Below are 134,191 nucleotides of genomic sequence, written 5' to 3'. Positions count from 1 at the left end.
TCCTGAAACTAATACATTCATAATTATTCCCTTAATTAAACAAGTCAAACACACACCTCTCCATCAAAGGTAACATTACACATAGCACACAAGAAAGTTACCAAGAGCGCTGATTAACATAAACAACCCGCAGCACTGGCAAAGTGGAACTTGTACAAACAGAAATAAGCATGCTAACAGATTGAAAACTTGTTCTTCAGTTGCAGTAGCATGAACAGGCTCTCACCTTCATCAGTCACGCACAGACACATGTCAATGGGAGATCTCGCTGCTTTAAGCGGGCTCTCGCGATGTGCCCTGGTAATGTGCGTGTCCGTGCACTTATTGACGGGAGCGTCACTCAGCCAATGGCGCTTTCAAATCACCTGAAATACCACCTCATGCTAGAGTAAAAACTTTGAGGCATTTTTATCTAAATTGTGTCAGGGTTTGAAGTGTCTGTCCATCACTTCCTGTTTTATTTTGTATTCTCATCCTCCCCTGTGTTGTCTCTATGTGTACTTCCTCCCTTTGTTCCCTTTCCCACCACTGGTGATTTCCGTCATTTGCCTCACCTGTGTCTCGTTCTCCCCCTCCCTCATGTGTATATAAGCCAAGCTCTCCCTGCCCTTTGTGCCAGTTCGTCTTGTCTTCCCCCGTGAGCAAATGTCCCAGCATTTATGATCACTGATTCCTCGTGCATGACCTTCGTGACTAATTTCCAGACCTGGGAGCTTTGCCTGATCCTTCTGTACTGTTGCTGTTAGTTTCTGATTCCTGTGAACCGACTTTAGACTGAAATAAAGACCACGTTACTGCCTAATCTTCTGAGTGCTGCTGCATTACTGTGTCTGCCTGCCTGTGAGTTTGTGACGACTAATGAACTGGCTGAGATGGACACAGCGGAGCACGAATCCTTGCGGACCACCCTAGAAACGCAAGGACAGAGGATCCTGAGCCATGAGGACCAGCTCACTCAGGTCCGTTGGGAGGTCGCTGAGGCGTTGAGTTGCACCAAATCAACTTGCGCCAGTCTTGCAGCCCAGCTGAACTACGTCATCTGTCAGCTCCACGGACTAGAGAGATCGCCTCATCCCCAGGATCTCCCTGTTGCGGCCGATCCTGCACCGCCTCCTCCAGCTCCTTCATAAAGCTGACCACTCCGCCTGTCCAGCCCCGAGAGATTCTCCTCAAATCTAGAGATTGTTGCCCCTTCCTTTCCTAGTGTGAGCTCCACTTCGAGTTCCAGGCGGCAGCTTTTCCATCTGATCGTGTCAAAGTTGCCTACATCATCTCCTACCTCTCTGGACGAGCCAGAGCTTGGGCAACTGCCGAATGGAGCCGCAAGTCGGCAAGTCGGCAGTATGTAACTCTCTAACTCTGTTCGTAGACACTTTTAAGCAGATTTTCCATTCTGTCATGTCAGGTGGAGAAGCTGCTAAAGCCCTGCATGCACTGAAGCAGGGCAGACGGTCAGTTATGGATTATGCGATTGAATTTCGCACCCTGGCTGCAGACAGCGGTTGGAATCAGCCCGCTCTCTAGACCAGGGGTCGGCAACCCGCGGCTCTAGAGCCGCATGCGGCTCTTTAGCGCCCCCCTAGTGGCTCCCTGGAGCCTCTTCAAAAATGTATGAAAATGGAAAAAGATGGGGGGGGGCTATTTTTTGTTTTAATATGGTTTCTGTAAGAGGACAAACATTCTTAACGTTTTCCAATGCTGTAAAAATGTGCATAATAAATATTAAATTTCAACATTTCTGTCAATGAAGATTTGCGTCATAGCCTGCGACACACATTTCGGCGCGGTGCCAGGCAGGTGGCTGTTGTAAACAAACCGGCAGGTGTGTCATGGGCCACAGATCCCAAAGGGAAAAAGAGAAAGACAGCTGATGAGAACAGAGGATTCAAGGAAGAATGGACCGAATCATTTGCTTTCATTGCCAATGCAGAAGGATTGCCTGCATGTTTGCTTTGTAATGAGAAGTTGTCAAATAACAAAAAGAGTAATTTGGAAAGACATTTCTAGGGAAGGCATGCTAAATTTGCAGCCGACCACCTAGTTAGGAGTGACAGAAAAAGTGCGATTGCAGCGCAAAGATAGATTTAAGAAGTGGATTGCATCTCCAAACTCCACTACTGCTGCAAGTTTTGTTGCAAACCAAGCGATAATAAAGCGTGGAAAACCATTCACAGATGGTGATTACATGAAGGATTCATTCATCAAAATATCAGAGCACCTATTTTCAGGCAAACGGGTGAGAACACAATCCTGTCATAGGCACATATTTAGTAACAAAGTGTCTGTTTTTATAAAGAGATTTGGAATGACACTTGTGCGTGTCTGTTGCTGAGATAAGAGGGGGAAAAGAGAGGAGGATGCTGCGTTGTACCATTGCACTGACTTACTTGGCATTTGCAGAAAACTAAAGAGAAGAGGATAATGCACAGAAATTTGCATAAAATTTTAATTTTATGCTTTACATTTCCAAAACGCTACTCTACTGTGTTTTATTTTTTTAAGCAAGCTGCCTTTTAATTGCAGGCTGTTTTATTACTCGTTTGCAATTGTAGCCTATTTATTTGTGTCTGTTGCCGCCATAAGGGGGAAAAGAGAAAAGGATTGTTCTGCATTTTATTCATTTGCACTGACTTAGGCTACTTAACTTGGCTTTTGCAGAAAACTAAGAGAAGAGGATAATGCACAGAAATGCACTGAAATCAAAATTAAACTGGCTTATTTTCGTTTTATATAGCCTACTTACCTTTTCAAAAGGCTGCTGTTTTATTTTTATAATTGCAGGCTGAGTTTTAATTGCAGGCTGCGTTTTAACTGCAAGCGTTTTATTGCACTCTGTTGCCCAGATAAGGGGACAAAGAGAAGAGGATTGTATTGTTATTGAGGTTTGAAGAGGACTGCATTTTATTTCCATGGGAAGGGCTGAAATTACAGGAGGCCTATTATGCACATCCCATTTTGTTTTTGTTTTTTTTTCGAATCCTCAAAATAAAAATGACACCAAAAATCTGATTTCTTTACTGTATTTCTATAATTTCATCAATGCAACAAAACATAATACATTAATATTGTAATGGAAGTTAAACTTAAAGCACCAAATATCGTACAGCAGAGTAGTCATGTGGTGTGTCATTCTCTCCAGGATGTGCTGCAGGGAAAATAAACATTTAATCATGAATGCTCATTATGTATTTGTAGCCTACTTAGTCATTTTGATAGTAGGCTAATATAGCTAATATACACTTACAGCCTGTGTTGCCTTCATATAAGGCTTATATAAAGCTTTTAATTTTTTGCGGCTCCAGACAGATTTGTTTTTGTGTTTTTTGGTCCAATATGGCTCTTTGAACATTTTGGGTTGCCGACCCCTGACCTAGACCCTCTAGATCTCCCCTCTGAGCTAGACACCTTCGTCTCCCTGACGGCATGGATAGACAAGTGACTAATGGAGCAGCAGAGGGGACGCCAGCACAACAAGACGGTTGACCATCCGCTACCTGCTGCTCACCGACCACAAGCTGTTCCCCCAGAACCATCCTGCCTGACGAGTTCCCAGATCGACACCCCCAATCCCATGCAGATTGGACACACCAGGCTGACGCCCTCAGAGCGCCATCATCGCACCACACCCACACAGAAGACCTTGGTGAGTGTGACCGGCTGCAGAACACCAAACCACAGACAGTTGACCAAGATTAACCTGTTCTCATCATCTTCTTGTTCTTCCTGCCCAGCCTTAATTGATTCAGGCGTAGACACCAACCTCATGGACTACGACCTAGCCAAGCAGTTAGGCGCTAAGATGGACCCTCTGCCTGAGCCCCTGTCAGCCACGGCCTTGGATGGCCGACTCCTGTGTTCCGTCACTCAACAGACCTCCCCGCTGAAGCTTAGCTTCCCAAGGGCCACACAGAACTGATCTGCTTTCATCTGTATCACTCCACTAACCACCCTTTAATTTTGGGTTACCCGTGGCTAATCTAGCACAACCCTCATATCAACTGGGCCACCGGTCAAGTAAGTGGGTGGGGGGATAGTTGTCGTGATAAATGTTTCCTTCCTGAGTCTTACACTGGTCCCGTCACTGAAACTGACTATTCACACCTCGACCTCAATAAGGTTCCAGTATGTTATCACGACCTAAGAGACGTTTTCAGCAAAGCTAAGTCCACATCCCTGCCTCCTCAACGCAACTATGACTGTGCCATAGATCTGTTGCCGGGCGCCCCAATTCCTCAGGGGCGCCTTTACTCTCTTTCCGCCCCTGAACACAGAGCCATGGAAGACTATATACAGTCATCACTTCAGGCAGGGATGATTCGCCCATCCTCCTCACCTGCAGGGGCAGGATTCCTTAGACCCTGCACAGACTACACCAGACTAAACAATATCACAATAAATAATCGTTACCCTCTTCAACTCATCTCCACCGCTTTCGACCTACTTAAAGGGGCTTCATTGTTCACCACATTAGATCTGGTCCGTATTCGAGAGGGGGATGAGCAGAAGCCGGCCTTCATCATGCCCTTAGGCCACTATGAGTACTTGGTGATGCCCTTTGGTCTAACCAATGCTCCCACAGTTTTCCAAGCCCTGGTAAACAATGTACCGAGAGACTTCTTTAACAGACATATCTTTGTTTACCTTGACGACAATTTGATTTTCTCCCCAGACATTGATTCCCACATCAAAATGGTCAGGGAGGTGTTAAAAAGGTTGCTGAAACATAACCTTTTTGTAAAGGCAGTGTGAATTCCACTCGTCCCAAGTCAACTTCTTGGGCTATGTAATCACAAAGGACTGCATAGAGGTGGACCAAGAGAAGGTCCAGGCAGTCATCAACTGGCCCACTCCAGCCTCATGGAAAGAGGTGCAAAGGTTTTTGGGTTTAGTTAATTTCTACAGAAAGTTTATTCGTAACTTCAGTAACTTCAGTTAAGTGCACTAACCTCTCTGAAGATCTCCTTTCAGTGGTCTCCAGCAGCAGAGAACTCATTCCGGGCCTGCTTTGAACACTCTAATTTTTTCAAAGTAAACGCTTTGGACCCTGCGGGATTCAGTCAAGAGCATGGGGGGGTGGGGGGCTACTCCGTTTCATGCTTTGATCTACCTCATTTTGTACTACAACTACGAATCCCAGCAACCCCAAAATTACACACAGGGACCATGAGAGCGCCCCCTTGTGCCAGCTGCCGAAAACACACTTTGAGTGTGACGTATATATACGTCAATGGCACTCAAGCGTTGGCTTTTGAATGACGTATATATACGTCAATGGCACTCAAGCGTTGGCTTTTGAATGACGTATATATACGTCAATGGCTCTCAATGAGTTGATAAGCATGAAAACGCATATCACATAGGCTAACTATTCATGTATACTGGACGTGTGTACTGGTGTAAATGGAAAGCAGATTGTCCATTCTGCAGCTGGTTTCTTAATTACAGGAAAAACTGCAGACATGGTGAAGAGTAAGACCCTAGGTTTCTTTGCTTGGGTCAACAACGAGGTGTAACTGTCACTGAGAGTAACACAAATCAAGGTGACGGGGACAGATTGGGAGCCATTGCAAAGAAAATTCAGCTACATAATAAAGCTGTATCAGGAGCATTATCATGTGTCACATGTCCTGTGTTCCTTCTCCAGAACAGCTACTGTTGTCTTCTTTGTTCTTTAAACAAAGAACAGCCATTTGAACTCAGTGTCCCAGAGTGCCTCATGTTCTGACACCTAAGTGTTAGATTCTCCCACAGATCCATCTTTAGACATGATTGGTCCGCCTGTGTGTCTTGCTTAATGCTGTACAAAAGTGAGTAGATCACCAACTCCTGTGTAAAGAGCTCCACTCTTTACCACCAGTATGGTTATTTTGCTTACAATAATTAATTTAATTATTGATCAGGGTTCCAAATTGCTTATTTAGTGTATTTTATGAGACTGTTTTTATTGATTGCTATCATTTTCCCTTTCTGGGAATGGTGCCCCATGAGGTAATTTAATGTAAGTCATATAATTTGACATAATTAATAATTATTTTTAATAATCATTAGTTAATTTTTGATAGTCATACTTTAACAGTTAGTGACCCTTGAGGCCTAATTACAGAAAGGGTTGCCCCGTGTAAAGCTAAATCCCTACATGCCCAAGGAACAGCTTTTTTCTACAGGTTATTATTAAATAAATATCATTTGCTTACACACATATATATAGTATATTAGCATTTATTATTATTGTTATTTATTTCTGTGAGTGTTTTTTTCCTTTCTTCTTCTTTTTTTTAAATTGATTAATTAATTTTCAATTATATGACATCAAGGACATTCTAAGCCAGCCAGAGTGCAAAGGGGAGGTTCAAAGTTTTCTTCTGAAGTACTATTGGGCACATGGATGAGGTGTATGCGATTCACTATTGTGTTGGTTGTTATTGTTTGTTATTGTACCCTGCACAAAATTAAATAAAAAATTGATCGCAAAAAAAAAAATCTGCTCATTTTTCAGTCATTTTGTTATACTTTTTAATTTCTTGCTAATTTCTGAGTTATTTCATTCCTTTTAATTTGAAGTTGCTCTTTGCCTTTTTCCCATGTTTTTGAAAAAATAAATAAATAAATAACCAAGCCAATTTGTATAGGTTTCAAAGGGTTAAAGACATTTTGGCAGTCACATCTATGTATTTTATTTGTTTCCAAAACACAAAAACATGTTCTTGAGACATCTTTAGCATCAGCCGCCATGAATTTCAGTTTTATAACATGAACAGTGAAGCAGAACTCACAGTTTTTTTCTGGGTACCCATGGTTATTTCGGCTTGAGCAGAATTTTCCATGTTTACATTGATTCCCATTGTTTTGCTGCATTTAACGGCAGCACTTTGAGCACCACACCCAGTGCAAAAGATGTTGTATCCTGTGCACGATTATCTGACTGAGCCAGCTGACACCAGGGTGGGCTCTCAGCATAAAGACAGCCCTCTCCACACAATATTGAGCAAAACCATGATATTCTAACACAAACTGACTTCCACGATAAATTTCTCCATTCTGTTGTTGGTTGACGCATTCAGTAGCTGTTTGAATTTCACAACATGTAACCAACCAAGGAGTGCTAGTTTGAATCACAGGGATGGCTTCATTTCTTTATAACCTACTTTTATCTCTTTTAAATTTTTATTTTCTTGCACATTTTTTTTGTCATTTCTACTTAAGTTGCTAATTGCCTTCTTCTGATCTTTTTAAGAAATCAAGCCAAACTGCTCGGGTTTGAAAGGGTTAAGTGCTTAGCCATTATTTTATATCAGTATGATTAAATTCTACATTGCTTATTTCATTTTTGTGTTTTCAGTATAATGTGTTTATGTTGTAATGTGTTGTGTTCTATTTCTCACCAGGCTGATGAACAGGCGAGGTGAGTCACCTGATTTACTGAACTGCAAGTTGTTCTCGCTGCAGTCTGCTTTTTAATTCCGATAAACAATTTATCATTATTATTATTATTATTATTATTATTATTATTTTAGAGCAGAAAAAATTGTGTTGGCAGATGTTTTCAGGAGGAATACTTTCAGGATTATTGATAAAATGGTGGAGCTGAATAACCCCCCTTCTGATCCTGGTACAGTGTTAGTGGATGATGTATGTCCGATGGGGACTGTTCTGGACTTTTGAAAGTCTTTTTGGACATAATGCATGGCCCTGTCATAGTGTGATGCATCTCAAATGGAAAATAACATCTGTTTGAATATATTTTGACTTCACAGATTCTTCACAGCATCTTCTTTTTGGGAAAGATCTACATTGCACAATTTTCCCCAGCAAGTATTGTGTTAGATGATGACATAGAAAACAACACGCTTGTTGAGTTGAGGAAGTGCTTCCCTCGCCCATTTGAACTCTATTTCTCTCAACTACCAAAGCGGAGTTCAATCTCATGTGTGCTAGACATGGTAAGATTATGGTTTGTCAGTGGATAATTATTCTCTGTAAAGTTGTATCGAATTGCTATTTTATCTAAATGTCCTCAAATATTAAAGTTAGGTGTGCATCATTGCATTTCACAAACACAAAGCATGCCTCAGAGAGGATGTGATATAACAGAAGATTGATAATATCTGTGATTGCTTGCACATTGTCCAGCAGAGAGGACCAGAGGATAAAAATGGCATCATAGAAGAGCTGCGAGAGCTCACCAGTCACCTGGAGAGGTAGAAATGTAGAGGAAAGCTGATAAAACCTCTGGTCTCCTCTGCCATCTGTGTGTCTAACAACACCAACATCCCAAATTCAGCCAGGTACTACGGCGAACCATGTCTACTAATGACCGTGTTCCCGGGCAAATCGTGGTTGCTGCGTCCTGTCTCAGCAGCTGGGACAGTTACATAGCTGATGCAGCGATGACCTACTACCCACTTCTACCAAGAGGCAATATTTTGATGGAAGCATCACACTTCCAAATGTACCCTCAACAGGGAATCAATGCTTCCTTGCAGATCATGTGGGAATCTGTTTGGTTTTACACCTATTAATGACAAGGACTGGCCACATGGCCACTGCGCTGAGGCTGAAAGTGTGAGCAACTTGCTAAAAAATGACAAAGAAATCAGAAGGCTGGCACAACCCATCTGAGAAGAATGAGTGGAGGCAGATAACTAAGGACAGTGGGGGGCTACGCGCAATCTGATTAAATATTGTCCCTGGATCAATGACTAACTTATTTGTCTTCACATTACAATCGACCAATCACAGCACTTCTAGATTGTGATGTCATTCACCATGCAGATTAGCAGCAGCCACAGAGAAAACAAAAACAAAAAAGCCAATGTCAATGCCATTCAAATAACAATCACATGCAGAGGTTTGCTTGGATTTTAAGAACATTTTCTGGGGGGTGAGGGAATTACTGAAAATGTATTTATCCTCTGTTAATGGAAAATAAAAATGTGTAAAAAAAAAAAAAAATTATAGGACTTGCGGTGACATCAGTTCAATCTGCTAAACTAAGCTAAACGTTAGTTCTCCCTGCTGAGCTAAGCTAAGCTAAGCAGGCTAAAACGCAGTTTCCTTTACAAACTGTTCTGAGCCTGAGGAATTATTACAGGTATTTAAACTGGAATAATTGTATTTAATGGTAAATAAATCTGTGTGACAAATAGATGCTACAGGACTTAATATGCTCTACCTGCTGTATCAGATTGTGCCTACAAGTAAAGTCAAATGCTTGTGGAAAAGACTGAATATGAATCATTGATAAGTACAATCGTTGCGGTTCTAATTACTACTTGACCAATGAGATCTCTTTTGATATGATTCTTCATCAGTCATAACTGTAAAACATTACCTCCACTGTAAACCTCTAGACAGTGACATTTCTACTAAACAAAACCATTAGCCTATCAATATATAATGCATTAATATAAGAGATTATCATGCTCCAGTTACTCACTACTGTAACGGTAAAAATACCAATGCATTCATGGCAAAAAATGTAATCAAAATGTGTATCAGCTGTTTTAATGAAGCATGCAGAAGATGCAGAAGTCGTTATAAGCTATTGATCTCAATAAAGTCACAAAGATTGATCATTTGTTGTGATTTTATGTCCTGCACTTTCATCTGAAGATTTGATTCTTTGTCAAACCCTACGTGTCGAGACAGTAGTGGACTGACGGGGGACGGCTGAGCAGATATAGAGATAATTATCAAAATGACCAGAAATCATCTCATACAGAAAAAGGCTGAGACTAAGTTTACCTTTATTTTTACTCCTTTGGGTGTGACTTTTTACATGCATTAATTGTTTTTATTGCCAGTAGGTAATGGGTTCTTAGAAACCGAGACCTTCAGCACCTTTTTCAGTTGCCTTTAACAGCCTCTTGACTGTTCTCTATGTAAAGGACTGATGAGCATAAACACGCATCTCCTTTTTCTCCAATCTGAACAACAAAGATAGGACTCACCAGTCTCTTACACAGCTTATATCATGAGAAAATAGTGATGAACCTATTGATAATGGAAGGCTGCCTTCTTCCAGACTTAACTTTATCAGTGAAATTAGTTAAGGGCTGTGGATAAGTAGAGTATGCAAACGTCCTCTTAGTTTCTCCGTCACTTTAACGTCCGCTTCATCAGTAGGACAACATCAGCTCTGTTGAACACATAGCAAGGTGATTCATCACTTCACATCTCTCGTACCACTCCACCATCTAAGCCATCCTTGACCTTAAAGGAAAGATGCACCATATTACGTAGATCCTAATTTTAACTCCAAGGGGTGCATACAATATCATATATGAATTTACCATTAATAAAATTAACTTAATCTGTCTAAACAGGCTAAATCAGAGAATAGAATGAGGCTATCTAACAAATAAAATAAATCTTCACAAAAATAAATCTCATCTTACTTTCTCCTCCTTCCTTAGATTAAGTGCCCTCGTTTTGTTAAATCTAATGAAATTTTAATCTCATCATACAATAACCTCAGTTTGCTAACATTTGAACCCTGAAGAAGGAACAGATGGATCTACAGTGCTGCAGTTCTTGTAGACCCAGGACAAGAGGCCTTCTCTCTGCTGATTCGTCAAGCAGTGTCTGTGCTGTAGTAGAAATTGGTGTTCATGTTTAACTTGTTCATTGTTGTTTATTTCAGCTGTTATGTTGTATGTATTTCAATATTTACAAACAAGAGGAACACACATTTGTAAGTTCATTCCTCATTTAAAAAAAATCACATCATGTAAAAGAAGCAACATAACACTACAATTGTTATGTACTGTTGCCATAATTACGAACACTTTTTTTAAGTTGATAACTGCTAAAAATTAAATTGGTCAAATATTTTTTTCCACATTCTTTAGAAGGAATTTGAAAATGTTATATAGCTTAATCGTTAATGTTATAAACCGTAATTTTGAACACAATTGATTTCTCATAAAATAAGGTAATTGCAGCTAGATTTTTCACATCATCTTAAAAGAATGTTAACACTGAGTGACTTTTACATGGTCCTGACCCATGGCGCTGACGCTAGGAGCTGCTGCGCATGCGCAAAGTCTAAGCGGAAGCTCTATGTGCGCCAGGCGGAAGATGTAACGTCCTTTCTGCTCCCGGACTGCCATCATGGTGAGTTCGCCATGACTGTTTTAGCATGTCTAAATCGAATTTCTGTTGATATATTTCATTGTTCTGGATCAACAGGAGTCATATATGTTGCTAACACACTCATACGCATTTCTGTGAAATGTTTTATCGGAACGTGTGAGATTATTTCAAGTTTTAACGCAATGTCTGTAAGATGTCGACTACTTACCGCATTACAACGTGGTCCCATCAGGCAGAGAGGCCCAGAGCCGCCCGGTTTAGCTAACACTGCTCTCTTGTTTTATAACCAGAAAACTGACTTAATAACCATCATGCGCATATGATGTTGTTACTTTTAATCACACGCATTTCTACCGTTAGGTAGTCCCGTTTAGTGAACGGCGCAGATGTCGTTAGCAGAAACATTAGCACATAGCTAGTTAGCGTTAGCTAGAGGAAACGGGTAACGTTAGTTCGCCTGCCTTCAAACTAACATGGTGATAGTCCAAAAAGTAGGACTTTATCTTGTCTCACATATCATGTGCTTCCGTATTTATATTTTTATAGATCGGGCCAGCAGTGCACCCAACTGTCCAAGTTTAGGGCAGCTCCTTCTCACTTTGAGTCGTTTCTGACATGCAGCTCTCCGCTGTCTCTTCCAGGTGTTCAAACGCTTCGTTGAGATCGGCCGTGTTGCCTACGTCTCTTTCGGACCCCATGCAGGCAAGCTGGTGGCTATCGTAGATGTCATCGACCAAAACAGGGTGAGGGCTCATGAGCATAGTGGACTGATCACTTTTAGCCTCACTTTGTAATACTTGTTGATATTGATTTATTTAATATTCCCTGTGCTCCCCAGGCTCTCGTTGATGGTCCCTGCACAGGCGTGAAGAGGCAGTCCATGCCCTTCAAATGCATGCAGCTCACAGACTATGTCATCAAAGTACCTCACAGGTGAGTGGGAACCAAAGACCCTGTGTAAGATTTGATAGAGGTCAGTATTCTAGTCTAAGATTAATATGCCAGTTGATATGTATGCACTACAGCCGATTTACAGATGTGTTTGTGTTTTTTTTCTTAAGAATTAGTGCTTTCATAAGGGCGAATTGTACATTAACCCTTCGAAACCTGAGCAAATATGCTTCATTTCTTTCTAAAACGTGGCGAGGGAATCAAGCAACTTAACTCCACATGGCCCTAAAAAAAGCAAGAAATCCACAAGATGTTACAAGAAAATGACCTGAAAATAAGTATTTTAAAGCAGGTTAAAATAAATAGAATAAAATGGCCCAGTGCAGAAATGTTTAATTATTGTTATTTAATTAATTTTTGTCAAATATTTTTATATATAATTATAATAAGAAATATGTGTCTGGATATTTGACCCTAGTTTTTGATCATTTTTGATCATCATCATCACTCTTTAAAGCAAATTTTATGTCATTTTCTCTGTTGCCGTCTATGCTGGATAGACTGCTTTGAGTTCCAACATCAACATGAATCTGTCATCTCTTTTATGTAAAGTGGCTTCGTATGATGAAACCCTGATAATGCCTCCAGTATGAGTACTGACTGTATGTAATTATTCACAGTGCCCGCCAGAAGTTTGTGAGGAGAGCTTGGGAGAAGGCTGAAGTCAACCAGAAGTGGGCACAAAGCAGCTGGGCCAAGAAGATCGAGGCAAGACAGAAGGTAATGTTTCAGCCTTTGCTCACTATCAACACATGAGTTATGACAAGGTTTGATATATGTTGGCATGTGTGAAGTCACATAGTTTCAGTAGAAGCAGTTTCATGGTTCTGCTGGAAGATTTCTTTACTTTTTTTATTATTTAAACTTTGCAGGTCATATTGGGCATTTCTAAAATGCAGCTTTACAGTTGAATAAATTCTTGTTGTATTTACCATTTAGGGTGATTGCTGATGTTTTACAGTTACGGGAAAAAAACAGCCAGTTAAATGTTTCGGGGTAAAGTAGAATAGAAGAGAAAGTCTTTATTGTCATCATACAAGTACAATGGAATTTAAAGACCTGCTCCCAAGGTGCACCAACAATATACACTGTAAGACATTCAAGACAAATAGGTCACTGTACATTGAATTTAAGTTGCTGTACATAGGCAAGGTTTTTTTTGCATAACATCAATAACTTCTATAAGCTGAGGTCATTGTGGTATCAAAGTTGGCAACAGGCAGGTGAAGATGTGGGCTCCCATCTCACCTTAGTCATCTTGACAGCGTTCCCACTACCATGAAAAAAAGTCATGGAATCAATAGAAATCATTGGAAGTTTTATAAAAGTCATTTTGTTTTGAGTTATGAAATTGTCACAGTCATCTTCTGTGGATAACTTTAATGCAGTGTAACATAAGAGCAAGTTGTTTTTTAAACTGTTGATGCTCGACTCTTTCAGCATCAGTGTGTGACAAGTTTTGTTGACCATCACGTACATGTCTCCATTTTCACCCAGCGTCTCTGTCTCCTCCTCAGTTTATACCAGCTGGCTTAAACTGTGTTTGAATAGATTTTTATCAGATATGTTTGGGAAAAACACCTGGCAAGTACGGCAAAATAAATAACTATGGGTCTGTTAAAAATCAAGAAAAAGCTTTGAAGCTTTGTGAATGAAAATGTTTGGGAACCCTGATGTTAGACTGCAGGGACAAATGCATCTTCAAGGAAACAAGTCAAAATCAGTATGTAGCAGTACTTGAGCCCTATTCACAGGAGTCTAGTATTACATGGGGACCTCTGGTAATTTGTAGTAATTGCAGAGGACGTTTGTGATTTTAGCCCCATGTGATTCAGCCATGTCTGTAATTTAAGAAAATAATAATAAATTACAGGGAAATAAGCCATATTTCTGGAAAACCGAGGCCATGGGATAATATTAGCCACCTTTTAGACGAGTGACGCTACTCAAAACAGAAGTCTTTCCTCTGCGTTTCTTTTTTAAAAAAAAAGTCTGCGTTCATATAGTAATAATATTGTTAGAACGATCTTCATGTACATGGATCCTCAAAAACAACTGAAAGCACTGCAGTACGCATGCCAGGCCAGAATACACACCATAGATGAACACCGGGTGTGAAGTGCTGCTGTGACGTCACCGTCCTCACAGGACCTGCGCGTTGCCGGTTTATATGGAGACTGGAGTGGTTGCATTTTCAAAAGGTTTCACTGTTTCTAAATGACTTTAGGCCTCCAGGTAATACTAGTCCCATATAAAAAAGGCTTTGATGCTAGCAGTGCTCATATTCTCATGTGACGTTTACATTCCTCACGTATCCAGACAATTGTGACTCAGTGATTTGTTTGACTCCAACAATTCCTGACCAGGAGGGGGCTTTTTGTTTTTTCTCGCATATTGGAGTATCGGAGTCCTACCTACTCGTCCATACCCATCCGTCCTTCTTAAAAGTGAATTCTGGTGCACTAAGGGGCATTCTTCGGGTTGTATTGCTGACCTTCTCTTCCTTGTTTCCTTTGCAGAGGGCCAAAATGTCTGACTTTGACCGCTACAAGGTGATGAAGGCCAAGAGGATGGTAAGTTTAACAGAGACACACATCACCACATTTAGGCCGGCTTCAGTCATGCAAGACCAGAACTACATGACCTTAATCCTGGATGTTCAGAACCAAAACCTGAAGGCAAAGAAGTATTGATTGTATATCAATCAGTAATTAAGAGCATGTTCACTCCTCTTTCCTTCTGATATTAACATCACATTTTTACTCAACATGAACACTTTTTCTGAGGCCCTCGACCTTGTTTAAGCTTAATCGGTTTTAGCTGTTGCAGCATCTCACTTGTTAAAGTTGAAAATGAATCCACTGATGATGTGTCCTCTTCATTGAGATGAGTGTGCATTAGTGCAGTGTTACCAGCATGGATCAATCAAACAAGAAAGGTAAAAAATAAAAAAGGCAACAGGGGAATGACCTGGATGAAAACTGAAATGATTGTATAAAATAATTTTAAATGTATAATTATAATCAGAAGTGTAGTTCTCTCGATTTCCCCCCCTAGCTTAAGAATAATTAACCAACTAACTTCTTGCAATTCGTGAGACACTTCTTGCAAAGATTCTCATTGCCTTCCCCCCTCCCCTTTAAAAAAAAAAAAAATCAAAACAACTGATTGGGTTTCAAATGCTTAAATTCTTGTAAGAGGCGTCTGAATGCTGCACAAGAGAAGTGATGTCGATGAGGTTCCAAAGGGTTAAATATCTCCCGACTGTTGTCCATGTGGCTCGGTGAGGCTGGCCGTGTAGGATGCAGCTGCTCTGAATGCGATCGGTGTCGGAGCGTTCTCACAGATGGCTGTCTAACAGCTGCAGCTAATACAATTAATGAAGGGTCCGTTAGATGTCATTGTGCCAGTGAGTGAGCATTGACAACAGTCAGTGCTGCTCTCAGTGCTCGCTCTGTGGCACGCAGATGAAAAGTGATTATTCATTTTCCATACTTCAGCTTGATTTAACACCCAGTGCCACTTCAGTGCAAAGAGTTCATCAGTCTGAGTGACAAACTGTTGTGATGTTACAGCGGTCACTGAGTATTTTTTTTAAAGTAATGCACTCATTCTTTTTGTTTCTGCAGAGGAACAAGATCATCAAGCATGAGGTGAAGAAGCTCCAGAAGGAAGCAGCAAAGAAGTGAACAGTGCTCACAAAATAAATCTCCTCTTCAATTGTTCATCTGAGTCCTTTCTTCTTTGCTTTGCCAACCCATAAAAACATGTAACGGGTCAGTTACGGTATCATTTATTTTTTTTTAAAAACTTAATGGACTGGTAAATTTCAACTCCCAAAGTGTCCTGTTTCAGGGAAATCTAAGATCAACATGTTAGAATATACTCTCCAATTGAACTAATGATTCAATTCATATTAAAAATTTCTTCAGCTTGACAGAAAGTGGTGTTTGTTGGCACACACACCTTTATCGGTTACACCAGTAGACGCCTTTCAAACTAAAGAGGTTTTGTGAAATGATGTTGACGAGTTCTGCTGCACCTGTGCCTTTTGGACCTGGTATGAGAATAGTTGGTGTAGCCAGCTGTTGTTTTTTAAACTGTTGATGCTCGACTCTTTCAGCATCAGTGTGTGACAAGTTTTGTTGACCATCACGTACATGTCTCCATTTTCACCCAGCGTCTCTGTCTCCTCCTCAGTTTATACCAGCTGGCTTAAACTTTATTAGATTATTTTGGCTGTGTATATACTTATGGCACATATACTTATGGCACAAATTTTGGCAAGATTGTGTATTTCAGTATAACCGTGGAATTTCCAGCTCAGCTCCTAAATTACATTGTTACATTTTTACTATTTATAACTCAAACTGCAATTTTTGATCCCACAGCCATCAAAGCACAAAAACATGCATTGTATAATTTATGAGTGTCATTCTGGGCCTTGGAATTTACCATTTTTACCGTTTTATACCTGATAATGTGATTTTTTGGCATATGGAGAGAATACATGCTATTTCAGCTAGGTGCACTATCACAATTAACATGTATGTTAAAAATATATATTTAACAGTGGCATGACAAAAACCTGGCATTGAAAGGGTTGAAAGAAGAATTTTATTTAATCAATATTTTATATTTCTGATTAGGACTGCTGCTCATTTTTTTAAAAAAAGAACTCAATGACAGTAGAAAATTATACTTATTATTTTCTAAATCTTGATTTTGAAAAGTCAGTTTTGGGCACAGTGATTTGAGTGTGTTTATTACCAAAGCGGGCCCTAAGGGTTAAAAAAAAAAAAAAAAAAACATCTTGACTTTCAAACTGTCAATTCAGAACAGGAAGAGTTTGCTAGAAACTGAGTGGAAATACAAAAACGGAGTTCATATATTTTTATCCTAAACCACCCAAAAAAGTTTTTTTTCTTCCCTTTCCTCAAATATTACCAAGGTATAAATTATATCCTTGTTTTGAAAGCAACATGAATCTCCGGAAAAACTCTTTTCCAGCACTGACTACCAACCCGGGGTCCTGACCCCCACTAGGGGTCGCCAAAGGGTCGTTAAGGCCTTGACTTTCAGGGGTGTAAGAGAATTTTTTTGCAGTAAATACAGCAGGCCTTTATATCCGGACGTCAGTCATTTCCGTGCTCAGTGAAAATGCTGACTTTACATTAGTAAACTGGATAAGGATAGGGGAGCAGTTTAGCCTGAACACTCATCCTCACAGAGCCTTCATCCTGCTAAACAGCATCATCCTGTGTTAGAAAACACACTGCAACCAAAAAGCTGACAGAACAATGGCCAAGTACTTAAGAGAATAAATGCTTTTTTGGTTTTAGTTTATGAAGTATGACTATTTTGTTTTTGTTTTTTTTAAAGAAAGATAATATAAGATATATAATAATAATATAATTTTTACACTAACTTTCTGCAGCTTTGTGTTCACTGTTTGTTAACTCTACAGTTTATCAGTTGTTCTGTACTGTAATTGTTTAGATAGATAGATAGATAGATAGATAGAAATACATGGACTTTAGAACTTAATTTGATCAGCAATTAGGACTGATCCCCCAAGTTAGTCCTCACTGCAGTATGAATGGGACATTCACAAGCAAAAAGATTGGACAAAATAAATGATTGTGTTGTTTGTTTTATAAGAACGTTTTTCTCTAACATGCACTAGATGGCAGTCTCAGCTAATAACAGATTTTGTGCCCTTTGTCTTTATTCGTACTCACATAAAAGAAGCAGAAAATCAAAACACCCTCTCAGAGGCATGCAGGTTGGTTTGAGTCCCCTGAATGCAAAGCTGAGTCCTCTATAGATCCAGAACTCGGTTTAAACCGCCAGGCCGTGGTGATGGAGGGAAATCTTTCTGATCTGACTTAACTGCTGTCACTGTGCTTGCCATCATGGCTTTGACTTGAAACAGATGATGATTAAAACTCTGTGCAGCTCAGTGCTGGCTGACAGGGAGCAGCATGGTGATCCCGGCAGCAGCAAAACAGGGTCTACTTAACATACCACAGAGGAGCTTGTAAATATTACATAACGGACATAACAACACACTTGCCCAACCGGTTCAGTACAGAGAACAGGGACACGCAGATAATGCCAGTACACCCCCCCCACCCCCGCCACCAGCATCACCAGCTGCAGCGGGCGTTGGATTCCTGTGTGGAATGTGTCAGAGGATGTGGGAGTGGTTGCTGAAGGAGGCCTGAAGCCCCGAGGGCCAACTCACTGACTGTAGACTGTAGTCTAATAGCTGATAAAGACCAATTGTTCTTCTGCATCCTGAGCCATAGAAGAAATACCAAGTTTTGTCTTTTGCCTCACAGTTTATTTGCATTAAATGTCTTAAATCAGGATCCAACCCTGAACACAGCTCAGGTGAAGAGACAGAGCACATTCCGTGTTATTATCAGGAGACCTGATAAACACGCTTTTCTCTCAACGTAGTTCTGACGTCAGACATGAATGGTACGGATGCGCAGCGACGAAAGAGCTGTCATTCAGAAACAACGACACCGGAACACAGGCCGGGTGTCTCAAAAATAAAAGCATTGTGCAGAAAAAGCACTGGAAAGAGTAGAGCTGATCTCTCCGATCGTAACAAAAATAAAAATAATACCTCTATACTGTGACAAAGCATTGCCAATAGTTAGCCTAATCTCTTGGCTGATATTATAATGTGTAGGTGGTTTGTTAGAAATGATTTATCTTAATTGCTCTGACATTACATGTAATTTAGACACAGACATAGTAAAAAAATAAAATAAAAGAATTCAAGTTCTGCTTTTTTTGTAGTTGTATTGATTGTTCATTTATGTCTTGGTAGCCTGTAAGTCAAATAAATAAATGAATAAGTAGATTAACACACACTGACCTTTTGCTTCGGATATCAACTTCTTTGGACTTTTGATTAACTGTCTTAAAATGAAATTGACAGCCAGTCAGTGTGCTTCAAAATTTCCAATAATATATAGGTGTATATATATATATATATATATATATATATATATATATATATATATATAGAGAGAGAGAGAGAGAGAGAGAGAGAGAGAGAGAGCAGGGCGAGAGTCTTAGAAGTTATGATTTTAAAAAAAGACGTTGAAATCCAAAGGAAAAGGTCGATGTTATCAAATCATTACACACATCCATGACATTTATTCACATTTGATCGTAGCCATTTCCTTACACAAACAACAAATTATTTAATAAAACCACCCAATCAATCATCACCCTTTATCCTTGTAGCTTAACAACTCAACTATGAGATAAGTCTTTTTAGTAGCGTTAATAAATGTAGAGTCCTCTTAAAGGATGGATTCTTTTATTTTGAAAGCAGGACTTCCTGTTTACTCGTGCTAGCTGCGTATGTTTGACGCAGCCGAAGCAGCGAGAGGGGGAGAGAAGGAGGGACGCTGAGTTGACAGTGTGACAGACTTACACAGAGACTCGTTGGATTAACCGTCGCCCGGTTGTGTGTCCGTCGGTACGGAGTGTTAAACTGACCGCCTGTGAGCCGGTAGAGCCCGCAGCTGAGCGCCCTCAGACCCGCACAGTGCCGCAGCTTTACGGGGAGCAGATAGGACGGCTGGCGCTGCTTCACATTCCTCTGAGGTAAGTAGCACTGCTGACGGTGGAGGGCCCCGCGTAGTAATGTGTGTCAAGTTAGCGAGGCTCCGCGGGGTTCGAGCAGCGGGCTGCTCCGTACTGCGCATCGTTGGTTAGCCCGCTGTTGGCTCGGGTCCTCACACAGCTCTTATGTGTGCGCTGTTGGCGCAACTGCTCTGCGCTCGGTCATGTTGTCGTGGATGCAGCCAGCAAGCGTGTTGACAGCACGGGGGGGGGCGGAGGGTCCCATATGGACACCAGCACCTATGCAGTTAGAGCTGACACAGAGGATGGTCAGCACAGCTTAAACACACTGGGCTGTCCGATTTCACTGAGTGTAATGCAAAATCAACTTCATATATATGATGCTACTAAGCTTTCTTTTACAGCCAACAAGGGACTTTGATAAAGAGAAAATACAAAAAGTAGGGGTACGATTTAACCTTTGAAACCTGAAGCTCGATTTCTTTATAAAAGACATGGGAAGACAATAAGTTGAGAAAAATAAATGGCCCAAGAATTAGAAAAAAATATTAAAATACACAAGAAAATTACCTGAAAATGAGTGAAAAAACAAACTAACAAAAAACAACACTAACAACTTGTAAAAAAAAAAAAAAAAAAAGTGTTTAAAATTCTAAAAAATTATGTTGCATAACTTGAAGTATGTAATTATGAGAAATATCATAAGGAGGCCTCCAATACTATGTTATCACAATACTGGGGTCTAAATGCAATATTATTACAATTTCAAATGTTTTTTCATATGCTAAGCATTGCAATAACTTATGTCATAACCTATATAAAGTGATTTATTGCTTTACTTCAGCTCCAATGTAACCCTTTGAAACCAGAGCAAATTGTTTTTTGTTTTTTTGTTTTTCAAAAACAGGGAGAGAAGGCAATGAATGAGCAAGTTAACAAGAAATGGCAAAAAAAATATAAAGAAAATTAGCTTAAAATAAGCATGAAAAGTTATAAAATATATATTTAGATTTTTGTGCTGCAACACAATTTTTGATATATTATTGGCATTAAAAAGTCTTTAAAAGTCTCAAATCTAATTTGCCTCAAGCTGAAGGAGTCCTGAGATGTGTTTGAGTGCCCCAAATTTCTTAAGTGCTTTACTTGGTAACATATTTTCTATATGTATAATATAATAATAATAATGTATAATAGAAATATTAAAGAGGGCCATAACACACTAAAAGTAACACTCAAGGTCATCTTCAGAATTTTAGATGTTTTTTTTTACTAATCTACCAGAAAGTGTCCCAGATTACCTGGCTTCACCCTAGTATTTTTTCTATCATGTTTGCATTGTTGTAGTAGCTGGTAGCAGCACTCCTCACCCTGCCCATCATGTTAGGAACATGTAGATATTCTGAGGGCTTACGAGATTATTAGTACAGGACAGCAGGGGAAAACATTCCATTTAAAATGATAACGTTTTTTTTAGACTTTGCTCTAATTTTTACTTTTTATGGTATAGTTTCAGGCCGACTCAATAAAATCTGCCAGCATTTGGTTGACCTGGTGACGAGTTAAACTGGTTTAAGTGGTGACTTGGGGAACAATTGGGAACCACTGTATTATCACACTGTTAGCTGCCACATTTTATGCCTGAACTAATAAATCTTTCATTGCTTGTCACACTGTGAAATCTGACAAGTTGAGCTTACTGAAATTAATCTTGGGAATAGATTGTCTTGAAAAAGAGCAGCAAATATGTCTATTATTCTTAGTTTAGGTTTACTTAATTGTTAAGCTTACTCAAAATGCATTTGTATTTACTTTATATAATAACAGTAACAGTCACCAACTTCAGTAAAGCAAGTTAGTCCGACTTAACTTGATCATCACAAAGAGGATTTAGCCAATGATGAAGTTAGAAAATGTGTGAGCTCTTTTTTTCTTAAAATGTGAAACCTGAGTAAATAAAAACATTGAAGTTAGCAAGAAATTAGTAAAAAAAAAAAATAATAATAATAATCACAAGAAAATTGCCTAAAAATGAGTTTAAAAAAATCTCACATAAAAATACACACACACACACACACACACACACACACACACACAGACACTAAGAAGGTTAAAAAACAACAAAAAAGGACCTGAAAAACAGTGCTTAGAGTTTCTTATTTTTTGGAACACAATTTTAAATGTGTTAAAGATAATTATAAATATTAATGTAGTCCCCCCCCCCCAGCTTTAAAAAAAGAATGTTCTAATTCTACTCATTTCTTGAAATTTGTGGAACATTTCTTACATTTCTTACTTGCCTTGTTTTTGAAAGATATCGCACCAATTTTCTAAGGGTTTGAAGATTAAAATACTTGCAAAAGGCGCCTGAAAGCAGCACAAAAAAAGTGATGTGGCCCGAGGTTTCAAAGGGTTAAGAAAATACTATATGACTGACTAGTTTGCAGCCGGCAGACTACAGATATATAGCACAATAAACTGGTAAAACTTACAAAGATTGATTTGATGAAACTTGTCATTTTTAAGTTTAAAGAACTTCACAGAATTACGTAAATATAACTAAATTTTAAGTAAACTTACCAATTAGATATAAAGTCAACATTAATTAAGACTGATTAGTTATGTTTACTTAAATTTTCAAGACAATCGGTTTCCTAGATTTTTTAAAAGTGAAATCAACTTGTCAGACAGTGCATAATTGTGTCAAAACTCTCGTAACTAACCCGAGTGTCTTCAGCAAGTTGATATCTTAATCAGATGTACCAAGAAAGTGAGTCCAGTCAAGCAGGTACTTGATAACCTCCAATTCACATGGTGCATATCACACACTATGGGAGTGGAGCAGCTCTTTTAACAGGTCCTTGACCTCATGTGTGTTTGTGCGCACACAACCAAATCAGTACACCTCCAGCACCTCGAACAGTTACATAACCAGCCTCAAAGTGTGCACCACTGGCTCACTACTGTATGTTGACATGTCAGAGAGGCTACAGGATTGGCTGCTCTCCACATCATGTGCTTTTTCTCAACCGGTTCTTTCACCCATCACCTGTTTTAAACAGATCAGGGGATTACACACGCACTCTTAAGGTAAATAAGAAGCCTAGATTTAGAGGAGCAGATCCTGGTTTGACCTGAGCCGGCACAGCAGCTCACCAGCACACCACAGCCGGGCATGATCTCAGCCAACCTGCCGTGTCAGCCTGACGGGTGTACCACAGCACACTGTGTGTGTGTGTGTGTGCACACATGAAAGCAGGCACGTGTTTGGATGTGTCTCTTGTCTTTTTTCTTTTTTTTGAAACATCAACACCTACATGTTGTCAGTGGCAGGCAAAATGTTCAGCAGAGTCGATATTACATTTGTGTGTGTGTGTGTGTGTGTGTGTGTGTGTGTGTGTGAGAGAGAGAGACAGACAGAGATGTCAGCTTCCTATTATAAGAAAAATGACTCATTCTTTTCTTGCAGGTACAATCCTCCAACTGAGGATCACAGAAAAAAACCCAGAGAGCTTTTAAGGCTTTCAAAGTTTCATTTGAGCAACCACAGACTGCCAGTGGGTTAGAGATGCTTTTAGTTTTTCCTTCTTCCGGCATGTAGTCATGTTGATAGGTGTGTTCCCTGGCGACAGTTGTGTGTTTGGTTTCCTGTTGTCTGTGTGAATCCAGGTGAGTGGGACACACCCAGACAAGGATCACCTCCCAGGAATGTTCTTTGCCTGTAGATTGTGTGTTTTAGCGTCTCTGTGCTCTTGGCACGCAGGTAGGTTACTGAAAGAGGAATGCCATGCCTCCCCTGGAGGTGTTGTTTCATAATCAGGGCCGTGAAGCAACACACTATGACGACAGTAGCTTCTGAGAACAGAGCAAAGGGTTAGTTGTAAGTGCGGCGGTGTGATGAATTAGTTTAGAGTAGTAGAGTTTTTCCGTCCCTTGGGGACAAAAAATTCAAATTACATTAATTATTAAAAAATTCTAAATGAAGCAGATGATGCAATATACAACTGGAGCTGAAATATAATTCAGTTAACTAATAAGTGGGTCAACAGATAATGAATCAGCAGTAGCTTTAATAATCAATTTAAGTAACTTAATCAAGAAAGAAAAATGATGACTCCAGGTTCTCCAATGTAAAGATTTTCTGTCCTTGTCTGTTTGATATTTTAGTTAACTGAATAACTATAGTTAACCCTTTGAAATTGGTTGGATTTCTCTCAAAAACATTGGGAGAAGGCGATGGGCAGCTTAAAAAGACATGACCCAAAAAATGAGAAAGAAATTAGTGAAGAGAAATGTTACAAGAAAATGATCTGAAAATAATTTTTAAAAAGTGTGTTCTGGACATTTTCCTAACTTATTTAAAAAATATTCCTCCCACCCCTTTTTTTGTTTCTAATTTTAAGGTTATTTTCTTGTCACATTTTACTCTTGTCAGCCAGGTTTTAAAGGGTTAACAAATGGTTATGAAGCAATGAAGCTCATATCGTATTTTTGTATTTTGACTTTATCAAAGCTGTGTCACTGAACCTCGGTAAGGGTAAGGGTGAGGTTAGGTATAGAGCATAGATATTTATTTCAGCCTTATCAATGTCTTTTTTTGCTAGGACAACAGTTTTAGTCCGTGTTTACTTCCTGTCAGCTATAAACATTTCAATAGGAAAATGGCCAATTGACATGACATGCATTGTGATGTCCAAAGGAAAATATTTATTAAAAAAACACATCAATTTAATCTAATAATCAGCTTGGGTAGTGTGTAATATTTCTACCTTCATTACCTTCCTGAAATTGCACAGAGGTATACTGTATATGACGGTGTAAGTGTGCTGTGCAAATGATGAGGTATTACACAGTTTAAGAGTTATTATACATGTACATATACAAGTTTAAGGTTGCAGGGTAAGTAGTCAAAACAACTGCCTGTTTAAGGTTCAGACTGAGTTTTTTCCATACTGGATAACAACTCTGTCTAACAGGATAACAGTTATTTTACTCCAGAATCTTAGTTAAATGTATCAATACAAGAGAAGACCCTGAGTCAAAATTGACTCTTATCCAGTGCCAGTGTATGTCCCCAAATGTCCATAGAGAGTATAGAGTCATTGGTATATTTGATAATGTAGGTCTTGTGTTGGGTTGTACACCCATTACATTAGCTTGTTACTTTTAGCAGTTTGAATTCGCACTTCGGATGGATTTTATTGTTAGATGATTGGCTAATATTCACTCAGATTTTATTTATAGTCATGCTAGCAGTGTTAGCAGTATGGCCATTTGATCCATCTCTTTGGTCCAGACTGAAATATATCAACAATTATATGGATGAATTGTCCTTAAATTGTGAACAAACATTCATGACTCCATGAGGATCAATTTGAAGAACTTTGGTGATCCCTCTGACGTATCATCGGGCGCCATCAGCAAGCCAAAAGTTTGATATGTTGAATACTTTGGTGTATCACCGACTACCAGCAAAAATATTTCCACCAGCCTCAGATGTTCTTCTGTTTAGAGCTGATTACCAACTGTTAGCATGCTACGACACTAAACTAAGAAACACGGTAAACATCATAGCTGCCAAACATCAGCTTGGTAACAGTGTCACTGTGAGCATGTTAGCACGCTGACAGCATGGCTGTGTAGCCGTGGTTTTGTTCTGTTTCTTAGTTTTGGCTCCAGATCACTCTGTGATTACACTGTTATAACTCATTGTTAAATGACACACGACCAGCAGAGAGTGGCAGAGAATGTGGCCTTGAGGATAACAGTTTGTCACACGGGTTCATGACTCAGGGCTCAGTAGGATTTCCTCCAAAGCGGTGACTCAGGTCACTGTGCAGATTCCTTGAATTGTTACATTGTCGATATGAATGGGCAAATTTTGAGTCTGTCTTTTTTCACCTTCAGATAGGGAGAAGATGGGATTGAATTGAGGGGAGCATCAGCAGCGCAGCAGGACCAACCTCTGTGAATATTTATTGTCACCATCCAGCAAGGAATCTCAATCGTCAAATCACTGACGCTGCCTCAGCAGACCAGCAGCTGATCTAGAATCAACCGAACAACTGACACAAAATTCACCAAACTTCAACCTACTGAGAAGGAGATGGAGAACTGACCGGAGAGCAGCAGGCAACAGAAGGCAGCTTCTCCCGCCGCCCACCAGCAGCCATGGCGGGGCTCAAACGCCATCACGATGGGAAGATTGCCGGGCTGTATGACCTGGATAAGACGCTGGGCCGAGGACACTTTGCTGTTGTCAAACTGGCCCGGCACGTATTCACTGGGGAAAAGGTATGTGTGGTCATGTCTGTACATGCAACTTCAGTGCTTCAATGCCAGTGATTGAATGTCCTCATATTTTAAATAGATTCCAGCCTCACCCTCAGAAACAAGCATACTAAAGACAGGTGGCAGTTATCACTCAGAGATTTGAGTTATGTCTCTATGATTAGATGATGGATTGATTTGCCAACATTTTGTGTTGATCTTGGCTTTTGTGGGTATTTTAGCATCACATGATGGTGTTGTTCCTAGAGGCATTTCCCACCTGACAAGACTAAACACCGAATACTTTTGTGTTGTGTTTGATAACCACCACAAGATCTTTAGTATCGGTACTACTCTCCAGCCATCAGCTGTATCAGTCCACAAGAGTCAGTAACCTCTGCAGCAGGGATACTCAACTTACGCTGCCTAGGGGCCACTCTTGCAAAATGACAGGAGCCCAGGGGCCAGTCACAGCAACCCCATACATGTTTCTAGGATTTTAGCATGTGTCTAGGATTTCAAGACATTTTTATGATTTTAAGATGTTTTTATGATTTTAACATATTTCTTGGGTTTTAGGACATTAGGGGTTTAGCTAGGACCTCTTTCTGGGGGTGCTGGGGATCCTCCACTGGCACTTTTTTGATAAACAAGCTCTATTTAGATGGTATTTATACACTTAGGCACCTTATGTATACTAAAAGTATCACTTTATGTAATGGTGATTTAGAAAATGTTTAGGGGGCCACTCGTCACCCTGTCAGAGGTCAGATTTTTTAGATGAGTAACACTTCTCTACAGTGTGCAAAAACTCATAGTTTTAGATTGGGACAGATGTGTATAATCATTTCAGTTTTTCTCTTTTTGTTGCTCTTCTAGGTCGCAGTGAAGGTGATAGATAAAACTAAGCTGGACCCGGTGGCTCGGGGGCACCTTTTCCAGGAGGTGCGATGCATGAAGATGGTGCAGCACCCCAATGTTGTGCGCCTCTATGAGGTGATCGATACAGCCACCAAGCTCTACCTCATCCTGGAGCTGGGAGACGGAGGAGACATGTACGACTGCATCATGAAGCATGACGGAGGCCTCACTGAAGAGGTGAGTGGGGCTGTGGCCTTTAGGCTGCAGACACCTTGACTTTCAAGTGGCAGATGAAGGTTCACCCTACCTGCAGAAGAGTTTTTGACCAACTCCAGGGGTTGCTTGAGACAAAGCCACAGAAAAGAGATCGATGAAGTATTATATTAATATTAATTCTTCTGCGAATCAGTGAGAATCACTGTGAGTCTTTTGGGGAACAGAATGTGGACGCAGTTCTTTTCTTTATTTGAGTTGAGCGATACTTTGTTGGAATGCAGTGAAGGACACTTCAAAGGTAGCTAGAAGTTCACCAATGCATCACGCATACCGATTCTTTAAAGTTAATAAATTCCGGACACCAGGAGGCTGCTGTGTGACATTGAAAGCTGTAACACTGCAAGTGAAGCAGAGAAAACAGATGAGACATTCTCAGACTGCAGTGGCAACTGGATTTTTATTGGCTTTTGATGTTTCCTTACTTGTACACTGAGAAGTGGCCAAAACACAGGTGGAAGTCTGTTTTGTGGTAAAATGTGTTGAAATAAAAGTTGGCATGTTTTGTTAGATTTGTGCAGGGTTGATACAGGTCTGGAAAGTACTGGAAAGTGCGTGGGTTTAAAAAAAAAAACCATCAAGAACTTAAAAGTACTTAGATTGAAAAGAGGTCTTTAAAAGTGCTTGGATTTAGCCTACTGGAATTAGCTTCAGCCTTCAAAAAATGAACATTGTTCAGTGTATTTAGTGTATTTGTGTTGAGGCCAGGCCCAAAGGATGGGCTTTTCCCCCTTTACCTGTCTAGCAGGCCTGGAAAAAGCAGGTGTAATGACCTGTGGTTGCTAAATTCAAATGACAAATGGCTATTAAAAGTCTCAAATAATATGTATTTGGAAAGAATGCAGTTACTACATTGGCCCTGAGGGTCGAAACACTACAATATTCTGAGAAAACTTTTCAACAGCGCTACATGTCAGAAAACAAAATAACATTTACCAAAACCCTACGTTTCCCAAAAATGTTGTATTGTTTTCTGAAATGTTGTAGTGTGGGAGGGGGTTACAACACTATGTGTTTTATGACAGAGGTGTTGCACTTTGAGACCTGCGGTGAGCGCCAAAGTGCACAGAACCAAATTGCTACATAAAGTTGCTTTAAAGCATGTTAAAATGTTCTAGTAGATGAGCAGAGTATGGGACCTTGAAGGTGTCTACAAAAGCCTTGTTAGCTGTTGGTTCACACTTTGCTCTCTTGGCGTTCATCCCACAAGTCAACCATGTGCAGTTACCAGTCAGACAGTCTGTGTGTGAGCTGTTGTTCTGTTGTGTTTGCTGTCTTATGAACTCACAAATTGACATAATTATTACCTATCCTTGCTGTCTCTCCCTTCCAAGGTGGCCAAGTGCTACTTTGCCCAAATCGTCCATGCCATCTCCTACTGTCACCGGCTGCACGTGGTGCACAGAGACCTGAAGCCGGAAAATGTGGTGTTCTTCGAGAAGCAGGGCGTCGTAAAGCTCACCGATTTCGGCTTTAGTAACCGCTTTCAGCCTGGGAAAAAACTCAACACCTCCTGTGGCTCTCTGGCCTACTCGGCTCCCGAAATACTGCTGGGGGACGAGTACGACGCTCCTGCTGTGGGTGAGTCCTACGTACAGAAGATATCTATGCTGATTTGGCAAAGTTAGATAATTGTTACAGCTTTTACTTTGACTGTTATGGGACACTGTCACATTCCATAGTCCAGTGTGTGTTCCCAGCAGTGGGATATGGTTCACACTGTCCTCTGCTGTGTATCAGCCTGGTTTACTGATGCTTTCATATTCACACACTGTCTGTGCAGATATGACCTAGTGATAGCTCTGAATGCACTTTGATCACACTGTGAGACCTACATTAGTTTGCACGGACTCTGCAGACAGTTTGGTTACCTGGCAGCTTTATCAGCCAGCCGACAGAAGGAGGACAGCTGCTCAAAGTTCAGAGTGTGGTAGGATAGCAGGCAGTTTGGAAAATACAAGTTAACCTGTGCAAATTTGCTTGGTTTCTTTCACTACATGGGAAGAAGACAATGAGCAATGAAAGAAGAAATGACCAAAAAACTGTCAAGAAATTTGTAAACAGTAAAAAAAATGTACCTAAAAAATTAATTTATAAATAAATAGATAATATTGATGATGATGATAATAATAATAATAATAATAATTATAATACAACCAAGGAAATGACCTTAAAAAGTTCTTAAATAATAATAATAATAGTAATAATAATAATAATTATTATTGTAAGTATAGTAATAATTGAAAAAGAAAGAATTTTTGAAAAACAATGAAGGAAATGACCCGCAAAAAGTTCTTAAGAAATGACAATCATTTTGTAACATAATTTTAAATACGTTATTATGATCATGATAAATATAGTTTTTTCATTAACCCACAGAATTACAGTCGCACACCTGCAGTTTATTTTTGTCAGCGGTTTATCTTCACTGACAGTCATGGCCTTTCTTTGTATAATAAATTCTGATATCAGATCAGGCTGAAATTGGTTTCCTCAGCACTCTGGAGCAGCCTCACCGCCACCTTCACCCCTCTGTCTCTCCCATCGATAGTGGCACCAATCCTTGCTGACCCACAGCTTAGATATTCAATCAGAATGTAATGGAAAAGAAATAAAACAGGCATGCAGATTCAGGGGGGGAGGGGGGACAGAGCAAAACAAGAGGAAAAGAGACAGAGAGAAAAAGCATCAGCAGTCTCTCTGTCTACCCAGAAGCCTCTGCGTCAGAGCAGGAGAGCAGCATTTTCCATTTTTCTGACTGAGTGGATTCGCAGTGGCTATTTTCTTCTGTCTGCCTTGACTGTCTCTCTCAGAGTATGTGCTGGGCAGGCGGATGAGCGGCTCCCAAATATTGAACGTGGAGTAATAATAGTTATTTGTCTGCATGTGTGTTTTTGCATGATGGTGTGAGTGGCTGGATATGTGAGGTCAGCTGTCCTGTAAAAGCCTGTCTGAGCACTTGACCCAGATGGCAAATCAGATGTCTGTGGACATGTTTGTTGTGTGTGTGTGCATGTGTGCGTGTGAGTGTGTGTGTTCTGTCCTCTGGAGTGTTCACACTGCCTGTGCACCATTTTTCATCCATGTGAGATGATGATGTTTTGATTGCGGGGATTATCCATCCAGCCGGGATGTAATATCGTGTGATTCTATCAGCCGAGCAGTTTGATGTGGAACAGGCTGAATGGAGGACAGAAGTCCTGACTTTCAGGGCTACAAGGTAACCTGGCCTGGGAGTACATCGCTGCCAAGGTACCTGCTGACGGTCGGCAGGATGCTACGTTTTGCTGGTGGCGCGCCAGGTGGCGGTGAGCCGGTTTGTTGCAGAGATAAAGAGTCTGTCATTGCTCGGCTCTCTCAGGTCCAGCCTGTTTGGAGTTTGTTATTCTTTTGAGGAAGTGCTGAAAATAATTTGAGATGAAAAGTGATCCAAAATCGGTGGGGGTGGGGTGTTGCATCAGTAGTCAGTATAACAGAAGAAGCCAATGAGGAGGAGCAACCTGCAAGAAAAAGCAGAGAAAAAGTTATTTATGAATCCAAGGTGTCAAGTGCTTTTACCAGCAGAAAATGATCACATGCTTTGGTATCAGAACTAAACCTACAAATAACAATTAAAAGTGTGAAAAATCCACTTCCCAATGTGTGAAACCCTGAGTGAATAAGAGCAAGTTTGAGGATAGAACAAGGATACTCAACCTGCTTTGCTTGGGAAACTTTTGCAAAATGACAGAGGACAGGGGCCAGTCACAGCGGTCCCATATGTGTTTCAAGGATTTAAGGACATTTCTCAGATTTAAGGGTGTTAGATGGATTTTAGTACGTTTCTTGGATTTAAGGGCGTTTTTAGGGCATTTCTTCAATTTTAGGACATTTTTAGGATTTAAGGGTGTTTTTTGAATTTTAGGACAATTCTCTGATTCTAGGACATCCATTTTTTCCATTTTTCCTAGCTAGGACCTTTGTCGGGGGTGCGGGGGATCCTCCACTGGCATTTTTTTTTTTTTTTTATCAATAAGCTCTATTTTGGTATGCACTCTGACACCTTATGTATACTGAAAGTATAAAAACAATTCCTAGTATGAATCACTGTATTCTTGTGAATAATTATGTGAAAATGGTTTAGGCGCCACCTGGCATATCAGGGGCTAACTTTGGCCTGCAGGTCATAAATTGAGTATCACTGGGATAGAATAACATGTGAAATGTTAATGCAGAACATTAAAAGGAAATCACAGGTTTGTTTGTGCACTTGTGGGAGCAGATGATGGACTAATAAGTGCTATGAAAAGATGCCTGCCTCCTTTTGCCTTCTCATGTTATGCAGTGTGTGGGCTCTCTCCTTTTTTGTCTCCAGTAAATGGAAAGTTAAATATAGATTTCTGCTTCCTCTCCAAGAAGCACAAGCTGCACTTCAAAAAATGTTTTAACTTACCTAATAGCAATTACAAAGAACATATCCTGGGCACATGCATAATTCAGAGCATATCTGTGCATAATGAACGTGCACAAGTGGGAGGATTTTGTAAAAAAAAAAAAGATGTTGCATAACAATCAGCAGGACAGGATGCTGAACTTGGCCCGCTCAGCCTCAGGGTTAACGGTGTCAAGACACAAGGAAGTGCTCGTCGGTTATCTCAGGAAAGCAATTGGTGTTAAAACACAGCAGAAAGGGATGTTTACACTCCCAGCTGTCACCAGTAAGTAGCGGGTGTCGTTAGCTCAAGTGATGCTAATGTGCAGTGACGCGGATGGTGTTATCCAGAGATGTGTCAGCCATCTGGTTTATAAATAAAGTTATTGAGGAAGGAAGTTTGGCGGACCGCTGACGCAAGTAATGAGGGAGCAGGGTCACGGTTGCTAGGATACATTGGCTAGGTTTAAGATGGTGGCGGGGACTGCAGCAGCGTTTGCTCCCTCCATCAGCACCAAGAGCTCCTTCACAGCCTCGCAGCAATAAATACTCTCCTCCCACAGTAAACTGGCACATGGACTTCACCAGATTGAAATCTTGAGCGTGTCCTGGCAGACTGACATGTCCCCAGGGGTGTCCAAGAAGATAAACCCAACCAGTTTACTCAGCTTACCACCTTTCTTTTGCCGAGTAAATCTTAAATATATCAAACAGATGATGGTTACATGAGCACAGGGTCTGTGCAGGAAGTAATGTATGTTTAGAGGAAAGCCTGTGCAGCCTATGCAGCCAAGACCAAGAAAGCTTCGACAGAAACCTAAAAATTAGCACTCTAAAGCTTCACTAATCAATACTTTAATTAAAAAATGTGATATGTTTATGCAATGTGAATGCAGGGTGACAAATCACAGAGAATTATCTCCTTACTCTGCAGATCCTCTCATCTTTACAGAGTTTTTAATGTATCTTTTAATGGGGATGCACCAATTTATCAACCGATATTCACCAATGTTCTCTGCCATCGGCCTGTCGGCAAATAACAACCACCGTCGTCTCAGGACAATAGAGAGCATGTTTGGGATGAACAGAGATCTTCTCTGAGATGTCGGCTGGACAAAAGAAAGCAGTAAACAACAATTTTGAGGGCAATTCTAACATTTTTGTCATTTTGGATTGTAGCGCATTTTTCAGGTTTTAGGGCATTTTTAGGATTTTAAGACGTGTCTGGAATTCTTTGTCATTTCAGATTCTAGCGAATTTCTCAGATTTTAGGACATTTCTCAGAATTCAGGACATCTCTCAAATTCTACAACATTTCTCGTATTTTAGGACATTTTTGGGATTGTAGGACATTTCTTGGATTCTAGGATGATTCTCAGATTTTAGGACATTTCTAGCATTTCAGAACATTTCTAGGATTTGAAATGCTACACTGCAAACAACAAATCTGTTTTGAAATTGGCAGGAGGAAAGCTAGTAAATGTTAACTGTTAACTGAGGTTGCACTGAGTTATATTATGATGCGTTCAAGCTCTGCTCAATAAAAATAATTATTGGGTGAAGATAAATTATAATGCTACCATGGTGTGTTCAAAAGTAATCTTGTAAAATGTTGCTCTTGGTGAGACACTTGACACAATGCAGTTGTTTCAAGGAGAAATTAGTTTATATTTTCACAGCAATATTAAAGCGATATTAGAGAGGGAAATATAATATTTTGTATGTCGTAAAAAGCCTACACCGCGCGTTTGACTCCGGCCTTGGCCCTTTGCTGCATGTCACCCTCTCTCTCTCTCTCTCTCCCCTTTCACGCTCACACTGTCAAATAAATGCAATAAAAGCTTGAAAAAAAAATCTAAAAAAAAAAAAAAGGCTTTAGACTGTATAAATTATGTACATAGCTACTGTGATGTCAACCATTTTGGACATTGTGGACTTTCTGGACTTTTTTAGCCTGGAGTTCGCCATCTTGTGTTTTTGGAGCAAAGAGTTAAGGAGCGAGGGGTGGATCTAACTGGAAGCCGAGGACATTTTCACTGTATCCCTGTTGTTCAGCTCATTGCTTTGGTTTTACAGTCCGCAACTTTGCTGTTTTGGTTCTCTTTCACTCTCACAGCTCTTATCAGCCCTCCAATTAGGAAGCCAAATAGCAGATAAACAGAATTAGCAACAGCCTGGCCATGACATTACATGACTCCAGAAAAATGCTTTGTGCTGCTGTGTCTGCTGGACGTGTAAATAGTTTATAAGGTGATACATCAGTGTTGTGTTTACAGCTTGTTCCGCTGGCCCTAAGTGGCCGAAAAATCAATTAACGCAGCTTTAAAAACAGATTTTTTGCTGATGTGCATGCTGCCCACAAAGAAGAAGAAATGCTGTGACTGCTATTTTATTTACCAACTGCATCACTCCACAACGTACATTTTTACAAATAATTTTTCATAAGTCGTGAAAAGGGGGTCGACATACTGTATGCTTTTATGTCACTGTCACTCTGCCGGCAGTCAGTATGTGACTGCAGAATGTGTGTCAGTGGACCATCCTGCTGACCAGGGCGCCAGCGAACGCCCGCAGCAAAAAGTTGCTCTTTTAAAACGGATAATCGGACCAAGAGAACTGTTCCATGAAATTAGCATTTGTATGAAGCTTTGAGGGATGAACACGTTAACCCACTTTCCCAGGACTGTGTGTTTGTGTGGGAGTGCATGCTTGTGTGTGTGTGTGTGTGTGTGTGTGTGTGTGTTGAGAGAGAGAGAGAGAGAGAGAGAGAGAGAGAGAGAGAGAGAGCATGACGCCGGTGGCAGGCAGCAATGCGGAGCCTCATCCTCGGTTAGACAGATGTGTCCTAAGCCAGTACATATTTATTGAAATGGCTCTGATCGACTATGATTTATGCTTCATTTAAACTGTGGGGGGAGACAGCTCTTGTCTAGGCTCATATCTAGGTCACTAAGCAGAAAGGACATATGTGCTTCACTTTGTTGGTGTGTCATACTAATTTTTTTAATTTTATTTTGAGACAAAAACAAATCACACTTTCTCTTGTTCTATAATCCTGTCAAGTGGCACACTTGGTAAGATAAAGAAAAGAGGAAATGAGTTCTTTCTTTACTCATCCAGTGTCTGTTGGGATCCTGCTAACAATGCCAAATTAATATAGTAAAAACTTGTACTGTGGTCAATCTTCATTTTGATGAAATCAAATCTAATTTTATTTTATTAGTTTATTTGTCAGGGACCATATTCAATGTACATTAATCTCAGATGGAGAATAGATGTATAGTACAAGATATAGCTTTTAGCTATTTTCCATCTGAAATCTCTGTGGCAGGCAGACACAAGTACGATACATTAGGAAGGGTGGATAAACATAAGGTGGTACACATTAAGATATTATATAAAATAGTAATACAGCAGCATAAAATACAAAAGTGAGGTACACAATACAATAAAAAAAAACCCACAAAATCCTACCTCATGTCTTGAAAAGTGCAAGCACAAACACATGCAAATTAATTCATACCTACAAGGTACAGGCAACCATATATAAGTGTAGCAGCAGCTAGATGAGATGAATATAAAGGATAAATGACAACACAGATCGTATTATAGAAGCTCTCAGGACAGCATGTAAATGGACAAAGACACACCAAAAACCTAAAGTAACAGAAAGGCCATTCATTGTTAAATAGTTAATTTATTACCTCATACAGCATTGTCGTCTAAACATCTACAAGGTCTTTCTCTTGCAATATCTTAACGTCCAGACACCTTGGAGTCAGTAAAGGACTCCAAGGTCCTTTACAATATCTAAACCATGAACATATGTGAATCATACATCTTCATTAAATTCTTCATGATTACATTTACACACATTCATACGTAATAATTCTCTACAGCGGTGCTCATCTATGTGTCCCTGTGTGTCACTGCAGATATCTGGAGTCTGGGGGTGATCCTTTTCATGCTGGTCTGCGGTCAGCCCCCCTTCCAGGAGGCAAACGACAGCGAGACGCTCACTATGATCATGGACTGTAAATACACGGTGCCTCCACACATCTCCCATGCATGCCGAGAGTGAGTACCACACACGCGCACACAGATGGACGGAGCGCTCTGCAGGTGCTGCATATTTCATGTTTATAGATGTGTGAAGAAAAAGAGAGGCGAATAGAGAGGAGCAGCCTCTCCTCCGCTGCTCCTCGCTGTCCTGCTTTCACTTGCTTTCACTCACTGCTGCAGTCAGTTGCTCCACCACAGATGCAGCGCCGCGTTAAGTGTATCTAATGCACCCTTTAAAATCCGCCTGCTATTTTTAACATTGTGAGGGTTTGAGGATGCGTCGCAGCAGAGCAGGGCAGAATGGGTACTGAATACATTTTGAAAGGTTTTAGTTTGAAAACATCGTTTGTGGACATGACTTCATTAGGTGATGTCGACTTTCACACAGCACCAGTTTATGTGCTGTTTGCTTGAGACCTTAAACAAGTCATTCATGCATGTAACCTTAAAGAAACAGCGCTTCTTCCCATTATGTGAGAGTGCATTAGCCAGTGAAGTTAATGTTGCTTCACTGATCTTTTCTAGACTGGAAAGGCAAACGGTAAAGGTGGATGGCTTGTTTACAGGATTATCTGGAGATTATCCCAGGTGGTGTTTGACTGATCTGAGTTTTAAAGATTGACACTGATAAGAAAGCTCTTGGATATCAGCTGCAGAGTAGGGCTGGGTGAAAAAAATCCAATATCACAATATTTTTTACCAAATACCTCTTTAATGATTTATTAAAAAAAAAAGTCTGGCTGAGGAGTGCTACTTCATGTGCAGGTTTGAAAAACGGGTGCTTTTTGAATTCAAGGGTAGAAAAAAGACCAAAAAGTTATTTCTTTTGTTAGTAAGTCAAAACCAAAAAAATCAAATGCACACTGTTTTGCGAAAGTTAAAAAGCCTTATAAATGGGCTTGACACCTAGGCGTTTAAATATACACTCTTCATCTGGGCTGTAAAAGCAAGTGGCAGCTCACAGATTGATTTACTGACAAAAGAAATAACAAGACAAACCTCTCCCTCATTTTTTGGTCATCTCAATATCGATATTGGGACGATATTGAAGGACTGACCACTGGTGCTTTCACAAAATATTTACACAATGAGATTTTTTATAAATAATCATCGGTAATGCAGATATAATGACTAAGTGGTTAAAGGCAAATAATAGAACAGCTAGGACACTCTCATAAGTTCCGAAATTTACATCATGTCTCTGTAATGCAGCCTGTAAAACCAAAAGAAAACACTTTTCGTGGTTTTAAAGGCACTTTCTTTTAATTGGGACATGACTTGGGACTTGCCTTTTTTAATCTGGGACTTGATTTGGGATTTCATGTCTTGACATGGGACTTTCCTGTCTTTATCTGGGACATGGTCACTGTTAACATCAGTGTGTGTGTGTGTGTGTGTGTGTGTGTGTGTGCGTGCGTGCGTGCGTGCGTGCGTGCGTGCGTGCGTGCGTGTAAACACAGCTGCAGTGCTGAACACATCTTAACATTGACTCCTCTGTGACTCCCTCCAGCCTCATAGCTCACATGCTGCAGAGGGACCCCAAGAAACGAGCCACCCTAGAGGAGATCGGGGCCCACGAGTGGCTCCAAGGTGTGGATCCCTCCCCGGCCACCAAGCTGTCCACACCTCTGGTGTCCCATCGCAGCCTGTCAGAGGAAGAGCACGGCTCCATCATCCAGCGCATGGTCCTGGGAGCCATCGCAGACCGAGACGCCATCACTGAGTACTTGTCCCTCCATCTCACCCGAATAAATGAACATGCAGCTATTCTCTCTGGTGTAATCTCCAAAAATTTGCCACGCTTCGCTAGTCCAACTGAAGCCTAATTGAGTGTCATCAACAGCTTTAATTGGCGTTAACAAGCAGCTGGCAGTCAGTCCTGAGCTGTTGCCATGTCAAATTAAATCTCCACCCCCCGTCACTTCCTGTTGACTCACAGTCAGGGCTTGGTGCTGATCTGCGTGTTGATATTCTGTGTGTGCATACTTGTGTGTGTGTGTGTGTGTGTGTGTGTGTTTGGGAATTTAAATTGATTTGTGTCTGTCCTCTCAGGGCTCTGGAGTCAAATCAGTACAACCACATCACAGCGACATACTTCCTGCTGGCTGAGAGGATGCTGAGGGAGAGGCAAGAGAAGGAGCAGCACAGCCAGACACGATCACCCAGCCCCAGCAAGGCTCAATTCAGGTACACACACACACACACACACACACACACACACACACACACTTTGAGATGGACAGAGTGCTGCCTTTGCAGTGCTGTGTGCTGTCAGTTTCTGAAAGACAAGTTTGACAACAGATGGACAGACGGAGCCTTTTGTTCAGCAGAGAATGAAGGACAGACTGAGAATGGAAGACAGGTTGCAGATCAGCAGCATCATCAGGAATGTGCCACCAAAAATATCTCCAAATAAGGAAAATCACATGTTCCTATCGATAAAAAGATTCAAGAATATTTATTAAACAGGTCAGCTTTCACTTAAAGAAGTATTTCACAAATACAAAGAGAGCTCTCGCATGAAACTAGTCTGTCTCTTTTAAAATTAGTGCTACATTAACAGAGAAAACAGAGAAAAAGGAGGCTTTTACACAATAGGTAGAAAACCTACAGCTACCAGAATGCATGTGTTGGGTGATATAATGCCACCTCATCCATTTCACATAATGGCAGCTGGACAGATTTCATAGTACAGTGAAACAGGAAGCAGATACATGTTTCTGAAAACATTTTAGGAGAGAAATAGGCAACTCAGAACAGAATCCTGGTTTAGACCTCACTCTAGCTCTATTTAGTACACAGGACATAAAAGAGGATCACTGCAACTCTTGCGTAAGTCTTTTTTTCAGCATTCAACTCAATCACTTACAAGGACAGTTCACCTTAAAATCAAAAATCAAAATCAATCAAAAATACAGTTTTTCCCTCTTACATCAAGTGCTTTTTACCAGTCTAGATAGTTTTGGTTTGAATTGCTGAATGTTGGAGATGTCTGCCTTCTCTCCAATATAACGGAACTAGATGGCACTCAGCTTATGGTGCTAAAAGCACCAAAAATACATTTGAAAAACTTAGTAGCAATGTCTCTTTCCTCATCTATTGCTAAATGAACTAACACTACTGAGCTGGCTGACGTTACAGCTGAGCCGAGGAGGACGTCATTAATGTTTACATCTCACTCTGTCACGAGCATCCATGAGTAGACACACGCATCTTTCTGTGTGGCGATACGATTTGTGGTTGTAGTTCAGTTAAAAGAAAAAAGTTCCCTCATGAAACTGCTCATAAGCTCTGTGGATTATCTTGAATAACCAGGTCATGATTTCTGTCAAGAGACATTGCTGTTGAGATTTTCAATTTTATTTTTTGGTGCTTTGAGCACCACAAGCCGAGTAGTTCCATTATACTGGAGAGAAGGCAAATGTTCTACGTGCTGCAACTCATACCAAAACTATTTAGACTAATAAATCACTACTACAGGTAAGAGGAAAAATATGTGTTTTTGATTTTGGAGTAAACTGTCCCTTTAAAATGTATTTGGAAGTGTTAACATTTAAATGGTAAATGGACTGTACTTGTATAGCACTTTTCTAGTCTAGTCTAGTTCCACTCAAAGCGCTTTCACACCACATATCACATATCACACACACATTCACCCTTTGGTAGCCAAGGCTACCATACAAGGTGCCACCTACTAATCAGTAATCATCCACACACACTCACACTCTGATGACGCAGCATTGGAAGCAATTTGGGGTTCAGTATCTTGCCCAGGAACACTTCGACATGTTGCCTGGGGAGGAGCCCCGAACCGCTGACCTTCCCATAGAGGACAACCCGTTCTATCTCTGAGTCACAGTACAGTAAGCCTGTTTAACCCATTAAAACCTGTGTTCTATGTGTTTAACCCTCACAGGCAGTCCTGGCCCACCAGAGTGGACGTTCATCAGGATGTCAGTGATGGCTTGGGGGGTCCAGCTATCTCCCACCCTGGGGGCCCACAGTCACCTGCCCGCAGTGCAGAGAGCCTCCACAAAGGCCCCAGGCCCAAAACAGCCCTGCTTGACCTCAGCCAGCGGCAGGAGCCCCACCTCTCTGCTGCCAGCCAGCAGTCTGCACGTCACAGCCAGGAGAGGGGGCTCAGGCCTCTGGGGAAGCCCCACTCCAACCCCCTCAGGCTGGGTTCTCTGACCTCAGTGGGCCCCTGCAAACCTCGCAGCCCAAGTCTCTTCAGCGTGGAGGAGGACGAGGAGGAGGAAGGGGAGGAGGACAGATGTTTATCTCCCTCATCACTCCCTGCTCAGGTGGTGCTGCGCTGCAAAGCCTCCTCCTCATCGTCTTCTTCTGCGAACCGGCTGACATCCCGCATGAGCGCCCCAGTTCTTAACCAGATCCACGAGGAGGATAAGGAGGATGAAGAAGAGGAGGATAGGAGGGAGCACGGATTCGGCCCGCCCAAACCCAGCCTGAGCCTCAATCTGAACTCTAGAATCCCATCGCCGCCAACACTCATATCAACGCCTAAAACTGTGGGTGTAGCAGCACCGGTCGCTGCTTTCACCCCCAGCTCAGAGACGAGTGACGATGACACAGAGAGTCACCATAAACTGGACACAGCAACTGTGGTTGGGCAGGAGGATGAGAGAGGAGGGGGGAAGGATGATGGAGAGAAAAAGGGGTCAGGGGAGGGCAGTCCCTCCAACTGTGCCAGTCCTGGATCTGGTTCAGGCCAAGGCAAGGGAACAGCCAAAGCTGCCAGCGGCCTGGTGGAAAGCCTGAAGCTGATGAGCCTGTGTCTGAGCTCTCAGTTCCACACCCTGACGGGGGGAGGAGGGGGTGGTGGCGGCGGCAGCGGAGCCGTAGTTGCTGGGGAAACGCAGGACCGTCCCATGTGGAGGATGTGCATGGGCGGCTCCACTGGGAGCCTGGATAAGGTCTCGCTCCTGGGGGGCCCCTCACCCAGGGGTAACCTGTACCACCACCAACCCCCACTCGGAGACCCGCTCGCAGACCCACTGCTGGAAGGGCCCTGCACCGCCACACTGAGGCTCGGGGAGCTGGACCTGGCAAGGGAGAACCACAGGAACATGAAGAACCGTGTGCTGCAGCTGCCTCTCAATGACAAGACTCTGTCCGTCAACATCCACCGCAGCCCCAAGGAGGGCCTGCTCTGCACCCCCACCCCTCACAGCTGCTGCCAGGTCATCTAGAGCGCACACCGCCGCTCCATCAGCTGCTGCACCTCCACACTCCTCCACTCTCATCTAAACACCTCTCATCCTCCTGCTTCTGTTTCAGCCAGGTCGCCACTGGCTCATGAGTTTGTTATTTTTGCATTTTATGCCGTTTACTATTATTTAACAATATTGGTGGATCACTGGGAGAAAGTCCAAATGCCTACTTTGCACATTTAGAGATGCAAAAAGTCTCCATGGAGGAGACCAGGTGCCATGCCAAGTATGTGAAGCACTTTCAGCAGATTAAACAGGACACTAAAGGGACATTTGAACCCACTGGTGTGTTTAAATAAGCGCTAGTAAGTATGGACACACACTGTAAAATCTGACAAGTGAATTTTATTTTAAAAAATCAAGGAAATTGATTTCCTTGAAAGTGAGTAAATATAACTTTTAGTCTACATTTATGTTTACTTTATATCTAATTGTTTAGTTTACATAAAATTTAGTCATATTCACTCAATTTTGTGAATGTTGCAACTGAAAATGACAAGTTTAATTAAATCTTTTTCTCTTTTTTTTTTTTTAGGTTTCAGCAGCTTCATTAAAAAAAGTTTACTGTGCTGTATATCTGTATTCTGCTAGCTGGAAAATAGTCAAATATATTTGTATTTTCTTAAACATGGTCACAAAACAGAACTTTATTATTAGCAGAAATCTCTGTGATGATCAAGTTAAGTCAGACTTGGTTTGTTGAAGTTGTTAACACTTAGAAAGAACAAGGTCATTTTACTTGCCATTTTAAGTTGTAACAACTTCACAAAATTAAGTAAATACAGATAAATGTTAAATAAATTTAACAATAAGATATAAAGTAAACATAAGTTAAGAGTAATCGTTGTGTATACTTTCCTTTTTCAAGGCAATTGATTTCTGAGATTATTTAAATTCAGATCAATTTGTCAGATTTCACAGTGCAGAAGGTGCTCACATGCCTGCTCTTACACACCTATATATACTGTATGTACACATTTTGTGCACATCCACACGCACACTTGTATCACTCTGATAAGCTGATGAAAGGGAAAGTGGATGAGTTTTAGTATCATGTTACATGTTGTCTTTTGTTGTACTTGATGCTGGTTTTTTAATACCATATTTTTTTAAATATAAGAAAATCATTTTATCCTTTTTTTTACTCTGACTGAAAGAGTTACTTGTGTTTTCATTCAAACAAGGACAAAAAACAGGGTGAAAATGGACAGCAGCACTTAATGGTGGCACACAGTATTTTGTAGTCTATCACTGTTTTATTTTTCTATCTCCAACGTGCTCCGCAGATTCGGAAAGAAAAGGCACACCCACTCGTCAAGTCTCTGCGCAGCTCCATGCCAGAGTTTGTACATATGTGAATAACCTCCTAGCAGTACTCTGTATCTGTAGTATTGACGGTAATGTTGTATTGCAGTAGAAACCTGAATACTAGATCTTACACCATTATTCGTCACTCTTACTGGATATGCAAGGTTTTGGTCGAACCCAGAGCTCAAAATGTGTTTGATGGCAGGACAAGAACACTGGAATGAAACTAAATTAACTCTTTAAAACCTGAGAAAATGTACTCAATTTCCTTTAAAAACACGGAAATGGCTCAAAAATAAGCAAGAAATTAGAAGAAAAAGTTACAAGAAAATGACCTAAAAACAAGCAAAAAAAAGGAAAAGTAAAACAAAGAAAACATGACCTCAAGAAAGTGTTAAAATATTTTTTCTTTTTTTCCCACAACATAATTTTAAATCTGTAATCAAGAATTATATGTATAGTTTCACAGATATTTTCACTTGTTTTTGATCATATCTAATAATGCCCTTCAGCTTATCTTTAGATAGTGTCTTTGTTGCCTTTTACTTATTTATTTGCAGTTTGCAGGGCATTTCTTGTCAAGTTGGTCATAAGGTGTTTTTCCTGTGTTTCTGAAAGAAATTGAACCAATTTTCTCAGGTCTCAGGGGTTTAACTGCTGGTAAAATGCATCTGAATGCAGCTCAAGATCCAGGTGTGAAAGGGTTGAAACACAAGTCATGGCAGCTCTTTAAATTCAAAGCGAATGACTTTTGGGTGGATCCTAAACCATGTGCATCCCGTAGTTCTCCAAGATCACGGTAGCCACTGTTGTAGCGTATTCCAAGACAAAAACAACAAAGGGGTTCCAATAGAACATAACAACAGCACCCCGCCAAGTATCAGTCTGTGTAACTGGATGTGTGACCCACCCCTAGTGGAATATATAACTTGACAGTGCATGTGTTTTGCTGTAGCAACCTTATTCTTACCCACTGAGGTCAATCCACCTGCTGTATCTACCTAAGTAACAGATTCAAATGGTCACTTTACTGTAGCCTCACAGCAATACCAGCGACTGCAAAATGTACAACAAAAATGGATGTGCCATAAAATCTGTCTTGAGCATATTGTACTGTATGTATATGATAGAGATCTATTAAAATGAAATGATGTGAATGAAGTCTGTTCCTTGGCTTTTGTTGTGTGAACGTTGATTTACACCTCTGTTTTCTTTAACTAATCCACAATTAAAACTGTGTAGTCAGAGGGCTTGGGCATCAAATTTTCATTACTTTAGTACCTTCCTAAATTTTCACCAGGATATACTGTTTATGATGGTATAAGTGTGTGCCAATACCCCTCCACCCCATGATGGCGAGTGTCTACTTTCAGCTTTTCAGACTAATAAATACACAATAGAAACCCACAAAATGTTAAGACAAATAACATTCTCACATCTATATTCCCTATTAAACAGAGGAAAACAAGTGTATAACTTTTGAATTCAACTTTCTCTCAGTCACAGAAGACTGACGAGGCTCAATAACCTGTTAACTCATTGAAAAACACACCTCATTCAAACTTGATAGAGACAACATTAACAGACAAATTGTTATTTCAGCAAAGAAGAGGGTCCACAGCTCTCAACTTTTTGAATTTTTTAAAGAGCAAAAACTAGTCTACTGTATTCTGCTGTTGGGTTTATGTTAATTTTGGATCTATAGATTTCACATTATTCCTGTTCCTGAAGTTATGATACTGAGTAGCATGTCCTGTTTAATATATTACACATTGTCTGTGTAAAATGATTTTCATGTTTTAAATTATTTTTGGCATGTTTGTACCTATAATTTAGGTGTAAATATTTTTTAAATTATTTTGATAAACCTATCTTTATAGTCTGGCTTTTAACTGAATTTTATTTAATTCTCTTAGTCTGTTTTGTTGATTTATATATATTACCTCTTTTCTATTTTAGTTTCAGAATTATTGTTTGGCATGTAACTATATAATTTTATCACATTTTACTGATTTATTTTTTAGTGTTTCTTATTTATCTGTTTGTATGTAAAGCACTTCATGCTACATTATTTTTGTATCAAAACTGCGATACAAATAAAGTTAGATTGACTGATTAAAAATAGACAGAGGTGGGAGGGGGCGCGTGAGCGAACTAGCTTAGTTGAAAACTCAAAGGCTGCCGTTTACAGCTACTGCCAACCTTGTTGCGGACCTACTTTTCAAACTGACAGTTTGCAGACAACAAAGAAATAATTACAAGAGGAAGACCTATCCCTAAACTGGACGGGCTTTTAAGGCAAAGGACGTTTTTTGCGGTATTTCACCCAGAGCAACTTCGAAAGCTGGGAGTAGCTAACAGCTAGCAGCGCGCGGAGCTAGCTGTTTAGCTAGTGGTGTTTGAGATGTCCATTCATCTAAGCAGGATGCGCAACTGCAGGAGGAGGTCACTGGACATTTCATCTCAGAGGAGCGGAGGATGGATTTTATTTACAAGTGGTGGGTAAGTGCTACTTTTTTTCCCTCAGATTAAGTATTTATTTTATACAACATTGTGCATTGTTACTGATGTATTTAATGAGTCTTGTTGCATGTAACTTACACATTAATTTTTCTTTTTGAACTGAAGGTCGTGCAGTGGTAATATTGTGATAGTATTTGATGTTTGGAAACTTGTATTACTGTCATGTGGGGATGGTCTGTTAGTGGTGTGCATGTGTGTTGTGGTTGTTAAAGGTCAGTTGGTGTTGATGCTGTAGTGCATATAGTGCGTGCGCAGTAGCGGTTCTAGACCAATTTTACTGGGGGGCCAGGCTTGGGCCAAGGGTTAAATGTGTCCAGGCTTGGGCCAAGGACACATTTAACCCAGGCAAAAGAGACAAAGACCAGGGTTCAAGCATTCAAAATCTTTAGTTGAAATAATAATAATAAAGTAAAATAAAGTACTGGCACACAGCAACAGTATTCCAGTTACAGTTAAGCTTTGTTTGAATATGTTAGTTACAATTTTCTACAATATTGCAAAAAATAAGAATAAAACAAACTAAATAAAACATTCTCATTGGCTTCAGCAACAAAGCAGTGTTCAGGCCTTCAACATTTTTAGTTCAGTATAAGGTACAATAACAACAAAATACCATAATAAGAGCATCAGTTAAATCCTTTATAAAGCTAGTTTAGAGGGTCTCTGCACCCCAGTCTGTTTTCCTTTATAGGATTTCACATTACAGCAACTGTATTCTGCGTTTTTGGTGATTTCTGGCAAACCGATTGATTCTTAATTATTGCTTCTGCCTCTCGTCAGGTGGTCAGCGTAGTAGCCTATTTTTTGAGTCATTTGTGCATCAGCCAGCCAGTGGTGGTGCAGTGCTCTAAGGGATCTGACTGGAAACAAATGCCACACGCATTTGTTCCGCCTTTTGTGTCGTGCAATATCACAATTTTTATTATTGTATAATTTTTGTTCAGAGTTGGGGGGCTACAGGGGGGTCCAGGTTCAGTGTGACAGGGCCCCTCCCCAGAACCACCATTGTGCTTGCGTAGGTGATGATGTGTTTTGTATGTGGCAGTGTCAGTACCCACTGTCATAAGGAGGAGGAGGAGGAGGAGGGGGAGTTGAAGGCCCTGAACACCCAGCTGTCTTGGTTACTCTTCATGGCAATCTAGTTAGTGGGTCCACTGTTGCAGTTTGGTTGAAAAAAATCCTTAATTCACCAAGCTGACTGTAAAAAAACATGCCATTTTTTCCCACGGCCTCTCTCTGCCTGCCAGTCGCCTGCTGTTTACAGTCCTCTAACTTCTTCCTCCACCACTAGGTGTTGTGGTGTCTTTCAGCTGCCCTTTCTGTTCTAGCAGTAGAGACCTCAAACTGAGCTCTGGTGGTGCATGCTGTGCAATACATACAATGAGTTTAATAAAAGAGGAATGCATGTATTGGCATTTTTGAAAAACATACCTTCCTACCTGGTATACCGTAATGCCCTGATACTGCCCAGGCCCCGAGGGCAGTTTTATTATGCTGTCATTGTGTAAAAATCCCATGATAAACTTTGAGCATATTGTAATTCAAGTGGAATAAGAGAACATTAGACAGAAGTTTCTGTTTTTCACTAGCGTTATCTGTAAACAGAAAAAAACAGGAATTATATCTATTGAGGAGATTGGATAGCGCACAATGGGTCTTGTGCACACTACAAATTCTCCCATTGTGTTTATTTTCCTGAATGCCCCCTCCTCCAAACACTGCAGGGAGTTGTAATCTCTGCAACATCTGGGATACTGTTCCACATCAGGCAGCTGGGAGGAAATCAGACCAGATGAGCTTGAGGTCCAACGCATACACCCGTGTGACCCACAGGCTTACACCCTCACGTACACACACACACACACAGATGCATGCGCTCTGCCAGCTACACACAAACAAGCTGAGACACATGTAGGATAACACTCACACAGATGAGCAGGTGACAAGGTTGTTGTGTGCGTTTCAAAAAGTGAATGGAGTGCTGCGGATAGTGTGTCAGAGAGGACGTCATGTGTGAGCTGAGGCATGTGCTGAAATCAGATCATTTACCCATAAGAGAGAGACATCGCTGCAGCCTGATCTACTTCTCTGTACGTCTCTCCCTTAGTTTAATGGTGTTTCACAATATACACAAAACAGGAAATATGTGGAACATGTTGGCCACCCTGTGATTTTACATGAGTGTGTGTGGATTTGACAGTAGGTGCTGTGTGGTGTGCAGGAGATCAATTTGGCAGACTGAGAGGGAAACACCATGGACAGACAGTATACTCACAGCAGCAGACGGATTATCCGCCTCTGGCATGTCAGTGGGCATTAACAGTAGCAGTCTGTTAAAGTTAATCCTTTACTGACATTTGTTCTGAACTGTGTTTTTTTTCTTAAATTGGTTTAAAAATACAATATTCTCTGAAATGTAGCAGTGAAAGCAACAATACTGTCATATTGTACTTTAAAGTCCTATAATATGCTCATTTTCAGGTTCCTACTTGTATTTTGTGTTTCTACTAGAGCATGTTTACATGCTTTAATGATAAAAAAAAGACTCACTCACACCGTCTGCCTGAATAGACCCGTATTCACCCTCTGTCTTAAATGCTCCGTTTTAGCGCCTGATTCTGTGTTCCTGTTGTCATTCGAAGTCATCAAATACTGCTTTTTGCTGTGATTTTGCTGTAAGATCCCAACGCCAAAGGCCGCCTTTCAAGGCTAAATGATATGCCACCAGGCGGTGTCAGCTTAGAATGTGGCCAGACAAACAGACAGAACTGTTCGCAGTGTTATGGTGCGCCTTACTGGTGTTAGGTTGAAATGCTGCCGGTAACATCGTGATACAGGGAGCATGAGGGTCCCTGTAGGGTGGGTGGGTGGTAGGGGTGGTAGATGGATCCAACAAACCCTGGACTACACACGGGAGTCTGGAGTTTGCTTTCTTTCTGGATTTGATTTTTTTCGTACACCACACCATGTGCCCTTTTTTCTAATCCTAACCATGCGTGCCAGCATGTGCTTTGTTGACATCCTGCCGTTGACTGCCATGTGCTTTTGTTGCCTAAACATAACCACATGCTTGTGTTAACATCCTGTCATGGTAGTGGCTTCCCGCAATGTCAACAGCACAAGTATATGTAGAGCGTAATATGTAGACACAGAAGTCCACTGGCAAATTATTAATTAATATTATTATTATTATTATTAATAATAATAATATTTTTCTGTAACCTTATTTTAAATATATATTTCCATGATATTTAGAAATATAGTATATTTGATATTTTTCCCTATTATGTGATAGTTTTGTAATGATTCTGTTTATTTGAAAGCTAACTTCTAGGTCATCTTTTCATCACCTTTCCCATTCTTTTTTCTTTTTAGTAATTTCTGAGACATTTCATGCCAAGTTGCTAACCGTTTTTCCCCTATCTTTTTGACACAAATCAAACTAATTTGCTCACGGTTTAAAGGTTTAAATACTTGTGTAAGGCGTCTGAATGCAGCACAAGGTATACTGATGTCGATCCAGATTTGAAAGGGATAAAGGTACTGTTTCTGAATACCGACTGTGTGCATTTCTCTGTGGACTGAGTGTTTTGACACTTTCACATAATTTATGTAACACCTATATAGGGCTGCAACGATTCCTCGAATAATTCGAGTAACTCGATTACAAAAAATGATCGAGGAATTTTCTCTGCCTCGAGGAATCGTTTAATTTTGCCAGCTCAAAGCATGGTATTTCGCCCGGACTACTTCTAATCTGGCGGCGGACGTCCAGCACGTAAAGGAATAAAAAAAAAAGGCGGCGGATATGTTTGGTTTTAACCATGGATGTAGAGGTAACGACGAAGAAGGCGACGAAAGCGAAGAGAAAGGCACAAAGAAAAGGCAGAAAATGTCAAAAGTGTGGGAGCATTTCAAGCTGGACACCAAGGCGAACACTGCTGCGTGTATTCACTGTAAGACAGCGCTTGCATACCTCAACATTACGTCTTCAATGCTGCAGCATCTCCACCGAGGCCCCCTGTTTACTCCAAGAGCGGAGGACCGTCACCCGAGACGAGGCAAAATGAAGTTAACGTAGCGCTAATTAATGAGATTAACGTTACTGTACTTTGCTAACATAACGTTAGCCCTGCGGAGGGCTAGGTTTCTATTAATTATGACTACTGTCGATGCGTGGCTAACGTGCCTTTCATACAGGCTTTATTTAATCTGTAAAAACACAGCACTGTAGAGTGATGAGGGTGGAAAATAAAAACATAATAAAGCTAACTGGGTAGTTAAAAAAGGAAACCAATGGTTCACTGTTAGGTGAAATGTATTATTGTCTCATGTATATTTATAATTGCTCTTTAACTAAACAGAAATATGTTTTATCCGATTACTCGATTAATCGATGGAATTTTCAGTAGAATACTCGATTACTAAAATATTCGATAGCTGCAGCACTACACCTATACATCCTTTCAGTAAGAAACACATGGAAATCTAACATTTTACAATATTGGACCTTCAAAGCAGCTTTAATTATCTGAAAATGTTCACACAGATAAGACCTCTCCTCTCAGGGTAGCTCTCAACATGTGTTTTCTGGTGTGTAATGACAGCAGTGATATTGTCCATTATTGCAACTAATTCCTGAGAATTATTTGTATTATATGTACATCCCTGTTTTTATGTTGTGTGGTCTCTATGTGGACGGGCGTCAGCAGAGCGTTTTATCTGACCCACTGTCAGAGGAGCTGAACTCCTGTCACCAGGCTGTCAGTGGAGCTGCTGATAACACTGCTTTAAAGGAAGATAGCCCTCCAACACACACACACACACACTCTCACTAACTCACTCTCACACACACACACACACACACACACACACACACACAATCAGGAAGCCAGAAGGATCCCATACCTCTTAGACTAAATACAGCCTGCTGAGACACCGCACTCCTATTGTTTTAAAACTTCATTTCTTTGTGACTATGCCCAGCAAGCACCGCTTACACACACACACACACACACACACACACACACACACACACACACTCACACAGTCGGTTACAGAGTACTCAGACACTGTTCAGCTATCTGATGGAGCTTTTGTTTTTATCTGACATGGAGAAGTATGTGTTTATTGATGCTCTCTTTATGTGTGTGTGTGTGTGTGTGTGTGTGTGTGTGTGAGTTAGTGCGAGTGTGTGTGTGTACATTTGATTTCACTGTAGGCCTGTTTAGAGTAACTGAAACTGTATGTTTGCCCATCTCACACAATGTGAAACCAAGGACTGTCAGAGAGAGAGGCAAAGGAGACAGCAGGTCAATTAAAGGGACAATTTTCATTAGCTGTGACAGCCTGGGAAAAGGAGGGTGTAAAAAAAACAAAAAAACAATTATTAGAGGCATTACATGGAAGACAACAGACGCCATGGCAATTTAACAACAAATAAACCTGTGGGACTCAAATGATGTGACCTGGAATAGAAGGAGCAAACAGCAGCAGGCAAACACAAAGAAAAGGATGTGGAGAAAAAAAACTGTATGCAGTGTGAAACAGGCCGGACACAGCCGGAGGATACTGGGCACCAGCTACAAAAGGCAGCCACAACACTGCTGCTGAACAGGAAACCATAAAACAGCACAGAACAGAGACTGCAGGTTTGGTTTAAAGTTGCAGTTTTAACAGTGTGAGAACTGAGCTGACAATATAACAAGTTCCAAGAGTATCAGTGGGGAGGACAGACTTCTTACCAAGCCACATCATTTCACTTCTCAAGGACACCTGCTTTTAATGATCTTAATTATGAGACCAATCTTTTAGATGTTCTTCGAGAGGGTTTTTATAAGAGCCCAGCCAGACGTCTCAACCACAAGGCCCTCATTCTGGCAAAGAAGCTCTTTTTTTCTGATGTAACTGACAGTTGTTGCCTGCAACCTTTACTTCCAAATAAGGTAAAATCGTCTGAAGGGTGACAATAAACAGTCACTGTTTGGTTTCATTGATTTTACAGGCAAAGTTAATGTAGCAGTAAGGGAGAGTATTACTGAGCCTGTGAAAACTGTGAAAACATTAGCATTTAGTTAGAGTCGTGTTTCTGGCCACCTGGTGAATATGGTGTCTCTGATACCCTTGTCCACCAAAATTAGAATTGCAAGCAGGTTTTTTAAACATGGGCAAACCCATCAAAAACAGGTTATAGACTGTTTTCCCAAAGCCAGTAGAGCAGAGCTGTGTACACGGCTGCAGCAGATGGGTAAATGTGTGTGTGGGCTGTTTTGTGTGTCACTGTCTATATCACGGACAGGCCCGAGAATAGATAAACAGTGGAAAACAGCATGGACAGAGGTCTTTGGAGACCTTACAGTGGTTCCTACTCTTTATACATTACTTACTTATTCAATCTCTCTTTCAAACTCAGTGCAGACTAATTTGGATCGATGTAGCGCTGCCTAGGTGGAGATGGACAGTATTTAGCTGTGGCACGTCATTGCATCTTGACAGTTAAGGAGCTGAAGTAAGCTTGTTCATCCAGGTGTTGTGTTCCTGTCAAGGCAGTAATTAAACGTTAGTGGCAAAGTCATTTGACCGGAATGTGAATGCAGATTGTTCACTTTCTCATTGCAAAAGCCAGATGTTAGTTTTTTTTTGGGCAGTGGAAAAGAGGCTTTAGCTCTGCTTTGGTTCTGCCAACTCCTGGGAAAAATACACAGCTCTTAAAGGAATACTTCATCTACAAAATGACCATTTGTGTATATCAACTACTGTTGTATGTTACCTTGAATTCATGAAAAAGTTTGTCTTGCATGGCAGTGCACGGAGAACATTCTTCATGAATTTAGGTAAGGGGTCAAATTACTCTGTGTTTGGAAAGCACTGACTATACGATACAAGCAAACACATACATATAACCATGTACTCACCTATTAAACAAAGTTATACAAATGCCAGTCTATACAGGTGGTTCTAAATAAAGTAGTGATGCACGATAATGATTATTTCAACCAATAACAGATCATTTCTAGCTTCTCGTGGCTGACAAAATACTGATAACCGATCATTTCTTTTGTTTGTTTTTCATTACCTGAGGGTAGGAAAGGCTGAGATGAAGTGAGTACAGAGGAATTTAACATTATAGCTCTGACCTAACCAAATATAACTGACATCACTACAGTTAACACAACATAAACAACAACAGTTCTGACTCCTAAAATGGACATTTTGTTTTCAAATGAAATGCTTTGACAGTCTGTCAAATCAGAGTAACTATAAATTGTATCACTCAATAAAAATGTAAAAGCTTTTATACAACCAAAAGCTGCTTAGCCTGTAGATAAAACACACTGACGAAAACAGATAGATAGTACTGTTGTAACTTCCAGAATATTTTGTGTTTTGAATATAAAAACAATGAATACATCAACATAAAGAACAGATCTTCAGCTTTCATACACACACAAAAAACCCATTTAATTCTAGCTTCTTCCATTCCTTTTTTATCAACATCTGAATTGGTGCATTTTCATAAAAAAAATACATTTCAGACAAAAAGATGTTAAAGAAAGTCATTTTCAAGGGCAAAATCAATTTAATTTTTAAAATATTTTTTGTTTGTTTTTTCCTCTTATTTTCTGATGCCAACTTGAATTGTACAAAAGTAATGCCGAAAATAATATTCAGTTATAGTGTAACTATAGAGTGGAACATTCCCCAAAATGGGCACCACAGCTGCAGAACAGTCCCTAAGTAACAGCTTTGTTGTGAACACTCTTGTTAGAAACTCACTACACCTGAATTCACCACACCACTCCTCTCGTCTTGCCTGTCACACACACACACGGAGCAGGAGGGAGGGAGGGGCGGTGGCCTGACGCCCCCTTACACCGGTGTTCTCTGGTTACTGGGAGCAGCAAGCACGGGAATAAATATATTTGCTCCTTGTTCTCTGATGATCTCAAAAAGTTGCTAAATGTGTCTCTTGTTGCTTTTGAAATATGATGCTGCTGAGAGGGTCTGAAAACCCGCTAAATAGCGATAAAGTCGGCACGTTAGTAGTCCTCTCCTCTTGTCACCCTGGCACCTTAGATTGTCTTGTTCGTTTGTTTTTGGACGTGAAAATTTATAACATCCGTAAACGTGTCCCCTACACTACAGTGAAAACACTGATTGACGGAAAATCTTGTAGATGGCGGGGAAAGAGATTTTTAAAAAAAAGAGAAAAAGAAACAATGGGGGAAACCCTGTTGCTGACTGCTAAGACATGTTTTGGACTGATCTAGCAGGTGCAGCAGTTTGACACACAGCATAATGCAGTATGTGTTGTACTTGCAGAGAATGTGTGCATGTTATTATCGGTTCTATTTATCAGCCAAAAATTCTTGGAATATGACATCCTAAAGCCCATTATCGTGCCAATAATTATTGGGACCGATAATTATCGTGCATCCCTAAAATAAAGGATTATATAATACTGTGTATCCCAATAAGTTAAGGAGGAGGGCCCAGCTGTACTCCTGAATTACTGTAAACAAACCATTGGGACAAGCATGGTAATGTGCTCAGCTACAGCTCCAAGACCTGATTGAGTTCTGAAGAATCAATAGTTTTGATGAAGAGAGAGAAATTATCCGCTTTACAAGATTTTATGAATGAGCAGCACTTCAGTATCAGTCCCTGTGATGTCACTGATGAGACTCCTTCACACCAAGTCTCAATGTACAAGTCTCAATGCCTCTTTGAATCAGTTTCTCTCCTACAGCGAGGTGAAGAGAAGTCATCACGTCGACAGCTCTTCCTGCGCTCTGTCTGCAGAGAATAACCAACCAGCTGGCGAACTCCGGCTCTGCCTCTGTTCCTGATGCGCTCGCTCGGAATTGAAACGCTGCGAGCATCTGACGCCTTTGGTGTAATACGAGAGCTGTGAGGTGCTGTGAAGTGCTCTCTGTCACTACATAAAGGCTCAGGATTTGGGGAGTTCTGGCAAAATGACTGTACCTTTCAGATCACTGGCGGGGGAATTTACTTTCTAGATATTCCTTTCATTTAACAACAGAGTTGAGCTACACAGGCTTCATTGAAATATTATCGTTTTTTCTTGTGCAGATGTCAGTGTGGCTGCCAACTCTGTGGTAAAAATAAATCTGTGGACTGTAAATATCATCAGTCACTCATAAACAGACCATAATTGTTTGGTTTAGACAAGAGGGCAGTGGAGCTGCGTGTGCGTACATCTTACATCAGTGGATTGTCACATGAAAAATGAACCGGATTATATAGGGCCTCTGTACTGAGGTGATACATATGGTGTGAGTAGGGCTGCAATAGCATGAGATTTTCATGGTACCATAATCGTTTCAGAAAGTATAGGGAATTGCATAATTGCATGAATTACAATGACCCTTAACCCTTTAAAAGCTGGAGCAACATCGCTTTTCTTGTGTTGCTTTCACATGCCTTTAACAAGTGTTTAACTCTTAAAACCTATATGAACATCACTTTTCTTTTGCTGCATTCAGATGCCTTTCACACGTATTTCAATCTTTGTACTGGTTTAATTTCTTTGGAAAACAATGGTGAAAAGGCAACTAAGCCAAGAAATGTCTTACAAGTTACAAGAAATAAGTAGATTTAGAAAATTATTTTGAAAAAGATAGGGATTTTGTTTACAGAAAACTATATTTATAATCAGCATACTTTTTAATTTAAAATCATGTTACAAAATTATAATTACTCTAAAGCACTAGGGTAATTTCCTTTGTTTTTCACTTTTCTTTTTTTTGCTATTTATCAGGTAATTTTCTTGTACTTTTTCTTCATTAATTTCTCGCAGATTTTGGGGCCATTTCTTCTTGAGTTGCTTATTGACTTCTTCCCATATTTTCAAAAGAAACTGATCAAATTTGCTCAGGTTTCAAATGGTTAAACCTTTGGACCCTGAGGAAATTAGCATGATTTGTTTCAAAAACGTAAAAAAAAAAAAAAAAGCAAATAGCAACTTGGTAAGAAATGTGACGTGACTTGCAAGAAATCAGCAGATGTAGAAAATTATTTTTTTTAAAACTAGGGGAAAACTGTAATAAAAATTATCATGTTACATATTTAAAATAATATTACAAAAGGTAACTTTGATAGTGTTTTGTTTTTTTTGGGGGTTTTTTTTTGTGTTTTTTGTTTTATTTTTATTTATTTAAATAATTTTCATGACATTTTCTTGTACTTTTTACTCATTTCTTCCTAATTTTTTTGGGTCATCTCTTCTTTAGCTTCTCGAGATTCTCTGATCAGTGACATTTTTTTTTTTTTTTTTTAGTCACTGTTGAATAGCAAATGTACACTGTATAATAGCGGTCCACTTACATACCACAGTACCACTGCAACCCTAAATATGAGGCAAAAAAAAGATCAGCTGGTCAAGAATTGCCGTCTGAAAGACTGATTCCATGTTCAATTATATCATCATTTGTGTTCAGTTATTGAATAGTTACACTTTGACTCTAAAACTATGGGTTAGGACCCAAAATGAGTCAGAATAATTAGTGAAATATCAGTTTGTTCTTGCAGATCAGAGAAAAAAACACTTCAGACGGAGCTCCTGATGCTTTGGCTGCACAGACCTGTTTGTGGTGATGCTGATTAAAGACAAACTGAGAGCTGATGGGCTGCCAGCAGCAGAGCAACACTGTGTTTGTGTGTGCACACCTTTTATGTGCAGTTATTTCAGGCCTTCAAGCGTTCAGTTATATCCAAACCCAGTTTGAAAGCTGCTGTCACTTTTCTCACTTGTTTCACTTTTCCTAGTGAAATGATTTGGTGCCCACATGACTCAGTGGGCGACAGAGAGAGAGGCATGATGAATACGCCTGCAGGCCTATTAACTGAGTGTTATGGGCAGAGGCCCGGGCACATCGTGCTTGCACACCTCCGTCCCCGAGAGGCCGTGCTCACGCAGCCCCTTGCTGCCTTGACAAGCAGCCAGCCAGCCAGCGTCTCGAGGAAAACAAGCAACACCATAATTATCCCGTCCAACCACAGCATCACTTCCTGCAGGTCGCAGATCCAAAAGACTCGGTCTCCGTGGCTACCCTGTTGCCAGGAGACAGTTTGGGTGGGCCGGGTTGATGTCTTTGATATGACGGGCAGAGGTAACAGAGGCCAGGGTGTTACAAAATAACACGTCTGCAGATTATCAAGTCTTTGCTCCGTTAGTGCACTAAACTGCAGTGTTTATACCTTCTGCATCAAGTTGCTGGACACAGTCAAGGGAAATAAAAAGTCAGTATTACTGAAGGTGCCCTGTTGAGAGTTCTTCTAAGGAACAAGAAAGCAACATTAGGTTTGCATTCTGTGATTCACCAAAAGGTATGCAAAGTATGCATTCTTGAGGTCTGACAAATATGCAGTGGGGGAAGTATTTAGTTCCTTTACGTAAGTAAAAGTACTATTACCACACTGTGAAAATACAATGTTGCAAGTTCTGCATCAAAAATGTGACTTGGGTACATGATACGAGGTACAAGGTAGATTTATTGTAATTTTTCTTCAACGTATTTTAAGAAGAAATGAAATTAAAGTTGATCCTAAATCCTGCTACATCTTTTTGGCGTTGAAGGAGGAGTTGAGGAGTCTCACAGTCTGGGGAAAGAAGCTGCTCTGTAGTCTGGTGGTTCTGCAGCAGATACTTCTGAATCTTTTTCCAGATGGCAGCAGGGTGAACAGACTGTGGCTGAGGTGGCTGCTGTCTTTCAGTATCCTGTGGGTTTTGTGCAGACACCTCACTTCAGCGAGGTCACTGATGCTCTGTAGATGGGAACCAGTGATGTTCTAGGCAGTTTAATCACCCGCTGTAGAGCCTTCCTGTCCTGGGCCGTGCACGAACCATGATGTTTCCAGTCAGTATGCTTTCTATTGCTCCTCTGTAGAAATTAACCAGGATCCTGCTCTGGAATTTAGCCTTCCTAAGTTTCTGTAGGAAGTAGAGCCTTTTCTGTGCTTTTATAATCTGGGTGGTGATGTGTGAAGATAGGTTCTCAGTGATGGTAATTCCAAATAACCTATTGCTCTTTACCTGCTCCACCTCAGCTCCACTGATGTAGACAGAGCTGTGTGTCTTTGCCTCCTTCTTTCTAAAATCAACAATCAGCTCCTTGGTTTTACTGATGTTGAGCAGTAGGTTGTTCTCTGTGCACCACTCTACAAGATTGTTGATTTCCTCCTGCTATGAACTCTCATCGTTGTTTGTAACTGTATCAGGAAAACATACTTAAAGTATGAAAGTAAAAGTACCTAATTAAGAAAAAAAATACAAAAGAAAAATAAGACGAAAAAAAAGAAAATTACTTAAATGCTTATTAAAATAATTGCAAAACTACCCAATTCAGAAAGAAAATCATCCAGTCTGTCAATAAAAATTTAGGCTGTACTTGATAAACTATTGGGTAGGTTAATTTCTAACAAAACAAAAAGTGGGATAAAAAGAAGAAAAAGTACCCAAAATTTGTACTTAAAGTCCGTGTTAATTAAAATGTGTTCTGAGTTTGTCACATCACAGAAAGATGTGTTATTAAACACCTGACCAAATTTGAAAAATCGACAAGTATGTTAAAAAATCATGAAAAAATGCAGTATTCTCTGATCTGAACTGCTGGGGGTGTGTCTGCTGGAGGAGCGGAGGCCACGCCTATGCTATGCTAATGATGCTTCTAGTTTTTATACTGCTGAATTGTCAGGGGCGGGGTTATGCTGAGTATAGCTCAAGTGTGTCATCGAGCCATGGTTTTAGGCCCGCCCAAAAAATCAAAACAGGAAAATGGTGAAAAAACAGTCAACCGTCTAACTCCATTATTCAGTACTATATAGTTAAGGGTCTTTGTAACATGTTTTCAACAAGCAGTTTCCAACATTCATAATGTGTTTTAAAACAAATCTCTGAATTCACTTTACACGGACTTCAAGTACAGTACTTGAGTAAATATACTTAGTTAGATTCCACCACTGCAAATGTGTTGATTGTAACTCTTGCACAGAAAACAATTTTGTGAATATTTTACATCCATGTTTGTGAGATAGCCGTCTTCCATTTCTTTGTTAGCACATTGCAGCCAAGCAGCGACCACCGAGGCTGAAAAATAAAGACGATGTGAAAGTGCCAGAAACTGCAGTTCCTCTAATGTCCACTTAAGGCTTGCTCTAAAAATAGAGTCGATCCCTATAGACCCAAAGATAAAATGCCAAACTTTACAGCAGAAATTAACATGTTTACAGCCTGGCACAAAATACAGTTTTGATGATTGTAGCTTATTTCAGCACTAATGACAACTGTACCAGAGGGATTTTTTTTATAACTCGCCTGTTTACATTTGATCAAGGCCCAAGGTTACGTATATTAAGGGGCAGGGCCGCGCAAGTGACAGACTACAGACTGTGGCCAGTTTACACTGCCTGTCTGAGGTGGGAATGTCACACCGTTATGCTCCTTCGCCATTCTATACATAAGATGCACTGGCGGGATGTAAGCATGTGTGGGGAGGTGTGAGGTTTTGATTATGTATTATGTTGGCGAACACACTGCGGGAAATATAAAAAGCAGCTGTGAATTAGCAGCTAATTCAAAGAAGAAGGACAGCGGTCATAATGTGCCTGCTAATCGGGAAAACAATGAGAATTGGAAGTTCTTTATCCTCCGAACAGAGGACCAGATCAGCCGCCATATAACAGAGACTGTAAATGATTGTGACATGTTAAGCCTTTGTTATTGTTTTAGAGAGCACTGCTGACGCGTATGTTATGTAACACTAGAAGGAAGTGTGCATCTCCTGGTGGATGGAAAGCTAGAGACAGCACGAGACGTAATTTTAAGCTGGGCTGTAACGTTAGCTAGCTCAGCGTTGCTAGGTGAGCTAGCAGTAGATGCACGCCTCCGTGTGCGCTGTGATTTCCAAGTGTAGTTTGCTTGAAAGAAAATAGTTCCTGCATGACAACACTGCTCACAACAAGCTTTGTGGATTATCTCCAGTAATGGGATCATGATTTCTGGAAAGAGACATTGCTGTCAAGTTTATCAAATGTTTTTGTTTTTTCTTGTCCTTTTAGCTCCAAAAGCCAAGTGCCATCTACAGTAGTTCCATTATATTGGAGAGTGAGCAGACATCTTGACGGCCCATATCTCCACCACTCTGCAACTCACACCAAAACCATCTCGACTGATAAACAGCACTGCAGGTAAGGGGAAAAATATGTGTTTTGAATTTGGGTTGAACTACCCCTTTAATAGACCTTTGTAGCCTGCTCCTAATCTCTGCTTCAGGCTACAGCCTCAAGACTACATTAGCTTTACCATACAAACCTCAAACACAGGTCAAGTTGTATTGTGGGTAATGTAGACGTCAGGTTTTGATGAGGAAGAAGAATGTTTGGATTAAAAAAGAGGATATCTCTGGCTCTGCTGAATTAATTTTATTAAATGAACTGTCCATCATGAATCTGGCAACATTTTAATGGATTAAAGTTTCTTTTTTTAAGTTTAGGCAGAAGCGACAATTGAAGGGAAAGTCTTTGTTTTAACTGCAGTTATGCTTGCGGGTATTTTAACCCCTGGAAAAGTGGATCAGCATCATCTTTCTTATGCTTCATTCTGAAGCCTTTCGCAAGCATTAAAACGATTGAACCTGAACGAATAAGTTTCTTTAAAAAAGGGAATACATTTGGAAATTTAAAAAACAAAACAAAAAAACAAGGGAAAAAATGTACTTATAATTATCATCATTATATCTTTAAAATTTTGTTACAGAAATAAAAATTCCATCTCTCTCTTTATATGTATTTAGCACTTCTTGTCAGGTCAAGTCCTTTTGTTTTAACTTTTAATTTATTTATTATTATTATTGTTATTTGCTTGTTTTCAGGAAATTTTACTGTATTTTTTACTAATTTTTGGGCAAGTTCTTGGAAAGTTGCTCATTGCCTTTCTTGTGTTCTTGAAAGGAATCAGGCCAGTTTGCACGGTGCCATGTTGTAACTTGTGTTTTCCCTTGTAGTAACAACCATTTTTGCAGACTCACATTTTCACAACATGTATGTCTCCCAGCCAAGGACCAAGCTGTTTAACTCAGTCGACCCCCTCAGACCAGAAAGCCTATTTTTAGTCCACACACATCTCTGGCCCGATTCTGTCAGTGCAGTTATGACTTAGCAGAGAGCCGAGTGTCGCTGCTCTTAAAGCATCACTGTCCAGGTCTCCTGAGTAGGTCACTCTACTCAATATGCATGTGAGGCCGCTTAGTGTGGGATTCACTGCTCCCCTCCTGCAGAGAAGAGGGGAGCTAAAGTGTGTATGCTGTTACTGTGCTGCCACCTGCTGGCCGCTCTCAGTCACGGTGTCTCAGCAGAAGAGAAGATTTCCAGAAAAACACAGCAGCCCTTTGCCCTGAACACTCATATCTGTCGCAGAGTGGGTGAGGGGTCATAGCGGGAGAACATCCTGTGTACTTTGCCCAGACCTCAGCCCACAACAAGATATTCTCTGGAGAGGACTTTTTCTCAGAATTTTGAAATGCCAGTTTGCCCTGACTGCTCTGACCACATGATGACAGAACAAACACGCAGCGAAAACACAGACTGCATCTCACATTTATTTACAAAACTTTACATGAGGTTGGATACAGAAACCCGGGGCATCATCTGACCTCAGGAATGATAAGTGAAGAGTCCTCGGTCAGTGCTGCTTCTCTCTTCAGAGTAAAGTGCATGATAAAGAGGCGAAAAGTCAAACAGCTGAGGCCGTGTCATGACTTTGGCTCAGTTAAACCTCTCACTGCTTCGCTCCCTCGTCCTGGCTTTTCTTCTCCGTCCTAGCGAGGATCTGAAGGACCGTCTGGTTAAAGTCTTCAGGCTGGTCGGCGAAAACATAATGGCCTGCTCCTCTGATCACCTGACAATCACAAAGACACATTTGAACAGGAGTCAGATTGATTGTTCACAAACTCTGGCACAGATATTCATATCAAAAAGGACATCTGTCGTGAAACTGAAGTTGCTAAACAAAACTTTTGAACCCTTTGAAACCCAAGCAAATTAGGAATGAGCAAACCAAAAATTAGCAAGAAATTACCTGATATTAAGTAAAACAATAAAAGAAAAAAGAAAAAGAAACCAAAAAAAGCAAACGAGACTTGGAAAAGTACTGTAACACTTAAAATTCTATAGCAATTTTAGATATGCAATTATGATTATTACACATATACTTTTTTCCCCTAGCTTTTTTATTTTTCCCTAGACATAGTTCCTTAGAAAATTTTCCCTAGCTTTTTTGAAAACTAAGTTAAATAAAGTACACAATACATAAATAATAATAATTAAATAATGATAATGCTAATAATAAAATCTTGTATTTTTTTGCAATTCATGAAACTTTTTTCTTTCTTTTTTTTTTTTTACCGGTTGCTCATTGCCTTTTCCCCCCTTTTTTTGGAAGAAATCGCACCACAGAGTTCAAAGGTTTAGATACTTGTGAAAGATGTCTGACAGCAGCACAAGAAAAATGATGTGGCTCCAGGTTTCAAAGGGTTAAAGAGCCCACCTTGATTTGCACATCTGGCCTGGTTTTCTTGAACGCGTATCCAGAGTCACTGTCAATGCTGGAGCGTGATCCGTAGATGAAGGAAATAGGAATGTCGGCCCGAACCTGTCCAATCCTCTCCAGCATGGGCCTCTTGGCCCAGCCATATGGGATGGTCATGTTCTTAAAGGCTGTTTCTCCACTGGAACATAGAGACGTCATGTTGGAGATCATGTTGGAGAAACATAAAGCAGCAGCGCATGTCGGCTCGGAACGTTTCTCACCTTGGAGTCTGAGCGTTCAGGTGGTAGATGTAGTCCGACACCGTGTTGTCGTCAAACACAGACGAGTATTTCTGCTTGAAGTCTGAGCGGATGGTCTGGACTAGCATTGGACCTGAGAGATATTAAATATGATAACTGCAAACAAAGCAGAGCACTGACAGGACAGCTGGCAGCCTCTCCTCACCTCTACGTTGCATGTCATGTTTTTGAAATTCTGTCTTACAAACTGAGATTGAGTTCTGAGTAATTCTTTCTAAAGCAGAAAATAGAAAGAGAGAATGGCTAAACTGATGACATGCTTATCATGTTTACCTTTTTCAGCCAAGTGAAATCAGAGTTATGACAACACAAAGCACTTAAACATGGAGCAACTTCATTTTTGTGTTGGCAATACAGGAACCTATTTTTTTATATAGAAAATGTTTAAAAACAGCAGGCATTTTCGGAGAATAGGAACTTCTCAATTCTAACAACGAGGGCTACACAATATGTAAAAACAATTACATTGTGATTATTCTAAGAGATACTGTGATTGTGTCATGAGTCACAATTTTAGTGGAAATGGTTTTTTTTATACATTTAAAAAAATAAATAAATAAATAAAAACATCTGTAAATCAGTGGATACTTCTTTGAGTGTCAAAACTCCAGTGAAATGACTTTATTGTGTCATTATCACAATCTGATCCATATGGTCTGATAACATTTGGAAAGGCTAGAGGAGCTGCATGATTTAATCCCTCTTCAAGTTAGCATAGCGCTAAACTTGAACTCAATTCAGCAAGAAACTTTTTTAAAGGATGAATGGGGGCCCGCCTAAAATGCTGCAACCAGTTCATTTTTTTATACTTTCATTGTGTAAACAACAACTCTAAAAACGATTAAAAAAGCAAAAAAAAAGCAAAAAAAAAGAAAACATGGAGAAATGGACTGACAGTGAAGTCCACACTTTACTGAGCATGCATGCAACACGTGAACTACAACCTGATTTTGACTCAACAAAACAAAAGTGATGCTGCTATAACAACCATCAGCCGGCTCACTGTACATCACCTCAGAGTTCCTCGTGGCTGTGCAGATGAAAAACATGAACAAAAAGCCCCACGAGGTCTGCAGTTCTCAGAGTAGCTGTTCAGAGCAGCTCCTCTCAGGGAGGACCCTGAACTGTTTGGTCCGAAAATCTCACAAATAAACTGAGGTTTTGCTTTTAGTTATATGTTTTTTTGATGCTTACAATTGATAGCCATCATGTTATTTTGAAAGCCAATCCTCAAATTATACAGAATATTTAATAGAAGGGAGAATATATCTCAGTGTGTTAACATGTAAGAGAGTGTGAGTGTGAGTGTGTGTGTGTGTGTGTGTGTGTGTGTGTGTGTGTGTGTGTGCGCATGCGCGTGCTGACCTAGAGGCCCAGCCAGTCTGAGTCCAGCCAAAGGGTTGAAGGGGCTCATAACAGCCCCCATGGCTCTGATCCACATTGGGATGGAGTTGTGGTTGGGGTTGTCTGGACGTGCTGGGAAGCCCCATGGCTCCACTAGCAGCAGATGTTTAACCCTGCACACACACACACACACACACACACACACACACACACACACACACACACACACACACACACACACACACGCACACACATACACACACAGTGACAACAAACATTTTTTTGGTGTAATTTTGGCGATTTTAAATTTTGGCCTTTTTCAACTTCAGTCATACACTTTTGATGATAGCATTCATAAAGTATTCTGTTTCTACTCAGTGGTAATTACTAAAAAATATGTTGTTAACATAATTCATAATTAAATGGTAATTAACTGTAAAAAAAAAAAAGGGGGGGGCAGAGAACATTAAAAAAAGCATCAAAATAGAGCTTGTTCATCAAAAAGGAGGACCCCCCCCCCCCCCCCCCCCAAATAAAAAAAAAAAAGTCAGAGCGATGCACCCAATGTCCTCATATTCTAGAAACGCCACTGGTCATAGGTTATAAAGCCCGGAGCTGCTCCATGGACAACATATTGGGAAACATGTTCTAGATGACACTGAGAGCCCCCAGGGAATGTTCTGAGTATATGGGAACATTTTCTGTTTCACTGCAAGAGAATAAAGCTCATTTGGGTATAAAAAAGGAAACAAACATTTTGTAGATACACAAAGTCAGGCTCCCATTCATCGTCTATAGAGCACCTCCAGATTTTATACCAGTAGTACTTAACTTACGGCCCATGGGCAAAATCTGGACCGCAACAAGGTGCTGGGTGGCCCCCAACCATTTTCTAATTTACAGTAAAAATAAAGTGATTGACAATGGGAGTTATTTGTGTACTTTTATACAAAAGGTGCTAGAGTGCATAAAACAGCATCAAAATTGAGCTTGTTTATCAAAAAAAGTGCCAGTAGAGGATCCCCTGCACTCCTGACCTAAGAGATCCTACTGAAGCTTCCAATGTCCCTAAATCCTAGAAATGTGCTAAAATCCTCAGACATCCCAAAATCCTAGAAACATCCTAAAATCCTAGAAAGATCCTAAAATCCTAAAGTGTCCTAAAATCCTAAAATGTCTTAAAATACCCAAATGTCCTAAAATCCTAGGAACATCCTAAAATCTACTTAAAACTTCCTAAGATACTTCTCTTCCTAAAATACCCAAACGACCTTAAATCCTAAAAAATCCTAAAATCCGAGAAATGTCCTAAAATTCTAGAAATGACCTAAAATCCGAGAAATGTCCAAAAATCCTCAAAATTTCCTTAAATTCTAGAAACATGTATGGGGCTGCTGCAACTGCCCTTCTGTCACCTTGCAAAAGTGGCCCCTCAAGCAAAAGCAAGTTGAGGATCGCTGCTCTCTGCCCAATGACATCTTGAGTTTGAGACTTCCTTCTCGGTTTTTGACTCTGAGAGAGCTCATGTTCATAAATACTGACTGAGTTGTCCTCAGGCATGGACATAACACACTAGTATTGTTAATTCAGGTGGGGCTCCCCTTTAACAAGTGAACTGCCTGACCAAGCCTGTGCCCTCCCTCCCACACACACACACACACACACACACACACACACACACACACACACACACACACACACACACACACACACACACACACACACACACACACCAAAGCACCTGTGTGGGTATTTGAGTGTGTAGGCAGCAGACAGGTATCCTCCGAGGTTGTGTCCCAGTAGCACCATCTCCTCCAGTCCCACCTTCTCCCTCCACTCCTCCAGGGCTGCCACAAACTGCTCCTCGGCCTCCTCAGGGTCGGTGCTGAACTGGGGCCGGCTGCTCCTGCCAAAGCCCAGCAGGTCTAGAGTGTAGACCGGTTCACTGCTGGAGAGAGAGTCCAGGTTTTGGGCCCAAAGGGCAACACCACCTCCAAAGCCGTGCAGCAGAACCAGAGGAGGCCTGGGTTGGGCGGGGGGCTGGGGGACAGAGCATGGCTGAGTGGAGAAGGCTAAAGTCCACAGATAGTTGCTGTTGGATATGCGGACGTGCTGCCTGGAGAAAGGCCGCTTCACACCTGCAATGAGAGTTGATGGAGGGGGGGGACAAGTAAGCTAACCAGACTCATCCTAACTGCTTCACATTCATTAGACTGATTTGTGTTTGTTCAATTACCAGCTCTGGTATTTTCAACCAAAACCTCTCAGAATTTAGACCAGGGATCCTCAACTTTCCCTGCTTGGCGGCCACTTTTTCAAAGTGACAAGAGGCCAAGGGCCAGTCCCAGCAGTCCCATACATGTTTCTCAGATAATAGGATGTTTCTAGGAATTTAGGGTGTTGCTAGTTTTATAGGACATTATAAGGTTTTTAGGATGTTTGAAGGATTCCAGGTTGTTTCTAAGATTTTAGAACAGAATATATTTCTCAGATTTTAAGATGTTTCTAGTATTTCAGGACATTTCTAGAGTGTTGGGGCATTTCTAGTATTCTAGGGCATTTCTGTGATTTTAGGATGTTTCTATTTAAGACATTTCTAGGATTTTTTGGATGTTTCTAGAATTTTAAGGTTAGGCCATTAGAGGCTTAGCTAGGGCCTCTGTTGTGGGGTGCAGGGGATCCTCCACTGGCACTTTTTTAATAAACAAGCTCTATTTTCTATTTTCTAGCTCTAAATTTCTAGTTTTATGCACTCTGGCACCTTATGTATACTAAAAGTACAAAAACAGTGTGATTCAAGTTTGTTGACATTTAGAAAATGTTTGCATCTTATCGAGGGCCAGATTTGGCCTGCAGGCCATAAGTTGATCATCACCGATTTAAACAATGCAACACAAACCACTCAAGTGGTTCAACAGCTCTTGAAGGCACACTTACTCTTGAGCATTTTTTCCTCTGCATCTTTCAGCTGAGAGGGAGAAGTGGGGCACCAAGAGGGAAGCCAACTTAAAATCCAGGAGCTGTGATGCAGACATGCACAAGCAGGCAGACACAACACATGAAGTGCATGCAAACACACACAAAGTCAAACAATGCATTGAACTTTGACCATATGACATCTGTGCTATCGGTGCTGCCGGTATGCGATCTATACAGTACTTTCCTGAAACTGCCTTTTAGAAAAACTGGACAGCATGCAAACAATAAACCGAAGGAAGCCCAGATACTTAATTTCCACCTTGTATTTAGAAACGTATGCCAAATGTCATTTAAAAAATGTTAATTTAATGTTATTTTGCTTCTAAATAGGTACGTGGAGTCAATAACAGACGATTTAAGTACTCAAAGAAATCTCTACTAGCCGCTATTTAATTCGGCATACGTGAAATGCAACAAGACACAGTTACACCGACACAAATTCAATATTTGAAGCAGAGAGCGTGGAACGAGTTAAACAAAGTTGTTGTTTTTCGGCTGTCAGTGTACCGCTTTGTCTGAGGGAACACTTTGTACTCCAGCGGACCCCGACAGAAACTTAAACTTACGCTAACTGGTAACGTCCTTTTGGTATTTGACAGTAACCGAGTATACATTAACAAAGTTTTGGACTGTGTTTGGGGAAGTTTGTAAAGAAAGCTACTCCTGAGGAAGTCAGCAGCAGTTCACCAACACAATATAGCTGGGTGCTGACATTGATAGCGGAAAACAACAGAGCAGCTTACATAACCAAACAATCAACCATAATATCAGAGAGTATTTCATATAAAAAACCCACCTCTGCTCCTTGGCAGGTTGGATCTCCTCCGCCATCCTTCGCATGGTGTTTTGAGATGAGCTCGCGACCATGCGAGAAGGTACTGTCAGAATTTATTGTGATGCGTTCATGTACATCCCGTAAAATATTCAATCTATTATTGGATGTGAAAATGACAGCTATTGCAAATGGCTGTTTCACTATGTCTGTGCAGTGCGAGATTAATTTAGAATGCAATGTGGTAAACTGAAATGTAAATTCCGCTGGCAAGTTTTGAAGCACTCGCTGAAGTCTTTGCTAATGTGAGGGGTTGGCGGGTTTTCAGAGGGTTTAGTATTTGTTTGTCCAACTACCCTTGAAGGCAGCAGCATGGTCTTAAAGATACCGACCGTTAATTATGACTGACTTTGAACAGGTGGGCGTTCGTCGTCCTCGTCCTTTATTTTGTTCCAGTTTGCTCGGAGAAATTTACCCCACAGACACTTAATGCTGACTTTAAGAAGTTTTTTTCTGTAAGGCTGCATATTAAGTGGCGTTCAGGGCCAAACCAAAATCACTCCGACAAAATTACACAGCGGACCTCCAGTGACAACACAACACAGGTAATATACTTCTGTAAAACGTATGCAAAATAGTACACCCCATGAGACATGAATTTAAAAATGACGAATTAAACAATTTAATGTTTAAAAGAAGAGTGTAAAATGCAAGACTTAGTGGGGTTTTGTTGGGCTAGCATGTTATCTTGTCAATTACTGGATTAGCATCCCCTGTTCCAATTAAAGCTGGGGTAGGCAGTAAAATTTTTCAAGTGGTCTGAAAGACTGCAAGACTTCTGCACTTATTTTTCACTGTTTTCAGGAGTTAGAAAATCTGGGCTTTGACGAGAGATTTTTTTTTTTGCTTATAGGTACAATTTGTAATTATAATTTATTATTTTTTTGGCAGTACAGCTAAGATGTGAAAGGGGAAAAGAGAGGGGATGACATGCAGCAAAGGGCTGAGAGTGGAATTGAATCTGTAGAGCTGGGGCGAGGACATACTTTATATTTTATATTTTGTTATATTTGTATATTTTAAATTCCGATAGGTATATACGCATATTCTATTTTTTAGCTTAATTTTATAAGTATCCAACTGTCACTTTCTCCTTCCTAACTTGTACTGCTTGAGCTGCTGTGACAAGTGAATTTCCCAGGTGTGGGATCAATAAAGTTTTATCTTATCTTATCTTATCTTCCCTTCCACAAATGCAGATGTACGTGCAAAACCATTCCCATGCCAGCGCTGAGTAGGCTGCACACCATTTCATAGTTATTGCAGCCTGCGGATGCAGATTCTTTTATTATTATTTGTCATTTTAATTTTGTCAGATGACAGTTATGTTCTTGATGCTGCTGGCTGACAAACAGTTTTCACGACTCTCGCTGTTATGCGTTAAGTGTTAAGCGGCTCACTGGCAGACTGAAATGGAGCACAACCCTTGAATCAAAAGAGACAGAGTGCAACTTGTCATACTCTGAAAACCACGGCCATCGCTGGGACTATCGGTGCCACAATTTGCAACTAAGAGCTGAAGCACTAACAAAGTGCTTGTGGCTAGCTGAAAACATGAATTATTAGCATGTCAAAGGATTATTTTAGCATCTTAAGTATCCCAGAGAAGAAATGTCATATTGAAAAACCAAATATTGTAAGTCTGTCTCAGTGTCCCTGCTCCTTACCTTGTTTGTCTTGGTGTGCAATCCCGACATAAAGCAGCTTTTATGTATTTTTGGGTTGTTTGCTTGCAGACATAAATGACAAGGAGGCACCCTCATACCGTCACATACAAAGTCAATGGAGAGCGATGAATTGTTTTTCCCTCTTGTGGTGGTGGGACCTGAATGCACTCTGTCTTTGTGGAGGAGAATCCCAAGTAGTAATAGCTGCGGCAGAAGCAGCTATGGGACCCGCCCACCAGCTACATGACTCACCCACCATTAGCCACTAATCAGGCCCCCTCCCTCCTTGGGATGGAGGTGGAAGCCCTGATGAAAATGCTAAGTTTGCTTTGAGCTAGCTATGAAGTGCAATGCCTGGAACGCACTGCCTGCGTGAGCAGTATGAGAGTGTCACGGAACCTGTTTTTTGTTTGGTTGCTGCCGCCCATGCTAACAGATGAAATGGTCAGGTGTGGCACATTTAGAGAAAAGGTGGCTTGTTGATTTTTTTTCTGCGTGACGCATGTGGTCGCAGCAGGAACAGACAATGAAAATGGTGTTTTATCATTAAATTGACATTATACCACCTTTTACTACAGTTTCAGTGTCATTATCTCTCACAGAAATAAGGAAATACAAATACATCTGTTTTACTCAACCTTTCCTGTTTATTTCAAAATAAAAGCCCTCTGACAACGTTTCTGTCAACATATCCCTTCAGTTGTTGACAAAGCATTTAATTGTGAAATATTTGCAGGACCGTGTTGTTGACAGTGAGGAGCTTGCACGGCTTAATAAACAAGTGGAACATTTGCTTACAGTTGTGCAAATACAGAACTCAGTGACTGCAGAAGGGACGCAGCAACAACACTGCCAGTGTGAGCACCACGAGCCTGCAAGACGCAGCAGTTAGCGAGGCTCTGGCATGCAGTGTGTTCCGTGTGTTAGTTTAAAAGACAGGCAGGTTAGGTTAGAATGAGGGTAAGGGTTAGCATTACATCTCGTTTCCTAAAAACTGAGGTTTCTTCTTCTTTTTTTCCCCCCATTACAGGGGTTGTTTTTCGGGAGTTTTTCCTTAAGTGATGTGAGGGTCTAAGGGCAGAGGGATGTGTTTTGTGACAATGGGCTTTATAAATAAAATTGACTTGACTTTAATACATGAAATGGATTATTGTTGTTTGGCCTCATATTCAGTCACTACAGGTGGGACTGTAGCAGAGTTCAACTAACTGTGGTGTTAGTGAGTTTGTCCTGTATTGGTGTGGAGCATGGTTTGTGGTGGGCGCATTGCATTTGAGATTCAAATCGTCAGTTGGAGACCCACAGTTGAGTTTACTTAAAGTTGGGCAGTCTTTTTTTTCCCCTGCAAATTCTTGACATATCCCAGGCTGTGCTAATAAAAAAAAAACTATTTTGCATGTTGAAAATGAGGTTTGTGGGGGTTTTTTTCATCTAAAAATGCAGTGGCATCATGACAAAAACCTGGCATTTAAATGGTTAAAATTCTGAAAATGAATTAATATTTGATGTTAATGATAAATGATTGTTGGTTTAAAAAATACACTCAATTAAAGTAGAAAATCATACTAATTTATAATATTTTTATAGCCTGATTTTGTGAAGCGCAATTTGTGTGAGAAAACAACAAAACATAAATGTCAATTTTGCTGGTCATCACTGACATATCCCAGGCTGATAATAAAAAAAAAAATCTGCTAATCATGTAGTATGTTGAAAATAACTTTTTTTTTTCATCTAAAAACCTACTGACATCTTGACAAAAACCTGGCATTTAAAGGGTTAAATTACTGAGAATTATTGAATGCTAGATTTTTATGATTAGGACTGATGTTGGTTAAAAAACCAACTCAATTAAAGCAGAAAATAGTAATAATGTGTAATGTTTTGTTTTTTAAAGCTTGATTTTGAAAAGCGCATTTTGTGCGCGGAGCGATACAAGTGTATGTAAGCGAACCCTAAGGGTTAAATGATTCCCACTGGCAAACTGAACATTCTGTGGAGCCTGTTCAAACTTTCAAACTGTATGGAAAACAAAACTAAATGTCTAATTATTTGATTATCTATAGGGTTGATGCCCACAGACTTATTGTCTAAAAGAAGGTGAAATGAATGAATGTATGGGAAACAGTGGGTTACTGTATGAGGTGTGTGCATATGCCCCTGGTTGTCTGGTGGGAGGGGCTTAGGACACAGCCTCCTCCAGCTTTAAGCAGTTACAACTTCACTCAGCCAATCGTAGGCTGTGAGTGCTAAATATAGCCTCCAGTTAATGACAATTAAGATGCTATTAAGGTCACATTTTTCTAAAATATCTTAAAAATGTTTACTGGAACATGATATGGAGTAAATGCCAATTTCACACACAAGCTAAACCTTATTTGTGTACATAAATGAAACATTTCAGCTAGTTTATCTTGAAGAATGTTGTGCTATGAAAGATTGTATTTTGCTCTTTCTAATATAAGTTTTCACTAACAACCGACTGGTGAAATCTCTTGCTTATGCTGCTGTGAAAAAAAAGTTAATTAGAATGAAATACACCAACAGAGATTTTCCTAACACCACCTGGAAGGGTTGAAAAATAAATCTTTGCATCTTGTGCGCAATGACAAACCAAAGAAGATGACTTTGGCTTGCCTCAAACTAATATCTGGGCTAATAATAGACAGGGAAACACAATTGCTGGCACAGAGATTAAACCTTTTCTTATCTGCATACATTTCGTACTATAATTTAAGATAAGGTAAGAGATTAAAGGAGAAGTTAATTTAATTCATTATCCTCAAGGGTTTGAGTGGTATAGAGTGATCCTGCTGCTGTAGGAGTAGCACTTTTTCTATCTCACTTTTTTCCCTTTTTTAACTTTTACTCTCACAGTGAATCTCATTAAATCTTAAAAGGAGGTTTATCTTATAGATTTACAGAGGTATTACCCTTGAAAATGTCAGGAGCACCCTTCAAAAATGATTCTGTAGTCAGTGTTCGCTGTAGAGTTTTTAAGTTGTGTCTTCAGGAACTGTAAGCCACTTCTCAGGGCTGAAATAACCTACAAACAATATGCATTATATACATTTTGTGTGCATAGTGTCAGAGGGATGAAAAGACAACATTTGACAAACTTAATCCTTTTAAACCTGGAGCATCATCACTTTTTTGTGAACATAATAAGACAATGACCCTCAAGTTGCAAGAAATTAGTAGACTTAGAAAAATATCTTTAAAAGGATAGGGAAAATGTGTAGGCAAAAAAGTTATGGAAAAACAATATATATTACTATTGATATTGTTAGAAATACAAATGTAAACCATATATATATTTTGTTTTTAAATATCCAGGTCATTTGCTTTTTTTTATTTCTAACTTTTTTTTAAAGAAATCAAGGCAATTGTTTAAAGGGATAACTCAGGTATTAATTCCTCCCACATGGCATATAATCCCCTTTTAACCCTTCAAAGCTGGAGCGACATTACTTTCGTTGTGTTTATTTCGGATGCACAAGTACAAGTATCACAAGTATTTAAACCTTTTAAATACTGAGCAAATTGGTGAGATCTTTGTCAAAACATTGGAAAAAGGCAATTAACAACTTGGTTAAAAATGTTTCACAAATTGCAAAAACATAGATTTAGAAAACAATTTCTTAAAAGGCTATGGAAAATGTCAAGGGTATAATGTACAGGAATACCCCCCCTCCATATTTAAAAATATGTTACAGCAGTATTTTAATTTTTAAGCACTTTTTCCAGGTCATTTATGTTCTTGTTTTTTTTAATTTTCATTTCATTTGATTTTGCTAATTTTAGGTTAATTTAATTTGTTTTCTTTTTTTTAAGTATTGGCATGCTAATTTGGAGGTAATTTCTTCTGTCATGTTTTTGGAAGAAATCAAGTCAATTTGCTGATGTTTCAAAGACTTAAACACAGTGATGAGTTGCAAAACAGCTTCTGTTTCCTGTAAATGATTTTTGATTTTCTCTCTCACAGGTCAAGGACGATTTGGAGAGCCAAACCAGCCGTACTCCACAAGGTGGCGTACTTGTGTTCTGGTAGTACACACACACACACACACACGCACACACGCACACAAACACTCTACTTTGTCCTTCATTCCTTTAACACAATTTTCCTCTCATACCACCCACTCCTGGTGGCTCTCGGACTATGGGCTGACTGAGTGGTTCCTGAGTGCTTCATTTCCTTCGCTCTCACACATGCACACACTCTTCCTCCCGTGTGTTACTGTCGTTCACTCTGCTGAGCACTCAAAATTTCATAAGCCAGCAGACAATGAGGCTGTAGTGAAGCCCATAGAGGTGCAGTGCTAGTATGAAGTCTGTAGCTGTCTGGAGACCAGTAACTGGGTGAAGCTTTTAGTGAGGAGACGGCGTAAAGCTGAAGCACGGAGCTTGCCTGCTCACTGCATCTCTCGGTCTCTCTCTAGTCATGCTAGCTTGAGGTTACGGCGTATATTTTTCTCAGAGGCTCAGAATCAGTAAGGTGGTCTGGCGGTAAATTAGCTGAACAAGGAGTGTGTTTAGTGTAATCAGCGCTGGGACAATCAGGAGGACGTTTCACAAAACAAGCCGTCATGATTTGGTCTCAGTTGTCTGATTGTGTAATCTGATTGTTCTTGGAGGTGAGTATAGTGTCAGCACAGGAAGCACTTTACTCTTCTGGAAGCAGGCATCCTGTGGAGGTCTTGCATGCAGAAGTCTATATGACGAAAGCTCACGCAGTATGGAATTATGTAGCAGATCAAGGACAAATGTCATTTTGTTTTTAAATTTTGTTTAAAAAATGACTAATAATTCTCCCTTCTTCTACCTAGTAATTAGGCTTGTATGCAGTCGTAAAGTCATGCTTACATCATCGTCTCAACATGAATACATTTGATACCCTGCTAAAGTTGGAACTGAAACCAAATACACTCCTCACATTATTAGAATTAACAAAGCACGGGCATTGTAAAAAAAAAACCTGCTTGGATTTCAAGTGATTACAGGAATAAATTAAAACTGTGTCCCACTTCCATACTCTAGACTAGTTTTAAGCAGGCTTTGGGTGGAGTGTGTTCACTCTGGAAAGGTGACAAAATGAAGAATACTCATGAAAGCCAGTACACATTTTACAAAGGTTCAGTTTTTATGCATGCTGTTGACATGCACTTTTGTACCATATTATATATATGCTGATCATATAAAGAATGATTCTTTAGATGTGTTTCCCTGTTACAGCCCATCATAAATGGTCTTCTCTGCTGTAACTCCACTGCGCCGCTAGCAATTAATGCTACATCCGGGAACTATTGAGATGCTCCACCTTCTGCCATTACTGTGAAAAACATGTTGTGAACTGTCTCATGCTTAAATTACACTTTGGCAGGGAGATTTAAAGGACTGACTCAAGAGAGATAGAGAGAGAAAGAGGTTGGAGAGAGAGGGAAAGTGACAGAACATGTGGAGAACTGGGAGAGAGAGAGACAGTGTAAGTGAGAGAGGGATGGGAAACGAGAGAAAGAGAAAGTAGCGAAAGTAGAAGGTGAATTAGTTGGCAGTTTCTGCTTCTCCCTCCAAAGCGGTGGAAGAGGTGTAAATAACATGCAGTATAGAGTGATAATCATCATCTTTGTATCGTCATCGCCATCACCATGTGTAATGCCACTGCGGGTCGGGCTCGGGTCGGGCTTGGACAAAAACTGTGTGGGTTCATGTCGGGTCAGGTCTGATTTTTTTAGGCCCGACCTAAGCTCTCAGCCATGTTACCCAGCTCTAATTGTTGGCGGCGTTTTTTTTTTACATCTCAGAAATGGAATAATTTGATTTCTCTACCTCGCAGTTTAATTGATGTCTGTCGGTGTAATTATTGCATCATTTCCTGTACAAAACCCTGGCTGCTATCAAGTAGTCTTTTTGGCTTTGACACACCGTTTTTGTCAAATTACCGATACAACTTTAAAGCACAATCAAGCCAGCGTGAACGTGTTTACCGAGCTGTGTGCTGAAAAAAAAATTAACCTTTGCCTTAGAGGTTTATTTTTCAAAAACATCTTTTGTATTTTATTGCTTTTCAAAGCCTATGCTTATTCTGTTCTTATATTTTAGTTTAGTTTAGTTTTTATTAGAATATACATAATAGAGAAAAGACTAAAAATAAAAAAAGAAAGTTTTAACAGTGTGCACGAAAGTTTAGAAGCCAACAATGGCTTATGGACGAACCTGCCCTATTATATAACTGTAATTGTTAATAAAACAAAAAAGAAAGATTGCATAGTTGATCAAAATTTCAAGATTAAGTAGTAATACAGAGTTGATAAAAATGCACAAATGACAAAAAGTTTGTATTTACAATGTGAAATGCATCACAAATGAATTAATGTGCTACGAGTCTTTGCAAAATAGCTATATTGTCAATATCGACTATAGTGATGGAAGTAGGTTGTTTCAAAGAGATGGTCCTTTTTTTGATTAAGGGAAATCTGGCAATATTTCCTTAAAGTGTCTTGTGGGATATGAGTGAGTGTCTGAGGAACATTATATATTTTATTGTATATTTTCTGAACATTATACATGATTGTACTCATAAAGCTGTAGTGACAATAAACATCTTGAATCTTGAATCTGCAAAATCATAATCAGCATATTAACCATCGCACAGAAAGTGTCAATGTGAAATGATGTATTTACAGTAGTAGATTTTTAGGCCTGACATGTTAACCCTATCTTGCAAAGATTTAAATTATTTTTATACAACATTATTAGGATTCATGTCAAAATATAGTGGACAGCAGAGCGAGCGCAAGAGACCATTCTCAATGTGACAACTATTTCTTTTCACTTTTTGACTGGTAAAAGTAAGATAATAATAATAATAATTATTATTATTATTATTATTATTATTATTATTATTATTAATGCTTCAAGCTGGCAGCAAAATGGATCATTAAATCGTGTTTTTAAAGAAAACAGAAAAGAAACAACTAAAAAACAATTTGGAGTATAAAAACCATTACATTGAAGATGTGCTTTTAGTAGTCCATCTTCAGAACATTTTAGTTTCACCACAGCTGACCCACGTCAATAACATCCACTGTTGCATAATTACGGAGCCGAGGCTAAGTGCAGTCTGATTCTCTAAACACTTCACTTGTCATTTCCTTAGTCCTCTTGGCTTCTATTTCATATCTTTCCTCGACCTCATGACATTTTCCATCGAGGTTAAGGAGAAGCGGTCAGGAAAGGAGATTTATTAGACTATTTGACCGCAGCCCCTCTCCTGCAGCAGACATTTTGACTTGTCTTAAAAGGAAAAGCACAGGTATCATTAACCCTTAGGGCCCCCTTTAATATTATATACACTCCTATTGCTCTGTGCACAAAATGCACCTTTTAAAATCAAGCTTTAAAAAACATTTTATAATAATATTATTTTCTACTTTCATTGAGTTTATTCTTTAACTAACAGCAGTCCTAATTATTAATATCAAACATTTATCAGAATTTTATTCCTTTAAATGCCAGGTTTTCCATGATGCCACTGTTTTTAGAAGAAATAAGAATAATTGATTTATACTCCTTGCTAAGTAGATTTTTTTGCTGACAGTCTGGGATATGTCAGTGATTAGCAGCAACATTGATTGTGACAGTGCACCTAGTGGAAATAGCATGTAGCGTGTATGTTTCTTCAAATATGGTACAAATGATGTCATCAGGTGAAAATTAGTAAAAAATTACAAATTAAAAGGCAAAAGCTCAGAATGACCCCCAGAAATAATACAATGCATGTTTTTATGTTTTGATGGCTATGGGATCAAAAATGTCAGTTTGAATGAGTTTCAATGGAGCATTTTTTGCACTTAACAGTCTGAATGTAACAATTTAGTTTCCACTGTGTATTTTAGACTTATTGTAGGAGCTGAGCTGGAAATTCCAAGATTAAACAAAAATACTCAATTTTGCCAAAATGTATGGCATATGCATGAACGCAACCAAAATAATCAAAAAATGAAGAATCAAAATTGTGTAAGCCATGACAATGAGTCAGCATGCGTAATAACAGGACCCTGAAACTGACACAGCTAAATGGAATTCAGCCATCATTCATGTGATGATTAAGACAAGTGCTTTTTCAAATGTAATATGTCTGTCTTCAGTAAAAAAGGCCTGTAAGTATATAACATACTAAGTAAAAAACAATACACTATGAGAATTAGTACCACGAACTTAATACATTCAGTATGATGTTTTCACTTCTGCCAGATTAGACCTAAATAAGCCTCCGTGTGCCTGTGCAGAGTCTCTCACTCTGTCTCTGTTTTGGTGCTCTAGTTGAGCTCAAGCAATTTAAACCTTCATCATTCTAATTAATACATGACGTTTGGTGACCTCGTGTAGTTCTAGTCTCATGACACCCTGCAGTTCATATATGTCCTCTGTTGGGGACATGGCTGTGAAGCCTTTATTTCAGACACAATACATTCAGTCAGTTTGAGTCAGGATGTACTGTGTAATTTTTTGTTGGTTTGTGGTTTTGTTTTGTAGATTTAAAAAAAAAAAAAAAAAATTTATTGAAAAAAGTATACAACAGTTATACATCAGTATCATGCCACATGTTTAGCTTTTTTTTAAAAGTAGATTATATGATGTCAAATAACTTAAGATTGACAAGAACACAAGTCTATGCACTGATCTGATACCACATAGTTGAATTAATTAATTTATTTATTTATGAATTTTTTGCAAATTTTCAGGTAATTTTCTCGTACTTTTTACTTATTATTTTATTAATTTTCAGGTAAATTTCTTGTACTTTTTACAAATTTCTGGCATATTTTGGGGTAATTTCTTCTTAAGTTGCTGATTGCCTTCTTCTCATGCTTTTAAAAGAACCAAGCCAATTTGCTCAGGTTTCAAGGGGTTTAAAAAAGATTTTATCAATTTTAAATAGGGAAAAAATTTCATATTCACATGTGTCAAAGGCAGTGGTGAGTACATTGAACTAATACTGACATCTAAAGGAGTACGCATGCTCATTCCTAGTATAAAGCTGTTAAATTTGCAGTGGTATTGGATCAGTACTCGTTAAAAGCCAATGTGCAAGATCACGAATCAGAGGGGGAATCAGTATCAAGAAAGAAAAGATGGCATCGGAATAAGTCTACCCTAATGAGTTGTAATAAAATAAATATAGGTAGTAATATATGCTTCTTACATATCATGTGTTGGAGCTCAGGACAACATGGATGCAGTGTGAGTGATGATGTGACATGCTGCATGCGCTTTGTGGTTGTAGTTAGTTTTATTTGCCCACCGAGACAGAGGGGAACTTTGGATTTAGGTTAGTGCGTGAGTCAGTCAATGAGTAAGAGGAGGACAGTAAGGGATCAAGACTGGACACCATTACTTTTGTATTTCCTATCATTGTGTGTGTGTGTGTCTCTGTGTGTGTGTGTGTGTGTGTGTGTGTGTGTGTGTGTGAGAGAGAGAGAGAGAGAGAGAGAGACCTGGTCTGCAGTATGTCTATTTTCTGCTCACGGCGCACTGTTCTGGGGTCAGCTGCTATTAGGTGTGATTAGCACAAGGTTAATAGAGACCCACTGTAGATTAGTCAGTTAGCTGTAAGCACAAACTGCACTCTGTCATGAGTTTTTGGGGCATGGCCCAGTGCAGTATGGGTAATAAGAGTGACCAAGCTGTTAGCGGAAGATGGAAAGGGGATGGAGGAGAGGCGGAGGGTCTGTCTGGTTGCTAGGATACATGGCCGGCGCCAACAGCGGATATGATTTATAATGGCCAGTCTCACTGTCTCGCTTTCGCCGCTAGTTTCCTCCTTCCTCTCCTCCCTCTCACTTTTCCACTGACTTTCTCCATCCTCTACCCTTGTTTCTCCCCTCAGCATCTCTACGGGTCTATTAACTGGCCCTGTCTGACTGATATGAGTACTTACTGCTGGCATTAGTAAAGGCTATTATTTATATGGGTGCTCCTGATATACTCTGCTGCATCCATCATGAGCACACACTGAGACAAATCCAAGCAACTTCACTTTATTTGCAATACCGACTCATTTGAATCTTTTCTCTCGTACATACAGAGTGTAATTAAGGTGCAGCCACATCGGTGCGTGTATGTACAAGCGTGCGTGTTCACATGATCATGCATGAGCTGCACCCACATGAATGGATGATATTGATCTGCAGAGACTCGATCCACCTCGGGATGTGAGAATCCTCAGGGACAAATCCAGTGTGAGGAGGAGGAGGCACGAGGCTGTGTGAGGGAAGCAGATGAAAGGGGGAGATGGAGGGTCATATGTAAGATGAAAGGACGTTATACAGGGAAGCAGTGATTTACAGTGTAGTTTTTGATAAAGATAGGTTTCTGAAGGCTGATACAAGCTCTTCAAATATATGTTTTTTGTGCCTGAAGTGCAGAAAGTAAGAAGAGAATCTGTCTCAGACCATCATGATAATCTTTCAACTAAAAGATTGACTAATAAAATTTTTCAGGCTGTGATCAACTAAAGAAAATCTTGGTTGACTGTAATTCTACAATACTTAAACTTCAACCATTTGATTGGTCGATGACTGGAAATAATTTGCACTTATCTCTAGATAAACTGAGAGTGCACTCTACTGGGTGCAAATTTGTGAATCTTAGGATAGCGACAGAATGATCTGCCTACTCTCCCTTTGAGTGGTTAGTACTCGTTACTTTCGTTGGTTGGATCGGTTAGATTTAGGCAACAGGACTGCAATTAGTCTGGGTTAGGGTGAGAATGTCATTGTAAGCCAATCAGAGGCAAAGGCAGCCCATTAATTTGCTATACTAGGATTGACAGATTTGCCAACCTGGTCGTGTTTTGTGTCCATAAACGTGTTTTTTCCTGGCACAGGGTTTGACATGAAGGGATCATTTATGTTCAGTGTTACATTAGGGGTGGGCAATATATGGAATAAACTCAATGTATAAATTGTCATGTATTTGTAAGCTACCAGCATTTTGGTTCTCTCACCCTTTCCTGCAGCTCTCTGCCTTTCTCTTACACACACACACACACACAGAGAGCAGGGCTTTTGCAGAGCTCCAGACCATGAGTATTTAGTCACATTTTGCGACCACGGAGCACTACAGGTATTTGCAAAAGCTATTTATATATGAACTGGAGAGCTGTTAATTTGTTGAGAATATGGTCAGAGAAAAGCATTTCGACCAACCAGTGGACAATGGACCAGGAGTTTACAGTCCTAAAAATGACCGCTGTGTATGAATCTGTCTGACTGCTGTCTGATTTTCATCAAGCTAGTTTGGGTTTTATCTACTCAGATTCTGAGATACTTGTCTCTTAGATTCTGCCTTTAAAAAAAAATCAGCAGCAACTTGTTTTTCCTGAAACCATGTCCCCATTGATCCAATAATCTCATTGTTAACATTTTTGACCAGAACTGCTTTCTACAAAACAGTCCCTTTGAAAACTATTTACACTGAGGTCTGTAGATCACCCAGAGATAACTTTTTCTTTATTTTTTTATATAGTGATACAGCACATTTCAGAACAAGTGAGGACATGACGAAAACAACATTATGTGGGAGACATGACATTACGTGTATACACTTAGGAGGGCAAAGACAGGACAATGCAGGAACTAAGGGCATGCTGTCACATGCGATGTTGAGGGTTTTGAAAGGCTGCATGTGTGTGTGTGTGTGTGTGTGTGTGTGTGTGTGTGTGTGTGTGTGTGTGTAAATGGCAAATGGTAAATGGTTTGGAAAATAACTGGTTTCAAACCCAGAGATATCTTAAAACCTGAGCAAAACCATAGCTAGGTACCAGAGAATAGGCCTCATGCAGCAACATTCTCTCTCCATCCAAATCTATCAGGTGTGCTCAGTGATAAATCCCACTTGAACTTAAGTCACCTGTTAGCACAGGTAATGCCCCCTAAACACCATATAAGGGCAGGCAATGTGTTGCGTGCAAAAACTATGACACATGGCCGAGACTGGAGACCTGACACCAAAAAAAGAACTCTGCAGTAGTGGAATTGACATAGGTCTACTGTTAAATCAACTTAAACAAAGTAAATGTGATTTCATGGAAATGTATTAAAGTAGTAAAAGTAGAAGTACACATGCAAAAAGGTTTAAACAAATGTAATATATCAAAATAATAAAACAAAAGCAGCAAGTCCACATACATACAGTATATATGAGGGGCTGAAACCATGAAATGTCTGCATGAAAAATGACTTACACGACCATAAAAGTAGTTGCCAATTAAATGTCTAATTAATTAAGTACTTGTTTCAGCTGCACTTGTATACTTTCATATGGTTTTTGTGCAAAAATCTTAATTTGTAATGTAGTTATCTTATAATGGTAGTGGAGTAAAAGTACAATATTTCCCTCTTAAAGTATAGTGAAGTAAAAGTGTGAAGTACCACAGATTTGTTTCAGTTCTTGAGTAAATGTACTTAGTTACATTCCAGCTCTGAGAGTGACACACTGACAGATATTACAGTAATAAATGGAGTAAAGAAATATTTTTTTTAGCCCAGATATTTAATAATCCAGTCATTATATTTACTCTGAAACATTATCTAAATTTGATTAAATTATATTAATGTGCTTTTAGATGTTCCTCAAATGTAAATATTAAAAAAAAAAAAAAAGATTATTTTTCCTTGTGCTGGGCAACAATTTATAGTCAATGAAAATGAGATGTTTTTTCTCTCACCTTGATAAGAGAGCTCTTACCCACTCATAAAATAACCGCCTACCTAAGACAAAAGCAAAATAATAAAACACAAAAAATAGTAGGTACGAACAAAATATGAACAAATCATGGATACGAGCAAAAATAAGATAACGTGTTTGTATATTGCTTCCTGTGTGAGGCCTTATGTGTTCTATGTAAATTTAGGTGTACCGATCCTTTAGCACAAGGCCAGTGAGAGTCCTCTGTAACTGTAAGCCTTCACGGTTCATGCTGTCATGACCTGGCTCAAGCAGTCACAACAAAAAGGGGAGCACACACCATATTGCACATTCAAACAATATTTTATTAATGCAACTAAACTCAAATTAGACCAAATTAAGCCAAGTTAAATAACAAAATACATAACCACTTGATGGAATTTGGAAATCAGTAATGTCAGTGGTGTACGGTGTGCATGAGTTGTATATGTGTGTGTATACATAACCAAAGGGAAAACTCAAACCAACATTACCAAACCAAACCAAGGTGTGCCTGTGGAGTCAGCCAGGGGAAAAAGAGAGGGAGAGCTGGCTGGCTGCAGGAGCTTAAGTAACTTCAGCACACCGAGCCCTGGTGTGCTGACTTACTAATCAGTGAAGCTGCAAAGGAAGCACAGGTTCGACACCCCTACTCCTGCCAGAACTCCTCATGATGACACCACAGGGGCATCACAACTCCCTCCTTAAGACTGAGACCCCAACAGGGTCAACAAATGACCATAGCGACAACCAGGCACACCAACTAAACAAGACAAAATAAAAAACACAGCAAAGTTACAGAGCTTTCACTACAGCGAAAGAGGTGTACTACCCTACCGCAACAACATTATCCTTGCCTCTGATATGTCATATGTCTAAACAGTAAGACTGGAGGAACAATGTCCACCTCATCAGACGACGGTTCAGACAACTCAGTGAACATAGAAAAGGCGGCCGAACAAAGCACAGACGCGCTGGATATGATCATCCCATGTGTCACTAAACACCACAACGTCATCCAAGTAAACAGCGCAGCCGTCCAGACCAGCAACCACGAGGTTCATGAGGCCCTGGAATGTTGTAGGGGCATTGCGAAGGCCAAAACTCATTACAGTGTACTCAAACAGGCAAAACAGTGTCACAAAGGCAAATATCTCACGTGCTCTAGCGGTCAAAGGAACCTGCCAGTACTGTTTCAGTATGTCAAACTTAGCAGAACCAATCAGATCTATACAGTCCTCCATGCGGGTCAAGGGGAAGGAATCTGTCTTGGTGACCTTGTTAACCTTACGGTAGTCATTACAAAGCCATGGGGCTTACTGACTTACCAACCAGCAAGCTAGGTAAGGCCCATATGGAAGAAGATGGTACTGCAATGTGATTATCCAACGTATACTGAACTTCAGCTTCCAGTACCCTACGTTTGTCTGCTGAACAATGATAAAAATGCTGCTTGTTAGGAGGACTGGCACCAACGTCAATATCATGCTCGATAAGAGTTGTTCGCGTCGGTGTAACGCTTAACAACATTGGGAACTTTCTGACCTCCCCCATTAACTCAGTTCTCTGCGACACAGGCAAATGACACAACAAACTGGCCAACTGACCTAATGATTCAGAATTCTTTAGCCTACCACACATGACAGGATCGTCTGGCCCTTCAGCATCCCTCTCACTGTCCTACGCCAACCCTGGTACAGAAGGACCTGAAAGTACAGAGTCGACAGTTAATGCAGGGTCAACAGCCACTTTCTGGGCAACTGAGTCACCAGCATAGTAAGATTTAAGCAAGTTTACATGGCACAGCTGAGATGAGTTCCTCCGATTTGGGGTAGAAATCAAGTCGTTCTGATCTGAGACCTGCTTCTCAACTGTAAAGGGACCAGCAAACTTCGCCTGAAACAGTGATGCCTGGAGCGGCAAAAGGGCTAGCAGCTGATCTCCTGGACTAAACTGACGCTGCTCAACTTTACTGACTGGGCTTTCCAGCGAGCTGACAAATGTGGCATGACTTCACATACTTTGCAACATCACGCTTCAAACAAGGCCAAAAGAAGTACAGAAGGACACAATCATCGTTTTTCTTCACGACCCAAGTGGTTCGGGAGCAGAGTCTCCACGGCTCCATGCACGTGTCACAGCACAGGCAGGAAAAACCCCTGTCACAAACAGACTACCCACCTCCGACCAGAACTCCTCATGATGATACCACGGGGGCATAACAATGCTGTACGACTTAAACTGGATTTATAGTTGACACAAGGGGTTAATGGGAGTCCTGCTTGTAGACACCTACGGCGGAGCTTTTGATTTATAGTTCAGTGATGGATTTCACCTGCTGATAAAACCACCGCAGCTCTACTCAGATGTAGTGATCAGGCCGTTCTGTGCTTTAATTATCGTCCCCTCTGTATCTGTGTGAGATACAGTGACAGTAGGCTACACATGCACTGACATTACATCCTGGTCATTTCTATTTCAACATATCTCTTTACTGAATGTAAAACACTACAATTGAATGACTTGATTTGTGACGAATAGTGAGGACTAGGTGAGCACAGTGTTTGCAGTGGGAATGGCTCTGTGAGATGTGTAAAAAGACTGCTGAGTCTTTCTTCAGCTCCCCTAAAATTTAGGCTCACATTCTCAAGTCTGTCTTTGAACAACTTTCATCAACAGGTCACTGTAATCAGCCCTCCTGGCTGTGAAGAACCCTTCCTAAAGCAGCTCCAGTGTACCAGATGGTGAACACAATCCACAGGCTAGACAGTGTGTACTTGCTCAGTTGCAGACAGTGAGGGAAAAAATGTCACCAACAGGGAATTTTGTACTAAAAAGTAAGCATGGACAGGAGACTGACTACAGCAACCAACACGTGAGCATGTGAGTTTTTAAAGTCCCAGTGAAATGGAAAATAGTTTCTTCCCAGTGAGACAGAATATTTGAGCAGTGTACAGTTACAGGAGGGATTTCAATCCTTCGATTGGACTGCTAAAAAGTGGGCGGGCTTAGAGATAAGCATGATACGGAGCTACAGTGAAATCCGCAGCTTAACGGACTGTTACTTCTACACACACGTCCCTCGACATTCGATCAGGAGGAGGAGAATCACAAGGCGGGTTTCCATTAACCCTAAAATTGTGCATGTTGAAATTGCAAATATAAAATCTGCCAAATGGAAACACGTCCATTTAGAGAAAAAAAAAAAGTATCCCGCATAACATCACTCAATGGAAACACACTGTCATCTCACAATGGTGTTTTATCCACATTTTGAAAAAATTGTTTAAGTTTTGCGTAAATCTGTAGTTGAAGCCTGGCCACTTTTACATGAACAATGTGGCTAGGTAGTCCCCCAAATATACATTTATCGGATGAAGTGTTTTTAAGAGTTTTTAGGGTTCAAAGTTTGCTTGCTTGCTACAGCTAATAGATGCAAATACTAAAATATGGAACTACTGAAAGTAAATGATAGCTATGAGGAACAAAATAACGAAATATATATTTTTTTACCATCAGTTGTTGACACTGTTTCCATGCTTACTGCTATTTCTGCTGCCCTGAAACGTCACATAAACGTCATAACTCGGCAACTCGGTAAATACAGTATTTCAGAGGAACACATTAAGGCAGCATTGGTCCAGTATGGGTGTGATGCATTCAGGTAAAGTAGGTTTTCTAGCATTTGAGCAAATGTGTCCTTTTCTCTGGTTTCTCTGGTTATGTAGCACCAATATCAGAAGAAATTGCGTCTTTGTACTGCACAGACATACTGTTGGTATGTGAAGCCCCTGATTATATATGTGAAATTACTTTAACATGACTGCCATTAAAAAACCTATCCTTAAGTGTTGTCTTCACTATTAGTAATCCTACTTTCATTAGAAATCTGTGGAAGAAAACACATACTGCCTGTTTTTACCGATCACAGTTCCTGCTGTCTCCATGTTATATCTCTGTAGCATATGAAGTAGCCTACAGCGTAGGTACGCTGGCTACATGCTTCACAGCTATGTAACCTCATAACGCACAGCTCTAATGTTCTACGGAGCTAAAATGTCTTCTGTGGTCAGCTGAGGGCCCATCAGGCCTACCATCTCTTAGACTTCTTAACTTATCCACACTCATTAAATTAGATTATTTGACGAAGCAAGAAGTCTGTTTGTCTCTTAGTTGTGCACACATAAGTGATCCAGGAAGGCATTCAAACTAGAGTGTCCATATTTCTCTTTCCCTCTCAGTTGCTCCAGTGTCTTCCAGTAAATGGAGGATAATTTTAGAGCGATAAAGAGCCCAGAGGATATGGAGGGGAGGGAACACACACACACACACGCAGGCACGCACACACACACACACACAATAAGATGGTCCCTCATTCCCTGTTGCACCTGCTGACCCCACAGGATCCACTGAGATCGGCTACTGCTGAGTGTGCGGCTTCTACACACACTCAAACACACACACACACACACACATACAGGAATGCGTACGCACTTTGACTAATAGGCCTAATGCTTCCTGAAGAGGGCCCAGCACTGCATTAGCTACGGATGTGGGATTGATTTAGAAACTGAAAGCCTTCTAGTCTGTGTGTGTGTGTGTGTGTGTGTGTGTGTGTGTGTGTGTGTGTGTGTGTGTGTGTGTGTGTGAATATGTTGTGCACTCACTGGTGTGTGTTTTTCCACTCCTCTAACATTATCTGTTTACTCACAAATGATACACTACACACACACACACACACACACACACACACACATACACATGCACATACACAGAAAGACACATATGAAGGAGGTTTAGCCAATTTCAAAGACTGATATTCAGTATATCTTTAAATCTGAATATTTTTATTTGCAAAAAGGACACACATACAAAGTTTGATCCCAGCATGTGATTCTTTTCAGACTGGAACAGCCTCTAAATGAACATCTAGACACCGTCATCGACATCGACACTAAAACTCTCCCACTAATTTCAGAGTTAGCAGCAGGGCTAATTAAGGCAGTGTGACCCATCACACCAATTAAACAGTAGTGAAACTCTGGAAAACATTAGTCTTTCTAGTGCCGGATTAATTCCTGACATCAGTATTAAAAAGATTAAATGAAAAAATATAATAGACTAATGAAATAAAGGCTGTTTTGATGTGACTGTGGTCCATTTTTGCTGCCGTAGACGACACTGACTAAGGCCTTGCCCAAATATACACAGGTATATTTGAAAACGTAGCTCTTTCTATGTGCTTTGGTTTTGCTTGCACACAACTTGCTTTTGAATAGACCTTTTGTTAACCTCCATCCAGAAGATTTTCAGAAACTCAATTGTCAGTGTTAACACGTAGACAGGAAGATAGGGCTGGTTATCAGTGCTCGACACCTTTAAAAGGGATAGTTCAGATTTTTCAGGTGGGTTATAAGTTATTTATCCATAGACAGGATATTACAGACAGTAAATGTCAGTTGGCACGCCCCGACTTTGGAGAAGCAGGCTGGATTCCAACATGCTGCTGCTGTGTATGGGTCAGCAGCAAAGTGTATTTCAGCCACCTAAAATGTCAGACCAAAAAAATCTATATCACTTTTAGTGAATGCTATATTGATAATATTTTCACTGGTTTATTGTTCCATCCCACAGTGATTTCCAACAGGAAAATGAATCTGTTATTTTACCCTTCAAAGCCAGACTCCAGTGAGAAACAATGATTAAATATCGCTGAGTTGTCTGTTGCTAACTAACTTGATCGAGTATTTTGTTTGTATTATTGTGTGACTTTGGTGTTTAAAAGGATTAGTCTGGATTCACCAAAGTCACACAAAAACACAAACTTTCAAACTAATTGAACCAGCAGCATAGACCAGCAGCTCCCCCATTGCTAAAATCACTGTTTTTCTCCATGGAGTCTGGTGGCTTTGAGTACATTGCTGGCCTCTATGTCAGACTCCAGCCTGCCTTTCCAAACAGGGAGCATGCCGACTGACATCTACTGTAGGTAATGCACTGACTATGGATAATTACCCCTCTTAAAAAAAAGAGTCAACTATCCCTTTAAGGTTAGAAAAAGAGAGAGATGAAATCAAATGTAGGTCAAAAACTTGTTGGGTGCTCGTTGAAAACTAATGGGATAAACAGCAGGGAAATTCAGGCACTCAAAAAATGTAAAAAACAAAGAGAAATTGCATTAAAAACACCTTTAAGGCAATTGACCAAAATCATGCAGTAATGTCAGAACTTCTCCAGTCGAACCAAACCTGCATTTGATCCTTTTTGCACCCGGATCTAGAAAAGATTATTATTTGTATGGGTTTGCTTGCAGCCAATCACTCTTTAATTCAACATGAGATTGTCATACAACCGCAACAGATACCACAAAAACCGTTCCAAAACATTGCTAAACACGCCTGTGACATCTGGTGGCATCATTTTAGCCAACTGAAGACTTCCACACATATGATGGCTATCAGATGACGTTATTTTATAGGTGCACTGAACAGTTCAGATGCTGTTCAGCCATCAGACAGCACTTTGAATGCAGCATGCTGTAAAAGATGGAAAACAGCATCCACTGATTCCTTTCTGTGAAAAATTCACGGGTTTATCTGAAGCTAATGTGACGTATTTAATCAATTTGTAATAATTCCACCATCTCTCTGTACATAATTCCTTCTTTGTGTTTCCGCAGACAGTGTTTACTTGCTGCAGCATCAGAGGGATACTCCTGACACAGATTTGCCTTGAAGGTATGTCTGACCAACATGTCTCATATTAGTTGGCTTAAAGGGAAACTTTGCAGATTTTCAACCAGCTTTGTATCAAAACAGTGTGTATAGTATGTGTAAATGAACTGTGGTAAACTTCCCTCCATCTAACCAGTGCCTAAATATCCCCCTTTCCCCTGACAAAACACCACCAGATAGCGCAAATTGATGCAAAGCACGTCATCCAGCAAAGTTTCACTGGCTGTGATGTTGCTCAAACTACAGTGCGGTAGGGTTGTGCCAGATATACACTATATTACCAAAAGTATTCGCTCACCTGCCTTTACTCATACTATGAACTGAAGTGCCATCCCATTCCTAACCCATAGAGTTCAATATGATGTCGGTCCACCTTTTGCAGCTATTACAGCTTCAACTCTTCTGGGAAGACTGTCCACAAGGTTGAGGAGAGTGTTTATAGGAATTTTTGACCATTCTTCCAAAAGCGCATTGGTGAGGTCACACACTGATGTTGGTCGAGAAGGCCTGGCTCTCAGTCTCCGCTCTAATTCATCCCAAAGGTGTTCTGTCGGGTTCAGGTCAGGACTCTGTGCAGGCCAGTCAAGTTCATCCACACCAGACTCTGTCATCCATGTCTTTATGGACCTTGCTTTGTGCACTGGTGCACAGTCATGTTGAAAGAGGAAGGGGCCCGCTCCAAACTGTTCCCACAAGGTTGGGAGCATGGAATTGTCCAAAATGTTTTGGTATCCTGAAGCATTCAAAGTTCCTTTCACTGGAACTAAGGGGCCAAGCCCAGCTCCTGAAAAACAACCCCACACCATAATTCCTCCTCCACCAAATTTCACAGTCGGCACAATGCAGTCTGAAATGTACCGTTCTCCTGGCAACCTCCAAACCCAGACTCGTCCATCAGATTGCCAGATGGAAAAGCGTGATTCATCACTCCAGAGAACGCGTCTCCACTGCTCTAGAGGCCAGTGGCGGCGTGCTTTACACCATTGCATCCAACGCTTTGCATTGCACTTGGTGATGTGTGGCTTGGCTGCAGCTGCTCGGCCATGGAAACCCATTCCATGAAGCTCTCTGCGTACTGTACTTGGGCTAATCTGAAGGTCACATGAAGTTTGTAGCTCTGTAGCAATTGACTGTGCAGAAAGTCGGCGACCTCTTTGCACTATGCGCTTCAGCATCCGCTGACCCCTCTCCGTCACTTTACGTGGCCTACCACTTCGTGGCTGAGTTGCTGTTGTTCCCAAACGCTTCCATTTTGTTATAATAGAGCTGACAGTTGACTGTGGAATATTTAGGAGCGAGGAAATTTCACGACTGGATTTGTTGCACAGGTGGCATCCTATGACAGTTCCACGCTGGAATTCACTGAGCTCCTGAGAGCGGCCCATTCTTTCACAAATGTCTTGTTTCACAGTCTGCATGCCTGAGTGCTTGATTTTATACACCTGTGGCCAGGCCAAGTGATTAGGACACCTGATTCTGATCATTTGAATGGGTGAGCGAATACTTTTGGTAATATAGTGTATCATCTGACAATATAAAACATCTATCATTTCATATTATGCTATATCCTTATATAACATGGAGGAGCTGGAGAGCAATACTGAATGTGGGGATTCAGGACACCAGCATTTTGTTTTTCCCTCTCTCTCTTACGGCTCTCTACCTCTCACAGACACACACACAAAAACAGGGCCTTTTTTAGAGCTCCAGACCTAGACTTTTTAGTCACATTTTGCGACCACGTAGTACCAGTGCGACTTCTCTGAGTGAAATGTTTGCAGTCTAAGAAATGGAGAGTTAAATTGTTACATGCTCATAGTGGATGAATACTCATGTCTGCTAATGCTAACATCCAACTGTTGACTGGAAGCCTCAAGTCAAGAAAAAATGTGATGCGATATTGCTTGATTAACCAATATAGTGGGAAGGGCCACACATAGTGTATTGTGAAAAGTTAAGGTGAGCGCCGTTTAAAATTCTCCACAAAAGGACCCCATCTGGACAGTCCCGCCTCTTCCTCTCTCTCTCAAACTCAGATAGAATCCTATCAAATGGTAAAACTGATGATTGAATATTAATCAAGATTATGTTACTGTTATGCCTGTTTTTCTCCTATTTTTTTTTTAGAAACACAGTTAATGTCCTGTTTAGATGTAATACCGAGAGTTTGTGAACAGGAAGTGAGCTTATCAATACTGCTGTTGAGTCCCATTTGTCCTATAGAGTAAAATTACATCTCAGGTCGAGTCACGTCATTTATTTCCAGTCACTGGTCAACATACATCAATTGTACATCAAATCAACCCTAAATAAACCTAAATTAAATAAAACTCCGTCAACTCTGTCAGCTGCTGCTGTGACTCAGTCTTCATCATCATCCTCTCACAGCAGCAATGGGAAGCACACGCGAACTCTGAAGCAAGTCCCTTCAGTTAAAAATAGTAATCCAATCTTGAAATCAGAGTTGAAATTGGCAGGATAAGAGCTAGTTAGCTGAATAAACAAGGCTGCATAAAGTTTCATTGTGATGTGTTCAAGGTCGACTCAGTAAAATGAGCCTTAGGCAAAGGTAACTATAAGGTCATCATGATGTGTTCAGATGTAACATCAAGAAAAAGAAAATTTAGTTTTTGGCGAGAAACTTGAATAATACAGTTGTCTGGGTGAAACATTTATTTTCCCAGCAATATAAAAGAAACAGACACTTGTACTTTAATTGCTCTGTTAAAAACTAATTGTTGCCTCGTCCTTCCACTAAATATTAGAAAAGTATAGACGGTGGTATCGATAAATACACGGATCGTTAAGGAGTCTCAATAATGGTTTCAGTATCAATGAAAATTAACAATACCCATCCCCATACATCACCCACCAGCTGCAGCATTTATTGGTTTGGTGCTGCACAGTGCATTCTGGTAGTTGTAGCTTTTCTACCTCTTGAGATGCAATTTTCTCTGTTTTCTCTGGTCATGTAGCACCAATTTCAAAAGTGTTTGCATCCCCCCACTACAGAGACAGCCTAGTTTTTTTAAAAGTCCATCTTTCCAGCAGCGAAATACTGTTTTAAGTGGAACTGTAGATGTTGTCCCCCATCTTTAACATGGCTTACCATTAGTGTGTACCGTACATATGGCATGTGAGTATTACTTCCAGAAAGTGAAAAGAACCTTGTCTTTAATGTGTCCTTTAAACAAGATGTGATATAGTATTGTACATGTTAAAGTGAGCCACCTCCTGCATGTTTCTGTCAGATGCATCCTGGCAAACATTGGCAAACCGAGATCTAACCTTAGCACGAAGCCGTGCGGAGCTAAATGGAGAAACAAAGAGGCCGCGGTGCGCGGGGGAGGAGATCGGTAGAGAACCAGGTGAATGGCAGTCAGAGGATGCTGGTAGAAAGAACGAGAACGACAGCAGAACAGGAACGGGTTAAAGCATCGAGAGCTGAGGAGAGGGTGAGGTGGCCTGGGGGGAGGAGAAGAGAAAGAGCAGAGAAACAGAAAAGCAGACGTGGAGGAGGTGGGGAATTGATGAAGCAGAAAGCTGGGTTATTCCTGCTGTGAATCTATGTGTCTTTGCTGTGTGTGTGTGTGTGTGTGTGTGTGTGTGTGTGTGTGTGTGTGTGTGTGAGTATGAATGGCGGGCTTTGGCAGTAAATGAAACTGTTTATCAGATCGATATGGCCATCATGTCCCAGATGACTGTGGCCTCTACTGAAGAGCAATCATAAATCACAACCAAATATGGAGGACACCGATCTATACCAGCTGTGCGCACGTCGCTCTGTGTGTGCGCGCGGGCACGCCATGCACAAGCACACTCACGCGCCTCAACGTGTTTTTGTGCATTTGTGGTAGCCTGTTTGTGTCTGTATATGCAGGCGTCTCTGTGTGTCTGCGTGAAATCTTTTTCTCCTGAAGCTGAGATTTGAGATGGAGCAGTCAGAAAACAGAAAGATGGACCACACCTTTAGAGCAGTTGGCTTCACGGCGTATAAAATAAGGATGTTGGACGAATAAACACCAGCAGCATATTGCAAGTGTGACATATCCTCCGTCCCTTCTCCACAGGGTTAACAACAGCGCTCTTGTTCTGTGTGTGACGGCCCCCGGTGCTCTCACTCTGAATAATGTAGCCTCCCGATATCAGTGACAAGAGTCTCGAAACCAAAATAGCATCTTGAGCTCCGATAAATATAGAAGGTAATTAAATCGGCAGCAGGAGAGAGACAGAGAAAAGCCAGGGAAAAGGGATGGTCTGTTTTATGTGAGGATAAAACTCCCCTCTGCAGCGAACTACAGGGGACCGACTGGACAGGATCAGTTTGTCGTGTGCTCTCTCCCCCTCACCCCAACATTGATAATATCACTGACAGGTTTCTTGTTTGGTTGTAATAGTCTTTAGTGAATCTACTGTATGTAGAGGTTGATCTGTGTGTGTTTTAGGGCCTGCCAGAGTGCAGTGAGTCAGCAGTATTTCACTGGTTAGTTCTCAGGAGACTCGGCCGTGTGTGAGCGCTTGCTGCCTTCTGCCTCTCGCCACTCTCTCGCCCTTTTCGCTGCCTCTCTGTGTTCCTTTTCCCACCTCGTCTTTTTCCACCTTTTTGTCGAATGTTTTCAGCACAGAGTGAAAATCAGCATGTGGAGTCAGAAGAGTGGGGTGAAAGGTTGCGTGGGGGTTAGATCAGCTTGTCAGAGCAGCCGGCCCCCATCTTGACATGATCTCCTCTGGGAAAGTGTGTGTGTGTGTGTGTTCAGTGTGACATGTTGTGACAGAAACTGACTGACAAGCCCCTTTGCAGCCCAACACCAGCCACTGCAGAGAGACTAATGATGACAGCTCTCAGGCCATACACACTGCTCTCTTTTTCTCCTCACATAAATACATGCACGCACACGCACACACACACACACACACACACACACACACACACACAAACACACTATGTCTTCCCATCTCTCGCTCTCTTTGTCTTGTGTCTCTCCCCTCGGCTACCTCTTCCTCTATCACACGCCCACACAGACAATGGCATCCTGTATATATCGTCTCTCTGGCACAAAGGCACAAACACACATTTACATGCACACTCGGGCACACACACTTGCACACAGACACACACTCAAATTCATGCCTACAGTCATACTAGTCTGCATGACAAATATTTCTCAAATACACACACAAGGTACACACATTTTTTCCCCTTGCATTGTCTGTCTTTCTCTCAGACACACACATACACACACTCTCTCTTTTTCTCACACACACACACACACACACACACACACACACACACACACACACACACACATATGAACGCTGCACTACTCTCTCTGTCTTGGAATTTTACATTTTGATGAAGGAGGAAGCACGTTGTCCAATCAGAGCAGTGGGAGCAGGGAGAGACCATCTCGGCGCAGACAGAAGGGGGGTTCGGAGGCGGTTCGACGGAGCGTTATCAGGGTTGTCCCTACCAGCTCTGCCCCCCGGCGCCCCCTCGTCTGCGTGCGGCTGGTGGTATGCTCTGCCAGGCTGGATAAGAACCCCTCCTCTCTGTCTCCCCCTCTTCTGTCAGTGCTAGGGTGTAGCTACTGATCCTATACTACAGCACAGAGAGGGACATCAGGTGTCACAGCTCTGAAGCCCCGGCTCAGGCTGCATTACCACGGCAACCGGCTCCAGGGGTGCTGCCAGGTGAGTCTGAGGACACACACACATACTCTCACACACAGACACATGCTGTACGTGTGGACAATAAGGTGAGTGTTTTCACATGTGTTGAATTGAAGAGATTTGCAAACACAGGTGTACAGCGGTTGATGTGCTCCAGGATGTGTGTATTGTCACTTTTGCATCATGTGTTTTAACAAAAGTGTAGCAGTAGAGCGTATGAGCTGTCAGTGTGTGTGTATGTGTGTGTGTGTTTGTAGCCATGCCAGAACGTACAGTATATGTGTGTGTACATACGGCGTCCCTCCCAGCGTGATGGTGGGAGACAAAGGGTCCCCTCTTGTCTGGCGCGGCGGCGGCAGCAGCTCACACTGCCGCTGATGGGTGGGAAAGTTCTCTCCGTCAGCAATCATGTCTGATCAGAAAAAGAAAAGAAGTCAAATAGGGTGCCCCCAACCCTGAACCCCCACCCCACCTTCCCACTCCACCCATCGCTGTCGAGCACTCCTGACTCACGGTGATAGGAGGACACGGTCACAGCAGATGATCACCCGGTGGGTGGGGGTGGGGTAGTGGTGGGGGTGGGGGTGCGTTCTGAGGACACGGAGGCTAAGGGAGCTGGGGTGGGGGTGGTCATGACACTACTGTAATGTGTGATAGACATACCATAAAGAATGAGGTTAAAATACACGAGGAGGGGTCATCTGCCATTCACATGACTGCCCTGTGCATGTGTGTGTCAGAGTGTGTGTGTGTGTGTGTGTGTGTGTGTCAGAGTTTGTGTGTGTATGTGTGTGAGAGAGAAAGAGAGAGAGAGAATAGAAAGAATGGGAGCAAGAGCGTAATATGCAGATGTGCCGGCCATTACTGACCGATAAACCCAGACAAAGGGCGGCGGATCATATGTGCAGTCTCGTGTCATACTCTCAGTGTGAGTGAGTGAGTGAGTGAGTGAGTGAGTGAGTGAGTGTGTGTGTGTGTGTGTGTGTGTGTGGGGTGGGTGGGTGGGTGGGTGGGGAGGGAGGAGGAGGGCTCATATGTTGAATGGTCACGTATACGCAGAGCACCTCCATAAGCATGTGTGTACAGTATGTCTGACGGTCATGTGTGAGCCGGTCCTGCGAGGTGGCGGCTGTCTTCAGATGATCACATGTGCGCATTGCGCTGCCGTGCTCCCCTCTGCCTCTCAGTCCCTGACGCCCTTATTCAACCTGTCCCGTCTGACAGCCGCTCGTCATCCCACCCCGACCCTCCACCGTCATGCAGCACCGGTGTTCAGCCTCAGTGTCACGGTGGCTGCAGACAGCTTCAGCCCTGTCCGTGTAACACGAGATTATCAATCCCCTCTTTGTGTCAACTGCTGTCGTAGATGTGCTCTTATCCTTATGTGGCCTTTGTTAAATCCTGCCCATGTGATTGCAGATCTTTGGAGCGGGGGTGCAGTCTCGTGGAGTTTGTAGTATGCAGATTTTGGTACTAGTCAAAGCCTGTTTGGTTTAACAAATGCTCTGTCAGATAGGTCAATGCTTATGCTGCATTCAAAGATGACAATATTCAAAAAGATTTTCTGGACTCAAATATCTGTTATGTAAGAATTCTAGATCATTTTTGTGGCATTTATTCGGTGAGCGCCGTGTGGATGAGACAGGATGGTTAGGTTGGAGATGGGCGGACAGCTGGGCTCGAACTCTGGACATGCAAGTGCACAGGTTGCACATTCACCTGCACTGACACCGGACCATTCATAACCAGGAAAAGCGGAATTTAGAATATGACGGAGGCAGCATCACTTGTTCTGAAACCGAAATGTTTTCTATGACAGGTGTGTGCTGCTGTTCTCCTCTATTGTCTGAGTGTTGCATACATCACAAGAGCAGAGCTATCTATATCCTCAGCCTATGGCGTCTCCCAAACCCAATTAGCAGTGACCAAATGGCATAGTGTGTGTGTGAAAACGTTGGCGACGAGAACAGGCTGTACATTTCTCTCCCAGTGCCCCTTTCTCTCTTTCTCTCTCTCCCTCCTCTGCTATTTGATTCCATTTCTCACCCTTGCCATTTCCTCTCCCTTTTCTCTGTGCTCACACTCATCCCCTCCTCTATATGTGCACTGACAAGCTGTAGGGCGTGCCCCCCCCCCCCTCCCTCTTCGCCACATACATTACAACGAGCCATGCGGCGTACATACATTCACGGCCATGTGGCGTTCACGCATGGCTGCACAATAACTGGCCGTCATATATGTCCTGGTTCACACTGCGGGGCCTCTGCTGAGACAAGACATTGCAGAATTCTTTTTTATCATTTGGAGGTGAGCGCAGTCGCACGGTGGCTGAAATGGTACTTTATTGCGTATATGATGTGTGTAACGCCGAGAACTGATGGCGTAAGCAACAATTACCCTAATTGAACATTCCAGAGCAGCCCTGCAAAATGGCTGCCGAGCCGGCACGCTGTCTGTGATGGCCGACAAGAGTGTGTAGGTCTAAGGTGTGTGCGTGTATAGCTGTCTACGTGTCTGTTTGTCTATGTGTGTGTGTGTGTGTGCCTGTGTGTTTGTGCTAACTCCATGTGAGAGTAATCCTGCTTTTGCCTTTTACTGGCTGCTTTGTGTCAGGGGAAGTCTCCGCTCACCGGAGATCTCTGCTAATCCATAATTACCAACCTCAATATACCTCCACTGTAGGAGCCATTATGTCAAACGCTAACAGCTGATGATTGTGTTTCCCGCAACCTGTAAGAAGATGCAGCTTTGGAAATAAAACTCGGCTCGAGATGGCGACGGCGCTGGGAGTCACCCTTTTTTAGCTCCACGTCCACCATCTTCAGAACGTCAGCATTAAGGTGCTGAATGTGTTTTCCCAAAGAGCTGACCTTGTTGTTTCTTTACAGCTCTCCGCCTCGCCAGCCCAGCACCCAGCCGGCCAGCCAGCCAACCATCTATCCGCCCAGCATCCACCCAGCCAGGCCGGCCCTGCCCTGCCCACCACTGTCAACCTGCAGGAGTCATCAGGGTTAGTGCGCCTTTGGCACGCCTCTGTGCCAAAATCATCCGCAAGCATCAGGCAGGAACTTGTAAATTTATAGATCTGCACTTAAACCAAAGGCCAGACGATGAAATAATAAACTTACATTAGAGAGAGAGAGAGAAGCTGTCCATAAAGCACGGCTACTGCTCCTGATTTATAAGTCAAGAGACACGCAGAGGTCTTATTGGAGCTCAAAAACCAATGTTTCATCCTAATCTTACAGCAGATATCCAGGGATGGCAATATTGTTTGTTTGATTTATGCTCATATATCTTTATGCTTTCACACAAAGAGACTCCTCTTAGGTCCTAACTTCATTTTTTCCCACATCAGGTCTCTTGTGAGTCCGATATAATATCTCAGCAGCTCTCTGAGGTGGGGACCTTCTTAAACACACACACATGCAGCCACACACATTTTTGCACCGAGATAAGCAGCATCCTCTCATTTACATACCCACTATTTCTCCCATTCATATTACACTACACACACACAGAGCGCAGATTATAAGCATCACTGGATTAAGTTAAAGCTGTGCCGTTTTGCTAATAATTCGAATACTGCAAGTGCTAGCATTTTCTGCAGTTCATCAGGGAGACGCTGTAAAAAGACAAAGCTGAACTAAATGACTAGCAGCGCTCAGGCCTTATCTCAGCTGTGTGGGTGTGCGGCTTGTGTGCTCATGTGGGAGAGAGAAAGAGCGCGTGTGAATGCCAGTCTCGGATGTGACAGCTGAGGGTCGGGCTTACACATTAAAATCTCTCGTCGCCGTTTTCTGATGCATTGGCCCAGCAGTGGTGCGGTCACACCATGGAGAGATTAAAGACGGTGGTGAGGGGACGCACTGCTGTATGTTCACACGCCACAGACCGTAATGGGTGTGTCTGTGGATGTGTGCACATAGTTGTGTGTGTGTGTGAGATACCTCTGCAATTTGCTATTGATTGGGGTGAATAATGCCCTCTTTTGCTCTTTCTCTCTCGGTCAGCCCTTCCTCTATAGATATAATGGAGCCATTTGTTCAATGTCTATAAATACAGTCGACTCAGGCTGAAAGCTCAGCTAAAGGCTGGCATCTTTACTGCGAGAAATGCAAAAAATCAAAACAGTAAAAGGCCAAAACTAACTAGCTCTCAGAATGCAGTCGAAGATAGTACAAAATGCTATGTTAACCATTTGAAACCCAAGCAGACTGATTTGTTTTCTTTCAAAAACATGGAGAGAAGGTGATGATCAATTTCAAGAAAACAAGAAAATGACACGAAAAAAACCCCGAAAATTCAACAAAATGTATATCCTACATTTTTTTCCTGTAACTTTTTAAAATATATATATATATATACATATACATAATTTTACTATAAAATAACTATAGTTTTCTGGAAAATTTCCCCAGTTTTAAAAAAAAAATCTTATAAAATCTATGTTCTTGTCACCTTTCAATCATTCCTTGCAATTAGTGGGAAATTTCTTGCCAAGTTGCTCTTCGCTTTTTTCATGTTTTTGAAAGAAATCAAATCAATTTGCTCAGGTTTCAAAGGGTTAAACAGCATGTGAAAAGCATCCAAACGCACAAGAAAACTGATGTCTGTCCATGTTTCATAATGTTAAAATGGCCTCCTGTTGAATTAACGTGTCATGTTCTATACTTAAAATAGTTCTGCGTTATCAATCATCACAAAGCACATTTAAAAATATTTGTTATATTATCTAATAATCATGGTGCAAAGCTACAGCAAGCAGAACGAGCAGAGGCCCACTTAGTGTTATTGGGTCCCATTATAAAGAGCTGCTGGTATTCAGCAATATGCTTACAACAATTTAAACATCAGACCATAAAAGAGATCAAGTAAGAAAGGCCAGGGTAAAGAAATAATCTTGTTTTGTTAACCTATTTAATTGGAAAGATATTGATGTCCACCTCTGAGCAAAGGGAACATGAGGACACCAGTGTGTGTGTGTGTGTGTGTGTGTGTGTGTGTGTGTGTGTGTGTGTGTGTGTGTGTGTTTGTGTGTGTGTGTGTGTGTGTGTGTGTGTGTGTGTGTGTGTGTGTGTGTGTGTGTGTACCTGTGTTTGGCAGAGGGCCTTTTAGACCGGAGCAAAGAGGAAATGGATGCTTGGCAAACGCTCGGCCAGCATCCTTATCGCTGCTGCTCTCGGAGCTGACCACCACAGCTCCTTAATAATGGACCCAAAACACAGAGACGTTTCTATTTATGCACTCGCCAACACCTCTCAGCCTCCCAGTGTGTCGCTGCTACAGATAATATTAATGCACCAAATAATGTCTCCTAATCCAGGAGACCGTTCATTCCTATTAACGCAGTCGTTTATCATCCGATGAAAAGAGATGTGAGCGATGCAGTGCACATAAAAAGCCCAAACTAAAGAAATTAGTCTTGTAAGTTTCTGTCTCTCAGCACGACGCTATATGGAATAAAAGGGAACTGACACAAGTGTGCTGGTTAATAGTGTGGGTCTAAAACACAGTGATGGGGAGGATGTTCTCCACAGCGAAGCTTTTTGCCTCGCTGGCTTCCATCCCGAGTGCAGACAACAGGCGTCGTCATTTTCCAACTCAATTTACAGACGCATTAGGAGATGCTGAGGCGCGCCCAACTCTCTCAAATGCAATCAGCCTGCCTGTGTGTTTTAAGAGGAAATTGAGGGTGCCGTCTTTATCGAAGTCTTTCTGACTTCTCCTCTTTCGCAGACTCCATTTTCTCACTGAAACCGTTTCAAAACATAAACAGCTGCATATGGATTTTTTTTTCCATGACAACCCTTAACTGAATTGTCTCCCTTTCAGGCGATGTGAAAGAAAGACAAAGAGGATGTTTGTGAGGACTGTAGACTCACCTCGTAAAGATTTAGATAGATTCAGATTTCCTGAGGTAAGTTGAAAATATGTCTGGCTACAAACTGCAAACTAAAATCTGTCCTTCTGTGCCTGCCTGCTTTATGGCCCTCTGCTATAATACAAATTGAACGTGTCTGTCTTGAAATGTTTTAATCAATTGAATTTAAAGCCCCAAATCTCATATTTTCAACACACAATGCATTTTTTAATGAAGTTTTTTATGGCACCTAAATTTACAGATCATATTTACTGATGATGTAATTTGAAATGAATTAATGGCATAATTTGACATAGATTAAAATAATATGAAATATTGCCAACTCCACTAGTTGGGCATTTTTACCAACGTTAATAGAGAGCACTTATCTCTGATTTTTTAAATGAAAGTTGAGTTCAATACAGGCTTTTTGCATTTAACCCTTGAAAGCTGACCAAACTGGCTTGATTTTTTTTTCAAAAAAAGGGGAAAAGGGCACTGAGCAACAACAAAAGAAAGGAATTAGAAAGAAATGAGTAAAAAATACAAAAAAAATCTACCTTACAATTTGTAAAACAAAACAAGATTTGGAAAAAGTACTTCATAAATGTAATTGTATTGTCTGTAACATCAAATCATCATCATTTTAAATATGTAATCGTGATAGTTATAACAATTATTTTTCCCCTGACTTTTTTAAAAGATAATTTTCTAAATCTCCTTTTTTTTGCAATTTGATGAGAATTTCCAAGTTTCTCATTGCCTTTTTTTTCCCATGTTTTCAAAAGAAATTGCACCAATGTGCTGCGGTTTCAAAAGGTTTAAATACTTGTGAAAAGCGTCAGAGAGCAGCACAAAAAAAAGTGATGTGGCTCCAGGTTAAACAAGATTGATGCAATACTTTCTTTTTACATTTGATATTTTGTGATCAGTCAGAAAAAAAGCCAATTTGGACAGCTGCTCGTTCGATATTTTAGATGCTAAATTGATCTTGAATTCAGTTCGAGGTAGTATTAAAAAGCTCTTTAAATTTGGCTTTGTGAAACCTGCTGATACCCCGAGCGTGCGCCTCTCTCCTCTCTCCCCCTCCTATAATTGATTTCACACCTTTGAGCCTCACAATAGTTTTCCTGAGTGCACTTAGGGGAGAGATTCAGGACAAAGTCAGCCTGAGAGCTCCATCCATGTAGACCTCCTCATACACACACACACACACACACACACCAGCTGCCCACAAGCCGCCTCTGTTCATGTTCTGTCTGACCCTCAGCTAAACATATGACTAATTGAGAGCTTGGGTAAAAACTGAGGAGAGGGAAGCAAGGCGCGAGACAAAGGATGGGGGCTGGGAAGGCAGAACTGAGAAGAGGAGCTGGTTAAAAAAAACAAGTCAGGGAGATGAAGGAGTTATTAAGAAAGAAAGACGCGTTTGAAAAGATGGCATTTGCTATTATACTCATATCTTTAGCTGTCTTTCACTTCCTTCATTCCCTCAAAAATGTCACGGATCATTCATCCTCTGTTTCACCCTTCATTTCTCTCTGTATCACTCCATTTCTTGTACCAGCTGTTCACTCATCTGTTTCACTTTTGATCTCCTTTCAGATTTCTCCCTCACATTCCTTCTTTACCTGCTTAACATTTTCCTCTTCCTTCCTCATCTCCTTCTTCATTTTATTCAATATGTGCTTTATTTTCAGTCACTAAGTGAAGCCAGGACGACCGCAGATTGATCTCTCTCACACACACAAACACACACACACACACACACACACACAAACACAAACGCACGCCTCAGATATTGATTATTCCCACGCTGCGGACACAGAGACACACAAAACATTATTCATATGTGGCGTTAAGTTGCTGCATGGCTTCGGCGAGTCGCTTTTCTGCCGAGCAGCGGCGTGGATCTATAATGTTCAGGTGGAGGAGGGCTCGCCAAGCATGTGGACGTTATCTTGAAATGAGGGGCTGGCTGCCATAGCAACCATATGATGAGGCAGGCAGGGCTATTTAAAGGAATTCAGCTGCTGCTCGCATTCCCGTCAGCTTCACACCGGTCCAGGGAAAGACAAAGACGTAGATGTGAATGCGGGAGAATATAGATCTTAGTTCCACCCCTACAGCTTGATGTGTGCTATTAAGGCTGGGTAACAAAAAGGAACAAATCCCTCAATTACACACTCAATAAAGGCTCCATTATATTACTCAAATGAACTACGCTCATACGTTTTATCTTGTATGCTGCGTTAAGAATCTCAACATTTATGTCATTTGACTCCTTATTTTGAATCTCCTACCCCTTAAATTCATGTCAGTATTTATTCCACCAGTCCGTAGAACGTATTTTTGTGCCTGTTAAATAAATGCAGCATTTCCACCTAACACAGCAGAACATGTGAAAGCACCGTCTTGTCATCCTGGTGAGAACAAGCTGCACACATTTCAAATCCATTCACAGAAAATGAACATGCATCCACACACTTTCCTGCCTAAACAGATGCACATCAGCAAAATATTCCCCTTCATTATAATATATATCAATATAAGCAAATATGAACAGTTTAGCCAGTGCTTGCTTGCAGATTTTATTTTATTTTTTACGTTAATGTGCATATGCTTGAATTATTCGCAGAAGGGGCCACTGTAATGTCAAATTATTCATAATTTAAAAAAAGCATACTTTTCCTCCAGAGAGCTATTTCTCAGCGGACAGCAACGCATGGGGAGGCAAGTGTGAGAGGAAGAACAACTGCTGTGCAACCACAGTGCCTTGCATGCCAAACAGAGCGAGGCAGAGCAAACAAAGGAAAGCGCAGTTTCTCACACACCGCCTGTATACACATATTTCTCTGTCAGATGTACACCTGGAGGAAACTGACACCTATTACCCCTCACCTGCTGAGGGAATTGCTGTATTTTAACCTAACCCTGTAGGGGTGGGAATTACCTGAGCCCCCACGATATGATACTGTCACAATACTCAGATCACCATACAGCATATACTGCCATACATTGCAAATTATTCCTTTTTTTCAGCTGCAAATTGTGTCACATCATATGTAGAGATGAAGGATATTGATTTTTTTGCAGTTATCTGATATACAGATGTATAACTCATTTGGTTGATAACTGATACCAATATCTTGGATTTTTTAGAACACATTTGGCTGATACCGACATTGACATTTCCACTTTTTCCCACCTAATTTTAGTGATCATCAAGTGTCTTCTGTTACTTCTGTCAAATTATGAATATTCTTATTATGATGGCCCATCAGCAGGTGGAGACATGAAATACAATGCTTTTTGTGTAATATTTATTCAATGTGCAAATTAAGAAAAATACTTCAACTTAGGGTTGATGTTTTGTACATGTAACTATGTCAATAAAAAGAAGTATCGGTTTGTGACGCTGGCAGAAATAAGCATGTTGGCCAATTTCAAAATTTCATTTTAAAGCCAATATCTGCCGATACAGATGATGTGCTGATATTATCGTGCATCCCGAGTATCCAGTGGAGTGAAGTAGCGATTGATTTTATTACTAATAATTTCAAAGAAAAACAATACTTTCTTTTCGTGTATCACTACAGTATTGCTATGGAAAATATTGTGATACTATGTCATATCAATTTTTCTTTTTCTCCCGCCCCTACTAACTCTCCCTCCAATGATCAGCAGTTTCTGCTCTTTTCACCTAAACGAAGCAGTTTGAAACACAGTGTTGAGGTTATAGTAGTGAGCTTTTCCTCAGTCAACACATTAAGATTTACATCAAACATTGACCTGATGTTTTTTATAGATATTGTTACAAGATGTTTTGTGTGGTAAGACTAGACTTTTGGACACAAAGAGTGGCAGTCAGGGTCTGTTTCCAGAAAATAAATCAGCTATTCACTATTTTGATAATCAATTCATCCTTTAAGTCTTCCTTTTTTTTTTTAAGAAAAAATGCCAAACATAACTTAGTTCTGCTTCTCAAATTTAAAGCCATTCTTTATCTTTTGTGATATTTTCTGCATTTTCTGACATTGTGTTTGCTAAATATGTAATTCTGAAAATTGTCAAAAGTACATGTATTGATAATGCCGTTAGTTGCCGACAGTTAAAGATTTCTAGCAGTGGCAGAACAAGACAATGAAGTAAACAAAACATAATGTGTTGTAGTGCGAGGCACAAAACAAAGCCGTCAACTGCCCATAAAAGTAGATCAAATCCATTAAAAATAAAAATATAAACTAATAATATAATAAATAAGATGAGGAATAAACTAATAAAAGATACAAAGACGCGAGTTAGAACTGAATGTTAAAATAAAATATAACAATAAAACTAAAAGTAGAACATTAAAAGAGGATAATACATATGAATTACAATGAATAAAAAAACTACAAAAAAAGTAAAATAAGATAAATAGTCAATTATAACACACAAGTAAAACCAACAAATTAAGATAAAATAATAAACCAATAAAAGTAAAGTGTACATATGCAAGTAAATATGTGTGTATATATATATATATATATATATATATATATATATATATATATAGAGAGAGAGAGAGAGAGAGAGATGGATAGATAAATAAAAAGAGGAGTATAGATGTAATGCTGGTTTAAACCGTACTTATATAACTTTGTGTAAACAACACTAAAAACAGGCAATATTATGATTGTATCCAATATTCCTCTATCCAATACTAAAAAAAATTTAAATAAAAAAATAAAAGTTCAAATAGTCAAACCTGAACTCTTACATTTTGTACATTTTATAGAAACAAGCATCAGATAAGTGGCTGAAATCCAAAGTGTGAGTGATTTGTAGGATCCATCCTCATCTCTGGTCTCACAGGGTTGATGGGTGACTCTTCCTCTCCTGTGAACAAACGCTCCTGATCTTGACGTCCTGTCTTTTTCATGCTGATATTCTACAACATTTTAATTTGAAGTGCACAATTATTAGTGAAAACTGCCAGTGTTGTGTTATCACTGGGTTGAGCCCAGCGTGCTGTTCTAGCGCCTGTGAGAGCAGTCAGGAAGATTTAAAGTGCTTCATAGAAACAAAATGATGAGTGACCTCTCTGCTAACACTCCCTGTGCTCCTCACTCTGCTCTTTATCTCATTCTAATCCCAACTCATTTCATATGCTAAGTAAAAGCTTATATCCCTCTCCACTGTACGTACACACACAGCTAACCCTCGTTGCTGTGCTGTGATTATAAAATTTGCATAGGGGATGTTGTTGGAGCTGTGGAGTGCAGAGCTGAAGCAGGGGGTTGTGGGTGGTCTAATGCCTGTCAGGTGTGGAGAGGTGGGGCAGAGACTCCCAGAATCCCTCATGTCTGGATTTATGATGAGAACTCAACAAGAGGAAACCAGAGAAAGTTCCCTCATGTCTTTTGGAAGTGTCTCTCTCTCCTCACCTCCTATGGCTGCCTCCCAGTCTAATTTGCATGTTCTCTGTTGTCACAGATGTAGCGAAGATTAGGAGAGAGAGGACGAGGAGAGCTGACTGTGCGCCCCCGGGGGAGGACGCAATGAGATGGAACCATTTCTCTGCTTTCCAGAGGAGAAGAACTTCCACCATCAGAGCGCCATCTGCTGGCCCGGTGGGGCGGGACAGCTGGTGTTGTGAATCAGGCCGCCGCAATCCAGGGACCGGCTACTTCCCAACACCAGGGTCTCACCCTCACCCCTCACATCTCCCCTGGCTTTCTCCTCACCTGAACGATTCAATCTGCATATATGACTTTTTTTTTTTGCTTTCTGCTCTCTTTTGCCCCATGTATGTGTGATTAATGACTTGTAATATGAGTACTTGTTTGTCCAAATCTGTGTGAAGCATATTTCATCTGCATTTTTTCCTCTCAAATTATGATCAGAGAGCAGAGAGAGTACGGAACATAACTCAAATAAAATTTCACACTCCATGTAACACATACAACAAGGATGATGAGTTTATTTACATTAAAACTGTCCCAATTAAAGGAATGAAATATACATTTCATAAGTATGCCTGTGGCTTTACCCAATTTATGGCTTTGAAAAGGAGAGCACATAAAAGTTAACCCTCTTACAGCTGAGCAAATTGGCTTGATTTCTTTCAAAAACATGGAAAGAAGTTTTAAGAAAATTTCCTGTAATTTAGCAAAATAAAGAAAGACAAGAAAAAAATGCAACAAAAAAATCATTAATAATTATAAAAACAATCAAATATTGTGTTCTGGCCATTTTTCAGATTTTAAATGGTTAATGTCTGCCTTTGTTTGTAAATGTTGTTATGTTTCATGTGTTGAAATTTATTTCAAAATGACTGCGTTTATTTACCCATCAAAGATGGTGTTTGTCAGTCACTCCTAAATAAATGATGACAAATGTGATAAAGTGACAAAGGGATCCCACAGGGCTCCGTTGGGGGGCTTTTGTTTCTTTGATTTTTTGGGTCTCTGTTAATAGCATGGTAAAGTTATTCAAATGGTCCAGAAAACAGATAACTTATGTTAATTTCCAATATTTACTTAGAAGTAAAAAAAAAGAAAGAAAAGAAAATTGGAAGGTCAGCAGTTGAATCCCCGGCTCCTCCAGGCAACATGTCAGAGTATTCTTGGGCAAGATACTGAACCCCAAATTGCTCCTGATGCTGCACTGTTGGAGTGTGAGTGCGTGTGAATGTGTGAATGGTTACTGAATAGCAGGTGGCACCATGTATGACGGCCTCGGCCACCAGTGTGTGAACCAGAATCAGACTTTATTGTCCTTATAAACATATCAACTGTAAATTAACTCTGTCTAAACAAGTGCAGTCCATTTACCATCCATTTAATAACAATATGCCCATTACCAGACATGTATGGCTTTAGGGAATATATATATCCACCTGCTCAATGAACAGTGCTCTCAGCATTCAAATTTCAGTACAAACTGATGAATTTTCAGATGTGATTGCATAATTCTACGCTGTAATTCTGACTGAAAAATATAATATGCAGGTCCACATTGACACCTAGCCTACATCCTATGAGGGACATATGAGACATACGTTAAAAATTCAAAACGTCATTCCCTCGTGTGAATGCTCCCCCTCCTTCCTTCTTTATCTTGTATTTCTCCTGTCCCCATGTTACTGAATTTAATGTCTAAAGGTGCTACAGTCCTGCAAAGATGATCATATCAGCTGCTCAGAGCATCCCTAATGAATTCTGAAAAAATGTGACTTTATATTGAAATGCTGGAGCAGACAGTATATTGTTCTGTGTAGTTATTGGGTCTTTCCTCTGAAGGCTGCAGTTGTACAGGCATTTGCTTATATAAGCTCAGTCTCTGAACACAATGCATTCACAATATGTCTATTATTTCATTATTTTAACGAAAGGCAATGCTTCACCAGAAAAATTATCTGAATGTAGGCTTTTCATATAGGCTGCTATACTGCATAGGCTATTTTAGCCCTCTTCATCAACAGCTGGGTGCTCAGTGTGGCAATGATAGCACATCTATCAATCAGACTTTATTGGTGTAGCACTTTTTTACAAGCAAAACTGTAACACAAAGTGCCTCGTACAGTAAAACCAGAGGTCCCCCCACATACATGCACACACACAACACACAAGTATACAAGCACATGGATAAAAAAAAGCAAGACTTTGCAATTAATTAAAGCAGAATTAGTCACTGAAACCAGAAACTGTGGAAACTCTACCATAAGTGAGAAAACACCAGAGGCAGCATAAAACTTATAGATGAAAAAGAAAAAACTTAAGGATAAAATATATTATCAATTTGTCTAGCGGACTCCCAGCAGCACTCTTATAACAACTGCATTTTCTGTGCATCAGTGTTCCTACACAAAGCTCTGAATAACAGTCTGCCTCCCCCCAGTGTGTGCTATGGTGAGTGTCAGATTCAAGTTGACATGTACATTTAGGATTTTTCTTTTTAATAAATGTATTTCATAACATAACCATCCTATGATAAATGTATGAATGAATGAATTTAATACGCAATATAAATACAATACAGTATAAATAATGATATAAACAAAAACAACTAACATCACTTTTTTTAAAGAAAGGGTGCAATACTTTTAACCATATACTTACTAATGGCGAGTTCAGTGTTGAGTTTTAGCCTAATGGAATGCCAAAGATAAAAATGATCATGCTTAACTGTCCCACTTTACCAGTGTTCACCTGTAGTTTTTTTTAATTGAAATATCTATAGTATAACTACCTACCAAAGAAGAGCAAAGTGGCTTTGTTTATTTCAAAAACATGGTAAGAAATTACAACAGAAATTGCAAGAAATTAATGTTTAAAAAGTGCAAGAAATTTACCTTAAAAAAGGAAGTAGAAAACAAACAAGAAAATAATTTGAAGTGCATTAAATAAATATAATTTTGATTATATTATTATGAATTATTGTAATACAGTTTTCTGGACATTTCCCCTAGCTTTTTATATATAATATTACATTTTAATTTTTAAAAAAAATATAATTCTCTACATTTCTTTTTAAGTTTTTCATTGCCTTCCCCCCCGGATTTTCTGAAGAAATCAAAGCAAATTTCCCAAAATATCCAAGGGTTTAAGTACCTGTGAAAGGCATCTCAATGCAGAACAAGAAAAGTGATGTCAATCCAAATTTTAAGGGGTTACTTAGAAATGTAAAGGTGCAAACAAAACAAAGCTTTTTGTTCCAGGTTTTTCCAGGGCCTCACTCCTGTAGGGGCCCTTAGTAATCAGTCCCACCAATACAATGCCCCTGATTAAAATATACTCATTTATGTCTCTAGTGTAACACATTGTTGGGCTGGTCACCATTAATCTAATAAAGGAGACAAAATGGTAAAAAATGGGGGAAAATACTGCCTAAATAAATTAATAAACCAGATAAATAATTAAACAAGTCATAAAGACAGCATCTTAATAACTATAGAAGGTGTAGAAGCTTAAAATACAACTACAAAGTGACCGAGTGTGAAAAAAAAAACAGATTTACAGGGCAAGTATGGAACATTAGTGCCATAACTAAATTCAAATTGGCTGAATTAATCAGTTAAAGCACTAAATTTTGCATAAAAATAGTGGAAGCTCTCTAAGGCACCTCTTACACCTTAAGGGTGAAACAATAGTTAAGTCTGCTGCTGTACTTGGATTGTCTCTTAATGCAGCTACAGAGCCAAGAGAGACAAGCTTATGCTGCTGGAGTCCCAACAAACAGTCATTTTTTCCTTCCCAAAAAGGGAAATTGGGATTTAAAAAAAGAAAAGAATGAAACAAAGGAAAGGGAAAGAAACTGAAAATAAACTAATAATAATAATAAAATACAATTCAAAAGATGCGTGAGGGAGACATGCATCAAGAGAGAAAAGGGCTGGAGGCCTTCAGATACTGCTTTACACGGGGCCCAAGTTTTAGTGCTACCCCTCTGAATAAAGTGTATTGCCATCAGAATGTAGCCTACTATATGTCCTATGGACATAAATACCACCGATGCCTTAACACATAGTGTTTGTATTGTCATGTCACATCCTTAAATTGTATGGCCAGTATGTGCTGGCTTAGAAATAAATATTTACATATTTAAAAAATGAGAGCAAAACCCAAATGCTTAACCCTTTGAAGCCTAGAACGACATCCTTTTTCTGATGATGCATTTAGATGCCTTTCACAGGTATTTAATTCAAACATGGGAAAAATACAATGAGCAAGTTGGTAAGAAATGTTCCACAAATCGCAAGGAATTATGAGATTTACAAAATTATATATATTTTTAAAACTAGGGGTAGAACTTAAGTTTTTAAAAAGCTAGGAAAGTATCATAATTATATATTTAAAGTTATGTTACAGAATTCTCATACATTTTTAAGCACTTTTCCAAGTTTTGCTTGTTTTTTCCCCTTTCTTTTAATTTGTTAGTTTGCCTGTTTGTTGTCTCAGATAATTTGAGTTGTTTCTTTTGTTTTCTTACTTATTTCTAGCTTATTTTTATGTCATTTGTTCTTTTATTGCCCATGCCTTAAAAGAAATCAAGCCTTTTTCTCTGGTTTCAAAGGGTTAATTAAGTCCTTGTGCATGTGTGCCCTGCACACTTAATCTTGTTTGTGTTGTTTGTTTTTGCCCCCTTCCTTTTTGATTATTTGATTTTTACAAATTTTCGGGTAATTTTGTGTACTTTTTTTTAAAATTTACTGCTTATTTGTTACTTAATTGCACATGTCTTCCTCCCATGCTGTGGAAGAAAGCAAATCACTTTGCGCATGCGCAGAGTGTCCCACACAACTAAGTTAACCTGTAGTTGATAAAAGTGAGCAGCAGGGAAAGATGGACGCCCTAGCAAATGTGGACTTTACAGGACAGCACTTGTTATGGTAGCTAGGGTAAGAAAGCACTATTTTCTAACTTTCGATAGTTAGTGTTTTAATTGTCAGCATGTTACCATCCTCTAACAGGGTCAGACTTAACCGAGCCGCGTTGGAAGACGTTGGGCTGAACGTGGAGCCGCGGCGAAGACGACTCCTGCATTCATTAAATAATGTTACAACCGCCTGCAAAAACCAGGAGAAGAGCCAGCTAGTGTCGGAGAAAGCCACGGCCTCCGTCCCCGACAGCAACGACCCCGTCCAGACTTCTGTAACGGAACAAATGGGCCCTGGAAGTGTGACGGGTACGACCGGTAACAGCGCTGAGCGGGAGCCGGAGGAGAACGGCATAGGTACGCAGAGGACAAAGAGCAGAAATAAATGTCAGTTATGTAGTGTGAACCACAGTGTGCAGTTGAAACACGAGGGGCCGTTCACCAGAGCCAGGTATCAACAGAGCAAACCCAACACCAGGAGCAAGCGCAGACTGGAGCGTCTCAGGAAGCTGTGCAGCCTCAGACTGAGGTTCACCTGGTGCCTCTGCTCCGCTTCAGAAGGTGCTCTGCTCCCCCGGCGGCTCAAACCGAGGGCCAAAATCTCCAAAATGTCTTGTCACGTCAGTTTGAGTAGCGTTAGCGAGGCTGCAAATAGCAGGTCAAAGTCTAGTGTGGGCGAACCTTCTAGTGGGACTAATATTAACCATAAACCTCCCGTGGGCCGCGCTGCTAAAAGCCGCGTGCGGAGGGATAGAGAGGGAGAGAGCAGGGTGAAGGGCAGCAGGTCCAGCGGCCGCGACCCTCAGCCGGCTGCGGCTGCACACTCACGGCTAACGGGAACACGGTCCACCGGTAAGGTGCACTTTAGCTCTGTTGTTGCTCACCTTTGGTTAGTTATTCAACCCTAATTACGTATGTTTGGTTACTGGATTTCGACTTCAACTAAAGTGTTTTATTAAGAAACAACTTGTCGGTAAAAGTTTTGAGTTAGCTTTTGGCTAAATCCCTGTTTTTTATTCAGTGTGTTGAATCGTGTCTGATGCTAAGCTAAGGGCGCGGCTAACGTTCACGCCTGTCACAAAGTTAGTTACTGTAGGTGTGTTCTGTCGCTGCAAATTGTTACTGCACAGGGGGTGGTTAATGCTAATTATATAAAATGATAACGTTAATCAAAGAGTACTGATTTTTGCTAACTTACAGCTAATAGCAGTAACAGAAGCCCTAACAGGACACTAACACTGCCATTTTCTGCAGGGATCCTTTCTAGACTGTTAGCTCCGACCCTTTGGAGGTCTTGATTTAAAATAAGATTAATTTAGATGACTTTAGGGGAGACAGTTTGCTTCATAGCTGGTTTGTTGTTTTACCAATTGAGTTTATTCAGTTGCTTAACCATTTGAAACCTGAGCAATTTGGCCTGATTTCTGCTAAAAACATGGGAAGGCAATAAGCAAGTAAAGCAGAAATGACACAAAGATTAGCAAGAAATTAATAGAAAGTAAAAGAAAATTACATTAAAAAAACAACAACAAATAAACCAACTTTTCTCCAGTTTTTCCACTTCACATATCGCACAGTGGTTATACATTGATGTTGCCCCATTTGTCTTATCCACAGTCAGTTTTTGATAGTTTCCACTGAAAAGCTCGGTGAAACAGCTCTGCACAGCTCTCTGTTGGAGGCTGGGAAGTTAACCACACCTATATTTGCTAAAACAGCCACTTGATACTCATTATCAGAGCCCCATCTTTAGCAAAATTGAAACATGCTGTTTGTGAAAGCCTCAAATAAAACTCACCTTTGTGCGGCTTGTCCCAAGTCTTGAATGTGGAATGGGCTCATTACTGCTCCTTGTGGTTGTCGAGGGACCGGAGTGGGTGTTGAGGTAGACAACCACTGCAGCTGTGGTTCTCACCAGCAGTGGATATTTTCTGTGGTAAAACACCCACTAGTGGACAGTAATGAACCCATTAGGCTTGGTGGATGAGAATGAGGCCAACAAGTAGCTACAAAAATATGTTTGCATAAGCCACAGAAAGGTTAGATTCCTGCTTCATTTCATGTGTTTTGAAATTGTATTTTCAGTCTTACAAGGGAAAAGACTAAAAAGTCCAGTATGCAAGATTTCAGGGGATTTAGTGGTATCCAGCAGTGACGACTCTAAATTGCAACCAGCTGAAACTTTTTCTGGTTAGAATTCCTCCCATGTTCATTGTTTAGGAAGTTTTAACCAGGAGTGGAATTATCAGAGGTCTCTTCTTCTCCAAAACAAACGGATCAGGTGATTAAAATTGCTCAATCAGTGAAAAATGTAGTTTCAGTTTTAAAAAATTAGTTTTTCTGGTGCTTATTGCAGACGGGCTGCTAACTACGGTGGCCAACGGTAATGCAAATGACAAGGATCCATTGCTTAAGTAGATATAAGCGGCTCATTGTAAGGTAATGAAAACACAAGAATAAGAACAGCTACATCAGGATGCTGCTTGTTGACTTCAGCTCAGCTTTCAGCACAATCTCTCCCATGAAGCTGATTGGAAAACACTCTGGGCTTCAGTACAACACTCTGCAACTGGATACTGTACTTCCTTACATGCAGACCCTAGAGGGTTAGGATTGGCAGTCTCACATCCTCTACATTAGTGCTCAACACTGGAGCCCCCCAGGGATGTGTGCTCAGCCCCCTTCTGTTCACACTGTTCACCCATGACTGCACTCCCAGACATCAGGAGAACTCTATTGTGAAGTATGCAGACGACGCCACCATCGTTGGTCATATTACAAACAATGATGATCGTTCATAGCGGGAGGAAATCAACAATTTTGCAGAGTGGTGCACAGAGAACAACCTACTGCTCAACGTCAGTAAAACCAAGGAGCTGATTCTTGATTTTAGAAAGAAGGAGGCAAAGACACAACAGCTATAGTTTGCTTGGAATTACCATCACTGAGAACCTATCTTGGTCATCGCACATCACCACCCAGGTTAGAAAAGCACAGAAAGGGTTCTACTTCCTACAAAAACTTAGGAAGGCTAAATTACAGACACTGACATGGATTGTGCACGGCCCAGGACAGGAAGGCTCTACAGCGGGTGATTAAACTGCCCAGAACATCACTGGTTCCCATCTACAGAGCATCAGTGACCTCGCTGAAGTGAGGTGTCTGCACAGAGCCCAAAGAATACTGAAAGACAGCCACCACCTCAGCCACAGTCTGTTCACCCTGCTGACATCTGGAAAAAGATTCAGAAGTATCTGCTGCAGAACCACCAGACTACAGAGCAGCTTATTTCCCCAGACTGTGAGACTCCTCAACTCCTCCTTCAACGCCAAAAAGATGTAGCAGGATTTAGGATCAACTTTAAATTAATTTCCTCTTAAACTATGTTTAAGAAAAATGACGAGTTACCTTGTACAATTCTTATTTTTAGATTGATTATACACTTAAGAAAATATATTTCATTCAGTTTCTGCCAATTTGTCCCCCTGAATCCTACACACTCAACCTTTACAGAGTGACGAGTAACTGGTTGATGTGGTAAATGCATGTCTTACATATTTAACATCCATAACTCTGAGCAAAGCGGTGCACAGCTGCTCCCCAGTCCCAAATGGGGCTGCCATTGGTGGGTATTCCAATCGGTTTAACCAAATAATACACCTACCATGGTGATAAAGTGGGTTTTCTTAGTATTAAAAAGTTCTAGATGATGATTATTTGCCCTTTTTTTAATCTCTTGCAGACATTGCCAGAAATATGCTACTGTGCCCCCCTGGACTTGCTGGTTCAGAGGGGTCTTTGAGAAGAGCTGTCAGAACGTCCGGCTGTGGTCTCTGCGGTGACTGTAAATACATTTCACCCCAGCGGAAGATATTGGGTGAACAAGGGCGAAAAAACAGTAGCTCAGGGCCAGAGCAGCCTTTGGAAAACGCAGTCACTGAGTCCTCTAAGAAGATTGTCATATGGATAGACCAGTACCCAAAGGTGACGCTTTGCGATGTAGCCCAAAAATGTGATTCTTTTAGTCACGACTGTGGCTACGTGCTACCGGATGTTCTCAAAACCAAGGTTGTGCATTGCTTCAAGCAGGACATGAGAGCTGGAGCTGGGCCTGGTTGTTTAGGTCGTGAACAGCATGAACGTGAGGAACATGTTCTGGCTGCAGACACAGAGTGTCAGTCTGAGGAGGGCATCTGTCAGTCTCAGAGTGTAACTGAACAGCAGAGACACCTGAGTGAACGCACAGACGTACAGACGTTATCCACTCATACCAAATGTCATTTCCTCAACGGTCGGACGAGTGTAGGCTCTGCAGTCTGTTCTGCTTCTATCTCACCAGGTAAATGTATGAAAAAGGTGGATTGCAGGACTGGTATGTGGGATAGAAATGTGGAGGATCGTCCTGGGCCACTTACAGGAGCAGACATTCACAGAGACAAAAGAATAAAGCTTGCTGATAGTGTTAAAGATGGAGTTTTGCCGTGCACTCCAGATTTAGAAACCATTAGTTGCAAAGACTCAGCAAAAAGTGACTCTAGAGACCATGAGATGACATACCTTTGGATGTCTGATGACAGTCACTCATGTTCAGAGCATCCAGTTGAGGGCAGCAGCTCTTTTGGTTCCACTATGAAAGAAAACTGTGTCCACAAGGAGCCTTCTTGTGAGACAGACAATCCAGCAGAAACTGATGCAGCGCAAATGTCATCTGAACCATCCTGTCAGGGGACCGAGGTGGACACAGATAGACCGGAGTCGTTCACCTGCCAGAGAGTGAGGGTCTATTTGAGAAAGATCAGATTTTCTTGTGCACGCACGTACATGTCCTGGCCCTTCTTTTACAGTGGCTGGACCCTTAAGGCACATGCTGCTACCACAGGCTGTCCAGCAGAGCCCAGAGATAAAGGCGACTCTCAAGTTCATGAGAATCAGAAATATTCATCCAGCAACCAAACCAGTGACATGCTCCCAAATGCATCTATAGACACCTCCTCAGGCACAGCCCACCCGATTCCTTATCAAAATAAAGAGAAGCAAGATGGTGATGGAGAGAGCATTTTAGCAGAGAGAAACTGGAAAAGACGTGCATGTTCATGCTCTGTGAAGATTGCACCTTCCTTTTTGGAGGCTGAGGAATCATCAGCAAGTCTTTGCTCAGATACTGCCACCCTTTCCAACCCAAGTCAGCGTGGCACTGACACATACTCACCCTCGTCTACTCCAGCACATGGCCCTGAAACGGGCAGCTTCACGTCTACACCTTCCTCCTCAGCACTCGGCCTGGGTGACTGGGAACCTGCCACCACTCTGTCTGCATCGTCTTCACCCAAACGTGTGGTCAAAGCTGCAGAAAAAACTCTGTTCCACTGTGAAGAAAACCAAAAGACATCATGGACTTCATTCTCCAATCCTCCACACAACTCTGACTCCTTAGATTCATGTCAATCCTCCCTCCTCCTCCCTCAAGAGAGTGATGAGGGATGGCTCACAGGCAGGAGCCCCCCAAAACTGGAGCCGTATTATAAAACAAGCCCGTTTAGCCATGATCTTACGACACTAAAGAAGAGATTTCTGCAAAACGTCTTCTCAGAAAAGGGTTTAGAAATAGATCCAGATGAGGTAATTCTTCCACCAGTGCTCTCTCCTCTCACGTCACCACGAAGGCCCTCACAGATGAGCCCCCTGTCCCAGACCTCAGGCTGTTTGGATGAAGAAGAGGGGGATGAAATTAACTACAACACCAGCAAATTCAAAATCTCACCTGGATGTCACATGGCACACATTTTCAATGCCAGTTATGTAAACTCAATGGATCCTCTTGAATGTGATCGTGGAAAATTTGAAGGAGTCCAAACAAATTTCCAAACTACTTCAGGTGAGCCTCAGTCCTCTCGAAGCCCGGATGAATATGTGGATGATGATAATGAAGAGGAAAGCGAGGATGAAACTGACTGTGAAGATGTTGTGGAACAGGGTAGCAAGAACTCTGCACTAGCTCCCTCCAACCCTAAAATAACAAGTTTTACCTGCGGTGCTCGGTCAAAACCCAGCAGTGATGAAGATGATAATGAGGCCTTCAGTGATGAAGAAGAGCCATGTTCTGCTGATGAAGATGGATCAAGTCCATTTGAAACTGCATGCAATGAAACAGATGGACTCGGAGCAGAAGCAGCTGGTGATCCTCAGCACAGCACTTTGAACGAGTTCACAGCTTTCAAACAGGATATCCTTCTTGTCGACGTAATCCAGGACGACCCAGAGCTGTTTGAAAACATGCCGCAGGAAAGTCTGCTGAAACTGGGACCCACCAGGGTCACTGAGGCCCCTAAAAGCAGATCCATCGGAGTGGTGAGGATAGACGGAGCATCACCGGAACTGAAACAGAGGTAAGCTCTCATATTTGATAACATGTCAATACAGTCACAGAGTAGCTGTTTCTGTTACAAATGAAATGATTGTTTCAAAATTTGTGTTTCAGCTTTACCCCAGTTAAGATACATTTTCGCTGCGACAGCCCTGATATGACAGGTACGGCCAGCGCACCAGTCAAAAAACACAAACAGAGGCATTTTAAGCCACGACACAACATGCAAAAAAGTTTTACAAATCTACAACAGAAAAAGAAGCTTGTAGACTCGGTTAATGTCGATGCATCAATTTAACTACTAATGTGTAAACTTAAGTAAATGCATATAAAGGATTTGTGTAGTGTGTGTGTGGAACAGTGGTCCTCAACCAGGGGGCCTTCAGGGAGTTTCAGGGGGTCCAACCACTTACATGTGTGTGGTATTCACACAGACAGCATTGCTGCAGCAGAGCTGCCTGCTGCTGTAACTGCTGTACTTATACTATGAAAAGCTGATACTCCACTAATTTGGAGCTGTGCAAACCACTCAGTTGTCATCAAAACGGTCCTGCAAATATTTCACAGTAAAAAGCCTTGCGTAAACTTGTCAGAGGGCTTTTACTTTGAAATGCAAACAGGAAATGTTGAGTTAAAAATAAATATTTTTTATTTCTTATTGTGTGTGACCGATGAAAAAACAATGAAACTGTAGTGAAATGAGATACGACATCAATATGAATATCAAACAACCATTTTCACTGCTTATTTTTGGGGAAAGCCGTTAGCGTCAGGTGGAAAAATAGACGAGACTCCTCTCTAGATGTTTCACAGCTGAGCAGCAGCTGTTTCCAGCATTCGCTCACTGCACAAAGCAACAATGGATATGCATGATTTGAGAAGATGACATAATTTCTCAAACGCTCATATTACACATCCACACTGATAAACTGTAACCAGAGTTTTGATTAGTCTTCAGCTTACAAGGCATTTTAAAAAGTCACTTTCAGTGACCTTAAACTCTGTTTGCATGTGGACGAAACGTAGAGGGAAATATCCATTTACAAAAAAATCTGTATAGACAGGGCCTTGATCATATCTAATGACCCCAGATGTTTTCAGGTGGAGGTCCTTGAAGCAAAATCTCATCAAATGAGAGTTCTTGACCTAATGTCTGTCAAAAAAGTTGAGAAGCAATGGTGTGAAATCTGTTCAGTTTCATCTGAAGATCATCTTGCGATTGCATTATTTCATGCACATTTTACAGAGCAGAGTGACAGCAGGCCATGGAGACCCCAGAGCAGCATCGCCTCTCCCAAAACGCAAAGCAGCACGGGGCCTGCCTCAGAAAAGCAAACCAAGAACATGGTAAGACAACAGACATTCACACAATGTCTCGTGCACACATGCTCTTTGTGCCTCCCAGAGACAAAGTCCAGGATTAAGAGAGCATAATGCACATTGCACAACATTACAAAAAGATAAATACAGTCATCACAAAAAAGGTACAAGGAAACCACCTAAAGATCTGAAAAATAAAATGCATTTTTATCAAATACTTTTGAAAATATAATTATATGTAGTTTTTTGGACATGTTTTCCCTATTTTTTAGATGATTTCCTAATATTCCGTCCCTCTTTTTTAAAACTGGTTTTCAAGCAATTTTCCTGTTACCTTTTACTAATATCTTGCAATTGTGGAACATTTCTTGCCAAGTTGCTCCCTGCCTTTCCTCTCCCATGATTTCAAAAGAAATTGAACCACTTCGCGCTGGTTTCAGAGTCAAATAGCTTGTGAAAGGCATCCGAACACTGCACAAGAAAAGTGACATCAATCCAGGTGTCACAGGATTAACGTGTGGTCTTAACTGTGAACTTGCTCATGTTAAACCTGTTTTTGTGTTTTTGAACAGCGTCATCCTGATAACAACAACAATCATGTAAACGGGGTCCTGGAGAGGTAGCGGTTAACACACATCACGTGACCAAACATTTCTTTGGCTCTCTTAACCCATCATTGTTTGAATAATGTGTGTGTTTCTGTCCTGTGATTGCAGCCGGCCCATCCCAACGGTGAACTCCCTGCACGGTCACATCTCTCCACTCATGAGTGTGAGAAAGGGTGAGGGGAAACAGAGACGACATTTTAAATAGTCACTTGTAGGGGTGCTAGATTATGGGAAAAATAATTACAATTATTTTGGTCAATATAGAGATCACAATTATTGAACAAGGTTCCTCATTGATTTTGGAAACATCTGCATTTATTGAACTTTGAACCCAAAACGCCTTTTAAAGTGCAGATTTTCTTGAACTTTAAATATAATTAGACTTGAGGTGGGTCATTTGCCATTATTCTTACTGTAACATTCAAGGCCCTCAAATTATAATAATAATTCAAAAATAAAATGACACATGTCAACAATGTAATATAATGCTCCATCATATGACTCTGACTTGTGGATATTTCCTGAATTGCAGCTTGCAGTCGATTGTACAGAGCAGGCACAATGGATAGACTAAAATATACGTGAAGTCACATTGTGGGGGTCAGGCACTTAGACCATATGCTTTAATCTGGAGTTCTCTATGATGTACAGTATATGGTCAGATATCTGCATTAGTTATCACTTTGGCACCTTGTGAATCAGCAGTGGGAGGGTGCCTCACGGTGTCTGCAGGTTTTTAGAAGTCTTAAAACGTCCTCAATTCACTGTTCTAAATATTAAGCATGAAATGTCATCAAATAGTGTCTTGTTTGCATTGATAACTCCCTGTTTTGTTATTTAATTGCCAAAACAAATGTTGGGCCCAGTGTTCATTATTTTTTTTTAGAAAAAACTGCTATGTCTTACTGTTCCTGTCTGCTCTCTCCACAGGGTCGCTGCTCAAAACCCCAGCAAACATGACTGAGTTCAGGCACCAGAAGTCTAATGCTGTAAGTGTTTCATTAAATGAAGAGCAGGTTAATTCAAATTCAAATCAGCTTTATTGGCATCTTTTGTTGCCAGAGCAAAACAACAGATTATTAAATGAACAAATAAATTACAGAAATATGTCTCAGACACATATTATAAATGTACTGTTTTAGTTGTATGGAAACATTTATCGTAGAACATATTGTTGTTTCTCTTTGTTTATGACAATATTCCACATATTTTGCAACTAAAACTGCACACTGACTTTTCTCCATGCATATATACGGCGGTATCTGAAGATGTGTGGTTCATTTTTTCAAAGAAATCTTAAATCTTTGTATTTCTCACATTCTAGTAGGAAGTGAGATGCAGTGTGGACTTGTGTTTGATGACAGAGCGGACACAGCCTAGCCTCTGTTCAGCCTGTGACGGCCTGTTTCTATGGCCAGGCTGTGTCCACTCAGTCTGTACATTGTCAGCGTTTCTCTTTGTTTTATATTTGTCACGGTGGGCAGGTATTCTGCCAGCACATATTCTCTGTTTAGGGTCAGATGAAATTCTAATTTACTTTGTAATTTAGTGATTTTGTTCCAGTATTTGTTAGTTATTTCTAAGTCACTGTTTTTCCACAAAGAAAGATGCTTTTTTGGCCTTGGATTGTATTTGTTGGTTATTCCAAAGAATCTGACACTAATTAATCAGTGCTGCACATGTTTCTTAGAAACATCTTACTCACTGTAGGTGGTGTGGTATGAACCAGTAACCCAGGGCGCTAATATTAAGGGATGCACTGATTTTTAAACCTGGGCTGATACCGATGTTTCAATAACATCTTGGCTGATACTAAATCATTATTACAATTTATATATAATAATGATTTCTTTTTCCTAATTAAAAAAAGCACCATATTTGTAACTTAGGGACCAGATGGTTATTCACGTCTTCTTTGAGTGGTTGCTACTTGCTATGACTGGAAAAGTGCAATATAAATGCATTCTGTTCACTATTTGCAGTCCATCCAGTTGTAGAATCAATTTTGTAGCATTTGATATTAATTAAATTGATTACCTTGTCTAACCATTTGAAACTTGAGGAAATTGGTTTGATTTCTTTCAAAAACATGGGGACAGGGCAATGAGCAAAAGAAGACATGAACCAAAAAATTACCAAAAAAAAAGAAGTTAAAAAGTTATAAAAAAAAACTCACCTGGTAATTGCATTTCCCCCCATGTTTATGAAAGCATTTTGTTAAGGTTTCAAAGAGTCAAATAGCTTTTAAAAGCACCTGAAAGCAGCACAAGAAAAATGATGGTGATCCAAGTTTCAAAGGGTGTCTGTCATCTAGCTTCATCCAAACAAATATTTGGTTTTGGAGGTATTTGCTGCAGACATGTTTTTGGAGTAATGTAGCAGCTCCTCTCCTCTGAACCCTCAGTACTGCAGGCAGTACTTCAGTGAGTCGCTGTCCTGTGGGTTCAAGATGTGTCGCTTCCAGCACGTGCCTGTGAAGGGGGATGAGAAGGTGAGTGAATGTTCTATTTTCTCAGCTTGTGCTGCTCCTGTTCCCTCATCAAGGGAAGTAGATTAAGTACAACATGAATGTTAGGTTTTTCTGTCCGATATAGAGCTGATGTGTAAAGCCCTCAGATGTCTGTTAAACAGAGAGGCAACATCGCCCTCTGCTGTGCCATAGCTGTAATCTCACACTCGCATTCAGAATGGACAAGTCACTTCACTGCCTCTCTCTTTCAGTTGTGCATCGAAACTGTGACACGCTTCAGCAAAAATCCACTGTGCCTTCAAAAAGCAGGTAACTTTTAGATGTAACACATAATTTAACTCTGAATGGACACAGTTTATATAGTGCCAGGGTCCCCATGGTCATGGAAAACTTGGAAAAGTCGTTGAAAGTTTTGTAAAAGTCATGGTCATGATATGAAAGTGTTACAATAATCTTACATGGATAACCTTCCAGGTAATGTAACATAACTGCAGTTTTATTTTCTGGAGAAGACATAACGTAGCTTTAATATTCCACAATGTGTGACAACATTTTGTTACTCCCCATGTATGTCTGTTCATTTTCTTCAGTCTCTCTTTTCATGTATGCCCACTAGCTGAAATTATGTGATGAATAGAGTGTCAGTCTGAACTGTTTGAAAAACTCTGGGCAAGTGGGGCAAGACAGAAAAAGATTACAGTTCCTCCTACAGTGCCTCATCTGTCTGAGTCCACGGGCGTCTGTCCGTGAATTATCCGTCCCCTTCTGTCTCCAGGAGCTGTGTACACAGGCTACTACCAGAACAACCCACCAGGAGTGTATTTCTCTGTGTCCATCTTTCTGTCCCTCCTCTGGGCTCTGCTCAAAGCCGGCATGGTTTCTGATGTCTTCTCAGTCCTCAGTGTCAGCCTGGCACACAAGATCGTGGTCAGTGTGGTTTTCATCCATCTTTTAACAGTCATGTCAGGCTGCAGTACAGTGTGATGTCCAGTAGAGGACAGTGCATGTTCTGTTTGCTCTCACAAGCTCCCAGTAATAATATTCATATTACACATCACCACTGTGGGCATAAAACAGATGTTGACCTTATTCCTCTCTTCCCAGCCTGGCCATGAGTTCCTGTTGGCCCTCTTTAACACTGTGAGAGAAAAGGGCCTCACAGGTTTTGTACCTGAACTCATGCAGCTCACATTTAAGGTATCTGGAAACCAGAAACTTACCGTAGAGCAGTAGGATTTGCATTTTCTGTGTATGTCAAAGTATTTATTGTACATGAATGTTGACAGATGGCCAGTGTTGGCCTGGTGCTGAGCTTGGACTGCCTCGACTGTGTCAGAAACACTCCTGAGTTCCAGCAGACCCTCCATCCAAACTCAGCTGCTTCAGTGTCTGCTAACCACATGTAAGACCACGTGCAGCTCACAGCACTCTTTAAAAACAACCACCAATACTAATTCATGATTCCATTGTCCAAAATCTTGTGGGATTCAAATTGTTTTTGACAAATATTATAAGTGGTGCAGTTAATTGCTCTTTCTTTGTTCACAAAGGTTTTCCACCAGTGCACCCTTTCCGGAGTATCTGAATTTGGCCCATTCCATTGTGGAAATAGAGGTTAGTTTTTCTCTTGGATGTAAGTACTTTCACTCCTCTTCCCTTCTTCCTCTTCTGGCAAAACTCCCCCTGATGACCGAATGACAAATAACGCATCATTTGATGGTGTTTGCTGACTCTCCAGGGCTATTGCTTTAACCTCAGGCTGTGCTCCTGCATTTTCGTATCGCCCACCACCCGGGCCACCACAGCAGAAACAAAGGGGCCGATTAGGAGAAAGATCTGCCCCTCTCTCTCTTGCTGATCAAATAGACATCAAGATTATGTCACTGCCCTGCCTATTTCTCTCCTAAAATGTCATAAGAAACTATTTTTAGTGCCCTGTTTAGTTGTTGTAGTGAGAATTTGTGAACTGGAAGTGGGTGCCGTTTTGTTTCTGCAGTGAAAATGGAGTCCTAAAAAACCGAGATGAAACAGTAAAACTAAGCAGTGCTGATCAAATATAAAGCAAGATTTTGTTACTGAGTTGCATATTTCCCACCTCAGATGTTTTCAGAAACATTTTTTAGTTCACTGTTTGACTGTAATGCATTTGTTACCAGCCGGCCGCCACCAGCTGAAGCCTTTATTGGTCCTGTACAATGCAGTGCATTCTGGTAGCTGTACATTTTCTTTCTCTTGATCAAAAGTGAATGCTGCAGTCCTTTTTCTGTTTTCTGTGGTCATGAAGCACCATTTTCAGAAGTATTAGCATCTTTCTACTGTAGAGACGGCCTAGTTTGATAAAAAGATCATCTTTCCATGGGAAAATGCTCCTGAAGGGGCTGTACACATGCTGTGGTTTTATTTGTGGGCTCATCTTTATTGTTTTCAAAGGAGACATGCGGCAGGCGCACTCATTACCAACGCCTGCGTCGTGACATAAACAGAGTTCAACTTTTGGAATGCAGCGCATTGTACATGTGATGTGATGAGGAACAACCAGTCACAGCCAGCAGATATCTTCCTTTCCTCAGTAAATATCCAGAGGAGATGCTGATCTCTTTAATGCAGGGTTAAGCTGAACTTTACATCTTTCCCACTGACTATTTTTAGGCAAATACACACTTAAACAGTTGGAAGAAGATCAGCTCTGCACTCTGGAGTTCTGGTGAAAGGGCTGCGATGCAGTGCTCTTTATGGTCGCTTAGCAACCTCAGATGCAACCTGCCTCCATGCTCATGAAACTTTGCACAGAGTGGACATAAGAGTGGCATCCAGCGCCCGACCTCGCGTTTTCCAGGCAGTTAAAAGCTGCAGCATGTGCACAGCCCCTTAAGCATCTACAGCAGTATAATGTAAAATAAACATTAATGCAGCAGTAATATTAATCCAAAATAATCAGAATAGAAAACACTGACAGCATGCAACATTTTACTGCACTACCGCTACTTAAACTGTTTTCATTGTTGAAGTACTGCTTTAAATAAATCTGAATACTTCTTCTACCACAGCTCCTCAGTAGATCACTGTCATCAGTTGATCCAGGGATGAACTGGTTTTGTGTTCAGTCTGTCATTGTATCCCAGCCTGCCTCTGTGTCTTCTGTCTGTCAGCTGTGTACCAAGCAAGAGGACTGGAGGAGGATGGGGCAGGTTTTCAGGTCCATCTGCCAGTCCAGCAAACATTCCAACCACGTTGGGCGAATCAGCGGTCACATTGCCATAGCTCTGCTTTCTGAGAGCAAAGACAAGCTGTCTCTGCCCTTTGCTGCCTTTGCTGAGACAGGTGAAACCTAACATTTCAACAAAAACTGCCTTTGAGTTTGTGATATTATCCTTTCTGTGTGCTTTCTGTATTTCCATGTTCTCCTAGTGTCAGTGTGGGTTTTCTCTAGGTTCTCTGGTTGCGGGTTCCAGATTTTGGGTCCTGGGTTCTGGCCCACACTAAGGCCCTTTAAGCTTGGTGTTGTGTTTGCAAGTTAGACATTTATATGGCCAAGAATAAATTATCTGTACAAAGCAAGATCTGAAAACTGAGCCAACAGCAAGAAATTTAGCCAAGCTTATTTTTAGCAATGGTCATTTACCTCAGCAGAGACTTAAAGCTTCTCGCTGATTTCAATCTCAACAATTCCTTTTCTTTACCATATAAAGTTTTGAAGTTTGAACGGGCTAAGCGGGATGCTCTGTGTGACAGCGGCATCCATGTAATGAAGTAAACAGGCTGACGGTGCTAACCAGAGATGATAAATATGCAACATTTTTTGCCAACACTAGATATCAACAAAAGCCAGAGACTGCAGTGTAGTAACTTTATTTCGAATCTTAAATTCACCACTCCTTCAACTTAAGGTGCTGTCTCTCTGCTCCTCTGTGCCGCTGCAGCATGTCTGCAGCTGCAAAAAGTAGTGTGAAAATCAGGAGCGCTCACTCCACAGCAAAATCTGGCGACCAAAACGTCCCCAGAAGTACACTGCAAAGAAACTGCTCAACTTTGAGTAATCTGAGTCCACTGAGGGTCTTCGACTGACGGTTCAAGCCTTCAACTTTGAAGGGGCAGCTCTAAAGTTTAAAAGCATGTTAATATATTAATCATGCTGTCATATTGCTTATTATTAATACAATTTAAGTGGTGCTGTGACTAAAGCTACTGTTAAAATTGCCAGGACATGACATAATGACAAATGCCAGTTCAGGCAGTTTGCATAAATCCAACCTGTTAAAGCTAAAGCTTCAGATAATGGATGAATGAAATCATGATTCCTAATAATGTGATTATTGTGATTTTTAGTGTGTCTGACCGAAGGTGAGGACAGCCTGATGAAGACTTTTTTAGGCAGAATTGGAGTCTCTCTCATGTTGAGATACCACAAAACGCATCAATGGGCCAAGGTAAATAAGCTGTCTTCTATCTCCTGTTTACATCTCATTTCTGTCACGGCCTGCAAGCCATCTCGAGTCACATTCCGGTTGCACAACAAAGTAAAAAACAAAAAACAAACAAGTCAATGACCTAAAAAGTATAGTGAAAATAAAAAAATAGAAATATGTATTTATTTTATATCTTTTATTGTATTATCTATATCATTGTAAATATACAATTATTATAGTCCTGATATATGGAAAACTGATTTCAATCCAGGTTCCCAAGGGTTACATTAGCTTGTTATTTTACTTTTTACAAAAAAAAAACAACATTAGATCTGCTCTATGCTCTTCTTTTTTAATGTAATGATTGGACTGATAATACCTTTTTGGTGTGAGGGTACCAGAGAAATACTGCAGATATCCAAAGACAGCTTTATCGTTGTAATCACAGAACAGCACATTCTTGAAGAGATGTGTTTAAATATAGAGAAATATTAGTTATTGTGTGTGTGTGTGTTGTGTGTGTGTGTGTGTGTGTGTGTGTGTGTGTGTGTGTGAGAAGGGTCGGAGGGTGGTCGAGGTGCTGTCCGTTTCAAAAGTCTACTACTCGACACTGAAGGGTTTGTTTGGGAACGAGGATGGAGCATCACGCTGCTACCTGGTCACCGTGGCTACTGAGCTCTTCCTCCTGAGTGGCAGCGTGGAGGGAGCTCTGAACACACTCCGAGGTAACTGCTGTGACCCTGGACGACATAGAGAGCTATGACTGGCTTTACTGACTTTCCAATGCATCAAAGTGTAGCCTGTGTTTCTGCCCAGTGTCTCTTTCACCCTGTGTTTTTCAAACATAGTCTCACGACCCCTTGCATTTGTTTGGTTTTTCCTGTCTGTTAAGCTGCATTCTGTTTGGGATAAAATAATAACTTCATTGAACAGGAAGTGGTCTGTGATGTGGGCTTGAATGCTTATGTAGCTTAATCTCTTCATTCCAGCAAATCTTACTGTGTTGAATTTATTCAGCTGCCTTACACTGCAGCCCCACTGTATGCAGGTTTTCCACTGGATAGTGTCTTTTAAAAAACAGCGCCTTTTGTCAAGTACTGTGTTTGTTTGTTTATGCTTCTGTTCATTCAGAGAACAAGTGGTTCCTGAGTTCATGCTCGTGGCCGTGTGAGCCTGCTGATCTGGAGAGTAGGACTCGAGTGTTGATCCGTCTGGCTGAGAAAACCTCTCACAGAGACACACTGGAGGTCCTCAGTAATCTCCCTGGACTCAAAGAGCCAAACGGTGAGAGACACAAGTCTTTTCATTGGATGTGTAAGGTCAAGATGCCGGTTTTATCACTTTAAATCAAATATTTTATGATATGTGTGTATGTTGAGGTTCAGTGAAACGTGGCTCAGATGGTGCCAAAAAAAAAATCTGAAAAACTGGAATGGAATTTGGTTGAGCTGTCACTTGACATGGTTGTGAATGACAAAGTCAAACCTATAAGCTCACTACACTTTTCAAAACATTTCATAGGCCTCGTGCATATGCACGGTAGTGCACATCAAATTAGAGCTGTGCGTGTTATTCTCAGCATTTTTTATGTTTTTTTTTTTTTTTTTTTACATCTAAAAACATTGTGGCATCATGACAAAAACCTGACATTTAAATGGTTAAAACTCTGAAATTTAAGAAATATTTATATATGTTATGTATATATTTATGATTAGGACTGATGTTGGTTGAAAAATTAGGAAAAGTAGAAAATCGAGAGATAAAAATGCTGTTTTGAGGTAAAACCCAATGATGTGTTTTTTAAAATCTTCCAGCATTTTCATGTGTTGCGCTGACTTGAAGTCCAGTTTGACAGGTGAGTCCAGTAGTTACATTAGATATGATTTCATTTAATAGTATGTTTTGTTTTCCTCAGATTTGGTGGATATCTCTGGGTACGTTCCTCTGTTTAACTCTCACCTTCAAGTGTGTGAGGACAGACAGATTCTGCCCGTGGCGTCAGACACGGTGGACTTCATGCTCTCTAAAAATCTGGCAGTAGACCAAACTTTGCTGCGGACACTTTTGCAAAAACTGGGCAAGCAGAACCTCTGGCTCAGGGCTCGGGAAGTCTTCAGACGTAAGTAGAACTCTCTGCCTTTACCTGCTGCTCCACCTGTTCTAAAGAGGAACTACACCCACTTTCAAAATTCACATTATTCCTCTGGTCTATGACGTAGAGCGTTGATTCTCTGCCCAAAACCAGTAATGATTTCTCTCGATTCCCTTGGGCTTTAATCAGGCCAGGCTCTTGCCAAATTACCGGTTTATGAATGTATTATATGAAACTGTTGTGAACTGTCTCATGCCTAAATGGCACTGTGGCAGGAGTTTTAATGGACTGAAACAAGAGGGACAGAGAGAGAAAGACGTGGAACGAGAGGGGGAGTGATGGAAAATGTGGACAGCCGGCGACTTGGTTGGCAGTTTCTGCTTCTTCCTCCTACAGCAGTGGAAGAGATGTAGATACTTTGGGCCCGATCAGAGCTCTACTGAGGACCGAAACATCCCCAGATGTTCACTGCACAGTGACTGATAAAAGTAAAAAAATGAAAAACAGCACTGCTTGACTTGAAGAGTCTCAGCTGTTGAGAGGTCTTCAGTCAGGAGCTGCTTTATAGACAGTGACTGTTGTTTCACAGCTGAGAACTCTACAACATGATAAAACACATTTATTTATTTATGTATAAAAAATAAAACAAACATTCTGTGGGTCCACAAAATCAAACATCCAGTCAGGAACTGTTGAGCAGCTCCAGACTTTATACAGTGCATGATGACGTCACAAGTGAGAGACTTCTCTGGTTTCTTCTTTTAAAGGAGAGTAGCTTGTGTTCATAAATATTTACTCAACTTTCATTGAAATAACATTGAGAATAACATTGGATTTCTCAATTTAGATGGTGCTACCATTTAATACTGATCATAAAGACAGCTTAGGAGAAGCAGAAAGATGAGACAAGTCAAAGCCTTTATATCTCACCTGTGATTATTAATTCAATGGCTGCACCAATGTGTGTGTCCCTCAGACTCTCTGAGTGAGGGCTACTACCCAGGGGTGTCGGCTCCTCCTGGTTTCATGACGCTGATCGTCCCCTGTCAGCTGGGGGAGGTGGAGCTGGCTCTGAGCTACGAGATGTTCATCACCGTCAACGCCACGGACATCATCCAGCTTCCAGAGACCAGCACTTCATGTCTCAGCATCACTCTGAAAAGGTAACGCATGTGTTTGTGTGTGAGGACATGACAGATTTGCTTAAGCGATATTTTCGAAGTGTCGATGAATTGCGAGATGACTGTGTTTGCACTGAGTGATGTTCTGCGACTTCTCTCATAACATCCATGGTAACCATGGTGATGGATGTTCAAAACATTAGCAGCTTTATTTCTACTGCAGCCACCGCACTAGCCGTCATTATTTACAATCCAAGACCACGTAGGTGTGTTATGGAGCCATGATGGAAAGACGAGCCCCCTTATATGTGGAAGCGGCCACATATGAGGGGTTTCTGGGAGCTGATAGTCCATGATTTCACAGAGGAATGCAATGCAATAACACCGTTTGTAGCATCATGTGACTTAGAAAAGACAAAGTGTTTGCATTGCATTTTTTGTGAAATATGGCTTTTTCGAATCGCCTAAAAAAAACCACCTCATGTGAGCGTAAACATTTTTTTGCTATAATTGGAAGTTTTTTCAAAATGGACATGTTTCCGTGAGGCGTATTTTATATTCCCAAATTTCGATTAGCAGAGTTAGTTAATGGAAACCTGCCTACTGGCTGCATGATGTGATGTGTATCACGATGGTTGTGCTTCGTCCTCCTCCAGGACTCAGAGCTGTGAGAGTGAGTACCTCTCTGCTGGGAGCCGCATCCTCTCTGCAGCTTGTATCCCTCAGCCCAAACTCACAGTTCACTACACAGCCGTGAACGCAGCGCACGATCAGGTGTTCACAGTGGACATTTCCTCTGCTCGATGCTGGCTGCGCCACAATCATTTATGGGCCAATGAAGTGTGGATGCACTGAAGCAAACGCTTATTCCCCTGCAGTCCCTGGAAGAACCTGACTTTCCTTCCTGTACAAACTGCTTATGTTCCAGAGACATCAGTGGACTCTGGGAAAACAACCAATGAAATCAGGAAAACCAACACGCGTGTTTCTGTTCTCTCTATGTTTGTTGCAATAATAGTCATCTTTCAATTTTTCAATTTGACTCCGAAGCAGAAAATCACCACCAAAGACTGATGCCAGAAAAAAGAATAATAACTGTTTTTGTTCTGATTTGTTTTAAAATACATTATAGGATTTTTTTGTTTCCTAAAGAGTTCTTTTAGCTAATCTGTCCTTGATTTCTGTCACTCAGTGTTTGTGAGTTTTACTCCTTAAAAAAAAAAGTCTGTTGGGGAACAGAGTGTAGCATAATTTTGTCGGGTTGTTATTAAAAGTATTAGATTGAGTTTCTAACAATATAAATATCACCTAAGTGTATATAGGTCTATATTTATAACTGTCTTTGACAGTATTAAGTTTCTGTATCATCTTACTGATTGTCAAAACCTCAATTGTTGCTCGTTCCACAGCTGTGATTTACATTTTCTTTGTAGAACGTTTTTATAAAAACCGTTGTTCTCCACTCTGTTTCTTGTCATTTTAGTTTTATTTAAAAAGCCCATTATCACAAATCACAGTTTGCCTCAGAGGGCTTAATATCATAAGACATCCCTCTGTTTTTAGACCCTCACAGTGGATAAGGAAAACCTCTCCAAAACAAAAAAAAACTTTAATGGGGGACAAAAATGGTAGAAACCTTAAGGCCCTCTTGATGTTGAGGGGTGCAAGAAAAAACAACAACAGTGTAACTATATCTCAGCTTTTCGTTCATTTTTATTAAGAAATGGAACAATGGTGAGGTGTCAAAGAGAAGAAAACACTGAATTTGCCAAAACACTTGGCTCTTGTGTATGACTGCTAAAAATAAAAATTGATTTAAAAGGCCCATTATCACAAATCACAGTTTGCCTCAGAGGGCTTCACAGCATATGCCATCCCTCTGTCCTTAGACCCTCGCAGTGACTAAGGAAAAAATCTAAAGAAAAACAAAACAAAACAGGAAACAGAAAATCAGTAGAAACCTCAGCAAGAGTGACTCAGGAGGGATCCCTCTTCCAAGATGGACAGACATGCCAAAAAAATGTCGCAATGAACAATAAAATGACGGTGGCATACGACAAAATGATACATAGGAGAGGAAGGTAGAGATGCACAGCAACAATTATAGTAACAAAAAATATATTAAAATAGTAATCGACACAAATATTATTAAATATGATACATATGAAATATGTAATTTACTCAGTGAGTTATCAGTTTCCTCTTCTTCAGTGACAGTCAACACATCACAGCCTTTTTCACATGACACAAATTGAAAATGACCTGCTAGTCTTTTTATATGATCAGAGATTGATAAGGAGAGAAGTGCAGATCCTCCCACATCATTGGATCAAGGTGTCACAGAGCAAAAGGGACCAGCAGGGGGAAGCACAGGGCTGAGCTGAATGTAAAACAGCCAACGGTGATTACAGAAATGTTGAAGAAGAAAGGTGGCAAGTGAAATTACATCCAAGTAGACCTAGGTAACCACAGTGAACCTGAAAAGCTTCTTTTCACTCAGAATTGTGTTTTCTTCAACTGATGACAACTTTACAAAGTAGAAGTCTCCAAAGAGGATTGTTAAAACAGAGGCCTACTCAATGAAAATTGATTTTTTTTTTTGTGCAAATATGAGAAAGACATGAGGGACGACACTGCTGACCACATGATGTGAGGATAGTTACTCTGATGTATTATATCAACAGGCTTCGTGCTGTCATGAAAGACCTGAAGAAGTCATGGAATTTGCAAACAGTAATCTCCAGGCCTGGAAAAAATCTTGGAAACTAAATATACCCTGAAATTTTGTAACTTCTTCTGTAATTTCTCTAAAATCACCAAATATTGGTGTGCCCACAAGCTCATCTTGCAGAGCAGGTTCCCTGTGTACAAAGGCTATGTCCTATCTGCAGCAGCCGCGGGTTTGATTCCAACCCACAGCCCTATATAATCTTTTAAATAAAAAATTACCACAAATGCTTAAGGGGAAAAAGTTGCCATTTTCTTGTAAAAATTACCAACATTTTGAAGAAAAAAAAATCCAACATTTTATTAAAGAAAGGGTTTGGAAGGCATTCTTTGTTTTTTGGTAAATAAATAGCCAAAAAAAATTAAAGACAAAAAATAGCCCAATTTTTTTGAGGAAATCATGTCTCTCAAAGCTAGACATGTTTTTTTTTGTTTGTTTTTTAACTCTGTAGTAAAATAAATACAAAATGAAGCCATTTAAAATTGAATGCCCCTCCCATAAGGTCAAAATAAAAAACACAAGTCCCTCCCCATTGCTTAATTTGATCCTCCCTTTTTGCACCATCCCCTCCCCTGTCATAAATAATGAACAATCCCGAAGTTATTTTTAAACATTCATTTTTTAATTATGTTCTAAATGTATAATTTTTCAAATAACATATTTTTAAAAAAGCTATTAAATAGTAATAAAAACAAACAATAAGGAGTATGGATGGTCGTTTCAGAGAATGCATGGTCTTTAAAATTTGCCTCAAAGTCATGGAAAACGTGCATGGACCGTGTATCACTCTTGACAGGCTGTCCTTTAATATCTGTACAGTGGTAACTGGAGCCTGTAACAGGGTGCGGCTGAACTGTCTATATTATGGGGTGTCATAAAACAATTATGAAATGTTTATATAAAGCTTATAAATGCTGAATATGGGAACTTAAAGTTAAGTGTTGCCCTCACACCATCCAGTCAGATGATAAGCTGTAATAATGCAAATGTTGGTCACAAAGATAACCCTAACAAGGGAGTGTTTGTGTGATTCGTCCTGCTCAGAGCAGTGCTGTCTTCATCATTTCCACCGCCTCCAGTCTCTCAGAAACTCCACTGTTCTTCAGGCCTGTGTCATCTGTCATATGAAACAATGTCCTCCTCTTTAGACTTAAAGAACCATCCTGAACAGCCGGACTGTGCAGCCAGCGTCACACAGACTCACCCTGCAGTGGTGTTTGAGGGCCCTGCTGTGTGAAATTATTATTCCATGGGGAGGGATTTTTTTCTCACTATGGCGTATCAGCATAACCTCTGGCGTGTTTACGGACTCTTCCTCCTTTTATCTGCTCTTGCTTACTTCGATCACTCTGAGAGGTTGCTGCAAATCAGCTCACCATCTCAGCACTCTGTTTTCTTTCCTTAAACACTGAAAGAAACGGGGTCACATTTGTGTCAAATTAATTCAGTGAAGTGGCTCATATGATTGACAGTTACTGACCTACTGTTTGGACTTTCTCTGACACATTTCTCCAGTCCATCTGGCATGTGGGTGATGAATGGGCCAAAATTTCACCAAAACTGACACCATAACAGCAAGACAGCGGGAATGGTTGGACCTTGAAAATCTCATGGCAATACAGTCATAGACTGTATGTAAAGATGGACAACATGGCAGTTTCCTCATAGTCAAACTTTCCAGTCTGGATCACCCCCTGGTGTCTGTCTGCATTATTGGTCATAAAGCATGCGCCTCCATGTTAGTGAATGGGACATAGGCCAAACTAAAAACTCAAAGTACACGCCAAATAAATTTTTCCCAAAGATGGTCTCTGTCACTGAAGGTATTTCTCATCACCCTGATGTCTGAATGAATCTTTATTTTGACAATGTAAAGACAAAATACACAAAGAAAAGAAAACAAGCCTTACAGCAATTGCAATGAACAAAAAAGGTATATCCAGAACCTATACATCTGTCTCAATTACAAATACTAAGGTCACTTAAACTTAAATATCATAATAAGGAGTAGGATGAAGTACACACTTATATATTCTTATTAATTGTTTGTTCAAGTGTTTGTTTTTATAAGTGTGGTTTTAATGAGGAATTCAAGTCTACAATAAGGGGCTTTTCCACCATGATTGACAGCTGTGACAGCCAATCCATGCGCTGGCATATAATGGGGCTGCTCGCAATTGGTTGGACGGGTGTTTTGGCTGGAACTCCGCCAAAACACCTGTATCTGAGATATTTTGACTTTTTATCTTTATGCACAGTCTATGATTACTATTAGAATTTGTAAGGCTTTTTACTTGCTAAAAATTGCAAAGAAAAAAATTGCTGGCTGGCACCCATACATTGCTGTCCAAAATAATCATTAGCGAATAAATGCTTTTAATTGTCCTAAATAAACTTTAAAAATTGCCATTATTTTCACTACTGGTTTGCGTATTGTGGTGCATGGCAGTTCTGGGTGTGGTTTGTCCAAGAGGTGTTGCCATACTGCTGTGTGTAAAATCAGTGTACTGTCTCTATTTAATTACTTTCAAATGTATTTAAACTAGCATGCAATATAGTTATTATGTAGCCTTTATCAATATTGACTGTTAGAGTTTTTGTAAGGTCTTAGTCATGTCATTATAAAAAACATCACAGCGTGTGCACTTCTATCATGTGGCCTTCAGTCATATGACAGCTCCCTAAAATGGCTCTAGGTCATCAAAAAGATTTTTGTTTCAAAATGCTCTAAAATCGTCAGTTTAACTGCTGAAATTCTAAAAATGCTAGATCCTGGGTGCAGAAAGTGTTGACTGTGTAGTGTTTAATAGGTCGTTGCGGCTCTGGGTTTTGAGATGAGTCCTCCTTGTTTCACAGTCCCCTCCTGTGTTTCACGTGAAGTGAAGAAAAAGGCAGATAGCAAATCGATACAGATACATCTCCCTGGACTCTAACTAGACCACTCTGTGCTTCACAGACCACTGTTTACTCCTGTACTGCATGTTGTCTGAATAGTGCATCAGACAAATGATATATTTCCATTAGGCCATGGGTGGATTATGAGACAAATAGGCCCCTGGGCACAGGCATGCTGTTGTTTCCTCCTCTCTTCCATAGGAGGAAACACAGACTTACAGTTTACCCGCTTTATATTGTTGTTTGTGTCTCTTTGTATTCATTATCAATAAGATAATTAATTAAGTACTTTGAGTATTTTTTTTAAAGGATTTACAGCCTTGTAACAGTGGGGACGCAAACGTAGTGTTGTTTATTTTAGCCAAGCAATAGCTTTTTACTTCTGGTGACTACATTTCGGCTTTGAAAATCCTGAAAAGATGTTCATTTGTGAAGATGATCTTGCTGAACAAAACATATAAGCATCATAAACATTTTGTTCACAGAGCTTATTTTCTGCATGATCCAAAATCCAATGGAAAAAACCCATAGTTTTTTTGATAAGGG

General features: G+C 40.6%; 4 protein-coding genes and 1 long non-coding RNA gene across 13 annotated transcripts; 4 read left to right on the top strand and 1 right to left on the bottom strand.

Moving 5' to 3' along the window:
• The first annotated feature begins 11,057 nt into the window (after positions 1-11,057).
• Positions 11,058-15,770, top strand: rpl14 (ribosomal protein L14). Its single transcript, XM_042506908.2, has 6 exons — positions 11,058-11,115; positions 11,736-11,837; positions 11,933-12,027; positions 12,666-12,765; positions 14,565-14,618; positions 15,675-15,770. Exons 1-6 carry the CDS (start codon positions 11,113-11,115, stop codon positions 15,732-15,734), a joined length of 414 nt encoding a protein of 137 aa, XP_042362842.1. The 5' UTR covers positions 11,058-11,112; the 3' UTR covers positions 15,735-15,770.
• Positions 15,771-19,456: 3,686 nt separating this feature from the next.
• LOC121958052 (SNF-related serine/threonine-protein kinase-like) lies at positions 19,457-43,226 on the top strand. 4 transcript variants are annotated; one of them, XM_088090890.1, is made up of 9 exons: positions 19,457-19,677; positions 23,123-23,210; positions 25,561-25,947; positions 26,803-27,021; positions 28,392-28,638; positions 35,404-35,545; positions 37,041-37,253; positions 37,583-37,717; positions 39,447-43,226. In XM_088090890.1, exons 3-9 carry the CDS (start codon positions 25,825-25,827, stop codon positions 40,738-40,740), a joined length of 2,373 nt encoding a protein of 790 aa, XP_087947016.1. In that variant the 5' UTR covers positions 19,457-19,677; positions 23,123-23,210; positions 25,561-25,824; the 3' UTR covers positions 40,741-43,226. The 4 variants fall into 4 exon arrangements, with proteins under 4 accessions (XP_087947016.1, XP_087947017.1, XP_042362841.1 ...); XM_088090891.1 differs by lacking the exon at positions 23,123-23,210 and having other exon boundaries at positions 25,565-25,947; XM_042506907.2 differs by lacking the exon at positions 23,123-23,210.
• Positions 43,227-60,196: 16,970 nt separating this feature from the next.
• On the bottom strand, positions 60,197-66,723 carry LOC121957690 (1-acylglycerol-3-phosphate O-acyltransferase ABHD5-like). The gene is made up of 7 exons (XM_042506428.2): positions 66,578-66,723; positions 65,740-65,822; positions 64,544-64,940; positions 62,824-62,975; positions 61,420-61,531; positions 61,157-61,337; positions 60,197-60,508 (listed from the first exon to the last, which is right to left on the bottom strand). Exons 1-7 carry the CDS (start codon positions 66,646-66,648, stop codon positions 60,389-60,391), a joined length of 1,116 nt encoding a protein of 371 aa, XP_042362362.1. The 5' UTR covers positions 66,649-66,723; the 3' UTR covers positions 60,197-60,388.
• A 133-nt stretch (positions 66,724-66,856) lies between these two features.
• Positions 66,857-104,182, top strand: LOC148186572 (uncharacterized). 4 transcript variants are annotated; one of them, XR_015779395.1, is made up of 8 exons: positions 66,857-67,158; positions 72,266-72,308; positions 87,696-87,749; positions 93,319-93,437; positions 96,305-96,426; positions 96,775-96,816; positions 99,252-99,336; positions 101,977-104,182. It is a non-coding gene; the product is annotated as an uncharacterized LOC148186572 (long non-coding RNA). The 4 variants fall into 4 exon arrangements; XR_015779392.1 differs by having other exon boundaries at positions 87,692-87,749; XR_015779394.1 differs by having other exon boundaries at positions 72,266-72,327; positions 87,692-87,749.
• A 5,327-nt stretch (positions 104,183-109,509) lies between these two features.
• On the top strand, positions 109,510-129,472 carry topaz1 (testis and ovary specific TOPAZ 1). Of its 3 annotated transcripts, XM_088090546.1 has the most exons (21): positions 109,514-109,663; positions 109,736-109,998; positions 113,384-116,027; positions 116,120-116,169; positions 117,252-117,352; positions 117,898-117,944; positions 118,042-118,106; positions 118,864-118,922; positions 120,338-120,424; positions 120,655-120,712; positions 121,179-121,330; positions 121,508-121,600; positions 121,690-121,805; positions 121,954-122,017; positions 123,553-123,724; positions 124,730-124,830; positions 125,369-125,534; positions 125,941-126,093; positions 126,725-126,928; positions 127,878-128,064; positions 128,679-129,471. In XM_088090546.1, the coding sequence occupies exons 2-21, from the start codon at positions 109,929-109,931 to the stop codon at positions 128,875-128,877; spliced, it is 4,788 nt and encodes a 1,595-aa protein (XP_087946672.1). In that variant the 5' UTR covers positions 109,514-109,663; positions 109,736-109,928; the 3' UTR covers positions 128,878-129,471. The 3 variants fall into 3 exon arrangements, with proteins under 3 accessions (XP_042363180.2, XP_087946672.1, XP_042363179.2); XM_042507246.2 differs by lacking the exon at positions 109,736-109,998 and having other exon boundaries at positions 109,510-109,663; XM_042507245.2 differs by having other exon boundaries at positions 109,532-109,998; positions 128,679-129,472.
• Positions 129,473-134,191: the final 4,719 nt, after the last annotated feature.

This window comes from Plectropomus leopardus, chromosome 17, assembly GCF_026936395.1.
Source record: "Plectropomus leopardus strain MGB_pleo_1.0 chromosome 17, ASM2693639v1, whole genome shotgun sequence".
Taxonomy (NCBI): domain Eukaryota; kingdom Metazoa; phylum Chordata; class Actinopteri; order Perciformes; family Serranidae; genus Plectropomus; species Plectropomus leopardus.
The sequence above is the reverse complement of the archived record's forward strand: the minus strand, read 5'-3'. Positions and strand labels throughout refer to the sequence as shown.

Coding starts and splice junctions, on each gene's coding strand:
- rpl14 (XM_042506908.2), top strand. Junction 11,838..11,932: donor ATGTCATCGACCAAAACAGG/GTGAGGGCTCAT, acceptor TGTGCTCCCCAG/GCTCTCGTTGATGGTCCCTG. Junction 12,766..14,564: donor AGATCGAGGCAAGACAGAAG/GTAATGTTTCAG, acceptor TTTCCTTTGCAG/AGGGCCAAAATGTCTGACTT.
- LOC121958052 (XM_088090891.1), top strand. CDS start 25,825: ATGGCGGGGCTCAAACGCCATCACGATGGGAAGATTGCCGGGCTGTAT. Junction 25,948..26,802: donor ACGTATTCACTGGGGAAAAG/GTATGTGTGGTC, acceptor TTGCTCTTCTAG/GTCGCAGTGAAGGTGATAGA. Junction 35,546..37,040: donor ATCTCCCATGCATGCCGAGA/GTGAGTACCACA, acceptor GACTCCCTCCAG/CCTCATAGCTCACATGCTGC.
- LOC121957690 (XM_042506428.2), bottom strand. CDS start 66,648: ATGGTCGCGAGCTCATCTCAAAACACCATGCGAAGGATGGCGGAGGAG. Junction 64,941..65,739: donor AGAGGAAAAAATGCTCAAGA/GTAAGTGTGCCT, acceptor CTCTCATTGCAG/GTGTGAAGCGGCCTTTCTCC. Junction 62,976..64,543: donor ACACTCAAATACCCACACAG/GTGCTTTGGTGT, acceptor GTGTGTGTGCAG/GGTTAAACATCTGCTGCTAG.
- topaz1 (XM_042507245.2), top strand. CDS start 109,716: ATGTTACCATCCTCTAACAGGGTCAGACTTAACCGAGCCGCGTTGGAA. Junction 109,999..113,383: donor GCCGGAGGAGAACGGCATAG/GTACGCAGAGGA, acceptor AATCTCTTGCAG/ACATTGCCAGAAATATGCTA. Junction 125,535..125,940: donor AGCTCTGAACACACTCCGAG/GTAACTGCTGTG, acceptor CTGTTCATTCAG/AGAACAAGTGGTTCCTGAGT.